At 41.6% G+C, this 144,179-nt stretch overlaps 2 protein-coding genes across 4 annotated transcripts; one reads left to right on the plus strand and one right to left on the minus strand.

The window, feature by feature from the left end:
• The first annotated feature begins 2,658 nt into the window (after positions 1–2,658).
• RAB5A (RAB5A, member RAS oncogene family) lies at positions 2,659–103,571 on the plus strand. 3 transcript variants are annotated; one of them, XM_070944486.1, is made up of 7 exons: positions 2,659–2,836; positions 26,570–26,816; positions 32,810–32,961; positions 36,323–36,445; positions 44,587–44,680; positions 56,539–56,637; positions 103,218–103,571. In XM_070944486.1, exons 2-7 carry the CDS (start codon positions 26,654–26,656, stop codon positions 103,298–103,300), a joined length of 714 nt encoding a protein of 237 aa, XP_070800587.1. In that variant the 5' UTR covers positions 2,659–2,836; positions 26,570–26,653; the 3' UTR covers positions 103,301–103,571. The 3 variants fall into 3 exon arrangements, with proteins under 3 accessions (XP_070800587.1, XP_070800589.1, XP_070800590.1); XM_070944488.1 differs by lacking the exon at positions 103,218–103,571 and adding an exon at positions 91,037–91,427; XM_070944489.1 differs by lacking the exons at positions 36,323–36,445; positions 103,218–103,571 and having other exon boundaries at positions 56,539–57,108.
• Positions 58,090–60,414, minus strand: PP2D1 (protein phosphatase 2C like domain containing 1). Its single transcript, XM_070944545.1, is given in 5 exon segments — positions 58,090–58,179; positions 58,182–58,533; positions 58,854–59,159; positions 59,161–59,234; positions 60,349–60,414. Coding segments are annotated over 5 exon segments (888 nt in total).
• Positions 103,572–144,179: the final 40,608 nt, after the last annotated feature.

Here is a 144,179-nt window from a genome sequence, read left to right on the forward strand (position 1 = left end):
TGTCAGATAGGCATGCAATTCCAATCTAGATTTTGGAAAGAACTTTTCCAGCTACTAAACATCAAGGTCAACCTCTCCTCAGCTCACCACCCTGCCACAAATGGAGAGGCTAAGAAGACTAACCAGCTCTTCCAGCAGTAGTTGAGGTGCTACTGCACCTACAGCCAAGACAACTGGCCAATGTTACTGCCACTTGCAGAATTTTGCTGCACTCATTGATTTCAATGACACCGTTTCAAGCCATGTATGGCACACACTCTAAGGTATTGCCAAACCACCATGCACTGGACTCTATTGTTCCAGGGGCAGTTTACTTTTTATAAGAGCAACTTGCAGCCCTAGATCTTTTGAAACAGCACCTTAACCAAGTGAAACAGGCTTACAAGAATGCAACAGATGCCCATCACCAGGACAGGCCAACCATAGCAGTAGGAGACAAAGTTTGGCTCTCTACTAGGTTCTTAGCCACTTCAAGACCTTCCAAGAAGCTAGAGGCTAAATTTCTGGGCCTATTCAAAGTTCTCCGGCAAATCAATCCTGTAGCCTTCTACCTCCAATTACCCCCTTCAATGAAGGTGCATCTACTATTTAACCAAGCATTACTTTCCAAAGATGCCCACCCCCCCAAGCACAATAAGATCCCAGCGACACCCTCCACCACCAGTCATAGTAAAGGGAAAACCAGAATACAAGGTGGAAGAAATGTTAGACTCTAGGAAAGAAGGCAAAGGCATCCAGTACTTGATTCATTAGAAAGGTTGCAGAGCACTCCTGGGAAAAAACATGGTATGTTTAATGTAGGTAATGCTGGTCCAGCTAGATGATCACTGAAGGGCCCTCTTTATTCATAGTATTGTAAGAAAGGAAATGTGCTTGTTTAAGAAAAGCCAATTATCCAGTTGAGACAGTACAAAGGCAGAACAAAGTTCCTTTGAAATAGAAACATTCAGAAGAGGGGCCCCTCAGTTGTCAGAGATAGAGACATTTGGTGATATACAGTTTGAAGGTTAAAAGAGATCAAGGATGACCACATGAAATATCAACAAGAGATAATTTGAATCTATGCTTCAGTGATTTACAAGAAGAATTATGACTGTTTGGCAAAGATAATGTAAAACTTAGTAATTAGGAAATGTCAATTAAATATAACAAATTTATATGACCACATAAACTGCTGTGTTAGCAGAATCCTTTGTTTGAAACTGTATAAAACTGGAGTCTCACGATCATAACTTTGCTCAGATCTTGAGGTATCAATACCTATCTGAACCTTATTGCAATAATAAACTGACTCTGTCTGCCCTGAAGGGATCTCTCTTAATTCCTTCCTTCCATAACATGTTCATGCCCCTGATTTAGTTTGTCAGTTTCACCAGTGCTTCGCTAACAAACTAAGGCCAACCAACCTACCAGCGCCCTGCCCAATTTTGCCTGAAGATCCTGTTGAGGAAGAAGTTAACCAGTCCCTCTGCATTCCTCCAGGGGGAGGAGGGAGACTCGCTTACAATGGGTCTTCCACATCTGGCCTTCAATTCCTGGGAAGGGAAGGGGAGGGAACCTCTAACTATGTTTGTGTGTTACAGCAACTACCACCTGGCTCACCAGCTCCTGCAGAGGAGTGGGAGGAGGATTCCTTTGAGACTTCCTCCCTTCCAGCCCTTGCCAAGTTCCCATGAGAATTCAGACTTTGAAGACACAGTGCTGGAAGGGGAAAGCAGCATAGAAGAACCCATGGAAGAGGAGGGAGGGCAAGATAGAGGGATGGGTGATGTAGGAGGTGACAAGGGAGGGGGTCAAATGCATCATCAGTCATGAGTCCCTGCACACCCACAAGAGATGTAAGTCCAGCCCACCTTGAATTCCTTAACTCCCACTTATTTCCTTTTGACAGTTAGTAGTTCAGATACTTGTAGAGAATTTAAGCTTGCAATAAATCGTTGTACTCATTTAAACTGCCTGAATCTCGTTTCTCAGGTGCTTGTCATGGCCCTAATTGGCCTTCTACAAAGCCATGATTGACACCAGACATGGGGATCTAGATCCAAAGTGGAGTCCATACAGTGGTTCTGTTGAGCATGTACTGTTTTTAGACCCTAGCTGTGGATTTTGTTAATTTCATTTGCATTGGTTTCATCCATATTTTATTGGTTTGATTGTTCTTTGTATGTCTAAATTGTTGTAAATTGCCCAGAGTTATTATTTGTTAAACTTGTATGCTGCCCACCTGTCAACGACTGAGTCGCTCATAACAATTAAAAAAATTACAATAAGCTCACACAGTTGAGATGGGAGGCTATATAAATCAAATCAAATAATAAATAAAAGACTAGCTCTGAAATGTCAGTGGTGAGTTATGGAATGAAGGCTACTTGTGGAAATTTTGCGCCAGCTCTGTTGGTCACATCTGACACTAACAGAAGACATAACCACAAGCAATTCTTTGCGATCCCTCCACCTCCCCAGAATTAATAGCGCGAGTCGGCTGCTTCACAAAAAACGCCCTTCGCTAAAGTCTCAACCTGTAACAACTGCCCGACTAGCACGAGACTGTGTAAAGCGGAAGTCGCATGAGGACGGGTGCGATGACATAGCAAGAGGAAGTGGCACGGCTAAAGGAAATTGCGTATTTGTTTTGGTTCGGGAGTAGAAAGAGGAGGGACAGACGGAAGTGGGAGACCGCGTTCACCCCATCGTGGGACACGGAAGAACCCCGCTTCCTTGTCCCCTGTGCCATAAATCACAATACCAGGTGTTAGGTGGCATCCTTTCTTTTCTCAAGGATTTGCTCGCGGGGAACGGAAGTGGCGAAGAGGCTCCGGCTTTCTGTCACAGACAGGTAAAGATACAGCAAAGCCACAGCTAATGGGGGAGGGGAACAAACCGGGCCGCGAACAAAAAGGGTAGGTTCCTGCACTGCATGCGCCCACTTTTTTTTTTTTTTTGAGCTGGGTCCACGATCCCGCGAATCGTGGACGTGGAAGGAGATGCGGCAAAGGCAGAACTGAGCCGTTTTCTGTTTCACCCTCAAAATGGCGTCCCCAATTCTCCCACTTCCTCTTATTCCTGGGGCAGGGCTGATGAACAAGTGGAGAAAGGCGATGTCGTGGGGCAGAAGGGATTTTTGAATACAGAGGAGGGCATCTTTTCGAAGAGGGGATGAAACACGGAAGTCGAGGAAAGTTACGGACCTCTATCTTGGAGTTCCCATAATGTAATTCAATTTCTTTGATGAGGAAGGTTAGAAGGGTTGTAGCTATGCACAATTCCCTAAAGGAAAAGACATTATTTAATGAGTTTAGGCTTCCTACATTTGCAGCAAAGATGTACTAAAGGTGGCATGAAATTATATACAGGTAGGGCAAGAATGTTGCTCGCCGACTCGACATTTGCGTTGATGTGGCTTTTTCATCTAATTGGCCTGTGGAACTGATGTGATATTCAAACGATTGGAAATCGAAGGTTTTTTTAAAAAAAAATCTGATTATTTCATTGCTAGTCTCTAATTACTAGTGCATTGCTAGTAACTTCTGTAGTAGATTAGAAGATGAATGTTTTAACTTTAGTACAGTGGACTAAAGCACTGTTATTAACATCTGCTGCTTGCAATTACTGCAAGTTCAAATCTCACCAGGCTCAAGGTTGACTCAGCCTTCCATCCTTTCAAAGGTAGGTGAAATGAGGACCCAGATTGTGGGGGCAATAAGCTGACTTTGTATAAATATACAAAAGTATGAAGGCTATTGCTTAACGCATTGTAAGCCGCCCTGAGTCTCCGGAGAAGGGCGGCATATAAATTAAAGCAAAAAAACAAAAACAAAACTTCAATATATACGCAAGAATACTGGTTTCAGATTATTTTCCTGCATTTCAGGTGATATTGTAGTTCTGTTTAAAAAAGGCAAATTGCTATTTTGATTGAAGCAATTAAAATACATTGAATTCTATATTAAATCATTTACATTCTTATTACAACTACCTAATGAGTTTTTTTAGTTGTATAAAGAAAATTTCAGGAACATAATTATAAACTGTAGTACTATTCAATACAACTTAAGTGATTTTTTTTGGGAGAAAAAGTATCTTCTGAATGCTACAAGACTTTTCCATTATTTTTGAAATAATTTGTATTTAAACCTGAAAATGTGAATATCCATATTGTGTGTGTGTGTATCAATTGTTGTCTTTGCTTGAATACATTATTTTGCTATTTCATTACTTTGTATGAATGGAATAAAGTTTATAAATCAGAGGGACCATTCTATTAAGGTAATAAATTAATATTTGGAAAATTATCTAGAACATTTATTTTGGAGTAAAATAATGTTACATGCTTATCGTTCATTTTTACGACCTAGATAATATATTCCAAACATTTTAAAACAGTAATCTTGTTCAAGACTACAATTGTATCTTAATAAAATATTAGATGTTAGAATTTCAGTTTGAAATAACTGGTTCCAACAAATAGGTGCTTTTAGGCACAGTGTGATTTATTTCTAAGTAAAAAAAGTTAAATAGTGCTCATGGGAATACTTTCCAGTGAATAACAAGTAGGAGACCCTATAACCATTCTGGACAAATGGCTATCCAGTCTCTTAAAAGCCTCCAGTGATGGAGCACCTACAACTTCTGAAGGCAAGCCATTCCACTGGTTAATTGTACTCACTGTTAGGAAACTTTTTACATCTAGGTTGCTTCTCTCCTCGATTAGTTTCCATCCATTGTTTCTTGTCCTGACCTCTGGTGCTTTGGAAAATAAGTTGACCCCTCTCTTCTTTGTGGCAGCCCCACAAATACTGGAACACTGCTATCATGTCCCCCCAGTCCTTCTTTTCTCTAGACTAGCCATACCCAATTCCTGCAACCGTTCTTCATATGTTTCTGTCTCCTGGCCCTTAATCCTCATAGTTGCTCTTCTCTGCACTTTTTCCAAAGTCTTGACATCTTCTTTGTAATCTGACTAAAACTGGATGCAGTATTCCAGGTGTGGTTTTACTAAGGTTTTATAAAGTGGTACTAATACTTCACGTGATTTTGATTCTGTGCCTCTGTTTATGCAACCAAGGATTGTATTAGCTTTTTTGGTTGCTGCCGCACACTGCTAGGTCATATTTAAGTGATTGTCCACTAGCACTCCAAGGTCCCTCTCACAGTTAGATTTTTAGCCAGGTTTTGCCTAATCTGTACTTGTACCTTTGGTTTTTCCCACCTTAGTGTAAAACTTCTTTTCTTTCTGTGAGCTTTCAGCCAGGTTTAAAGCAAGCACATGTCCCAAAATTCCTCTCAACCATGATTGTGCCTTGGTAAATAATCAAAGTCTGCCCATTTCCAAGGGTTTCTTCCTGAACCTGTCTTAGCTCTTAGTTTAGTGCATCCAAGGTTTGTGAGGCCAAATTGAGGTTAGCCAGTCTGCAAGCCAGGCTATTAATATTTTTGAAATTATGCACTATGAGCCCTGGGACTCCTTACTAATGAGACCACCACTGCAACATATCCTGCTTTACTGGGCAACTTGGCAGCATCATTTGTGAGTCACAATCAGGGCTTGGTGTTTGGAAATCTCTTTTCTGCTACCACTTCAGTGAGGGAATTGCCTGAGGGGGCATGCCCCCTCCCCCATGGAATTGGCAGAGAGGTATGACTGCTTGAGCCTTAGTGCCACAGGGCAAGAACCAGCCTAGGGGAAGCTTTATGTGGAGGTAGGTGAAGGGGATAGCCTCTGTGGTTTTGAATGGTGTGGGTGTGCAGTACTCTTAGTACAAATATTCTTGACAATCCTCCCTCCCTCCCTCCAGACAGAAGGCTAAGATGTTCAAGACTTGCTGTGCCAACCACTCCCAAATGTCATCCCTCCATGAATCCATTTAACTGATTACAATATAAATGAGACAAGAAAGAAAACCTTATAATGACCCCCCCCCCCCAGTCTTTCCAGTTGTCTTCTGGGGTTTCAAAGAGAGTCTTTAGTCTCCACTGGTCCATCTCAGGGTCCTCTCTTTTAACTCTGGTGGGTGGTGTTGGGCTTCGCTTGGTGGTAAGGCCGGTCAGTCAGGCTTGGGAAGGTCTGTTCCACTGGTTGCAGTGGTGACTTTGTAGTATGGTAGATGACCAGATCCAAACCCAATTCCCTGGTTCAAATGGATGAAAAGTCTCCTCTGGAGGCAGCGTCTGGGTTAGTGCGTTCTGTTTCCAAAGGTTGCAGAGTCATCTGTGCAGGGCTGAAAGATATGAGAACAAGACCACCTCCCCACTTTGTGGGTGACCCTCCCAGAAAAGGCATTGTTGGTCTGACATAGGAATGGAGAACACAGGATAAGAGATGGAGAGATGGAGTTGGGTGGATAGTTTATAGGCAGGGTTTGAAAAGGCATGAGTTGACACTAGACTTTAACTAGACAGAAAAAACCCACTTAAACACATACACTAAATAAAACTTTTGAACTTGAAACATTCCCTCCTGACAACTTTGGGCTGTTTTTAAAGGATACAGAGAGGAAAGGGGGGGGGGGGAAAGGAACACAGTTCTCTTCACCCTGTTTTGCTGGCCATGCAAACTAGGGTGAAGGTATTTTTCTTTTCATTGCTTTAACATTTTTCTAACAATTTAAAATTCTTGTCTCTAGGGATCAGAGACATTTAACAATTACCTAACACATAAAGACGTAGAGTAGACACATACACAAAGACAAGGGAAAGAGAAAAGAAAAGGACAACAAAAAACTCAGGTTTACTTACCCTGGTCATTGTCATTATAAATCTTAGTAAGCTTAAATCAGGAAGGGCAAAAATCTTAACAAACATATTAAGTGGTTGCATAGAAGAGAGAAAAAAAAATCAAATGTTACTATATATTTTTCTTTTAAGTACCTTTATTTAGCCAGATTGGTTTTCCAACTTTGTCCCTGAGCAAAGGACCAGTCTTTACCTAATAGGTGTGTACCCTTCTTTTTCTTCTGCGCATGCTCCAAGATGGCGGCGACCAAATGAGCTCCGTTTCGGGGATGGGAGAGTTGCCGGTCGTCAGGGTCTTCAGGAGCCTTCCTGTCCATCTTCGGCTCCAGTCCCAGTGAGGGGAGCATCCGCCCTGCCTGTTGAGGGCTTTTTCGCCCTCTGGAACGCCAGGGCAGGGCTGGACGGCACCGCGGGAGATGGGGTGATGGGCCTGGCTGCGGCAGCTGTTTCCGATGTCGGAAGGAAGTGGAGGCCAAGGCATCCGGCGGCGGGCGGCGTTTGTGCGGCGGCGGCGGCTTGGAAGTGCCCCCCCCCCGCTCCCTATAGCCCTCTGGATCCCTGGGGCGCTCTTTTCTGGCGTTTTCGGGGGCTCCGGTGTGCCTTGGGAGCTTGGGGTGCCTGGTTGCGGGCTGGCGGCGGCGGCGGAGGCAATGGCTGACATGGACAGGCCGGCCAGAGAAACAGCCAGGCAGCAGGTTGATGGGGGAGAAGCTGACAGCCTCACCCCTAGGACTACCATCTGGCTCACAGTAGATTTTTACTGTGATGGGGTGTTTTAGAACAAAGCTGTGACGGGGGGTTGTGGAGATTGGGGCTGGAGAGGCGGGAGGCTGACCATGGTTTGGTTGGTTGGTCGCCTCGGGTGGCCTCTCCTCCCCCCCCTTTTCCCCCAGGTATGGGTGGGTGTTGGCCTTAATGGCCAACCACCCCTGGATTGGGCTTTCCTGTCTCGCTACTCCTACTCTCACCTCAAGGAAGATCTTGTGCCCGTGGGTCTATTATCATCTTTATTAACATCTTTATTATTACCATCGTTATTAACATCTACACTTTGGACACTTTGGACCCCTTATTATGCTCCACTCACACCCTTGCTGGTAGGAGAGACTGTGCACCATTTGAGAGAGCTGAGGGATTTTCCACATCCCAACGGAGAGGATAGAACATTGCTCCCGTTAACTTTGTAACGGGACCGACCGTCGTGAGAGGATGGTTGGCCATTAGCCTCTGTTGGAGAAAAAGAACATTGGACCCTCTCCCTGTCGTGAGAGGACAATGGAGTCCAGCCCTATAAATGGATATTTTGTGACCTTTATGCTCAGTTATCCCTTGGACTATGACAGATTCCCGGACTGGCTTTTCTTTTCCCATCTTTGGTTCGGTTGATGCTCCAAAAAACCGACCTTCTTGCGCTGCGAGACTCCCCCCTCTCGCAGGCCTGGCCCTCCACGTTATCGAGGGCCTATCTTGATGACGGGCTTTGGGACCCCAAGAGATGGCATGCAGCAAAGAGGGGGTTGAGGGGTTTTTTAGCTAAATTTTTAAGGAAAATTTTAAGGGGACCCGGGAGGACGGGTGGGGGTTGTAAAAGTGGACCTGGGGGGTCCAGATAGCGACTGCGCGGGATGATGGGTTGATTAGCTGCAGCAGAGGGGTCGCGAAAGGAAATTTAACCGGGGGGCAGGGGGACGATAGAAAGGGCTGTGTAATTGAAATAATGAGTGGGAGGGGCAGGTATGACGGGCGCAGGGGGGTCATTTCAAGTGTCAGGGGTGCGCACGTGCTGTCTCCGAGTGATTGCGCACTCCGGCCCCCAATGCGTGACTCGTGTCCTGGGTTGTGTAGAGCCTCAGGCGCAGGGTCCGCGGCTGATGTTATGTAATGCCAGGTCGGTGGTTAATAAGGCCCCCCTCATCTGTGATCTTATTTTGGAGGGGGGTGCAGACCTGGCAGGTATTACGGAGACCTGGTTGGGCCAAGAGGGGGGGGTCCCCCTCATTGAGATGTGCCCGCCAGGTTTCCGTGCATTTCATCAGCCAAGGGCCCAGGGGAGGGGTGGGGGAGTGGCGGTGATCATTAGGGAGAGTCTTTGTCCGAGGGAGACCACTGTTCCTCAGATAGCCGGATGTGAGTCCCTTTGTGTGAAGTGGGGCCGTGAGGTGCAGATGGGTTTGCTGACTACGTACCTGGCTCCCTGCCACGTGGCAGCGACTCTGCCCGAGCTACTCGACATCATTGCCGGGGTGGCGGTCGATACCCCCAGACTTATTGTCATGGGGGATTTCAACCTCCCATCCGCAGGTGAGGCGTCAGAGGTGGCTCGGGAGTTCATGGCTTCCATGACGGCCTTGGACCTGACCCAGTTAGTTCAAGGCCCCACTCACATAGGGGGACACACTCTGGACCTGATTTTTATCTCTGGTCAGTGGTTGAATGATCTTGGTAGAGGGGACCTAGATATTAAACCCTTGTCATGGACAGATCATTCACTCCTTCAACTAGACTTTCCTACCGCCTGCCCCCGCCGCAGGGAGACGGAACCGACCAGATGGTTCCGTCCCAGGTGCCTGATGGATCCCGAAAGGTTCCTGACGGAGCTTGGGCCATTTCCTGAGACTCTAACACACGACTCGACTGAAGAGCTGGTGGCCGCCTGGGAGAGGGCGGCCGCTGGAGCTTTGGATCGCGTCGTGCCTTTGCGGCCTCTGACCCAGCGCCTATCTCAATTAGCTCCTTGGTTCTCTGAGGAGCTGAGAGAGATGAAGCGTCAGAAAAGACACCTAGAGAGCATTTGGAGGACTAGTCAATCCGATTCCGACCGGACACAGGTGAGGTCTTATATCAAGACCTACCTAGTGGCGATAAAAGCGGCAAAATCTAACCATTTTTCCGCTCTTACCGCATCTGCAGAGAATGTTTAGGGTGACCCACTCCCTTCTTCGGGGGGGAGTGCGGGAAGATCCCTTGCAGGGTCGTGCTGAGGATTTTGTGCAATTCCTGCACGATAAAGTCGCTCGGATTCGGGATGGCTTGGACTCCGATTGGATGAGTCCACGGGAGGAGACCGGGGCAGGTCTTGAGAATGTTATCTGGGAGGAGTTTGATCCTGTGACTCCCGAGGATGTGGACAGGGTTCTGGGTAAGATTAGTGCCGCCACATGTTTATTGGACCCGTGTCCCTCCTGGTTGGTACTGGCCTCCCGGGAGGTTACACGAGGCTGGCTCCACGGGATTATAGGTGCTTCTCTGAGTGAGGGTGCCTTTCCTGCCGCCTTGAAAGAGGCGGTAGTGAGGCCCCTCCTCAAGAAGCCTTCCCTGGACCCGGCTGAATTAGCCAACTATCGTCCAGTCTCCAACCTTCGTTTTGTGGCGAAGGTTGTTGAGAGCGTGGTGGCACGACAACTTCCCCGGCACCTGGATGAAGCTATCTATCTAGACCCGTACCAGTCGGGCTTCAGGCAGGGGTACAGCACAGAAACTGCATTGGTCGCGTTGGTGGATGATCTCTGGAGGGCTCGGGACAGGGGTTGCTCCTCTGTCCTAGTCCTATTAGATCTCTCAGCGGCTTTTGATACCATCGACCATGGTATCATGCTGCAGCGGTTGAGGGGGTTAGGAATAGGGGGCACCGTTTTGCGGTGGTTCTCCTCCTTCCTCTCCGACCGCTCGCAGTTCGTGTTGGCAGGGGGACAGAGGTCGACCTTGAGGCGTCTCGCATGGGGAGTGCCACAGGGGTCGGTCCTCTCGCCCCTCCTGTTCAACATTTATGTGAAGCCGCTGGGTGAGATCATCCGTGGTTTTGGGGTGAAGTGCCATCTGTACGCTGATGATACTCAGCTGTATATCTCCACCCCAGACCACCCCAACGATGCCCTTGATGTGATGTCTCGCTGCCTGGAGGCCGTGCGGGTCTGGATGGGGAGGAACAGGCTCAGACTCAACCCCTCCAAGACCAAGTGGCTGTGGCTTCCAGCGCCCCGATATAGTCAGCAGGTGCCATCGCTGACTATTGGGGGTGAATCTTTGCCCCCCACGGAGAGGGCTCGCAATCTGGGTGTCCTCCTGGATGCGCGGCTGTCTTTAGAAGAGCATATGACGGCCGTGGCCAGGGGGGCCTTTTATCAGGTTCGCCTGATTTGCCAGTTGCAGCCCTTTCTGGATCGGGACGCCCTGCGCACGGTCACTCATGCCCTTGTTACTTCCCGGTTGGACTATTGTAATGCTCTCTACATGGGGCTCCCCTTGAAGAGCACTCGGAGGCTCCAACTGGTCCAAAATGCGGCCGCGCGGGTGGTTATGGGCGCAACCCGTTGTGCCCATGTGACACCCCTCCTGCGCGAGCTGCACTGGCTCCCAGTGGTCTTCCGGGTGCGATTCAAGGTGTTGGTTACCACCTTTAAAGCGCTCCATGGCATAGGACCCGGGTACCTCCGAGACCGACTTCTGCCACCAATAGCCTCCCACCGACCAGTCCGTTCCCACAGAGAGGGTCTCCTCAGGGTGCCATCAGCCAAGTTATGTCGGCTGGCGACACCCAGGGGGAGGGCCTTCTCTGTGGGAGCCCCAGCCCTGTGGAACGAACTGCCCCCGGAAATTCGTAAGATCTCCGACCTCCGGGTGTTTCGCTGTGCATTGAAGACCCTGTTGTTCCGCCAGGCCGGACTATCAACACAATAGTTTTAAATTGGGGTATTTAAATTTTTCGGGGTTTTAAATCTGAGCCAATTTATTTAATTATTTTAAATTTTATATTGTTGTTTTGTCTGTGTTTTTAAATAGGCTGTACACCGCCCTGAGTCCTTCGGGAGAAGGGCGGTATAGAAATAAAATTATTATTATTATTATTATTATTATTTCATTCCTGCTTGGACAGGTAATCGGTTTTAACAGTCTCCCTAAAGGAGACTGTCAGTGTTACGGGTAACACATCCTCCAAAAGCAGAACATGTTCATTGGATACATCATATCGGCACAGCTAGTGAAAACCAACTCTAAAAGTTCCCATGGTTTTAGCCTAATTAAAAGAGCAAATAATCCTCGCCCCCAGATGTCACCAGTCACATTGTCCAATGAAGGTAGCTGGCAGGCTGCTTGGTCACTCCTTTCCTCCTTCAACTGCCACCTGTTGGGATGATCTTGGTTCCCACAAGAAAACTTTTTGTTTTGACTGTTAGCCAGTCTATCTACTTCCCCCCTCCCTTCCCCCTCTCAGGGTTCATGGCAACTATGAGGCAGCAAAAGATGGCTTCAGCCAGGTTCACTTCAGAGTTGACAGTCAGACCTCCCCCCTTAACTCGAGAGAAGTTCCTGGAAAATTCTGTAGGAAGTTAGCACTCACCCCTTTCCTAGAAGAATGAAATATTTTAGGAAATATTAAAAAGGCAGAATATTATATTACCCTGGTTGAGAAATGGAGAAACATGTTTTAAAGACAAAGCAGCTCCCACCTTCCTGCCCCCCCACCCTTTGTCAATGGACCATCATCTGCAACACAATAGGACCCATCTAGCAACAGAAACTAACACAATAGGACCCATCTAGCAACAGAAACTCACCACATGGCACCTGGGAAGATTACATCAGCCAGCAAGGCTAGCTAAGACCCCCACCCCCTGGGAGTCTGACAACCAATCAGGATACTCTTTCGGGGCCTCAGGAAGTTCAAAGCCAGAGAGGGCATAAAACCCAGGGACTCGCTGCATCTCGGCCCTTTTTCTGTTCAGGAACTCAAACCATGTGATCTTGTCCACCATTAAACTATCTTTCCAAGCAGTCTCCATGTTTCCAGTGTCTTTTTCCCCACTTGGAGCTGAACCCAGAGGGATATTTCTTCTAACAATTCAAAGGGAAAATAAATTAGTTTTCCATTAGCCACCCCTCCCTCCCCCTGGAGATTCTTTTGGTTTTTGAGGGTATTTATCGTGGAATTTCTTAGTCTATCTGCTTTTACATCCCAGCTTTTTACCCAGGTGGCCTTGGACAATGGGTATCCCTTCCATTGCACTAGGTATTGTAGTTTCCCCTTGTACAGTCTAGAGTCTAGAATTCTTTTTATCTCGTAATGCATCTCTCCCTGCACTACAATCGGCTTTGGGGCTACCCGGTCTACTGGCCTCAGATGAGACCCTATTACTGGCTTTAACAAGCTGTTATGGAAAACCGGATGCACTTTCCCTAGTAGGAAGGGAGTTTCAGCTCCACCGTGACAGGGTTGATAATCTTCATGATAGGGAAAGGTCCTATAAATTTTGGTCTTAGCTTTTTACACAGCAGCTTTAACCTCAAATATTTGGTGGAAAGGTGAACCTTGACCCCTATTTGGAAGGGCATTTGGGGGGACCAATGTTTATTGGCTTGCACTTTTTGGGTTTTTGTGGCTTCCTGAAGGGCTTGTTTCACATTTTCCCATGCTTTTCTCAGTGACTCCATCCACTTGGTTAAGGTCATGGAGGAGGGTGGCTCCTTGGGGAGTTCAGGCATGGGGACGAACTCTATGCTGGTGGTGATTTTAAAGGGGGTTAGCCCAGTGCTACTGTGCACTGCATTGTTGTATGCCACCTCCGCGAAAGGTAGCAACTCTGCCCAGTTAGTTTGTTGGTAATTGACCTAGCATCTTAAGTATTGCTCTACCATCACATAATTTCGTTCTGCCGCCCTATTAGTACTCGGATGAAATGCTGAGCTAAGTTCCTGGGAGGACCCAATAGACCTGATAACCTCCCTCCAGAATTTGGCTGTGAATTGGACCCCCTGCTCTGAAATGATTCTCCTAGGAACCCTGTGCAGCCTGTAAATGTGCTTTACAAATAGTTTGGCTAGCTTGTGGGCTGATGGGAGACTGGAGCAGGCTATACTCACCTTTCCAAGCAGCCATTGAACTCAAAACTCCCTTTACTACCCTTGGCTCCAAATGGCCAAGGTCTTGGGGGGGCACCCACAGACACAAGGGGTTTGCTGCCAGCAAGGTGGAGGCTTACCCGGACCAGGTCCGTTGGTCAGGTTAGCTTGGAGTCCCATCGTGTGGTGCCAAATTGTTGGAAGAAAAATCCATCTGGTTCAGTTCCAAGCTGGGAGAAAGGCACTGGAAATAAAATGGAGGCTGATTGGAAAGAAAGTTTATTGATGAGCAGAACCGTAGAGTGCAGTTCTGGGACAGCTGACAAATTAGCTTGATGAGTGCAAGGAAATTTTTATACAGTTTACAGTATTTTGTAATTTTGAGGTTTGCTTTGTATGCTTTTATTATTTGATTGGTTTTACTTGTTTCACAAAGGCTCCTGATGGGTCTTAATTATCAGCTTCCCATCCTAATCCTGTCAGGCATGTGTAATTGATTTTATCCTGTTATCTATTGCCTCTAGCCTGCCTTTCTTTTTTCTTTTTTTTGAAAAAAAGTTTTTTATTATTTTTTTAAAACATAAACATAAAACATATCTTTTCCAAAACGAAGCATTGATCCGGTCACAGATTGATACAAATCACTAACAAATCTTAATTTTCAATTAACACAACTTAATATTTTATTCAGTTATTTCCCTCAATTCTATCTATTTAACTATGCCATTATCCCCAAAAACCCGTTACTTAAATCTTAAATCCTAACCAAATATCATTCCATTTTTCTCTTTCTTTTGCTTAGATGGATACATTTTCAAAATATGAATCATTACAGTTGTTATAAGCATTCAAGAAATATTTAATTCCAACATAAACATTTTCTTTTTACTATTAAACTCTACCTTATCATCTTTGTTTCTGTTATTAAACCCAGTTTATTCATTTCATTTTTACTGTTAATCTCAACATACTCCTCCTTATTTTGGCTATCCTACCTCATTTTTCTTTGTTGTTAAACCAATCATTTTTATTTCTTGGCTGTTAAACACAGCATAACCATTTTTGTTTTTGGCTGTTGAACACAGCATAGTCATTTTTGTTTTTGGGCTGTTAAACACAGCATTACGATTTTTGTTTTTTCGGCTGTTAAACAAAGCATAATCATAGTTAGTTTAACTATTAATCCCTACATAATCCTTTCTTTGTTGTTTCCATCCATCTATACATTGCTTATTTCCAGTTAATCATATTTATCCTTATCCTTTATCATAACACTTTAACATTGAGACATGGTTCTTACTTAAAACGTATCTTTGAATATATTTATAAATCTCTTTTAACTTGCTTAATTTCTCTTGTATTTCTATAAAAACCTCCTTTTTATTATTACTATCCACCTATACATTATTTTATTTTTAATCACATTGTTTTAATCTTCTTTTTTCTTTTTCCAGTCATATATATCTTATTTCTTCATTTCCTCGCCTGCTAACGTATATTTCCTTCCATTTTCAAAGTCATCAAATTTGTCCTCCATATGTCATATTAAATCTTGTTCTTATTTTTATTTCGGATAAAATGCATCAAGTTCCCTTCTCTTGATCCTGCGCTAAATCCTTCTTTTATTCCCTCGCCAGTTGTTATTGTTGTTTCAATTATAGGAGTTCCGTTATAATTTCCTTTTCACCAAAGTCAAGCTGCCTGCAGACAAGAAGAAACACCTCCTCCACAAATCCCATGACTGGTTATCTGTAAAGTTCAAAATTTTCCATGACAAAGACGAGTTACAATGTTCCTTTTTAAACCAGAAGGTGTCCCTCTACAATCCACATTTTCCATTAGTCATGCGAGTATCCATTTTATTACAATTATGTAACAGTCCAATTTGTTTACTCTTCTTTTTTTTTGTTTTAAAAATATAAAGTCTTTTTTAAAATCCAATTCAAATTTTAAAGTATCCAGTCTTTTCACCATATCTCGATATTTAATTCCATTAGTTCTTTTCAAGAGTTAGTTGTTTATTGGGTCTTTGTCTCTTTAAAGTTGCATTTTAAACTTTCCAAAGCCCCTTTGGCTTTTTTTTGTTTTTTTTTTTGATTTTTTTTTTATTTATTTTTAAACATAAAACATAAAACAGCATCTTTTTAGAGCAAGGGTTTGATCCGGGATAAAATAAGTATAAATTCCAAATTTCATCAGTTAACATCTTAAAGGGAAAAAAAAAAGAACAAATCTAAACCCAATTTTTATCATTCAATCTAACATCTTATTCTAACATTTAATATTTTATTATGTAATCACCCTAAATCTTAAACTTCAAATCTAAACAGCTCTTTATAATATTCATTTATCATTTTAACAATCAGTATTTCATATATTTTCCTTACTTCAAAGACCCAAATCAAGTCAATGTTTCTTTTAACTCACATCTAATAATCAACATAAAGTATTTTATTCCTCTCTTAGGAACATTTCGAAATCAGTAACTGTTCTTCAAAAATATCTCCTTCACTCGTCCTAGGTTTATTTTTAGCTGGATTGCAGCTTAATTAGTTGGTTTCCAGGGATGCTTTCCTCCACTCCTAACCTTATTTGTTGGCTGGATCACAGTTTAGTTTTAACTGCTTTCCAACATTTTCTCCTTCACTCCTCCTAGGTTTATTTTTGGCTGGATAACAGCTTTTCAGCTGTTTTCCAGGGATGCTTCCCTCCACTCCTAACCTATATTTCGCTGGTTCACAGTTTAGCTTTAACTGCTCCCCAGTATTGTCTCCTCCTAAGTTTATTTTTAGCTGGTTCACAGCATAATTTGCTGTTTTCCAGGGGTGCTTTCCTCCGCTCCTAACCTTATATTTGACTAATTCACAATTTAGCTTTAATCATCTGATCCCCAAAATCATACTTCTTTGCCAATTTAAACTAATAATATGTTTTAGTATATATCTTCTCTCCTACTCTCCTGAACTATTAATTTTCTTTAAATTTCTCCCATTTCTTATTTGTTTCTTGTTTTTCTATGTAAAACAACATTTTAAACCATTTTAAAAACCCATTTACCATAGTTATAAAATCTATAAACAAGTCTTATTAATATTCAAAAATTCATTCCCATTCTCCAGCACGCTGCTTGGAGAATCCAAAAGCGAGGGTTATTCATCAGTTCAGTAGTCAGTGCTGAGTGTATATGTCTTTAAATTTTGTAGCCACGCCTCCTGTGCGTCAGAGGGTCAGTTTTTATTCACTCAGTCAGTTAATTAGACTTGTTCCTTTTTGCTCTCTCTGGTTTCTGAACTTTTGAATAAATTCATCACTTTTGGATTCTCATTTTTTTGACCTTGGATTGGACTGGACCTTGATTTCTGGACTGATTTGGATACCTTCAATTCTTGAATCTAATAAAAAAAAGAAAGAAAATTCCTTATATTCCCTACCACCAACGGCTGGGTAAGTCTACTGGCCCCTATCCTGTTTGGCCATATTAATTTCCCCTAATAAGAAGCTCTGCCCAGCCACGGTACCTTCTGTTCAAAATGAATTGCCACGCTTGTGTGTTGGGGCGGCTAATGAGTCCCTGCCCTGCTCTCAGCGGCAAACTCGAACACATTTAGAGCCCAAATTGCCGCTTTAGAGTCCCTGCCCTGCTCTCAGTGGCAAACTCTTCCAAATCCCTTGTTTTCCTGGCGCGAGGGCTGCTTTTGAGCAGCTGCACGCCTATAATGTGTGTGTGGGGGGGAAAAAGCGATTGTTGCTGAGCACGATGCCGGCGCTTTCGCTCTAACGCTTGTTTTAATGGGCGCCATAATGACGAAGCAGCTTTTCCCCTCTTCTGGCCATATTTCGCCCGGCAACAGGCTCGCGCAGGCGCGGTAAGCCTGGGGCTTCATTTTTGCCCGGGAAGGAGCTGTGCAGCCACTGATTGCTTCCGGGGCTGTTTTCTGCCCGGCAACAGCGTCGCAGCCACGCAGGGGTCTTCCTGCGTGTTCTCCATGCCCCTTACAGCTCTACTGTGGCGAGCTGGGGCCGCTAGTCATACCTGCCAGCGCAGCAGCCATGGCTGGAGGTGCCACGCTGCTTTGCTTAATGTGAGCCTGCTTCCTTAGTAGCAGCAATAACAAACTGAATGCTCTGGCGCCCTCTGCTGTTAGCAAGGCTATTACATAATACTGTCACTGGCATTTACCCTATGTTAGTATTATTGATGCAGCCCCTCTTGTCTCTTGATTGGCTGGGATATGTATTAGTTATTGGCATGGTGTTTTTTTGAGCCACTCTGGGCCAAAATAAATAAAAAAAAAGGGGGGGAGTAGCTGTAATCAAACAGCCCCCTGCAATGTGTTAAAATAAATAAATAATTAAATGAATGAATGAAATAAAATGAAACAATACAATTAAGATAAAATAATAATAGTAAGAATGAACATGAAATAATATAAGGGAAGTCCAATTAATAAGGCATGTCAAAGTTATCACTGTGACAAATGTATACTTACCCTTACTCTCCTCGTGTCTTCAGCATTGTCAACATGTCTGACTGCGAGCTTTCTTCCAATTTGGAGCACAGTTCTGGCCCCTCTGAGGCTCCAGCTTCTCCAGGCCCTGCAAGAAAAAAGTAAAAAAAGCGGCATAAGTCTGGGAATAACACCGCTCCGGCCGTTTCAATGAGGAGCTGTACTGCTTCTGCGGCTGCCGCCAAGGATGCTGACAGACGCCATAAGGCGCTCGAGCGACAATTTGATCGGGCTCAGCGACAGGCTCAGTTGATTGCTGCGCCTGCCATCATGCCACCAGCCGGCACTGTAGTGCATTCTGTTTCCCATTCAGGGATCATGCCATCGGTATACCAGGGTCTCTCTCCAGTGATCGAATCTCCTTCGATGCCTGCTGTAGTACATCCTTCTGCTGCCGCCTCGAACAATTTTGCAGTTCCGGTGGATTTGTCCCAGACTAGACCACCTACTCAGCGCCCTCCTCCAGAGGCTACCTACACCCCCACGGCCGCGGGGCTTCGTTCGGGGGGAACCTCACATGTTATGCTAGCTTGTGACATTGAGAATATCATTTCTTAGTCTATATCCAAGACCTTGGCAGCTAGCGCACACCAACCTATACTGTACAGGCCGGTCTCTATAGCTGCTTCTCCTCCTCCTCCACCACCACCACCAACTCCACCAACTCCTCCGGCTCCTCGGGGCTCTCATGCTGATGACCCGGCAGAACGCTATTCGCCGCAGTTGGAGTCTGCGCAAGCTGAGGACTCCTACCTGGAGGATGAGGAGGCCCCAAGAGACATGGAGTTTTCCGATAACGACAATCTACTCCCTGACAGGCCGGCTTTCACTGGCCTGTTTCGACCGTCTCTATTTAAGTCTCTGCTTCACAAAGCAAAGGCGTCTACTCATACGGCTACCTTGGAGGGCCTCTCCGACCCGCCAACAGCGTCTCAGCCACACGACGCTATGTTTAACATGCCTAAGACTGAACAATCATTCATTCCGTGTCCTCAACTGTTCACGGAGGTTGTACAACGATCTTGGAATCTGCCATCTTCCTTACCGGCTCCTACCGGTCTTGACCGCAAGTTATACTGTTCGGCCCCGTCTCTGCAGGATGTTTTGACCTTGCTAGTGGTGGATACTCCTGTCGTGAACCTGACTTCATCCTCCTCGCTCCTGTCTCACGACATCGCCGACGGCCTCCGGACGGAGGACCGGAAGGCGGAACTCACAGCCCGCAAGACGCACAATGCAGCGGCCTGGGCGGTTAAGGCGGCGACCTCGGCGTCGTTTTTCAACAGGGCAACCCTCATTTGGTTGCGCCAACTCCAGGAGCGCTTGCCACCGGAGGACACAAGGGTCCACCAAGACCATAATAAGATTGTAGTGGCCACCGAGTATTCTGCTGACGCTTCACTCAATGCCGCCAAGTTTGTGTCTTGTGCCCTGGCCTCTTCGGTGACATCCAGATGTCTCCTATGGCTAAGGCACTGGAAAGCGGACATGAAATCAAAGTGGAGGCTTGCGTCAGCCCCCTACAAGGGGACTCACCTCTTCAGGGAAGCGTTAGACCCGATTCTAGTAGAGGACAAGGACAAGCGTAAGGTCATGCCCTCGTCTTATCGGCGGACCGAGCGCAAGTTTTCCTCATACAGCCATTGACAGCCCTTTCGTGCTGAGCCAGGGCCCAGCGGGTCCTTCCCCACGAGACAATATTTCCAAGGTCCTGTTCGTTCCTACGACAGATCTTCCTTCTGTGATCGTGGCAGATCCAGCTGGGTGGGACTGACCTTAGAGCTTCGATCCTGCCCCCACAACAGGTTCATTCAATGCCCGTGTCGTCCAACCCAACCAAACGCCGGCTGATGGAGGAGGAAATTCAACATCTCATCGACATTTCCGCCATAGAGCCAGTTCCCACAAAACACCGTGGAACCGGTTTCTATTCGATCTTTTTCCTGGTTCCAAAACATTCCGGGGGCTGCAGAGGAATCCTCGATCTCAAAGAGCAGAACAAATACATACTATACCACCAGTTCAAAATGCAATCCCTGAAATCCATCCTGGGATGCAATCGACGGGGAGATTGGATGACCTCTGTGGACCTCAAGGAAGCCTACCTCCACATCCCAATCCGACCCTCCCAACGTTGTTTCCTCCGTTTCTCTTACAATCACCAGCATTTTCAGTACAAGGCGATGCCCTTCGGGCTCTCTTCCGCCCCCAGAACCTTTACAAAGCTCCTGTCTGCCGTTGCTGCATGTCTTCGACAGGTACCAATCAGAGTACTTTGTTATTTGGACGATGTGCTCATCTTGTCCACACAGAACAACGCCACACGGGACCTGGCCACGGTTTGCCACTGCCTTCAACAGCACGGCTTCTCCTTGAACCTGCCAAAGAGCCACTTGTACCCCACTACCAGGATCTTGCACCTAGGCTCCATCATAGATTCCAGCAAAGGTCTGGTTTTTCTGTCCCCGGATCGTTGCCACAGCATCCGGGCATTGATTCGACAGATTCTCTCGCTCCAGTCTGTCCCTCTCATACTTCTGTCTCGTCTTCTCAGGAAGATGATTTCATGCATCTCCATTGTTCCGTGGGCGCGTTTTCATGGTCGCCAGCTTCAATGGTTCATGCTCCCGTACCAATGTTCCCGCCGCAGCAACTCCACAGCTCGAGTATCGCTCCCGTCAGAGGTTCGCGGGTCTCTTCGCTGGTGGATCTCGTCGGCTCTGACGAGGGGCTGCGCCTTCTTGGAGCTGCATCGTCTCCTGATAACAACAGATGCCAGCCTGACCGGATGGGGTGCTCACATGCAGTCCCAAGTTGCTCAGGGCAGTTGGTCCCCGTCGGATCGCCAGAACGAGATCAACTGGCTCGAACTCCGGGCGGTTCGCCTCACTCTCCTCCATTTCCAACCATCAGTGGAGGGCCATCACGTGTTAGTCCGGACGGACAATGTGACGACGATGGCACATGTGAACCGCGAGGGAGGAACTCGCTCGAAACTGCTGATGGACGAGGCTTCCCGGTTGCTGTCTTGGGCGGAGTGTCACCTCCTCTCCCTACGAGCACAACACATCTCCGGGTCGATGAACTTGACCACGGACTGGTTGAGCAGAACGCAAATAGACAACACGGAATGGCCTCTCCACCCAGCTATCTTCCGCGAGTTGTCCCACCGTTTCGGGCTTCCCGTCGTAGACCTGTTCGTCGTGACAACACCCAGCTCCCTCGGTTCTTTGCTCACCACCCTTGTCCACACGCGGAGGGGATCGACGCACTCGCAGTTCCCTGGCCTCCGGGCCTGCTATATGCTTTCCCCCTGATTCCGCTTATCCCGCGTCTTGTCCGCAAGATCCTACGTGAGAAGGCGGAAATTCTACTAGTTGCTCCAAACTGGCCACGGAGGGCCTGGTACGTGGATCTGATGAATCTGTCTGTCGCACCACCATGGCGCATTCTGGACGACAGGATTTCTCTCAGCCAGGGGGTCGTGCTGAACCCAGAACCTCAATGGTTGCAGCTGACCGCCTGGCGCTTGAGCGGATCCTCCTGAGAAGGGACAACATCTCTGGAAAGACGATCTCTACTATCCAGGCGTCCCTGCGTCCCTCCACGTGTCGCATCTATAACGCCACCTGGTCTTCATTTTGCAATTGGTGCTCCAGGGCCCACGTGGACCCTACATCCGCATCTGTCCCTGAGGTGATAGATTTTCTCCAAGACGGTCTGGACAAGGGACTTGCCCTGAACACGCTCCGTCGACAAGTTGTGGCCTTGTCCACAGTTCTTTCCGCCAAAAACGACCTACCTCTCTTGCACGACGCGAAGATTCGAGGTTTTCTCCAGGGCGCTGCGAACCTGAGACCCCCGGTCGTCCACCGATACCCGACCTGGGACTTGTCTTTGGTCCTTCAAGCATTTACACAGTCTCCCTTCGAGCCGTTAGGTTCCATCAGCTTACGGCTTCTCACCTTAAAGACTGCCTTCTTGGTCGCGATTATCTTGGCTCGCCGCGTTTCCGAACTGGTCGTCTTATCCGTACGAGACCATCTCTGCACGTTCTACCCTAACCGGGTGGTTCTTCAACTGGACCTGTCGTTCCTGTCGAAGGTCAACTCCCTCTACCACCGTCAACAGGAGTTGGTTCTTCCGGACTTCTGCCCGGACCCGAGACATCCGCGAGAGGCCCAATGGCACACCTTAGATGTCCGCAGGGCCTTACGCAGGTATATTCGGAGGTCTAGCCATTTCCGTAAGTCGGAAGCGCTGTTCGTCTCCTTTCTGCCCGCGACGATGGGAAGGAAGGTCTCCTCGTCCACCATCGGGAGATGGCTGAAGGCCTGTATCTCCAAGGCGTACATGATTCTGAACAAACCGGTTCCCGGCAGGATTTTACCACATTCTACACGAAGTGCTTCCACCACGGCCGCCTGGGCGACTCAAGCCACCATCGCTGACATCTGCAAAGCAGCGACTTGGACGTCTTTGAATACGTTCATCCGCCACTACAAAGTTGATTCATTCGCCTCGGCTGACGCCTCCTTTGGCCGGCGGGTTCTGCAATCTGTGTGTTTTGCTCCGGTCACGTAGGTGCAGCCTTCTGTTCCACCCTAATTAACCTTGCTTCGGCATGTCCCTCGCTTTTGGATTCTCCAAGCAGCACGCTGGAGATTGGACGTTGCTTACCTGAACGTCCCTTCTAGGCGCGCTTCTGGAGAATCCAACCCGCCCGGTTAGGCTGCTAGGATTGGACCTCACGTCTCCTTGAACTATTTTCTTCGTGAACAAAAACTGACCCTCTGACGTACAGAAGGAGGCGTGGCCACAAAATTTAAAGACATATACACTCAGCACTGACTACTGAACTGATGAATAACCCTCGCTTTTGGATTCTCCAGCAGTGCGCCTAGAAGGGACGTTCAGGTAAGCAACATCCATTCTCTTATTTACTGTAGCAAAACAACATTTTAAATCACTTTCAAATCCATTTTCTGTAACCATTGGAATGCTTATTAATATTTTTTTTTTAAGAAATTCTTTCAAAATATCCACATTTTTTTGTAGTTTTTCTATAATGACATTTCTCACTTTAAAATAGTCATAAAGTCTATAAACAATTCTTGGTAATATTCAAAGCTTCATTCACGTTTTCTTATTTTCTATAAAGAACAATATTTTAAACCATTTTAAAGAAACAATTTTCTGTAGTCATTGAATCTATCAACAATTCTTATTAATAATCAAAAATTCATTCATAATCTTCATATTTCTTGTAGTTTTTCTATAATCACATTTTCCCCACCTTAAAAATCACTTCTCTTAATAATAGTAATGAAAGGTAAAAGTAGGAAAGAGAAAGGGAGAAGAAAAAAGGAATAAAAGTATAGCAGAAAAAATCAAAAAGAAAGATTCAAAAAGAGAAAGGGAAAAAAAAAGGAAAACAAAAAGAGAGGAATATAATAAGAGGATATTAAAAAAAGGAAAGAAAAAGTAGAAAAGAGAGAGAAAGAAGCAGGAGGAACGCTCCTCCTTACATTATTTAGACATCAATTACATAGAAAGTATTTACATCCATTTTAATCAAACTGTGGTACTTTTCTTATCTTGCTACCCAGTATATTCCGGTTTTCTTTCTCCAATCTGTCCAAACTTACTTTCTTTTTTTTCTTTTCAGTTCCAATATCAATAAAGTTATAAAGACTAAAGGATTTAGTTCTTTTGTATTCCATATATGGTATCATCATGTCGTCTTGTGGGGCTCCGCCCTTCCCTTATGTTAAAACCATTAATCAGTGATTTTAATTGTTCCAATTAATTTCTTCTTTCCAACTGTCCATAAGTAGTCCAGAGACAGTTTAAGTACATCTAAAATCAAACCTCCTTAATTTTTCCTCAAAATAATCCAATTCTGGAAGCAAGAGACAAAGTTTCTTCTTTAAACAGCAAACTTTCCACAGTTGCAATTTGCACTTTCACTTTCTCAGCCATTTTAACTTCCTCCGCTTGTTATTCTCATAGCTTTAAAAAAACATTCTGCTTGTTTCCTCTTCTCCTTCTTCCCCTTCCAAGCTAATCTATTCTCATTAAAGACCAAAAAAATATCAAATTTTAAATCCATCCAAAGGGACATTAAATTCCAAAAGCAGTCAATTGGTGCTATTGCCCTTTAATGGGTCTTCTCCTTGTTAATTGTTTAAATTCTTTGCCCAAATAGTTTTTAGCCGCTGTTAGGGCCAGGGCATTATTAATATTTAAATGTTTGAAATCTGTTCTCGCCTGGGCTAATCCTACTCACCCGGTATTCAAACATCTTGCTCCTGCGGCTTACAATGCATTAAGCAATAGCCTTCATACTTTTGTATCTTTTATACAAAGTCAGCTTATTGCCCCCACAAACCGGGTCCTCATTTTACCTACCTTAGAAAGGATGGAAGGCTGAGTCAACCTTGAGCCTGGTGAGAATTGAACTCGCAGTAATTGCAGGCAGCTGGAAGCTAAATACTACCTTTAACAGTAGCATTAGTCTGCTGCGCCACTCAGGCTATTTTCCCGTCCGCTCACCGCGGCGCCAGCCCCTTTGTTATTCAGCCGCTGTTTTATGGCTTGGGGTCTTATAGATAGTAATATTGCTCTAGGCATTGTTACAAGCCTGGGTTGGTTGTCACTCACCCGGCTTCAAAGAGCTCCATTTCAATCCACTTTCCTCCAGCACATCTCTTAGCCCGGTTGTCACAGTTTCGTGGCCATGGCTGCCGCCCCCCACCGCCGACTCATAGAGGATTCCCTCTGACCTCCGAAGAACTTGCCTGTTCCTCTTGGTCTCCCGAGGTATCCCTCCTTTTTCCCCGTCCCTGCAGGACGGTTCCAGTCCGAAGACCCATCGGCGGCGGTTCGGCAGCCAGGGTTTTCGTGGCGCTCATCAGAGCCCGCTATTTCCCCGACTGTCTCGCTGCGACGCCAAACTGGAAATCCCCTAGCCTGCCTTTCTTAATTGACCGGTATTGTTTCCACTTTTCTCAATAAATGGGGTCATGTCCTGTCCTTAATCCCATCGACCTGGAGGTGAAGATGTTTTGTGAATAGGTTTGGCCCAGAATTTCTTAATGGGCATCTGCTGTAGGCTATTAAGAAAGACTGTGGGCTGCTTTCTTCTCTAAGAACATGTTTCTCCATTTCTCCTTTGGGGAAATATAATATTCTATCTCTTTTAATATTCCCCAGAATATTTCATTCGGGGTGGTGGTGGTTCCCATAGTAGTATAGTACTTCTACGTTTCTAATGTTAATTCTTTGGAGATATTCTTGGAAATACATTCCAATGTCCAGTTACATTTTCCTGTCCCTGTTTTATACATACATTTGATTTGCTATAACTCATTGCTGGTTTATTTGCTGTTGTAGGAAGAATCATAAGACAACCCCCCTCTTTATTTCCATGCCCCCAGAGAAGGCAAAGAAAAAACATTCATAGAAACTGAAGCAATTCCTGCCTCCCAGCCAGAATGGCTTCAAGTAACCCAGGTTAGAAGACTGAGACAGGCTGAATGGACAGGAATTAAGGATTAAGTCAGAAAACAAAAAAGGCACACAGAATTTACATTTCCCAAGGCTAGCCTTATTTATTTATTTATTTTATTTATTTTATTTATTTATCGGACTTATATGCCGCCCTTTCTCCACAAGGACTCAGGGCGGCTCACAGCAATAAGGAACAACAAGTCCAAATTAAAATTCAAACAATAAAAGAATCTAAAATTCCCATTATAACCCCTTCAGTCCAGGCCAGCCTGGCGAAACAACCATGTTTTAAGGTCACGGCAGAAAGAGCGAAGGTCGGGGGCCACCCGGAGCTCCAAGGGGAGCTGATTCCAGAGGGTAGGTGCGCCTACAGAGAAGGCTCGCTCTCTAGGGGCCGTCAGCCGACATTGCTTGGCCGACGGAACCCCAAGTAGGCCCTCTCTGTGTGAGCGCACCGGGCGATGGGGAGCTGTTGCTGGCTGCAGGTGATCCGCCAGATACCCCGGGCCTAAGCCATGTAGGGCTTTATAAGTAATCACCAACACCTTGAACCTCACCCACTGGGTGGTGGTCAGCCTTGACCCTGACCACCACCCAGGAAATAGGGACAATTAGAATACAGAATCTAATCTAATCTAATCAAATAACCCCATCAGGCATCTCAATCTCAAAGGTCCAAAAGGGTATAAGAACCACTCGACTCCCCATGCCAGGCTGTCAGCTGTCCCAGAACCAATGCTGAGTCACTTAGCTTCTGATTCCTAAATAAATGGAGACCTTCTTTCCTGGAGCCTGCCTCCAAATTCATTGGCACCTATGTCTTTCTCCCGGCTTGGAACCAGACCGAATTTTACTTCCAACACTGTCAAATATATGTATACTGTTTTGAAAACCAAGGCACCGTATAAAGATAACTATAACTTTTAGTAAGACTGTGCTCAATATCTTTTCTAAAATGTGAATGCTATTTTATATTACAGGGTGCCTTGAGGTGGCGTTGAGGTTTACATCCTGGAATCTTCTTTCTAAGAATCGGAAACAAGGGACTCCTTTCTAGTTTGGATATGGCCAACCGAGGAGCAAGTAGACCCAATGGGCCCAATGCTGGGAATAAAATATGTCAGTTCAAATTAGTTCTTCTTGGTGAATCTGCAGTTGGCAAATCAAGTCTGGTGCTTCGCTTTGTAAAAGGCCAGTTTCATGAGTTCCAAGAGAGTACAATTGGAGGTGAGAAATGTTACAATTTCAAGTTTAATCGTTTATGCTTATGAATCAGTAATGCATGTCAAGGTAAATAATTATGGCTTGATTGTGTCACTATCACAGACTTATTATGTTACTTGTGTAATTTTAAAATGATTTTGAATTCTTTTTTTCATTGATTTTTTAAGTATCTGGTTTAAAAATCCAGGTGACAATTTTTAGTGAAAGTTCTTCAAATAAGATACATCTAAGTGTATATATTTTTATAACCTGCTGTATCTTACAGTTAAGTTACAAGTAATTGTCACTTACTGTAATGGTATGTGGATATGACCCTGAAAGACTGGGAGAAGAGATGCTGCCCAGGGAACAGTCAGATAAGTGGGAGCATAGCTCACAGCTGCATAATTGGCAGAGCAAGAGGCTCAGGGGGGACCCTCCCTAAGTTATCAAGCTGTAAAGGTGATGGCAGGAGAATTACACTCTCAGACTTGCCAGATTGATGTCAGCCTTACCAGGTATACCAGACAGGAAAGACAGACAGATAAGCTAATTCTACTTTATTGTAAAGCTACATTAACATAATCTTGCATTGCCTACTAAGCCTCTTGCTTCCATCCATTGTGCAGCTGTGGGCTGTACTCCCTTTTATCTGATCATTTCTTAGGCAGTATACCCGGTCTCCCAAGGTCATTCCCACATACCATTACACTTACCAACCATTTGTTCAGTGACTGATGTTACGATGACCTTTGCAGTATCCCTCGCTCACGTGGTCGCCATTACAGTCAGTGTTTTCCTGTGCCTGACCTGGGGAGGGGGTTTCCCCTGCAGAGACATGCATCATGATACCAGTGATGTTTATGAGGAAAATTAACATGTTGGCTGTTCAGAGCATTACTGTTACCACTCTGTCATAGCTGCTAGTAGAGGTCTTGGAACGGTATCTAGGTGTACTATTGATATTATCCAAGAAAAGATGTTGCCTATGGCCACAAGTTGAAGCACAATTTAAGTGCCTAAAGCATGCTAGCTGTGTTATATTAGCAGCTTGATATGTGTGATTCTAACTAGGAAATGAGTCTCTGTGTCATCTTTGCAATAACCTTAAGCAATATATTAATGTTAATTCATGATTACATGGTTGTGAGTCACTGTGTAGTCCATCATATTTATATCACATCACAGTCCCCAAATTCAGGAGACCCGTATCTTTAGCTCTGCTTAATGCTCTCCCCACAGCTGTCCTGGAAGGAAAATACAGGAAAAAACCATATAAAACTCAATAATGCTCCTGTGATATGCTTATGTCTGTATTGCTAGTTTTACAGGGACATTCACCACCAGTTGATTACCCCTCTTTTCTTTAAATGTCCAGGGAACTCTAATAATTTTTATTTGCATTATCTGTCAATCAAGATAAATTTATTTCCCCAAAATAGCAAAACTTCGCTACATTATGTGTAAGCTTTGCTCACAAATAATTGCCAATAGTTCTTGTCGTTAGGAGAAAGTTTTATGTTGGTTGGTTGTTTTATTGTATGTACTTTTATTGGTCAATGACCAAAATAAAAGTTTCTGTCTGACTGTCTAATACAGTTGTTGGTAGGAACCTAAAGTCTTCTTTGGCCATGATGGTGGATGAGTGCTTATGAAGAAAGTAGAGAAAACCCTATGTTACTTCCTTTATTGTAGTTGTAAAACAGTGATTATCAACACTGCTGATCAATAACCCTTACACAGAAATTCTTTTTTGCATAGAGCGAGAGAGCTGTTATTGATTTGCTTGGGTTTTTCCAGCATTCTCCCCTCCATCCAAAACACTTCATGGATCAGGCACATGTTTAGGTTTCGGTGTTCTATTCAGGGACAATTTGTTCATGGACTGTTTTGTACATCCTTAGTAATTGATAACATTCCAATGTTTTGACATATTTAATGAACAAATTGCTGTTTCTTTTTGAATAACAGTATTGTATGATCAAAACACTAATATTTAATACACAGATTATGATTATGTAGAGGAAGAAGTTACTTCCCAATTTTGGGTTGGTTATCAGGCACTGGGTGGCAACGTTGAACATTTAATCTTCCTTTGTGAACTGTTTTTTTAAAATTAAATCAATTTTAATAGTAAATGGGTATAGGACAACCTAAAAACAAGGAAATAGGTCCCTTGAGCCTTAAGATCTGGTCTAGCTGAGGGCCAATACACTGGCTATGTATGCAATAGTGGGATGAAAACATATAATCTGTACTCTTGGACATTTCCAAAGGCCTACCATGAAGGTTGCCCTGTGAGTTATTAGCCAGTAATCTTTGTATGTGGTAACCAATAAAATTAGGGCTACCAAATGTGAACTGTAAAGAACTGGACAACAAATACATGGCAGTAAAGAGATGTCTATATCTCTTTGCTGCCATCTTTGGTAATACAGACAAGCTAATGTAAGCTGAAAGAAATACATAATACAGTGCTTGGGTTCACACAATCTGCTACATCATCATGTCACTTGCTTCAGATTTCTTGCAATAGAAAACAGTGAACATAGACATTGTGGTTTGTAAATCATAAATCATAATTGCAGTTTATTCAATGAACTATGGGAAAATTAATAATTTATATGCTGCTTGACTCCCAGCGACTATGTTGTAGAAAACATGTCACAGAGGAAATAATGTTGCATGTAAACTAGACCACAGTGAAAATTCTCCATACATCCTGTTCTTTGTACTCCAAATTTATAAACCATTGGATCTAATTTGTAATTTTTCAGGAATTTGAAGTCTAATAGAAAAGAATATTTGCAGCTCAGGGTTGAAATGAGGGGTCCTTGGTGCTCTCTGAGCTTGGTTGTTTTCTTGCAGATGTTCCATTACCCAAGCTTCTCCTTTCTTTATATATGTCAGTGCTGGGACGCTGACACTAGATAACACTGGCACTGATGATATTGCCTCGTTTGGATAGTGAAACTGTTTCAAGAAAATAACCAAGCTCAGAGAGAACCAAGAACCCCTAATTTGAAATCTGCCTGACAGACTTTATCAGTTATAATACCACCTCAGTGTTAAAGCTTGTTCTCATGTGTTTTATACTGTTACTCCTTTCTTTGCAACGTACTGCACAGCTATAGCATTCTATTACCCCCACCTTGTTTTGGTGGAGTTGAAAGAAAAAAGTTTCTTTCAACATATAAATAATAAGAAAAAAGTCAAGGAAACAGTTGCTCCACTAAAGAGAGAAGATGGCAAAGAAGTAACAGGCAATACAGAGAAAGCAGAGCTGCTTAACTCATTCTTTGCATCAGTCTTCACACAAAAAGAAACTATAGCCCAACCTACCAAAAACATAACCATAAAAGACAGACTAGAAATAAAAATTAAAATAAGAGAATGGTAAGAGAACATCTGTCTGATCTTGACGACTATAAATCACTGGGACCTGACACATTACATCCCAGAGTTCTAAAGGAGCTGGCAGATGTTATCTCAGAACCATTGTACCATATCTTTCAAAAATCCTGGAGCACTGGGGAACTACCTGAGGATTGGAAAAGAGCTGATGTGGTTCCCATCTTCAAAAAAGGAAAAAAACCAGACCCAGGAAACTACAGACCAATCAGCCTGACATCAATACCTGGGAAGATCCTGGAAAAGATAATCAAAAGGTAGATCTGTGAACACATAGAAACAAATAAAATTATAACTAGAAGCCAGCATGGGTTTGTTAAAAACAGATCATGCCAAACCAATCATATTCCATACTTTGACAAAGTGACTAAGTAGACCAGCAAAATGCCATGGACATAGTATATTTAGATTTCAGTAAGGCATTTGACAAAGTGTAGACCACAGTCTACTTCTTGGTAAGCTAGAAAAATATGGGATAGACGTCATCAACACCAGATGGATTTGTAACTGGCTGACAAACCGTACTCAACAAGTAGTCCTTAATGTTACTACATCTACATGGAGGGGAATAAGCAATGGGGTACCACAAGGTTCCATCTTAGGCCCAGTACTGTTCAATATCTTCATAAATGACTTAGATGCGGGAATAGAAGGGGAACTCATCAAATTTGCAGATGACACTAAACTGGCAGGAACAGCCAACACCCAAGAAGACAAGATCAGGATCCAAAAGGATCTTGACAAACTTGAACAATGGGCCCTATCCAACAAAATGAAATTTAATGTGGAGAAAAGGAAGGTTTTACACTTAGGCAAAAAAAAAAACCCCAAAGGTACAAGTACAGATTAGGCAAAACCTGGCTCAAAAATAGTAACTCTGAGAGGGACCTTGGTGTTCTAGTGGACAATCACTTAAATATGAGCTAGCAGTGTGTGGCAGCAGCCAAAAAAGCTAATACAATCCTTGGTTGCATAAACAGGCATAGAATCAAAATCACGTGAAGTATTAATACTGCTTTATAAAACCTTAGTAAGACCACACCTGGAATGCTGCAACCAATTTTGGCTACCACATTACAAAAAAAATGTCAAGACTTGGGGGAAAAGTGCAGAGAAGAGCAACTAAAATGATTTAAGGGCCTGGAGACTGACATATGAAGAACGGTTACAGGAACTGGGTATGACTAGTCTAGAGAAAAGAAGGACTAGGTGTGACATGATACCAGTATTCCAGTATTTGAGAGGCTGCCACAAAGATGAGGGGTTCAACTTATTTTCCAAAGCACCAGAAGGCAAGACAAGAAACAATGGGTGGAAACTAATCAAGGAGAGAAGCAACATGGAATTAAGGAGAAACTTTCTAACAGTGAGAACAATTAACCAGTGGAATAGTTTGCCTTCAGAAGTTGTAGGTGCTTTATCACTGGAGGTCTTTAAGAAGTGACTGGACAGCCACTTATCTGAAATGGTATAGGGTCTCCTGCTTAAGCAGGGGGTTGGACTAGAAGAACTCCAAAGTCCCAGCTCTATTCTGATTGATTGATATAATTGGTTCTACTTGTTCTTTCCAGAATACAATACACCCAGATATAATTTTTATCCCCTCTGGACTGAAATCGTCTTTAAGAAAGAGATAATTCATAGTAATAACTAAATAACTAGACAAATGCAGTTGGAATTGATCATTTAAGTTTAGAAACTTGGGGCACAGCAATGTGTCTCATAGGAAGTAAGGAAATGATATAGAACAGTGATGGCTAACCTTTTTGCCGTTGTGTGCCAAAAGCAGAGGGAGTGTGAGGGGCTCGCGCGCGTGTGTGCCCACACCCATAATTCAATGTGCCCCGGGCTGTTTCCGGCCTCCGGGGGTGGTGGGGAAGGCCGTTTTCACTCTCCCCAGGCTCCTAGAAAGCCTCTGGAGCCTAGGGAGAGCAAAAAACAGGCCTCCCCCCCCCCCCGAGGCCCTCCAGAGGCTAGAAGGCCTGAAAATCAGCTGGCCGGCGAGCACATGCGCACTGCAGCTGAGCTAGGGCAATGCTTGCGTGCCCGCCGATATGGCTCCGCGTGCCATCTGTGGCACGCGTGCCATAGGTTCGTCATCACAGATATAGAACAAAGATCAATTTTCCTTCCAAATAAAAGTAAAGTCTTCTTTTAAGTCAAGCTCAGATCTGGTGATTAAATGGACAAGTTATTAAATGAATCTTCCCCAGTCTGGTAATTTTGAAATATGTAGGAATTATCTTATCATTAATCAGCTGTACCCCTTATCATTTGGATTTAGATAAATGTCATCAGCACAAGGTTAGGGAAAATAGATTAAACAAAATTCTACTTTGCTGTATGAGAAATTGTCTTTCTATATTTAAATATCTATACATTTTAACTATACATTTCAAAAGTTATGAGTTGAATTTAGATTTGACCTTACAGTATATACAGTAATATTAGTAGTCAACTCTAAAATACAGCCCTCTGTCTATAATCATTAAAATAAAGCATTGTTACTATTGTGGAATTTTTAATGGCATGTGGCAGGAAAGAATGTTGTAAGCCAATGGAACATACAGAGAATCCCAATTTCTGTTCCTTTCTCTTTTTTATAGCTGCTTTTTTAACGCAAACGGTATGTCTTGATGATACAACAGTAAAATTTGAAATTTGGGATACAGCTGGTCAAGAACGGTACCACAGTTTGGCACCAATGTATTACAGAGGAGCACAGGCAGCTATAGTTGTATATGATATTACCAATGAGGTAGGTAAAGTTAATGTGAGAGTTGGACTCTCAGTTCTCAATAGAAAATGTTGATATAGTATTCATTTTCACAATATAAATGAGTATTTTTCTTCTTTGCAGTATTTTTGCTCTACTTTTAACATTTAATGGCAGTTGTTCAATGACATAGTTTATTTATCTTCAAACAATTTAGGATGACAGAGCATTTTTCCCTCCTCTCCCTGCCACTTTCCTATGTATTAGGGGTTTTGAATATAGACTAGATTGCAGGAAATCATCATGTGCTATACATTGCCCCTAAAATTGCTGTTGTTTTTCAGGTTTTAAAGCAGTTTTCATTGTGTGTTCCCAAATTCTCTTGTCACTTTGTAAAATATTAAAAAGGTCTGTTTTATACCATAGAACATCAAATTGTCCTATTGTGCTTTTGAACAGCCCAAGCTCTTCACTGAGTGAAAACATTGCTCTCTGTTATGAGGCTATAGCACAAAAAAACACATTTTGGAATTGTTTCCTTCAAAATTAATTAAGACAATTTAATATTTTTATACAGATATTTCTGCCTCTTTTGTGGGTTCTTGCTGTGTTTCCTTGTTTATTCCTTTTTTATGTTTATAATATAAGTATTTCATATATAATATTACATAATATATAATATAAAAACAACAGAATAAGGTTGTCTGCATTGACGCTTGTTCCAAAGAAACAGCTAGCACAAGCATTAAAAGATGCCACTACTATAATATCAAATATAAGTACCAGCTCACTGCAAGAAACAAACCAACTAATGTACAGCACAGCTACAGTTATAATTGAATACCTGGGATGCAAAATCAACAAAGAAGAAAAAAAGCCAAATGGTGCAACACCAAAATGGAAGATCAGGATGGAAAATAAGATCAGCAAGCTGAGATCAGATGCAAGCAAGCCAGAACAGACGAAAGAAAAGAAGCTAAAGAACAAGAAGACCAAAGAACACCTAATCAAGAAATACCACTTAGAAACAAGGAAGATCAAGGAAACACTGGAAATAATAAAGCAGCAAATAATAGCTATAGCCAAGAAGATCAGCAGATATGAAGCTCAAATGACAAATTATAGGCAGAATCTCCAATTTCAATCCAATCAGAAACATTTCTACCAATACATCAATGGGAGAGACTGCATTGAATCACTCAGTAGCTGACAAGGAAGAAACAGTACAATTCTGGCACAGATACAGGATAACCCAAAGAAATACAACAAGGATGCAGCTTGGTTAAAGCAGGTGGACAAGAATAAAGATGATGATGAAATGAAAGGACTTGTAATAACAGAAATGGTGGAGAAAAAAAGCAAGGAAGATCAAGAATTGGTCAGCACCAGATGAAATAGAACTACATGGTTTTTGGTTGAAACATCTCACTGGTCTATACCCACTTGTTGCCAAGCAGTTTAACAACATAACTGCAAGGAGGTGAAATGGAAGAGTGGCTAACATCTGGGAAAACCTACCTGATAATGAAAGATCCAGCAAAAGGGGCAGTACCAGACAATTACAGGCCAATTACCTGCTTACCAACAACTTTCAAATTGCTAACTGGTGTGGTAGCTGATGCAGTTCCACAGCATCTAGTTGAAAACAAGCTTGTTCCACCTGAGCAGAAAGGAAACTGCCCCAAAAGCAGAGGAACAAAAGATCAACTCCTTAACTGACACAGATGTTTCTGGAAAACTGCAAGAGAAGGAAGACCAACTTGAATGTAGCATGGATTGATTACAAGAAGGCATTCAATTTCCTGCTGCATGATTGGATAATCAAGTGCTTAGACATAACAGGAGTCAGTAGAAGCATCAGAAGCTTTGTGCAAAGATCAATAGCACAATGGAAAACACGGTTGCTGGTTAATGGTCAATGGTCACCCAGACACAAACTGAGCAACGTGGTATATGCAGTGAGCCATGTGCAGATCTGTACATTGGGGAAACAAAACAACCACTTCATAAACGCATGGCACAACATAGGAAAACAAACCCATCAGGACTAGATTCAGCAGTCCATCTGCATTTAAAAGACAAAGGCCACTCTTTTGAAGACAGCAAAGTCCACATTTTGGACAGAGGGGACCGCTGGTTTGAAAGAGGGGTCAAAGAGGCTATCTATGTCAAAATTGAACAGCCCTCCCTCAACAGAGGGGGAGGGATATGACATCATATATCTCCAATCTACAACACAGTCCTTTCAACAGTTCTAAGAAGGCTCCACACTCATTTGTGCCACTCAGGTGACCTTGATGACACAGATAAACCTCCGGGTGGCCTTAACGACTTGCTAAAAGAATGCAAATGAACAGCTGTGTGCAAGGAGTATAAATCCTTCCATTCCCCACCATCCAGTCAGAACTGAAGAAGCTTCTTGGATGAGAAGCGAAAAATCTTCAAAGAAAAACAAAGTCCACTTGCCTTTTAAAAAAAAGCACCTTTGGGATAGTGGACATAGCAGTACCTGGAGACAGCAGAATAGAACAGAAAGAACTGGAGAAGATAACAAAATACAAAGGCCTGCAAATAGAAATAGAAAGGCTGTGGCAAAAGAAAGCAAAGCTAGTACCAATAGTAATAGACACCTTGGGTGCAATCCCAAAACAACTCGAGCACCACTTGATTACCATTGGCATTAACAAAATCACCATTAGTCAATTGCAACAGCTTACATCCTGCAACGATACCACTAACACCATCAAACATCAACATCTGCCTATTCCAGGTCCTTGGGAAGGACTCGCTAGTTGGCCAAAAATGCCAAATCTAGTCTGAACATCTGGCTAACGGTGTGATGAACCATAATAATATAAAATAATGTATCTGTTTTATGTTAAGACAATGAGAGAACACCTATATTGTATCTAGTTCTTTGCCTCAAGATATTAGAAGAATCTTGTAATCAATCTACATTTACAGTATGTTAGAATAAACTGTTAGGGACTGTAATCTATTTCATCACATGTGCAGAGAATAAGATAAGAGGATCTATATGCAAGATAAAATGCAGTAAAATAATAAAATTTGTCAAAGGAAAAAGAAATGTAGGAGTGGTAGACCATAATAAGCCACATAGATAGTGGCTATTTGCAAAACATTTTCCTTTGCCTGTTTCAGGCAAATGACTTGGCTATTTTATAGATTAATTTGTAATCCTAAACAAATCTCCATTGATGGTTAAGAGTTTTGTAGCAGTTTACATTTATAGGAGTTTGTGAAATTAGGAGTTTGTGCAACAAAAAGGAAAACATGATTAAGTTAAAATGTAGTTTTTGGCACTGGATATCCAGCCATATCCTTTTATTGAGATCTTGTAAAATGGAAAAAGACATGAGTTTTCTTTTTAAATACTTGACAGGAATCCTTTGCAAGAGCAAAAAACTGGGTAAAAGAACTCCAGAGGCAAGCAAGTCCCAACATTGTAATAGCTTTAGCAGGAAATAAGGCTGATCTAGCTAACAAAAGGGCTGTAGATTTTCAGGTAAGTTTTAGTTCTAATATTTTATCTGAAATTGTAGCTTTGCTAAAATAATATATAGCAGGGGTCCTCAAACTTTTTAAACAGGGGGCCAATTCACAGTCCCTCAGACTGTTGGGGGGCCGGACTATAGTTTGAAAGGCTGTTTCCAAGGGTGCTTGTCTACATATTGGTCTCGCGGCTGTTTCAGCCTTCTGGACATGGCTCCTTTAAGAGGCGAGGTTTCCAAGGAACGAGGAGGGTTACCATAGAAACAAGGAGTTGATGCTCCCGAGAGCTCGCACGGGAAGGTGAATTAGGGGGAAATGGGGGGATTCCCCCCTCCCCGTGGAGCTGCATGCAGGGGGTGTTGGTCAGTCTGGGGGCAAAAGTGAGAGGGGCGAGGAATTAAGTTGGCACTATGATCGAAGCTGGGCCCAATGTAGGGGAGACTGCGGGGTTAGTTTTGCCAGGCAAATTATTACACACACACCCGCTATCAAAGTGGATCCTGGGCGCTGCACTGCGCAGCAGTGGAGAAACAGGCAACAGAGCGACTGGCATGACGGAAGGAGGAGGAGCAGGGAGAAGAGAGGGAAAGCGTCCTCCTTCCCTTTGACCGGCTGCTCGATTGCCTGTTTCTCCATTGCAGCACAGCACCACGGACCTTGCCCCACCCGCCACCGCCCAGATGCCTTTGTTTCCCCCAAGCATTTCTTTGCCTCCCTGATTTTCAGCTCCATCGCATTTCTTGCTGTCATGTGCAGGGAAACAAAAGTTTGTGGGACTAAAAAAAGTTCAATCAATTCCAACTTTGTGAAAATCGTTTCTCTTTTTTGTGAGAAGTTGGACTTGATTGATTGAATTTTTGTTTTTTTAATCCCACAAACTTTTGTTTCCCTGCACACGACGGTGAGGAATGCGACGGAGCTGGAAATCAGGGAGGCAAAGAAATGCTTGGGGAAAGCAAGGGCACCGGCGGTGGTGGGTGGGACAAGCTTTTCTGCCCACAAAAACTTTGTCTTTGACGGCTGACGCCGAAAGGCAGAGAGAGAGCTGCTGGGAAGAAGCCAGTTGGCCCGGGAGTCGGAAATAGCCGTCCTCCCCCGCCCCACCCCTCCCCACCTGCCATCCCTAAATTGCATTGATAAAGGAGGGCAAGAAGCCCTGCCATGCCCGGCGAGGGGGGAAGAGACAGCAAGAGGAGCTGCGTCTCGTTCCACACGCCCCAATGAAAGGCAGCGGAAGCCCAGCCACTTTTCTTCCCTGCCCTCTCCGGCGCTGAAAGCTAAGTGTCATCTGCATACCCAGCCGCCCATTCATCCATCTCTCTCTGTGTTTCTGGGCTCACCCGTAGTCCATAGTCCACCACGTAGGCCGGGAAGGGCGCACCTGCGATGGGGTGGTGGGCAGTGGCGGCTGGGCATGCTTGGCAAACTGCTCAATGAACTCAGGCAGGCGGACGTAGAGCGCGTCTAGGCGGCAGACGTGGGCCAGGAGGGCAGCCTCGCTCGGTTGCAGGAACGGCAGGGAGGAGGAGGTGGAGGAAGGGCACTGGGCCGGGCCCATGGAGGGAGGGAGGGCCACCACTGCACCCACCTGCCCACAAAGAGGCCGTCTGGTTAGCTGCAGAGCGCCAGCAGCAGCTTGTGGACTATGGTGGCACTGCGCGGGAACCGGGCCTGAGCCCCTCTTTGCAAGAGCCCCAACAACGTCCCTGAGCTCCTTAGGGCAGAGCCAGCCCCAAGCGCTAGATCGACCCCCTGCGAAGCCCATTGTCTGCCAAGGAGCCCGGCTGAGGCCTCGCCCACTGCCCGCTGAGGCAGCTGGACTCCCAGTGACGGGATGGGGTCCTTCAGGCACTTAGCTTGACCACCTGTTTAGGACCTTCAGCCCCTCCCTCCGGACACCTTGTCAGAGTTGCCCTGGGGTTTTGCCTGCACTGACGTTGGTTGCTTGGAGAGGGTGGGGGGCGTTTAGAGGAACGTGGCATTGTGGCCCGCCGGCGGCCAGCAGAGCTGGACAGTGAGGAGGTTGGGGAGGAACTTGGGCCAGTCCTGGGGGCTGGGGAAAGCTTGGACGAGGGCTCTGCGTTGGAGGCAGAGAGGGAGATAGACAGCAGCGAGGCAGAGGAACAGCTGGAGCCCGTTCCCAGTGTGTGCATGCGCAGAGCTGCCAGAAGACGAGAACAATTAAGAAAGCAGGGTCGACTCGGGAGTAAGGCCACACCTTGGAGATAATTGGCCCCTCCCATAGGAAATAAAAGATGAGCAAACAGGGAGTGGGCTTTTGCAGGAAACAATTCGTTCATTCCGTGACTCTGAGAGACTCTGTTCCAAGTTTTGCCTTGTACTGTGGTTGGAAACAATTCACATGGCAGCTTGCCAAATGAGATAAGGTGTGTTGAGAAATATTCCTTTGAAAAACTGTTTGGACAAACGTTGCTGACTGTGAATGTATGTAATTCACAGTCGTGTAAATAAAAGAGGTTTTGCCAGTAATTCCTGCCTCCTGCTTGTTAAGGGAGCCTAGGTCAGAACATGTGGGCTGGATAAATTGCTTCGGCGGGCTGTATCTGGCCCGGGGGCTGTAGTTTGAGGACCCCTGATATATAGGAACGTGAAACACTATATTGTGTGCACAATTATTAGCCATGTTGTAGTTTGGAGAGGATTAAGTTTATTATTGAACAACTACAGTGCTCTCGGTCAATGCAAAATGTTAACCTCAAACCTGAATATTTAAGAAAGTAAAAGTGAGGTTTTGGCTTTCTTAGGAGAATATCTACCGTATTTTCCGGCATATAAGACGACCGGGCGTATAAGACGACCTCCGACTTTTCCTGTTAAAATATAGGGTTTGGGCTATACTCGCCGTATAAGACTACCCCTCTTCCAACGCACACTAAATAAAAATTAAAAAACATCAACTGGCTCACCCACAATGTAACAGCAGCAGTGCTAGACCCAAAATGGCCCCTGCAACAAGCAGGAACCTCACACAGCCACAAAAAGCCCCCCCCAAAAAACCAACTTTCACACTTTACACACACAAAATTCCACATACAGCTTTGTGAGATATTTTGTGTTTGTGTAGTTAGAGTGAAACACTACAGAAACACACTAAATCTCAGAAAGCTGCACAAATATTATTTTATTTTATTTTATTTTTATTTTTATATGAAAAGTAAAACTTCCTAAACTTTAAATGGCTAGGTCTAAAAAAGAACAACTAAAAAAAAACCCAATTAACTATTCTTTTTAAAGCTCCCAAAGGGGAAAAAAACTTACCCAATAGAACAGGGGTCTCCAATCTTGGCAACTTTAAGACTTGTAGACTTCAACTCCCAGAATTCCTCAGCCAGCTTTGTTTTGCTGGCTGAGGAATTCTGGGAGTTGAAGTCCACAACTCCCTGCCTGCTTGATTGCAGGCAGGGAGTGGCTTGCTGATGGAATGGATTCAGGCAAGCGAAGCAAGGCAAGCGTTGCGACTAGCAGCTAAGGTAAGCAAGCTGGAGGGGGAAAACTTTTTTCCTTTTACATGGCTCTGGCGATCCAAGCTGAGTTGCCTGATTAGCAGATCGTCAGAGCTTGGATCGCCAGAGCCATTTAAGGCTCGTCAGAGCCTTTCGGGCTGGTCTGCCTGGTTACAGGAGAACAACACCCGGCATATAAGATGACCCCCGACTTTTGAGAAGATTTTCATGTGTTAAAAAGTCGTTTTATACGCCGGAATGGTATGTGTGCATAATTATTGGGCAACTATTAGTGTGCAGAATTATTATTCAACTAAATAAAAAATGAAAATTTTTGCCCCTCTCATTTATTTGCATCTGTTAAAGTGAAAATAATAAACAACTCAAAATGTACAAATAAACATTTCTGACATTTCAAAAAAAAAAAATCAGTAACCAATATAGCCACCCTTCTTTTCAATAACAGTCATAAGCCTTCCATTCATGGAGTCTGTCACTTTTTTTAATCTGTTGATGATCAACTTTTTGTGCAGCAGCAACCATAGCCTCCCAGACACTGTTCAGAGAGGTGTACTGTTTTCCTTCACTGTAAATCTCCCATTTAAGAAGGGCCCACAAGTTCTCAATAGGGTTTAGGTCAGTTGAGGAAGGGGGCCATGCCATTATTCTGTCATCTTTAAGGCCTTCAATGCATGCGATGGAGCATTGTCCTGCATAAAAATCATGGTTTTCTTGAAAGATGCAGACTTTTTCCTGTACCACTGCTTGAACAAAGTGTCTTCTAAAACTGGCAGTAGGTTTGGGAGTTGATTTTAAGTCCATCTTCAACCCCAAAAGGTCCAACTAGCTCATCTTTCATAATACCAGCCTATACCAGTACCCCATATCCATCTTGCTGGCGTCTGAGTCGAAGTGGAGCTCTGTGCCCGTTACTGATCCAGCCACGGGCTCATTCAGCTAATTCGTCAAGAGTCACTCTCATCAGTCCATAAAACCTTTGAAAAATCTGTCTTCAGGTATTTCTTGGCCCAGTCTTGCCATTTCAATTTGTGTGTCTTGTTCAATGGTGGTTGGGTTTCAGCCTTCCTTACCTTGGGCATGTCTCTGAGCACTGAACACCTTGTACTTCTGGGCACTCCAGGTAGGTTGCAGTTCTGGAATATGACAGCACTGGAGGATAATGGGTTCCTGGTAGATTCACGTTTGATGCTTCTCAAATCTTTGGCAGTTAATGTGTGTCTTTTTTTCTCAACTCGTTTCTTGCGACTCTGTTGACTATTTGCAACAAAACGTTTTATGGTTCTGTGATAACGCCCCAATATCATAGCAATTTCAAGAGTGCTGCATCCCTCTGAAAGACTTTACAATTTTTGACTTTTCAGAGTCAGTTAAATCTCTTTTTTGGCCCATTTTGTCTGAGGAAAAGAAGCTGCCTAATAATTACGCACACCTTGATATAGGGTGTTGATCTCTTTAGGCCACACCCTCCCTCATTACACAAATACACATCACCTCATATGCTTATATCCACTAAGCATTCAGGTTTATACAGCTTGGAGGTGGAAAACATGCATAAAAATGGTGTTATGGTCAAAATGCTCACTTGCCTAATAATTGTGCACACTGTGTATAGTCAAAGTATTACTTTGGAAGGATTCTGCTAGTTAGATCTTTATTTTGTGGTTCATATTGTGAATATTTTTAAGTCATCATTCACCTTCTAAAACATCTAAATCCACTTACCAACGTAAAAATAAAATCTGGAATGACAATGACAATGGTTGGGAAGCAAATGGCTGTCCCAAAGGTGCTTTTTCAAAAGGCAACTGGACTTTCTTTTGGTTTTTTCCCCTTGAAGACATTTCACTTCTCAGTCAAGAAGCTTCTTCATTTCTGACTGAATGGTGGAGAATGGAAGGTTTTATATTCCTTGCAGTCATCTGGTTGTTAGCACTCTCTCTGACAGTTGTTGAGGCCACTTTGAGGTTTATCTGTGCCCTCAGGGTCAACTGAATAATGTAAATGGGTGTGAAACCTTAGAACTGCTCAGTCCAGTTGCCTTTTGAAAAAGCATCTTTGGGACAACCATGACCTGCATGACTGAGAATCTCAATAGACATGAAGCAAATGGTTCTAATTATTTATGCCAACAGAGTAGTACAAAAAGAACTATCAATTTTCCCTCATTATTAAGCAACATGATCATATTTGGTACAATAATTTCAATTGATTGTAGCTGCCAGATGAAATTGAAGAGTGTAACTCATGTTATACTATCACTACGTATTTCCAAAGAGAAAGCTAATAGTATATGTAGTCTTGGATGCTACCAGAAGTTCAAAAGCCTGGGTGTACACTGTTTAGTTTATGTAACATGTATTAGTTAATATGTTTGAATAAATAAAATACTACATTTGGACTGTGGAGGCCATAATTTAAATTGTCAGATAGTCTTGGAGTACATGGGATGATTTTGGTCAATCCTTAAACTACTTAACAGGTTTATTACAAGATGAAATGTGAGAATATCTACAGTCAGGTTCGTATATATGGGACAATAATAATTTTTTTGACATTTGGCCACTGTATACCACCACACTGAATTTGAAATGAAACATTCAAGTTTATATACAGGTGAAACTCGAAAAATTAGAATATCGTGCAAAAGTTCATTTATTCCAGTAATGCAACTTAAAAGGTGAAACTAATATATGAGATAGACTCATTACATGCAAAGCGAGATAGTTCAAGCCTTGATTTGTCATACTTTTGATGATTATGGCTTACAGCTCATGAAAACCCCAAATTCACAATCTCAGAAAATTAGAATATTACATGAAATCAATAAAACAAGGATTGTACATAGAACAATATCGGACCTCTGAAAAGTATAAGCATGCATATGTACTCAATACTTGGTTTGGCTCCCTTTTGCATCAATTACTGCCTCAATGCGGCGTGGCATGGATGCTATCAGCCTGTGGCACTGCTGAGGTGTTATGGAAGACCAGGATGCTTCAATAACGGCCTTCAGCTCTTCTGCATTGTTCGGTCTCATGTCTCTCATCTTTCTCTTGGCAATGCCCCATAGATTCTCTATGGGGTTCAGGTCAGGCGAGTTTGCTGGCCAATCAAGCACAGTAATCCCATGGTCATTGAACCAGGTTTTGGTACTTTTGGCAGTGTGGGCAGGTGCCAAGTCCTGCTGGAAAATGAAGTCAGCATCCCCATAAAGCTCGTCTGCGGAAGGAAGCATGAAGTGCTCCAAAATCTCCTGGTAGACAGCTGTGTTGACCCTGGACTTAATGAAGCACAGTGGACCAACACCAGCAGATGACATGGCTCCCCAAATCAACACAGACTGTGGAAACTTCACACTGGACTTCAAGCATCTTGCAGTGTGTGCCTTTCCATTCTTCCTCCAGACTCTGGGTCCTTGGTTTCCAAATGAGATGCAAAAGTTGCTCTCATCAGAAAAGAGGACTTTGGACCACTGAGCAACAGACCAGTTCTTTTTGTCTTTAGCCCAGGTAAGACGCTTCTGACGTTGTTTGTTGTTCAGGAGTGGCTTGACAAGAGGAATACGACATTTGAAGCCCATGTCCAGGATCCGTCTGTGTGTGGTGGCTCTTGATGCACTGACTCCAGCCTCTGTCCACTCCTTGTGAAAGTCCCCAACACTTTTGAATGGCCTTTTCCTGACAATCCTCTCCAGGCTGCGGTCATCCCTGCTGCTTGTGCACCTTTTTCTTCCACACTTTTCCCTTCCACATAACTTTCTATTAATGTGCTTTGATACAGCACTTTGGGAACATCCAACTTCTTTTGCAATTACCTTTTGAGGCTTTCCCTCCTTATGGAGGGTGTCAATGATGGTTTTCTGCACAACTGTCAGTTCAGCAGTCTTTCCCATGATTGTGATTCCTACTGAACCAGACTGAGAGACCATTTAAAGGCTCAGAAACCCTTTGCAGGTGTTATGGCTTAATTAGCTGATTAGAGTGGGACACTTTGAGCCTAGAATATTGAACCTTTTCACAATATTCTAATTTTCTGAGATTGTGAATTTGGGGTTTTCATGAGCTGTAAGCCATAATCATCAAAATTATGACAAATCAAGGCTTGAACTATCTCGCTTTGCATGTAATGAGTCTATCTCATATATTAGTTTCACTTTTTAAGTTGCATTACTGGAATAAATGAACTTTTGCACGATATTCTAATTTTTTGAGTTTCACCTGTAGAATCTATATAAATTCTATATAGGCAGAGCTGTAACCATATCTGTAACTTCTAACAATTTCCCTTGTTGGCAGTTGTGTCTTCTAATAAGTATAATGCCTTAATTAGAATCTATTTTTCTTTATCCTTTGATCACCTACTTTCAAATTTTAGCTTTGGAATAGTGAGCATTTATAGGTCCTGAGAAGAAATAATTCAGCAGCCCCATATTTCATTTCTACTTCACCCAGTTAAAGTAGTGCTTTCTTGGTCTATGTATTTTTGCTCATTTGTGTAGGTGTCACTGCAAACCTTTAAAAATATATTCTTTTGCTGACAGCATTGATCTGATTAAACTAGTCAGGTTAAAATTTGATCTTTAAACACAGTTCTAGCTGCAGACAATACTTACACTTTATATAACACAGAACTACTCCAAGAAAAATAAATGGGCATTTTAAATTTACAGGAAGCACAGTCTTATGCAGATGACAACAGTTTATTATTCATGGAGACATCAGCTAAAACATCAATGAATGTAAATGAAATATTCATGGCAATTGGTAAGTAAACTATTACTTAGAGCAGGAGTGTCAAACTTGATTTCATTGAGGGCCTCATCAGGGTTGTATTTGACCTTGGAGGGCTGGTGTGTGTGTGTGGCTGGGGGTGGGCGTGCCCGGGGTGGGCGTGGCCATGGTGGCTGACACAGGCTCAAGATGCATTTTTCCTCTTCTTTCTTTCCACAGTTCACTATAACCATTTTCCTATCTCTTCTACCAGATGTTACTGGCAAACATATATTACTTATACTTCATACTCCACTAAACTTTTTATTTCTAAATTTATACCCTATTGTTTAATAGTAAATAGCTTTTCCAGGCAGAAAAGCTATTTATACTATTGTATTTTTATTATTCAACTAATAATAAAAATACAATAGCATAAATAACATATTACAAGCTCTAACAGCAAGGGTGAATTTCCAGGATAGTAAATAGAAATGGCTGTCAGTTATAGATTGTTGATCGTAGATTAAATGGACCTGCAGTATGTAAAATCTGGCATCAAACTATAGTATTAACATAGGATATTGCTTGTTTTCTATCCAGATCAGGCACTTACTTGAGGCCACATAATTGTAATCCAGTCCTGCAGCACTCTGCCGGCTGAAAACAGGCTGCGCAGAGGCCCCGCACGGCCTGTTTTAGGCCAGCAGTGTGCTGCTGGAGGCCGGGGAGGTCGAAAACGGGCCACGTGGGGGCCGCATGGCCCCCCCCGCAGCCCGTTTTGGCCAGCAGAGGCACTACGGGCTGGTCCTTTGATATTTCCAGGCCACCCTGTGGGCCAGATTTAAGCACCCTGCGGCCCGCCTCTGGCCTGTGGGCCTTGCGTTTAACACCCCTGACTTAAGAGGAACAGTTTTAAAACATTTGTGTGACACATTTAAGACAGAGCAGTCATCAAAATCATCAAACTAGAGTGGAAAATAGACAGTCTGAGCTCTGATTTCTGCTTTATAGTAATAATTTGTCATTCTTAATCATAAAATATAGGGTAGTTTTATACAAATTGCAGCTATTTACAAATTGATAGTCTTTAAAAAGTATTGATAGAATGTAGAGTGTTGAAATAAAAAGATTCGCAAAGATAAAGTTCACTTTGTACATGTAACTTAATTTATCTTTAATGAAGCACTTTTGTTTATTCATGAAATTTATTTGCCGCCCATCTCGTATCCAATGACTCTGGGTGGCTTACAGCATAAAGACATTAAAACATTGAAAAACATCAAAATAAACAATCATAGAAACACAGCAGATAATATCATTAACAAATAAAATCATTAACACCAGATGGGAAAGGAGGGAGCTGGACACACAGTGGATGGGGAGGTGGGATTAAGTTTTAATTAGTCAACCACCTCCAATATTAAGCTCCCCCATTGGGTCCCCAAGCCATCTGGCAGAGCCAGGTCTTAAAGCTCTTATGGATTGTCAGGAGGGTGGGAGCCAATCTCACCTCAGGGGGTATGATGTTCTAGAGGGCAGGAGCCACGGCAGAAAAGGCTCTTCTCCGGGAGCCTGCCAGCCAAAATTCCTTGGCTGACGAGATCCGCAGTATGCCCCCTCTGCCAGTGCGGGTGGGGTGGGCCAGGCCAGTCCCATTGGGGTGAGACAATTCCTCAAGTAGCCTGGATCCATGCCATGCAGGGCTTTAAAGGTGATAACCAACACCTTGAATTGCACCGGCAACAACACTGGCAACCAGTGCAGCTTGCAAAGCAGTGGTGTAACATGGGCCACTCTAGGGGACCTAAGAACTACCCGTGCCACTGCACTCTGTGCCAGCTGTAGCTTCTGAATGCTCTTCAAGGGTAGCCCCATGTAGAGTGCATTGCAATAGTCCATACGTGAGATGACTAGGGCTTGAGTGACTGAGCGCAGGGATTCCTGATCCAGGAAAGGCCACAATGGGCACACAAAACAAAGTTGTGTAAAGGCTCTTCTAGCTGTGACTGCCACAGTCACAGTGGACAATGAACCAACATTTATTAAAAGATAAAGAATATAGACAAATGCTAGAAAGAGAATTGATACTATTTTTTACGGTAAATAAAAAAGACACATCGTTACAAAACCTGTGAGACACCACAAAAGCTTATATACGTGGATTAAAAATAGCGTATACGGCTAGAAAAAATAAGAAAATTTCAACAAGAGAAACTACAGGAAGAACTTAAAAAAGTGGAATTTGAACTACCAAAAGAGCCCCAAAATAGTAAGATAAAAGAAAAAAGAGACTTTATAAAACACAAACTTAATCTGACTGCACAAGAAGAAATGGCACAGAAAATTAAGTTGGCAAAACAAATTTTTTTTGAGCACGCGAACAAAACAGGACATTGGTTAGCACATAAACTAAAAAAAAAAAGGAAAAAGAATAATACATCAATTACAAGATGAAAGAGGGGCGATATAGTACAGAAGGGAAGAAAAAAAATAATACAAAAATTCTTTACAAAGCTATATTCTCAGGATGATATAGCAGAGGATAAAATCAAACAATATATAGAGACAGTGAATATGAATAAAATCACAGAAGAGCAAAGAGAGATGCTAAATGGGCCAATAATCACAACAGAATTAGGGGTTGCATTGAAAAAACAAAAAAATAACAAATCACCAGGCCCAGATGGAATCCCTGTCGAGTTATACAAAAATACACAAGAAACATTAGAATGGATAATATTAGAAATATTTAATGAAGCTCTTGACAAGGCCAAATTACCAATAACATAGACTTAAGCATTTATTACCCTTATTCCAAAAGAGGACACAGATCATCAACAAATCAAAAACTATAGACCCATTTCACTATTAAATACGGACTATAAAATATTTGCATCAATAATATCAGAAAGAAAAGAATCTTGAACGAACGCATCCACTCAGACCAAAACGGCTTCTTAACAGGACAACAGATAAAAAACAATATGAGGATTACAATGAACACACTAGAGTATTACGAAGCACATCCTGAAAAACAAGCTGCACTGGTTTTCCTAGATACCCAAAAAGTATTTGACAATTTAAATTGGAAATTTATTGTTACGCAACTAAAAATTATGAAATTTGGGGGGAAATTTGAAAAGATGGTAGAAAAAATCTATACTAATCAAACAGCCAAAGTAATAATGAATGATGACATTACAAAAAAAATTGACATAACAAAAGTAGTAAGACAAGGATGCCCGCTTTCTCCTCTTCCATTCATCCTAACCAGGGGTGGGTTCTAAATTTTTTTACTACTGGTTCTGTGGGCGTGGCTTATTTTGTGGGCGTGGCTTGGGTAATGTGACGGGGGCGTGACCAACTTTTTTTTTTTTTTACTTTTACTTTTAAAAGCATTTTTCCTACAACCTTAAGAGGTTGCAGAAAACAATGCTTTTAGAAGCTTCTGACAATCAGGCAAATCTGCTGGGATCGCCAGAAGCTTTTAAAGGGATTTTTTTTCCTACAACCTCCTTGGCTGAGGAGGTTGCAGGAAAACATGCTTTTAGAAGCTTCTGACAATCAGGCAAATCTGCTGGGATCGCCAGAAGCTTTTAAAGGGATTTTTTTTCCTACAACCTCCTCGGCTGAGGAGGTTGCAGGAAAACATGCTTTTAGAAGCTTCTGACGATCAGGCAAATCTGCTGGGATCGTCAGAAGCTTTTAAAGGGATTTTTTTTTCCTACAACCTCCTCTGGCTGAGGAGGTTGCAGGAAAACATGCTTTTAGAAGCTTCTGACGATCAGGCAAATCTGCTGTGATCGCCAGAGGCTTTTAAGGGGATTTTTTTTCCTACAACCTCTTCAAAAAATCCCTTTAAAAACCTCTGACGATCCAAGCTGAGTTGCCTGATCGCCAGAAGCTTCTAAGAGCATTTTTTTCTGCAACCTCTTCAAGCTTCTGCCTTTTCAAGGCAAAAAAGGGCGAGGGGGGAGACACATACGTGTGGCAGTGAGATATTCCACAGCTCAAACCTTCCCCCGCCGGAAACCTGGGAAGGTTCCCCCTCTCTAAACAAACAACTCCTGGAAATTGGAGAAACAGTGGCAGGGCAGGAAAGTCTCGCCCAGCGAGGAAACAGACTGGATTTCGGCGGAAACACAGCTCGGTTTAAGGTTAAGGCAGGGCAGAGGGGATGGCGATGGGGGGTGGGGGGGCAGCCTTTCCAACAAGCAAAGTCAATGGGGGTGGGGGAAAGCCGGATTCACTTAAGTTAACAACCATGTGAATCACACCTCCCTGCCTAGCCTAACACAACACACACATACATATCCAAGAGACCCTCTCCCCAGGCGAGAGAGACCCAATCCTGACAGAGCCAAGACAGGCAGGGAAGCCAGCAGCACAAATGTTTGGGCAACCCGTCCTTTTTTTGGGAGGGGGCGGATCTTTACAAAGAAAAGGAATGCAGATAAGGCAGGTTTAAAGACCCCTCAGCTGCAAAGCCAGGGGCATCCCCTGGAAGTCCCAGTCATTGGAGATCCTGGGCCCCCACCCCCAACAAGCCAATCCACAGGCTCGGATTCCCGCCCACCCCCCTTCTCCCCGCGAGCCACACAAAACGTGGGTCGAGCGTCAGAATCCCCAACTCGCACCTGGTTTTGCAAAAGCCCAGTTGGATAGGACCCCCCACGTCCACCTTCCCCACTCCCTCCGCTGGTTCCCTGGTGGCGTAGGTGCAGCAGCCCTGGCTGGGGAAAGGAGGCTCCGGCTGTGAGGCCACTTTGCAAAGGCGCACCTGCGTTGCGCGGCGCCTCCTGCGCTCTCACCTGTTGGATCTACCCGGACGACATCACCGCTGTCGCCGCTGCAGCCACCGGAGCCCGTCTGGCACTGGCGGGGAACTTTTTCAAACTTGGCCCGGCTCCGCGGAGGAAATGCGGCGCGCATCTCGCGCCCTCTGCTGGCTCTTCGACCCGGCCGGAGCCCGGGAAGCCCCCGTGGAAAACTCGCCGTCTTTGCCCTGCGGGTTCCGCACAACGGCCCTCGCAGGTAGACCCAGGGCCCTAGGAAGGTCATGGGGATGCTGGGCCCCGCGCAACCAGGCGAGTCGTGTTGGGCGTGGGCGCATCGCGGGGGTGGCGGCCTCTGGGGCAAGTTTCGCCTTCTGCTCTGCTCCCATGTGTCTGGGGCGGATGGCTTATCCCTCGGTCGGGCCGGCTAAGAGACAACGTTCCTCCTCCTGCCAGCCTCCCTCGAGCTCAGCTCCGAGCAGCATCCAGCCAGCCATACCTGGCTTCTCCCTGCGGCAGCCCACGTGGATCCCAGGCAGCGGAACTTCGGGGCCTTTCCTCATGGTGGCGGTGACGAGGCAGGCAGGCAGCCGGGTGCACGGGAGTGACTGGCGGCAGCACTCCTGGCTGGCAAAGGGCGGAGTCCCGGGGCTGCATGCGGTCAATGACGGTGGGTGGGGTAAACGAACGGCGACCGGGCCAGGAACTGGTTTGGGGGCGTGGCCAGCCAATCTTATTACCGGTTCTCCGAACTATTAAAATTTTTTACTACCGGTTCTTGCGAACCGGTGCGAACCGGGAGCAACCCACCACTGATCCTAACCCTAGAGACACTTCTGATAAAAATTAGAGAGGATCAAGATATAAAAGGCTTAAAAATCAAAAAAGAAGAGTACAAAGTCCAAGCATTTGCGGATGACTTAGTATTCATATTAGAAGAACCATTACAATCTGGACCTAAATTAATTCATAAAGTAGAAGAATTTGGCGAGGCAGCGGGGCTTAAATTAACAAAAATAAAACAAAAATAATAACAAAAAATCTCACAAAAAAGCAAGAGAGCGAATTGGAAGAAAGAACAAATATGCAAGTAACTAAGAAAATATCTAGGAATTTGGCCAATGGCCAAATGTTTGTCAATTAAGGAAGATAATTATGACAAACTATTACAACAAATAAAAAAAGATTTAGAAAATTGGAAAAAATTACAATTGTCACTTATTGGGAGGATTGCATCTATCAAAACGAACATATTACTGAGAGTATTATACTTATTCCAAGTTATACCAATAAAACCAGGGAAAACATTTTTTGAAGATCTAAATAAATTAACCACAAAATATATTTGGCAAGGGAGAAAACCTAGGATCAAATTAAAACTATTTTAGGACACCAAAGACAAAGAAGGCTTCACATTACCAGAGTGGGAAATATATTATCAGGCAGCAGCATTAATTTGGCTTAAAGATTGGATTGAACTAAAAAATAGGGTCTTGGCTGTAGAAGGCCACGATCTACAATTGGGATGGCATGTGTTTCTATGGGACGAAAAACAAAAATCACACAGTTCTTTCCAAAGACATATAATTAGGAGTGCCTTATTACAGACCTGGCAAAAAATAATAAAAAAAATCACTATACAAAAATTCCAAATTGGTTGTCCAAAATGGAAGCGCTGAAATATCCAAATTTAACAGACATAAAGTAATAAGATATAAGGATTTGATAAAGGAACAGGGAAATTTGAAAACCAAACAAGAATTCGAAGACCAGGGTATAGATATAGACTGGTGGACATACACACAAATTCAGTCCAAATATAGAAAGGATATAAAACTATATGAATTTCAAAATGAGGAGCAGGAATTAGATAGAATTTTACAGGGCATGGAAGAAAAACTAATTAGCAAAATATACAAATATTTATTGAGATATAAATGGAAGATGAGGTGGTCAAAGAGACGATAAGCTGGGCAAAAAATTTTGGGTACAATATAGAACTGGAGAAATGGGAAAAATTGTGGGAAACAAATGTGAAATTGACCATGTCAGCGGCATACAAGGAAAATCAGTACAGGATGTTTTATAGATGGCATCTCCTGCCGGTGAGACTCGCCAAGATGTTTCCAAATACGTCACCGATTTGCTGGAAATGTAAGAAATCTTATGGAACATATTATCATTTATGGTGGATGTGTGCATCTGCAAAAAAATATTCGACTAAAATCAAAAAGTAGCTTGAAGAGATAACTCAACACCATATAGACTGGAAACCGGAACTATTTTTATTGTTAATACTCTCCAGAAACTATACCAAAGAAATACAATATTTAATTTTACATATAACGGCAGCCAGGATAACATATACACAGAATTGGAAAAGCAACACTATACCAAAAGAGGAAGAGGTGATAAGGAAAGTCTTGGATTGTGCAGTGATGGACAAATTGGCGAAAGAGATAAAAGAAAAAGATGAAACGGAATATTATTTAATATGGAATAAATGGTATAAATGGCTAGAGGTCAGGAACAGTAAGTAAGAAGGATTACTAAATGCCACTAAACAGACAATATATGTAAAGTAATATATAGATACAATAATATGTATAACAGATAAAGAAATATATACAGTACATAAATAAGGAACAAGGGAACTACAAATATAAATATATGTAAAGATGGGGAGGGGAAAAACGTGAATTTTAAAAGAAGACCAATATGAAACTGTTGTAAAATGGAAAGTTATGTTTTGTGTGTGTTTGTTTTGTTTTTAAAGAAAAAAAAATAGTAAAAATTATTAAAGAAAAAAAATAAAGATGCTAGTCTTGGAGCTCCATGCACCCAAAGCCACTTGGTCTTGCCAGGGTTCAGCCGAAGTCTGTTGTCCCCCATCCAGGCCCTCACAGCCTCCAGACAGTGCGAGAGAGCAGCCACAGCATCACTTGGGTCACCAAGAGTGGAGATATAGAGCTGAGTATCATCAGCATACTGATGATACCTCAACCCATGGTGATGGATGATCTCACCCAGAGGCTTCGTGTAGATGTTAAAGAGGAGTGCAGAGAGTACTGACAACTGCAGCATGTCACAGAATAGTGGCCGGGGGATAGATCTCTCACTCTCTATTAACACCGATTGGGACTGGCCTTGGAGAAAGGAGCCAAACCAGCGCAAGACATTGCCGCCCAGCCCCAGCCTCTGTAACCAGCCCAAAAGGATACCATGGCTAATGGTATCGAAGGCCGCTGAGAGGTCGAGAGTGAGGATGGTTGCACTACTCGCATCCCACTCTTGCTAGAGGTCATCAACAAGTGCGACCAATGCTGTTTCTGTCCCATAACTGGGCCTGAATCCTGACTGAAAGGGGTCCAGATAATCCATTTCATCCAGGACCCTCTGAAGCTGCCAGACCACCACCTTTTCCACAATCTTCCCTAAAAAGGGAAGATTGGAAACTGCACAGAAGTTGTCCAGGTAGGTGGGATCAACTGATAGATATTTGAGGAGGGGGCAAACCAGGGCCTCCTTAAAAGGCCCTATAAACATCCCCTCCTGAAGTGATGTATTACTCATTGCTTGAACCCACCTGCTAGTCACTGTCCTGGAGGCTTTCACCATCCAGGAGGCAAAAGGATCTAACTGGCAGGTGGTGGCACTGACAGCATCGAGGACCCTGTTCACTTCATCAGGACCAACAGAGTCAAACTGTTTCTAGATGGAAACAGACCTCTCCCCGGGCATCTCACATGGATCTGCTTTATGCATGGGTTCAAACTGAGAATGAATATGAGTGACTTTGTCCGTCAGATGTTGAATAAATTCCTCCGCATGGCCCTGAAGATGATCGCACGAGCCCTCCCATCCCAGGAAGGATTGTGTGACCCGGAACAGGGCCGCTGGGCAACACTCTACAGACACAATAAGAGTGGAGAATAATGCTGTTTCGCCGCTCTTACCACCATGAGATAGGCCTTGATAGCGGCTCTTAAGTTGTGTCTGGTTGGCGTCATCCTTTGTTTTCTTCCAGCAATGCTCTCAGCATCTGTTAAACCTTTTCAAAACCCGCAACTCCTCCAGGAACCATTTCTAGGTAAAAAATACAGTATTTTCTCATGATGCTATATGAGTGATAGTTTATGGCCCCATAAATCATGATAAGTCGAGGAAAATTTAGATTTATTAGATAGAGCACATGATTAATAAATGTATTAAAAACGTTAGATCTGAAGGCTGCTATACATGTGGAATGGAATTCAAGCTTAGCTGTATGTAGAATGAGGCCTAAAGTAAAGCCTTAATTTGGCGTAACTTATTCATTAGTCATACTTGAACTGGCTCGAGACTAAGCCCAAATCCAAAGTTATATTTAATTCTAATATCTGTGAATACATGTTAGCTCAGTTTTTACTGAATGTGACAAAATCAACTCATTTTGATAATGTTTACTGTATTTTGTTCAGTTGATTGAAGGCTCTGTTGGAAAGCATTCCAGCGAAGTGTTTACTTTAAAACTTGCCCTCAGTAGTCTTCAGTACTGAGCTGTCTTTTATGTTTTGCTGTCTATACTTCAAAAACAGCGCAATCCTATATTATTAAGAGTTAGAAAATTAGAACTAAAAGTAACCCTGAAAGTTAAGAATTTATGAAGCAATGAAATTAATTTGAATGGGATTTAAACCAAGCATGATTTATTATTTTGTTACCACGAAACTGTTAATTTATTTTCCAATTTTGCAGTATTTATGTTTTCAGGGATCTCAGCAGTTTATACAGAAAGATTGACTCATTGAACACATTGTGCTAAGCCATGATTTCTTTTCAACATAGTTTTTTAAGCAAGTCACAGTGAACCATAATAGGCAAGCCATTTTGAAGTAGCTCCATAATCTTTCAGGAACACTGCCACCTTGATGTTGTCTGAATGATATTTGGATTCCAGATCTTCTCAGATCTCTTTCAATGTTTTAAGCACTGTTCTATACCTATTATAAGTAAAGTTTATTCTTGTAAGCACAGACTACAAGGATTTTAAAGAAAATTTTGAAGAAGAAATTCATGGACTCTGACTGGGTAGATGCAGGTGCGGTGATGGAGGCAGGTCTTGAGAGTGTTATCTGGGAGGAGTTTGACCTGGTGACCCCCGAAGACATGGACAGGATTCTGGGTAGACTTAGCGCGACCACATGTTTATTGGACCCGTGTCCCTCCTGGTTGGTGCTTGCTTCCCGGGAGGTTACACGAGGCTGGCTCCAGAGGATTATCAACGCTTCTTTGAGTGAGGGTTACTTTCCCGCCGCCTTGAAAGAGGCGGTGGTGAGGCCCCTCCTCAAGAAGCCCTCCCTGGACCTGGCTGTTTTAGCAAATTATCGTCCAGTCTCCAACCTCCGCTTCGTGGCGAAGGTTGTTGAGAGTGTGGTTGCGCGACAGTTCCCCCAGTACCTGGATGAAGCGATTTATCTTGACCTGTTCCAGTCGGGCTTCAGACCCAGGTACAGCACGGAAACGGCATTGGTCGCATTGGTTGATGATCTCTGGAGGGCTCGGTACAGGGGTTGTTCCTCTTTCCTGGTCCTATTAGACCTCTCAGCGGCTTTTGATACCATCGACCATGCTGCGCTGGTTGGAGGGGTTAGGGGTGGGGGGCACCGTGTTGTGGTGGTTCTCCTTCCTCTCTGACCAGTCGCAGTTTGTGTTGACGGGGGGTCAGAGGTCGACCTCGAGGCGCCTTATATGTGGGGTGCCACGGGTCGGTCCTCTCACCCCTTTTGTTCAACATTTATGTGAAGCCGCTGGGTGAGATCATCGTGGTTTTGGGGTGCAGTACCATCAGTATGCTGATGACACTCAGCTGTACATCTCCACCCCGGACCATCCCAATGATGCCCTTGACGTGATGTCCCGGTGTCTGGAGGCCGTGCGGATCTGGATGGGGAGAAACAGGCTCAAGCTCAAGCCATCCAAGACCGAGTGGCTGTGGTTTCCGACATCCCGATATAGTCAGTTGGTGCCATCTCTGACTATTGGGGGTGAGTCGTTGGCCCCCGCGGAGAGGGCTCACAACTTGGGTGTCCTCCTGGATGCACGGCTGTCCTTAGAAGAACATGTGACGGCCGTGGCCAGGGGGGCTTTCTATCAGGTTTGCCTGATTCGCCAGTTGCGTCCCTTTCTGGATCGGGACTCCTTGCGCACGGTCACTCATGCCCTCGTCACTTCCCGCCTGGACTAATAATGCTCTCTACATGGGGCTCCCCTTGAAGAGCACCCAGAGGCTCCAACTGGTCCAGAATGCGGCCGCGCGGGTGATTATGGGAGTGTCATGGCGAGCTGCACTAGCTTCCGGTGGTCTTTTGGGTGCGATTCAAGGTGTTGGTTACCACCTTTAGAGCGCTCCATGGCTTAGGACCTGGATATCTACGAGACTGCCTTCTGCCGCCAAGAGCCTCCCACTGGCCAGTATGCTCCCACAGAGAGGGGCTCCTCAGGGTGCCGTCGGTCAAACAGTGTCGACTGTCGGCCCCCAGCGGGAGATCTTTCTCTGTGGGAGCACCTGCCCTCTGGAACGAGCTCCCCCCGGAGATACGGACAATCCCGGACTTACGAACTTTTCGCCGGGCCCTAAAGACTTTCTTATTTCACCAAGCTGGGCTGGCCTAATTTTTAAATTTTTTAAATTGTTTAATTTTAATCTGAATTTTAATGGGGTATTTAAACTGTTGGGCCAAATTATTTCATTTATTTTAAATTGCTTTTAAATTTTGTATTTTGTGTTTTTACCTTTGGCTGTTCACCGCCCTGAGTCCTTCGGGAGAAGGGCAGTATATAAATTTAAAAATAAATAAAATAAATAAATAAAATAAATGTGTGCTTCCTATAAAAATAAATATGGTGTGAAATATATAGCATAGTTATTGGAGCTAGCTGCTGGTAGAGCCAAGTTAAAACAAGGTATACTCCATAAGCACTATGTGAGGACCAGGTGAACCTCATCAATTATGTGGAAGGTTAGCCAGAAAAAAATGCAATTATGTACTGTATATTCAACTATGCTGACTATGGTATACAGTTCTGTTAGCTATGAATATACACAGGAAATGCTTTTTTAAAAAAATGCTATTTTTACTATTTTTTTTATAGCTAAAAAGTTGCCGAAGAATGAACCACAGAATGTAGGAGCTAACTCTAGTAGAGGAAGAGGAGGAGTAGATCTTACTGAACCAACACAACCAACTAAGAGTCAGTGTTGTAGCAACTAAACTTTCAGCTGCTTTAAACTGTCTTGAATATAATTCCGCTTCCTCTAACTAGTTAATAACAATGGAATAATTTGGACTGTTTAACCTGGCCCAATACAGCTTCTAAAAACAAGGAGACTTATGAAATAGTTGTTTCTAATACAGAATGATTTTGTCCTAATTTTTAATAACATGAATGTATCACTGGCTGTTACGTTTCAACAACGGGATGAGATGGAGTGGAGAAGGAAGCTGGATAAACCTGCTTCAGTTGAGAGGTTTATAACTGGATCACATGTTATTAGGAATAAAGACTTAACTACTCCATGAATCTGCCACTAACCAGTTAGTTCCTCAAGTGTTGGATATTGGTTACTGTTAAAGTGTAATGAATAGAATTTGGCTTCTCCATTTGTGGTATGGCAAAAAAGAGAGAGGACTAATTTACCTTCTGAATTTCCTGTAAGCTTATTCTCAGTATTTATGCAAAATGTGTGGGTAATTACCATTTAAATATACATTCCACAGTTTCATGATTTAAGTGAAATATGTACAACATTAACAATTTTATTGATCCCATGCTTGCAGAACAATTAGTTTTTAGTTGTTACACTATATATAAATTTGTCAAAACAGTTTAAAATTAAAGTCAAGCTTCAAAGATTTTTTCCTGCTTTTAAAATGTCACAACCAAATGAATTGAACTTCTGATGCAGCAAAACATCTTTCCTTTCCTCTTGCGACATGTTACAAAAACTAGGTAGCTGATTTTGATTTTAATCAGTGTTGACCATTAACACAATTACCTTTTCCCTAAGGATAAAATTGGTCAGGGCACTAACGATTACGTACATTCAACTTGATTTTAAATTGGGATGTTAATGTACTGTAAATAGGGTACTGCACTGTAGTCTACATCTGTTTAATACTCTACTGTTTAAGAGGTGCTTAAAAGTATACAATGTGTACAGTTACTTCAAAGAGCTAACATTTCATTTTCCTCAGATTGCAAGGGGGATTAAGTTCTTCCTTCATGGATAGTATAGTAATAAATGATGCTACTGTACCTGTAACATAAGTACTACTATCTGTCTGTAATGAATTCTGCAACACTGTTTTCCCAAGTCCATTTTATTTTGACCTGTCCAGTATATTGCACTAATTCTTTATTTTCATTATATGAAAACTACAAAGTATCAGAAAAGATCATTTAATCTATTTAAATGTTGAACTGATAGCAAAAACTTACATGTGCAGATGTAAATTTTCAGTAATTTGGGCTTAGCAAGGAAAATGTCAATTCATCAATGTTTAGTTTTATATTGAGGTGCTCAGGTTTGAATAAAGTGGTATAAAAAGGAAATGATAGTAATCATTCTTTTTAAACAAGTGTTTATTTTTGTGTATTATGTCAGAGTTTCTTACTCAGTTTTTCCCCATAAGCACATCCGTGCTAAATAAAATTGGGTATGTTATCACATCCATTTAAGAGAGCTAGCAGAACAGAAACTTTTCTAGAACTTGCTTTAAGAGCAGCTTTTACTACGGTAGGTGTTTAGTAATATACTTTGCTGCAAGATTATAAAATATCCTAGAATCTGTTTCTGAATCTTCAGATATCTGTAAAAAAAATCATGACTAGATGCCAAGTTCCTCTGCATTTTTGTTATTTTCTTTTTGAACTACTTTGGTGCCTACTGGAGTGTTTTCTTTTGAAGATGTAGCAACACTAAATGATGTTTCTAAAGAATTTCCTGATAGTTACCCTTCTGTAGAAATAGTACAACAACATGACTGGATTGCTACTTTCTCTTCTTTTCCATTGTTAATTGGGAACCTCAACTGAAAACTTGATTCAGTTTCCTCTTCATTACCTAAATCTGATTAAGGAAACAATCATTTATTTATTTATTTATTTATTTATTCGATTTATATGCCGCCCTTTTCCGGAGACTCAGGGCGGCTTACAATGCGTTAAGCAATAGCCTTCATACTTTTGTATATACCTGCTTAGTAGGGCTTTTGCGCCCCCCCCCCCAGCGGTGTTCTTTTTTATACAAAGTCAGCTTATTGCCCCCACAAACCGGGTCCTCATTTTACCTACCTTGACAGGATGGAAGGCTGAGTCAACCTTGAGCCTGGTGAGATTTGAACTTGCAGTAATTGCAGGCAGCTGGTGTTACTTAACAGTGCTTTAGTCTGCTGTGCCACCAAGGCTCATGATTCATATACCATGAATAGAATTGATCTTCCAAAGATAACTTTGAAGCTTTGTGTATACAATTTTTTATCAATTGGGAATGTTGATATTTTGCTAAATAAGCAGAAAACAAAGTTAATCATACAAACTTACTTTTATCCAAAACTTCCCAAAGTCCATTAGGTGCTATAATAAGAAATTGACATGAGTTATCAACAGAGAAGAGATTGTAAGTGGTAGGGGAATAACTGTTTACTTCATCTTTGAATATTATTAGTCCTTCAAGCTCATTACTGCTGATAGATCCACCATTCTGAAGAACCCATGTCCTTTCTACAATAAGTGAAGTGTTCTTTTGTAAGCCAATAGTTATTTCCATTTTTGCATAAAACTATGAACTAAATTTAAAACATTCCTTGTATAATGTTGAGGATGATTTATCAAACAGATTTTGGTTTCAAGTATTGTTTGTACTGTACCAGTTATCTCTCTAATAACGCAAATACTGCTTTTTCAACATAGCAGTATAGATGTGTAACAATCTGAATACAGTACTGTAGTGCTAAACTTCAGTGTGTATTTGGGTACATGTCCTATATTATAACCCCTCATGGTTCCAAGTCAAATGCTGATTTTTAAAACCATTTAAAGTGTTTTCACTTTGGCTTCCGGTGAAAAGATGGCCAACTGACTACACGTTCAGGGAGGGATCCCTGAAGGGTTTTTTCCTGGGCTGTAGCTTTTTCAACTACCAACAGAAGGAACTGACATTCCTTTACTTCAGGGGTCCTCAAACTTTTTAAACGGGGCCCATTCACGGTACCTCAGACTGTTGGGGGGGACACTATAGTTTGAAAGGCTGTTTCCAAGGGTGCTTGTCTGCATGTTGGTCTCGCGGCTGTTCCAACCTTCTGGACACGGCTCCTTTAAGAGGCGAGGTTTCCAAGGAACGAGGAGGGGGCGGTTACCCTAGAGACAAGGAGTTGATGCTCCCAAGAGCTCGCATGGGAAGGTGAAGAATTGGGGGGAAGTGGAGGGATTCCCCCCTCCCCGTGGAGCTGCTTGCAGGGGGTGTTGGTCAGTCTGTGGGCAAAAGTGAGAGGGGCAAGGAATTAAGTTGGCAGCACGATCGAAGCTGGGCCCAGTGTAGGGGAGACTGCGGGGTTATTCTCCATAACAGTTGGAAACAGCAGTCAGGAATGGGTTAACTCCGTCTTTCTTTAGCTGGACTGAGTCTGCAATTTGCTAAAACCACGCCCCTTCCTGTTGCCTCCCAGCTTTTTGACTCAGTCTAGTCTGGACAGGACATGTTTTTTTGAGCTAATCCTTCCTGATTATCTTTTTCCAATCGTTTGGTGACTAGAGATAATTCCTTTACATTCCAGCATGTAAGGCTTTTGCCTGCGATCGCTGAGGGCTGCGGAGGCAGCAGGGGACTGCCGGCTGGCAGATCCATCTGAGCAGCACTCACAAGCTTAGCTCCGAACCGCTGACCCAGGGGTTTGTATTTACCACCCATTTCAGCGTCAGTTGAGCTACGGAGACTGCTGCGGAGGCGTGGGTGGCGTGCATGCGCATAGCTCCGCAGTGCAAGTATTTTACAGCGCAATGAACAATCCCGCGCTAATTACAGGTTCTCTGGGGAGCACCCTGTTATTAAGACCAGCTGCCTGCAATTACTGCAGGTTCGAATCTCGCCAGGCTCAAGGTTGACTCAGCCTTCCATCCTTTCTAAGGTAGGTAAATTGAGGACCCAGTTGTGGGGGCAATAAGCTGACTTTGTATAAATATACAAAAGGATGAAGGCTATTGCTTAGCGCATTGTAAGCCGCCCTGAGTCTCCGGAGAAGGGCGGCATATAAATCAAATTAAAAAAAACAAAAACAAAAACTAAAGAGACAGCGGAGGAGGCAATCTGCCCCCGCATTTCCTCCTAAGTTCCCACGGTACAGGGCAGTGCTCATGAGCTGGGCTCCAAAACACTGGCCCTAGGGACACGCAGCCGGGGATTTCGGCTTTGGTTGGAGGCGAACAGCAGGGCGGTGAGTACAAAATGAGCGGAGACCCTGCCCTTCGCCTGGGAGGCTTCGTTTGCAGCAAGGGCTACTACGCCCGGCCTGCCTCTCTAAATTTCAAGATGGCGGCTGTCAGATAAGGGCGCAACACCCGCATGGCGGGAAGCCTGATGCGCATGCGCTCAGCAGGGGAGAGAGAGGAAAGGCCTTCGGAGGGGATGCCTTCTAAGCGAAAGGTCCACCATTCCTCCAGTAAACCTCACAAGAAGCTGCCTAGGGCTGAAGAGAGAAGGCACAAGGCCATGGAGAGAGCTATTAATAAAGCTCAGCAAGCGGCAGAGAAAAAAGCCAAACAGCTCCGAGGTTTGGAGCTGGGGGTCCTCAAATCCTGCATCCTCAATCCTTCCACAGCAGGATGATCCCCTTGAAGGGCCATCAACAGCAACTTGGTCTCCAGATGGAGCCATGGAGCTGCCCATTGATCCCCCTGGCAACAGGGATTTGCTGTTTGGCATGGCACCACAACCAGAGATTATCTGTGAACAACCTGTAGGACAGGGAAGCTCCTCTGCTGAGGCGACCTTTACTCCCATGGCCGCAGGATTGTGACCAGAGGAAAATGTTGAGGCCCAGATCCCGGCCTCTATGGGAACCTTGATATCTGCAGCCATAAGGCAAGGCATTGCAGCGGGTCTCCAACAAAGAGCAGTGTTGATGGTCCCTTGACTTTCCCAGGGTCCAGGATTATGAGCAAGATCTGATTTATTCCCAGCCACTCTCCAGTCAGGATTCCCTCTCGGGTGAAGAGATGCAACGAGAATATGACCTGTCTGAGGATGAAGGCCTTTTGCCTGACCAGCCGGCCTTTCTTGGGTTATTTTGGCCTCAGATGTTTAAATCTTTGCTCCATAAGACCAAGACTTCTACCGGGCTGGGCTTCGTCCAAGATTCTCGAAGGGTGAGGTCAGAACCCATTGATCCCACAGACCCTTTATTTGCTGAGTCCACCATTGAATCGGAGGAGATTCCAGCTCCCAAAATGTTTCTAGACGTAGTACAGAGGCAGTGGGCCTCCCCTGGGTCGGGGCCCTCTCCCAGTGGTTTGGATAAATGCCTCTACAATATAGGCAAGGAGCTCACTAGGGCTCTTCAGGTCCCTTCTATTGATGCTCCAGTGGTGTCCTTGGCCTCGCACTCGGTCTTAACAGGCCCACCTGAGGAAGTCCTCCATCCAGAGGACAAGAGAGTGGAACAGTCGCTGGTTAAGGGTCATCTGGCGGCTTCCTGGGCCGCTAAAGCCTCGTCAGCAGCTTCATTCTTTAACAGGGAGTCCTTGCTCTGGTTAAGACAACTGCAGCTGTCAGCCTCCGCCTTTACTGCTTTGGCTGCCATAAGAAACGGGTGGGAGAGAATTAGAGAGCGTGGGGGGGGGGGAGGAAGCGTGCTGGAGGATTTTTGAAGAAACTAAACCTAATCTCTGAAGTGGCTATCGGGTCAACTGTCATCGTGTTCCTGATTGATGACGATGCCAGGCGTGCTTCCACCTGACCTCTGGGAGACCTTTGGATTGGGTGATTGATGATGGACAGTGGGAGGGGATGCTTTCTATATGCAACTTTCGCGCCTATTGCTTTAGTTTCAGCTTTTCCTTGGTAGCGTTCACTTCATTTTCTAGTAAAAGTACATTACTCTATAAATAATGGAGTTTGGCTCATTCTTTCCTGGACTTTGAAGGAAGCACACCTGACAGCAGCAAAGGTTACCGGCAGAGGACACTAGGTCGCAGAAAGATCTTAATAAGATCTTAGCTGCTATGGAATTTTCAGTTGACGCTACGCTAAATGCCTCCAGATTTGCAGTGAAATCCATTGGCTCTGCTGTTACCGCTAGACATCTCCTTTGGCTTCGACAGTGGGAAGCTGATGCCAGGAACAAATGGAAACTGGCATCCGCCCCGTATAACAGGGTGCATTTGTTTGGCGAATCCCTGGATCCTCTCTTGGTAGAGTCCAGGGACAAATGCAAAGTGCTGTCTAGCTTGACTCGTAGAAGTGAGTCCCGCCTGGGACCATATTTTTGTCCACAGCCCTTTTGAGGGCCGGACAGCGGTTTTGGAGGGCCGCGGTCGCAGAGCCCGTATTCCTCCAGAAAAAGCTATCAACAGGACAGGCAGGGCGGACAGGAACATAGGTATTCCTCCAGACGGTCCTTTTGGGGCGGGAGGAGCCATCCCTTCAGACACTATAAATGACTGCCTGTCCGACCCTTCCATCGGAGGCCGTCTGGCGTTATTTGCTAGTGGGAGGTTACCACCACAAATCTCTGGGTCAGGAATACCATCAGGTCGGGCCTATCCCTGGAGTTTATGTCCAGTCCCCCGAGGATGTTTGTCAGATGCCCCATGTCCAGGGACCCGACAAGACGGCTTGTCATGGAAGCGGCCATAAGACATCTCTTGGAGATACAGGCCATACAGCCAGTTCCTCGGGAACAACGCGAACAGGGGTTTTACTCCCGACTGTTCGTCATACAGAAACCCTCGGGAGGATTGCGGGCCATCCTCCATCTCAATTCCCTGAACCGATTATTTATCGACGGTTCAAAATGCAGTCGCTCCAGATTATCTTGGAGAGCGTCAGGGAAGGGGACTTCCTCACATCAGTGGACCTGACAGAGGCATACCTTCATGTTCCCATCCACCTGGCCCAGACAGTTCCTCCGCTTCCATTATGCGGGGAACCATTTCTAGTATCAGTCATTGCCTTTCGGACTGTCGTCCGCCCCCAGAGTTTTCACAAAACTGATGGCTGCCCTGGCGGGCCATCTTTGGACCCTGCCAATAAGGATTCAATTCTACTTGGACAACATCCTTATTCAGTCCAATTCAGAAACTCTGGTGCGGTGAGACCTAAACACTACTATCCAAGTTCTACAGGACCACGGTTTTTCAATCAACCAGGCCAAAAGCCATCTGATCCCTTCCACCCATCTGGTCCATCTGGGGGCAATTATAGATACAGTGGAATCAAAGGTGTATCTATCCCAAGAGCAACAAGCCAGCCTGAGGGAGTTGGCTCGACGGGTCAGGGTGGAGCGTTCCGTTCCTCTCCTCCTGCTTTCCCAACTCTTGGGAAAGATAGTGTTGGCTATTGCCATCACACCTTGGCTCGTCTCCACAGCAGGGATCTGCAGTGGTTTCTCCTTCCATTTCAACGGTCAGTCGTCAGTACATCCCCAGTCAGGGTTCGGGTGCCCTCGGAAGTGCTCAGATCACTCGACTGGTGGGACTCCAAGGCTATCACCAAGGGCTGCAGGTTCAGGGAACCTCGTCGACTGATTCAAACTACTGACGCCAGCCTTCTGGGCTGGGGAACTCAGCTCAGACCTCACATGGTCCAGGGACAGTGGTCTCAGACAGATCTGAGACACAACATAAATTGGTTGGAGCTCCGGGCCATACATCTAGCCCTAAGGAAGCTCAAAGACATTGTGGTAGACAAGGACATTCTGATTTTGACAATGTGACCGCCAAGGCACATGTAAATCGCCTAGGAGAGACCCAGTCCAGACCGCTTATGAGAGAGGCCAAACAACTGGGTCTTTGGGCAGAGGCCCATCTACACTCCATTCAAGCACCTCATATCTCAGGGGCGGCGAATGTGCAGGTGGACTGGCTCAGCCGAGCATCAGTCGACCACGTGGAGTGGCGCCTGCACCTGCCCCTTTTTCAGGAATTGTCGGACTGGTTCGGTCTTCCGACGGTCAACCTATTTACCTCACAGGACAACCATCAAGTACTGAGATTCTTCACCAGATTCCTGACACCGAAGGCAGAGGCAGTGGATGCCCTTTGCAGTCTGTGGCTGTCCAGTCTGCTCTATGCCTTCCCTCCTCTTCCATTGATTCCCAAGGTCATCCGGAAACTTCTGGAGGAGGAGTCGAAGCTTATACTTCTAGCACCGCATTGGCCCAGACGGCCCTGGTTTGCAGATCTGGTGGCACTATCAGTGGCTCGACCTTGGAGGATCCCTCGGCACAAGGTGTCCCTCAGCCAGGGGGCGCTGGTCCACCCAGACCCTCAGTGGTTCCAGTTGATTGCCTGGCGCTTGAGCAGCGCCTGCTGAGTGGGAACAATTTTTCCTCTAAGGTCATCAAAACGATCCAAGCTTCACAGAGAGACTCCACTAACCATATTTATGATGCCACCTGGCAGGCTTTTTGCTGCTGGTGCACAAGAAAAGGTCTGGTCTCTACTGAGACTTCCATTGCTAACATTTTGGACTTTCTACAGGACGGGTTGGATAGGGGCTTGGTCCCCAACACCCTGCGACGACAGGTGGCTGCCCTGTCTTCTGTTTTGACATGTGGGTCTAAGGACTCCTTATCTCAACACCCTGTGCTTAGAAAATTCCTCAGGGGTGCCATGAACCTTAGGCCCCTGGTAGTGCATCGATTCCCCACATGGAACTCGACTAAGGTCTTAAATTCCCTCAACTAGGACCCCCTTTGAGCTGCTGAGGGAGGCCAGTCTTCACCTGTTATCTTATAAGGTGGCATTCCTGGTGGCCATAACTTCAGCCAGGCGTATATCAGAAATGGCGGCCCTTTCCATCAGGCAGGACCTCTGTGTTTTCCATTCTGACAGAGTGATTTTACGCCTGGATCCCACCTTCATTCCAAAGATTAATACATGGTTCCATAGGGCTCAGGAACTGGTGCTTCCCAACTTTTGTCCTGAACCAGTTCACCGTTTAGAACATAGGTGGCATACTTTAGATGTGTGGAGGGCTCTCCGCCTCTATGTGAGGAGAACCACTCCCATAAGGAAAACAGAATCTCTTTTCATTTCTTTCCAACCTGCCATGTTGGGGTGCAAGGTTTCATCTTCCACCTTGGGGAGATAGATTAGAGCGTGCATTGCTATGGTTTATGAGTTACATGCGTTACCGGTCCCTAGACACATCACGTCCCATTCTACTCGGACCGCGGCCACCTCGGCCGCTTGGGCTACGCAGGCATCTCTAGAGGAGGTCTGCCGGGCTGCGACTTGGGCATCCCCATCCCCATTTATCCTCCACTATAAGCTCAATTCTTTTTTTTTTTATTGCAAAAGTTTTACAATTACATTTTCACCCCATTTTTTCCCCCCAACCCACCCCATACTCCCCACCCTAACCCCCCCAAACCCCCCCTAACCCTCCCCCCCTGACTTCCACAGAGTATAATCCCATCAAAATCCCCTTTTTATAAAACTTGAACCCCTCAAACCCCCTTATAATTTTTCATCTTCACAAAATTCATACATTTCTATTTTTATATAATACTTTCTGTTAGGTTCAGCTTGTAGCTTACTCCTAACTTGTTGGTCAGGCAATATATCTGTTTCTTTAAGAAACAACTGAGCCACGTAATCAGGGTTTGCTGAACCCTGTAATTAGGCTACAGTGCATAAATAAGCAGCGCAGAGAAGCGTTCTTTGTTCCTGATTGATTGATCCTGTTCCTGTTGCTTCCTGCGTCTTTCTGCTGATTGATGTTAGACTGAATTGTTATATGGTACTGTATACCGAGAGTTACTAAAGTCTGTTTGCTTTGGTAAGGGAAGATACTTACTGGACTGATATTACTGTTTATGACCTTGGACTGTTTTACCTACACCGAGACTGCTTATTATCTTGTATATAAAGTATTTTTCTCACACGAGCTGCACGTTTTATCTCCTTCCCTGTGTGTTTCTGCTCTGCTCGTTGCACAAGCAACAAATACTTTTTACACACACCCTAACACTTTCAATGAAAAGCTATTTGATACTTCCTAATTTGATATTTGTTCTGCACATAATCTATCCATTTTTTCCATTCCCATTCATAAGTCTCTTGTGAGCGATCTTTTAAATATGCTGAAATCTTCGCCATCTCCGCAAAACTGGCCATCTTCAAAGTACATTCTTCAATAGTGGGCAAAGCTTCATTTTTCCAATATTTATCTATCAACAATCTCGCTGCTGTTATCATGTACAATATCAACTTAGTTTCATCCAATGTAAAACCCTTTACTATACCCAATAAAAACAATTGTGGAGAAAATTGAATTTTTTTGTGGAATACAAATATAATGTCACTCGGGGGGGTTTTATATAAAGAGGTTCTTTTTACAGATGCGGGCAGATGGCAACTGAAGACATTAGAGACACTGTTGGAAGAAGGGATTAATCTAACTTGGTTACAGTATAATCAACTTCAGTTGAGATGGAAAGAGGACCAAAAAACTGGTATAATGGTACATGAGGAAGAATTGGTTAGACATATAAAAGAGAAAGGTCCAATGCATATTAAAAGGCTATATAATGTTTTGTTAGAAAGGGATTCAGAAACTGAATTGGTTAAAGATTGCATGATTAAATGGGCACAGAATTTTGCAGAACCAGTGATGTTGGAAACATGGGAGAAAATATGGGTTCAGAATGTTAAATTTACACAATCGCAGAATTTGAGGGAAAATTTTTATAAAATGTTTTACAGATGGCATTTAGATCCCAAGAAATTATCCTGTATGTATCCTAATGTTCAGCCAAAATGTTGGAGATGTGATTGTTTAGATGCTACATATTACCATATTTGGTGGAATTGTAAGAAAGTTAAGGCTTTTTGGATAAAAATATGGTGGGTTATGCAGAATGTTTTGAAGAAAAAAATTCAATTTTCTCCACTATAAGCTCAATTCTTATGCTTCAGCGGAGGCGGCTTTTGGCAGGCGGGTTCTTCAAAGAGTCATCACGGAGCAGGGAGAGCAGGACCGGATGACACCCTCCCAATAGGACAGCCAGCTTGGGTATGTCCCATTCCTGACTGCTGTTTCCAACTGTTATGGAGAAGGGGCGTTGGTCTTACCTGAGACGCTCCTTCTCGGGACGTTGGAAACAGCAGTCATCCCCACCCGGTTTGGTGTCCAATCCTGGGGGGGGACAGAGAGGGCTGTTGTGTTTTATTCACAGATTTACACGTCAGTCTGCATCAATGCCTTCGTCAAAAGCTGGGAGGCAACAGGAAGGGGCGTGGTTTTAGCAAATTGCAGACTCCGTCCAGCTAAAAACAGACGGAGTTAACCCATTCCTGACTGCTGTTTCCAACATCCCGAGGAGGAGCGTCTCAGGTAGGACCAACGCCCCGTTTGGCCAGGCAAATTATTAACCCCACCCCCACCCCCACTATCAAAGTGGATCCTGGGCGCTGCACTGCAATGGAGAAATGGGCAACGGAGCAGCCTGAACGAGGCAAAGAGGAGCAGGGAGAAGAGAGGGAATGCATCCAGGAGTCGGAAATAGACTTCCCCACCCCACCCCTCCCCACCTGCCACCCTCAAATTGCATCAATAAAGGGGGGCAGGAAGCCCTGCCATGCCCGGTGAGGGGGGTGTCAGCCCTGGAGCCTGTTCTGACCCAGCCTTAGCAGAAGCAAGAAACAGACTCCTTGTCACGAAAAACCCCTCTTTATTTACCTCTTGTGAATTACCGTATTTTTCAGACTATAAGACTCACGTTTTTGTCTCCCAAAAGGGGGTGAAAATGTCTGTGCGTCTTATAGACTGAATATAGCCGAAGCCCCGCCCACCCGCCAGCTGTTTTTTGCCTCAACACACCCCATTTTCGGGCCTTTTTTCGGCCTTTTTCAGGGCTTTTTTTTTGGCCCATTTTTCGGGGCTTTTTTGGCCCGTTTTTGAGGCTTTTTTGGCCCATTTTCAAGGCTTTTTCGGCCCATGTTTGAAGCTTTTTTCGGCCTGTTTTTGAGGCTTTTTTGGCCAATTTTTTCAGAAAAAACGGCCTGAAAAAAGCCTCAAAAACACAGAGCCTTTAGATAATTAACAGTGGTTTATATACAGCTATATATTTACAGACATATACGTAGTTAAATACCTTATCATACAGCTACTGACACAAGGAGAGCAATGAGATACACGACGAGAGAGAACATGAGGAGAAGGGAGATGCCCTCTACTGGCTTCCCTTATATAGACAGCTTCTTACCTAGCTTCTTAAAGTGGCAGTAACTCTGCTGCCTCATTCCCATTGCATCAGCTTTCAGTTGCCTCCGCTTACAACCTTACATCAGCTTATAGCTATTAAATCTACATAACCTGACACTCCTCCCATTTAAAGCTGTACAGCTGATAATCCGAACTCTATCATTTCTTGTATTTTTCTACCGATAACAGGTTTATTTAACATATCCGCTAAATTACAGTCACTGGAACAATGCTGTAATTTGATCAGTTTCTCCTTTACAGCTTCTCTAATGTTACAATATTTCTACATGTTTACTTCTACTCAGTATTTCTCCATGTTTACAATGTCTACATGTTTACTTCTACTCAGTATTTCTCCATGTTTACAATGTCTACTTGTTTACTTCTATTCCTAATGCGATCTCCTGTTGCCATTGTTATACATGCAGCATTGTCTTCATTTACATTTACATCGTTCAGTAACATTTTTCAATAACACCATTTCATGGTAACTTTGAGGTTCATATCTAGCACTGTATGCTCTGACTTCACTTGCAGTAAACCGTTCAGGAGGTACACCTTTGTTACTCCTCTCTGATCTCCTAGGAATTACATGTTCCTGTATTACCGTTTCAGGCCTCTCCTCTTCTATATCTATGGCATCTGTATGTTTGCTTTTTATCATAACTCTATCCTCCTCTAAATCTTTATCTGACTCGGTCTCAGCTTCCGATAGCTTTGAACTCTGTATTGGCATGAACACCTCATGATTGCCGTGTATCTTGTTCCAGTTCTGCTCTGCAAAACTAGCAGACTTTGAGATTACAACTCGTTTAGTACCATCTGTAAATCTGTACCCATTCATTCCTGCCTCATACCAAACAAATAGAAGCTTTCTGGCCTTTGTCTGACCTTTTCTCCTAGTAGCTTTCGGAATATGCACCCAGGCATAACTACCGAATGTTCTTACATGACTTAAAGACGGTTTCCTACCATGCATCAGGAAATACGGTGTTTCCTGTATTGCCTCGCTCCATAACCTATTAACGATATAATTCGCTGTTAATATGGTTTCTCCCCAGAATGTCTTGCTCATGCCTGCATCAGCAAGCACAGCATCTTTCATTGTCTGTACCACACAATTTTGTCTCTCAACCACACCTTCAGAAGGTGAATATGGGTTTGTTTTTCTATGCCTTATGCCTAGACTGCTTAACCACCTTTGAAACTTCTCAGACATAAACTCTGTCCCCCTGTCTGCTTGAATCTGACATACATCTATGCTGTCGTTCTACAAGTGTTACCCATTTCCTGAACTGTTGCAATACCTCAGTCTTATTTTTCAGTAAATAACAATATCCATATCTACTGTAATCGTCAACTATGACTAATGCATATCTCGCACCTCCTAAAGAGGGTGTCATAGGACCAATTAGATCAGCATGAACTAATTGTAATACCCTGTTCGTAGTTCTAGCACTTTTCTTACTTACAGGATACATTTTAGCTTTTGATCCTTTACATACAGAACAATCCAAATATGCATTACATTTCTTTCTTTCTTTTTCCTTTTATTTTATTGATAAGACAGTGCCATGTCAGGATAACAATGCAAATAAAGTATAACCAGAGAGAGATCAATGATAAATAACATACATGCTAATAACTATAACTGTACTATTTTAACAGTAATTGCAACAATACAACAAAAAATAAATAAAAGAAAACTTCAACTTAATTTCTACTTACATTAGCTTATTTACAAATTTCTCCATATTATATCCATAGTTTTATACATCTTTGTTGTACTGACATTCATAAACTGCCCTCTCATTTCTGCCTCTTGTCTCTATCCATTCATAAAATTTATTCCATGTCCTGTAATATTTCGAGTCTTCTTTATCTTTAATTTTTAAAGTTAATCTGTCCATTTCTGCACAATCCCAAATTTTCCAAATTATGCCATCATCTGGTGGAGTGTTCACATTTTTCCAATATTTAGGATATGTAATTCTAGCTGCCGTCAATATATGTAACACTAAGTAGATGGTTGCTTTGTCATAACTTTCCGACAATATACCTAAGAGACACGTTTCTGGTTTGAACTCAATATGTTGCTCAGTTATCATTTCTAGCCATTTATGAATTTTCTCCCAGTAACTCCTTGCTTTCTTACATGTCCACCACATGTGGTAATATGATCCTGGAGTCTGGTTGCTTTTCCAACAATTGGCGGAGGAGTTCTTATACATTTTGGCCAATCTTGCTGGCGGCAAGTGCCACCTGTAAAACATTTTGTAAAGGTTTTCTTTATATGCCGCGGCCATCATCAGTTTGTAGTTTCTCTCCCAAATTTTTAACCATTTTTCTAATTCTATGTTGTATCCAAAATTCCTTGCCTAGGCAATCATTGTTTCTTTAACTATCTTTTCCTCCATTTTATAGTTCAATAAATAGTTATATATATTTTTAAATCAATTTTTCATCCATCCCCATTAATATTTTGTTCAATGCTGTTTGTTCTTTTTTTTACACCCCATAATTTAACATCTTTTTCGTGCCTTGCTTGGATCTGCAAATACGGCCACTGAGATAAGTCCAACCCCTGTTTCTGCAATTGTTGTCTGGATTTAAGATCCCCCCTTTCATCTAAAATGTCCTTGTAACATACAATTTTCCCCCAATTTATAAGATTTGGATATATTATTGCCTCCATTGGAGAGAGCCAGACTGGTACTTCCCTATAGTGTTGTATTTTAATTTTTTCCCAAATGTTAAGTAACACGTTCCTCACATAATGCCTCTGGAAATATTTGTGCACCATATTTCTGCCATACCAGAGAAAGGCATGCCAGCCTAATTGTAAGTCGTGTCCTTCTAGTGATAATAGTCTTCTGTTATTCAAGTTTACCCAATCTTTTAGCCGGGTGAGAGCTGCAGCCTGGTAATATAATTCCCAGTCTGGGAACCCAAAACCACCATTATTCCTAGAATCCTGTAATGCTTTCAATTTTATTCTTGATTTTTTTCCCTTGCCAAATATATTGCAGAGTCATTTTATTTAGTTCATCAAAAAATTTCTTTTCTAATTTCACTGGTATGGTTTGAAATAGAAAGAGTAGTTTTGGTAGTACATTCATTTTCACCACTGCAATTCTCCCTATCATCGATAACTGTACATTCTTCCACCTTTCCAAATCTATTTTAATTTGTTGTATCAGCTTTGTATAGTTGTCCTCTTTGATTGTCCCACACCTAGCTGTTAAGAAAATACCAAGGTATTTAACCCTTTTTTTCTATCTGTAGGTCAATTTTCTCTGTCAATTCCTTTTTCTGTTTGTTGGTGAGATTTTTAACTTAATATCTTGGTTTTGTCTTTATTTATTTTCATCCCTACCACCTCTCCATATTCCTCAATTTTCTTTATCAATTTAGGGCCAGTTTCTATGGGTTCTTCTAATATAAACACTAAGTCATCAGTGAAAGCTTGGAGTTTGTACTTTTCATTTCTAATTACCATTCCTTTTATCTCTGTATCTTGTCTTATGTTCCTCGTCAATACCTCTAATGTTAAAATGAATAATAATGGGAAGAGGGGACAACCTTGCCTTGTTCCTTTTTGTATACTAAAGCTTTCTGTTACATCACCATTAACCAATACTTTTGCGTTCTGTTGAGTGTAAATTGCGTTAATCGTATTCCTAATTTTTCCACCAGATTCCATAAAATTTAATTGTTGCAACATAAATTGCCAATTTATATTGTCAAATGCTTTCTGAGGGTGTGTTCGAACTTCTCCAACATTGCGCAAATGCCAATCTTGCCACTGTTGTCATATGTAAAATAATATATGTTGTCGTTTTTTCATATTTCTTTTTCATTATTCCTAGAATAAACAATTATGGTGTATATTCTATCTGGAAGCCTGTTACTTCCTGTATCCAACTATGTATTTTCATCCAAAAATTGTCAGCGTTCCAATTTATGATCTCCTCCAGCGCTGACATGAATGAGAGAGGGAGAAGCTTTGCTTTAATGATGAGATGAACTTTTACCTAGTTTCCTGCTCTTTAGTAGATAGTGTTACCTGGGTGACAGAGGGAGGGGGGAATTCCTGTGAATAGAAAGTGCTTGGGACGGAGAGATGGATCCGCACAATGGCCAATGAGACATTGGGGTTGAAGAACGGAAAGGGAGGGGTGTGGAAGGAGGTGCCAGTTTTGGCTGCACAAAGAGTTCAGGGATGTCGTTCTTTCTATTCTTAAATAAAGAAAAGATTCATCAGAGACCTTGCGTTTGAGAATGAAGTTTATTTAAGATAGCAGCGAAACCTGACAAAAATTTTGTTTCGGAGCATAACCACCATGTATGACCCAGTAAGGATAGGTTTAATGCCCCTCATCTTTCCAAATCAATTTTAATTTGTTGCATAAGCTTTACGTAGTTGTCTTCTTTGATTGAAGAACCTCTCGCTATCAGCCAAATTCTTAAGTATTTAACTTTTCTCACATTCTGTAATCCTAATTTCCCCTCTAATTCTCTTTCCTGTTGTATTGTTAAATTTTTGACTATCATTTTTGTTTTTGTCTTATTAATTTTAAGGCCCGCTACTTCCCCATATTTTTCTATTTCCCGTAATAATATTGGTCCTGTTTCCTTTGGGTCTTCCCAAAAAAATACCAAATCATCTGCAAATGCCATTAATTTATATTCTTCCGTTCTAATTTTCGTTCCCTTAATCTTTGGGTTTGCTCTAATTTTCATCAATAGCGATTCTAAATCAAAATAAAAAGCAGAGATGACAGTGGGCATCCCTGGCGGACTCCTTTCTTTATTTCAAATGTTTTTGTAATTTCTCTGTTTATTATTATGTTTGCTTTTTGAGATGAATAAATTGCTTCAATCATTTGTTCAAATTTGTCACCGAATTTCATTTCTCTAATTTGACTAATCATATATTTCCAATTTAAATGATCAAATGCTTTTTAATTTAATTTAATTTAATTTAATTTAATTTAATTTAATTTAATTTAATTTAATTTAATTTAATTTAATTTAATTATTAAATTTATATGCTGACCCTCTCCGAAGACTCAGGGCGCATCCAGAAAAACAAGGGCAATTTGTTTCTCTGGATGCGCCTCGTAATACTCTATGTTCAATACTATTCTTGTGTTATCTCTAACTTGTCTAGAAGGGAGAATCCTGATTAATCTTTTGTATGTATTCCTTCTCTTGTAGTATCTGTGGGTTTAATGTCCATCTTCTTATTTTCTTTTTTTGACCTTTCCATATTATTTTCAGGGGGTTATGATCTGCCCAAATGTTTGGGAGAATCTCTACATTTTCTACTTCTTTACTTAGTTCTTTATTTGCCCATATCATATCTATTCTTGAGAAGGATTTATGCAGGTTGGAATAAAAAGTTAATTTTTTCTCTTTGGAGTTTAGTGTTCGCCATATATCATTCAGGTTTAATTCTTCCGCCATATCGAAAAAAGTTTTTGGTAATACATTCCTTTCCCTCCCCCCCTTTTTCTTCTCACTAATATAATCCTTTTTTCTATCTATTATCCCATTGTAGTCCCCCACAATACATATATATTGCAGGGTCGTGCCGAGGATTTTGTCCAGTATCTGCACGATAAAATCACTCAGATTCGGGAAGGCTTGGTCTCTGACTGGGTAGGTACAGACGGGATGATGGGTGTCCGTCTTGAGACTGCCATTTGGGAAGAGTTCGACCCTGTTGCTCCCGAGGACATGGACAGGATACTGGGGCAGCTGAACGCGACCACATGTTTATTGGACCCGTGTCCCTCCTGGTTGGTGCTGGCCTCCCGGGAGGTTACGCGAGGCTGGCTCCAGGGTATTATCAACGCTTCTTTGAGCGAGGGTGTCTTGCCATCCGCCTTGAAAGAGGCGGTGGTGAGGCCCCTCCTCAAGAAGCCTGCTCTGGATCCGGCTGTTTTGGCTAACTATCGTCCGGTCTCCAACCTTCCCTTCTTGGCGAAGGTTGTTGAGAGTGTGGTGGTGCAACAGCTTCCTGGGTACCTGGATGAAGCTGTCTTATCTGGATCCGCTCCAGTCCAGCTTCAGGCCTGGGCACAGCACGGAAACGGCATTGGTCATGTTGGTGGATGATCTCTGGAGGGCTCGGGATAGGGGTTGTTCCCCTGTCCTGGTCCTGTTAGATCTCTCAGCGGCTTTTGATACCATCGACCATGGTATCCTGCTGCGCCGGTTGGAGGGGTTGGGAGTGGGGGGCACTGTTTTGCGGTGGTTCTCCTCCTATCTCTCTGACCGGTCGCAGTCGGTGTTGGCAGGGGGGCAGAGGTCGACCCCGAGGCTGTGGGGTGCCTCAGGGGTCGGTCCTCTCGCCCCTTCTGTTCAACATTTATGTGAAGCCGCTGGGTGAGATCATCCGTGGCTTTGGGGTGGAGTTCCATCAGTACGCTGATGATACGCAGCTGTACATCTCCACCCCAGGCCATCCCAACGATGCCCTTGAAGTGATGTCCCAGTGCCTGGAGGCCGTGCGGATCTGGATGGGGAGTAACAGGCTCCGACTCAACCGTTCCAAGACCGAGTGGCTGTGGCTTCCGGCGCCCCGATATAGCCAGCTGGTGCCATCGCTGGCTATTAGGGGCGAGTTATTGGCCCCCTCGGATAGGGCTCGCAACTTGGGCGTCCTCCTGGATACACGGCTGTCTTTAGAAGAGCATATGACGGCCGTGGCCAGGGGGGCTTTTTATCAGGTCTGCCTGATTCGCCAGTTGCGTCCCTTTCTGGATCGGGATTCCTTACGCACAGTCACTCAGGCACTCGTCACTTCCCGCCTGGACTACTGCAATGCTCTCTACATGGGGCTCCCCTTGAGGAGTACCCGGAGGCTCCAACTGGTGCAGAATGCGGCCGCGCAGGGGATTATGGGAGCGAGGGGTCGCTCCCATGTGACACCTCTCCTGCGTGAGCTGCATTGGCTTCCAGTGGTCTTCCGGGTGCGCTTCAAGGTGTTGGTTACCACCGTTAAAGCACTCCATGGCATAGGACCTGGGTATTTGCGGGACCGCCTTCTGCCGCCGATTGCCTCCCACCGACCAGTACGCTCCCACAGAGAGGGACTCCTCAGGGTGCCGTCGGCCAGGCAATATCGGCTGGCGACCCCCAGGGGGAGGGCCTTCTCTGTGGCAGCTCCCGCCCTCTGGAACGATTTGTCCCCGGAGATAAGAAGGATATCGGATCTCCGGGTCTTTCACCGTGCCCTGAAAACTCTTCTTTTCCAGCAAGCAGGGCTGGCGTGACCCCCAGGGGGAGAGCCTTCTCAGTGGGGGCTCCTGCCCTGTGGAACGAGCTGCCCCCGGAGGTACGGAGGATCCCGGACTTGCGCACCTTCCACCGTGCCCTGAAGACTTTGTTATTCCAGCAAGCCGGGCTAGCCTAATTTTAACGGTTTTAAATTTTAAATTGGATTTTAATGGGATGTTTTTAATTGTGGGCCAAAGAATTTAACCTGGTTTTAAATTGTTTTTAACTTTTATATTTATGTATTTGATCTTGGCTGTTCACCGCCCTGAGTCCTTCGGGAGAAGGGCGGTATATAAATATAATAAATAAATAAATAAATATTCAGAAAATATCCTATTGCCAAAATGTTAATCACAGATTATAATGTAACAATATGACAATCCATTTTCTATTTCACTCAGCATATGTCCTCTGCTTTAACTTTTAAAAAAAAATTCTTTTAGTTTAGTTTCCCAATGCCTTATTGTATCTGGATTTCTCAATTTTTACAGTTCTTTTTTCCCTTTCTTCTCGCCGCTCTCTCTCCTTCTTCTCACTGTCTCTTTCAAGCATTTTTAACTTTGTAACTATTTAAATCCAGATTGTTTCCGCCACTCTGCTTTCACTTTTCGTTATAAATCCCAGTTTTCCTCCACCAGACACCGTTCTCAACTTGTTTATTCACAGCTCCGTCTAATCTTTTGGTCTTCTCCAAGCTTCTTTCCTTGTCTCTCGTGCTTTCTCTAATCACCCGATCTCCATCAGCCTTAATCATCTTTCGCCACCCCCTTTCTTTTTTCTTATCAAATTTTGACGTATGAGGTCTCTTTTTCTCTTCTCTTACTCTTCCTCCATTATCTTACACTCGTTCGCTCTCCCTCTCCCCCTTACAGTCAGCTTTCGATCTTCCTTTATGTTTCTCCCGATCCTCTATCGGCATTTACTTTCACTTAGTCACGGCTCGTCTCTTTAATTCTCCGCTACTTTCCTGCCGGAGCTCTCTGTAATTTGCCAAATACCTTGTTTTATTCACTTTGATGGTTCCAATTGTTATGCATATGGAAGTCTCTCACCAGTGGAAATGAGCACAGTCTGCTGATTAAATTTTGTCTTCCAATTCTGTCGTGCGCTGTCACGGCCTTGGGTCTGCCATGTCAAGATGAGATGACAGGACACATTCGCGCCGGGATAAAGAGGGTTTCCCTCGTTCCAGGGGGTGGTTGCACACCACCTCACTGACCCTTGGGCTTCCCCTCTGCTTCGTGTAGCTCTCCAAGCCTTCAACACGCCTTCGAAGGGTCCCCTAACACGAAAGAAACAGAGTCAAAAAGCAGCTCTTGCTCTTTTCCCTCTGCGCCGCCCTGACAACATCACTGGAAGTCCTAAACCCCAATTCTCTTTCCATCATCTGAATGAATTCCTTCTCTTTTATTATCGATTGGTTTAAAGTCCACCTTGTTCTCTTCCTTTGACCCTTCCAACTAATTTTTATTGGGTTGTGGTCTGCCCATAAATTTGGTTCAATTTCAGTCTCTTGTACATTTCCACATAATTCCAAATTCATGCAAATCATATCTATTCTAGACCATAATTTATGCATATTGGAGTAGAATGTATATTGTTTTTTCCCCGGATTCATTTCTCTCCATGTGTCTAGAATAGATAATTCTTCTATCATTTTAATCAACGTTTCTGGTAAAGTCCTTCTATTTTTTTAATTAATTTTACTACTTCTGTAGTCCATTTCATTATTGACAATTGTGTTAAAATCTCCCAAGATACAAATATTTTCATATTTTATTTCTAGAATCTTTTTATGAAGTTGCTTATAAAACTTCTCTTGTCCAGTATTTGGTGCATAAATAACAACTATAAGGGTTCACTTTTGATACAGAGTCACCTCCAACATCAAAATTCTCCCTTCTTCATCATTAAAAATTTGTTTGGCATTTATTGTTTCTTTCACATAAAGTACCACCCCTCTTTTTTTTTTTTTTTTTTTGCTGTGGTAATGAATAGAATAATTTTCCCAATTTAGAATATTCCAATAATTTATATTGTTGTCTCTTAATGTGCACTTCTTGAAGTGCTATTATATCTAATTTTAGTTTCATTAATTTAGAGAATGTCTTCTTCCTTTTTATTGGTGAATTTAGCCCATTAATATTGACTGATTAACACCTTTATTTCTTCTTGCGTTCAATTATTTTTATCTAGGCTTTATAGTCCTAGTTGCTCTTACTTCTCTAGGTTCTTTCGCTATTGCTCCTTCTCGTTCTAAACATTCTTTTTTCTCCTTTTCATCCCGTGGGTTTTTTTTTGATATCTTCTTCCTGTTATTAGTGCTTCTTGGCTTTTATATACTCGCTCTCTTGTTTCTTGTTCCTCATCTACAGCTAAGTAATTCTCATAAAAATCCATTGCCTTATCCAGTGAGTCCAATTGGTACTTTTTTTCTTGCCAGGTGACCAAAATCCCTTCGGGAATCAGCCACCTGAAGTTTACATTGTGTCTAACCAAGACTGAAGTGAGGAAGTGATACTGTTTTCTTAGATCCCTTACTCTCCTGGGGATTTGTTTCAGAACCACCAACTGTTTACCTTTATATACTAGTGGTTCCTCTCTCACTTTATGCAGTATCTCATCCCTTAATGATTTTTTTACTAGTCTTATATGTACCTCCCTAGGAAGATTGTGTCTCTTCAAATAATTTGTATAAATCCTATATGTTTCATCCAATTCCATATCCATCTCTCTTTTGTCTGTGCCTGATGCCATTGCTAACAATTCTTTCATTAATTCTGGTAAATCTTTTCCCTTTTCCTCTTCTATGTTTTGAAACCTTAAATAATGGTCAGCTTTTTCTGTCTCTAACATTATTAATTCTTTATTAGCCTGTGTCAGTTGCTGATTTAAATCATCTACCTTCTTTTTCATATGTTCTGTTTTCTCCATTTTTTGAATCTTTTGTTCACTTTCTAGTATCTTTTGTTGAAAGGTCTCTAGTTTTTCATCCATATTCTGTATTTTTTCTTTCAACTCTCCCGTATCGTTTCTCACTTCTCCTATATCTTTCCTTATCTCATTATGGCTTTGGGTCATAGATTCTTATAATGCCTGTAATAACGTTAATACCTCCTTTTGTGATGAGTCGGCTTTCTCTGGCTGTAAGGTGCTTTCAACTGACCTCTGATTAGAAGGGCTGGAAGATATTGATGCCGGTGTCGAGGATGCCTTTTTACCTATTTTTGTTATGTTTAAAGTCGACATTTTGGCAATTATTTTTTTTAGCCAGTAATTATTAACACCTCCCCTAGACTTCCCTATACTCGTAGGCCACCCCAGAATTGACCACTTAGAATATTCTAGTACGGTGAATATCTCCCCACATTAATACCCAACAGTAATAAAAACAGTAGTAGTACCATATATCCAAATATCAAAGTACGACAGCAGTATATTAGACCCCCCCCCTTTTTTTTTGGTCTGAGTTCAGTCAATCATTCATTTCCCAGAGTTTAGTCAGTTTTGAGGATTAAACTCAAATCAGAATCAGTTGATTATAATAACTCAAAAACACCCACTATATCTCCAATATAGTCTTTTCCTTCTGTTCCGTGAGCATATACTCTTATATTTATAATTTCATTAGTTTTTATAATCCATAAGGCTCGCTATCTTCCCAGTTGACCACAAAATAAAAATTCTTCTTTTCTCTTCTGTTCCAGTTTATTCAAGCTATTTATAATCCACCCGGTTTCAGTAGCTTCTATTTCTGTTGCAGCTCCAATCTTATTTTCCCTCAAAATTTTCCTACATGGAATACAATCCTCTAATTGTTCCTTGTTGTTAAGTAATTTGCAGAGCAACCCTTGAGTAGCAAGGGTGTGCACATGAAAGCGATTGAGAGTAGTTGCGAATAAACACAGCCAACACAGAGATACACTGAGTTGTGTTTACTTTCAGGAAATAGTAATAAGGCACAGTCCAATAAACAGTCCATGTCATACACAGATAAAGCAGTAGCTAGTAAAACAATAGTCCAGGGATAATCCAATAACAAAGTCTTCTTACCAGTCGTTGTAGTCATACACAATAACAGTTCTTACAGTTGCAAACAGTAGCAAACACAGCAAAGAGCAGTAACGAGCATCAAAGAGAATCAAAGAGAAACAAACCATGTTTCTAGCTCCCTCTTAAGGACATTGGCTACAGAGCTAACCAATCAGAACACAGTATGATGCAATACAGCAGTCTTAAAGCTATATTGAGGTTTATATATTGCCAACCCAACAAGTTAGGTAATCATCATTTCCTAACACTTGTCATCAGATACTTTATTTTCTAAAGTTGTATAGCTCCCCCCCCCAATCTATTTCCCTTCTGGTATATTCCACCTTTGGTCACTAGATGTCAGTCTTACTCCTTTTTTCTATCTACTCTCAAGATGGCATTCAGAGAATATTGGAGGAAATACCTTCACCTTCTGTAGTTAAAGGAAGTTTTAGTGACGACAGAAGATCCACTGGTGAGGAATATTTTCTGCCTTTAAAAATATAGTTAATCCAGTCTTTCTCTCAGGTTAGTGTTATTTAGCTCTTGTTTTACTTTCACTTCACTGGCAATTTGAACTGCTCCAAAACTTTCCCTTGCCGCTTCCGGAGGGAGCTAAGATGGTAATTTCCTCTCTTTTTCCAGAGCCTCCCTCCTCAAGCAAAGATAATTTAGCACGTTTCGTTTACCTCTGGGTAGAGATTGTATCGTCCTTACCCCAAACTAGTGCACTGTCACTTTTCCGCTAATTCACCACCTGTTTTTTCCGATTGCTGGAGCTTCGGTTTGGCCATGACTGGCTGTCTTTTTCCCTGCCTGTCCAGAAACTATCCCTGGATCCAGCTAAAGGGACCGCCATCCCCTTGCGATCAATGGGTGCCTTTCCAGCTTAGTCACATTTAGTGAACATTTGGCTCCAATGAGCCTCCAGGGCGGCAGAAAACAGCTGATTACCATAGATTTCTTCAGATCCCCATGGATTTCAGCTGTCACTCACTCCGGTTACAACCAGAAGTCTCTACATTTCTTTAATTTCAGCCCCTCAGCTATGTCCAGCATTTTCCTCAACATGTTAAAAGTTGCATGCCCTAATCTTCTATGTAACAGGTGTATACAGTTGTCATGTGTAGAAACATTTTTAAGTACACGTGCACAATTATGTTCTTACATTCCCAGAACATACAGACCATCCTTTTTAACACCTTGTGCACATACCTGTCCATTCTTCTTAATAGTATACAGTCCCCCAGCAAATATTACTTCATACCCCTGCCTGTCTAACATGGATATACTTAATAAATTATGCTCTAAAGCAGGTACATATAACACGTTGTACAACGTAGCATCTATTTCTGGTACATACACATTACCTTCCCCTTTTACAGCAGCTTTCTTTCCATCAGCCAGACTAACCCATGTTTTCCTTGCTGGTTTCAAATCGGAAAACACATGTGGATCATTAACAATATGTTAGCTTGCCCCACTGTCCAACAACCACATATTCCTGTTGTGTTCAGTCGTTGACGCTGCCAGGGAAAACGACGCTGGAGAACCGCTCCACATTTGCTGATTAATTCTGCTCCCTTGTCTTGCTGCCCCTCTGTTCCTCCATTCAGGACAGCGTCTCTGGAGATGTTCAGTAGAACCACACGTGTAGCATCTCTTCGCAAAGTTAACTCTTTCAGCTGCTCTGCCGGCATCCTGGACTGTTGCAGATGCTGGTTTGTGCTGAACGCTCTCTCCTCCCTTTCCTGGTCTCCTCTCCAGACGTTTCTGCTCCTCCAACAACCAACCAGTCAAGTACGCCATCGTTAAGTCCTGTTCTTGCATGGACTCAAGGCTGTTCAGAAGAATGTCCCATGAACTATCCAAGGAACTAAGCACTACATACACTTTGTGTACCTCCGTTTGTTTGTTTATTTATTTATTTATTTATTTATTTAAATTTTTATACCGCCCTTCTCCCAAAGGACTCAGGGCAGTGTACAGCCATATTAAAACAAACATATACCCATAAAATTTAAAAACAATTTAAAATATATTAAAATGTGGCCCTATATTAAAAACTACAAACACCCCGTTAAAATTCATTTTCTAAGGCAGCTCGGCCTGTTGAAACAAAAGGGTCTTAAGGACACGGCGAAAGGTACGTAGGTCAGGGATCATGCGAATCTCCGGGGGCAGTTCATTCCAGAGGGCAAGTTCCCCCACAGAGAAGGCTCTACCCCTGGGTGTCGCCAGTCGACATTGTTTGGCTGACGGCACCCTGAGGAGTCCCTCTCTGTGGGAGCGTATTGGCCGGTGGGAGGCTATTGGTGGCAGAAGGCGATCTCGTACATACCCAGGTCCTAAGCTATGGAGCGCTTTAAAGGTGGTAACCAACACCTTGAATCGCACCCGGAAGACCACCAGGAGCCAGTGCAGCTCGCGCAGGAGAGGTGTTACATGGGTGCGCCGTGTCGCCCCCATAATCACCCGCACGGCCGCATTCTGGACCAGTTGGAGCCTCCGAGTGCTCTTCAAGGGGAGCCCCATGTAGAGAGCATTACAGTAGTCCAGATGGGGCATGACGAGGGCATGAGTGACCGTGAGCAAGGCGTCCCGGTCCAGAAAGGGACGCAACTGGTGAATCAGACAAACCTGATAAAAAGCTCCCCTGGCCACAGCCGTCATATGATCTTCTAAAGACAGCCGTGCATCCAGGAGAACACCCAAGTTGCGAGCCCTCTCTGAGGGGGCCAAGATCTCGCCCCCAATAGTCAGCGATGGAGCCAGCTGGCTATACCGGGACGCCGGAAACCACAGCCACTCGGTCTTGGAAGGGTTGAGTCTGAGCTTGTTTCTCCCCATCCAGATCTGCACGGCCTCCAGGCACCGGGACATCACGTCAAGGGCATCATTGGGGTGGTCCGGGGTGGAGATGTACAGCTGAGTATCATCAGCGTACTGATGGAACTGCACCCCAAAACCACGGATGATCTCACCCAGCGGCATCACATAAATGTTGAACAGAAGAGGCGAGAGGACCGACCCTTGCGGCACCCCACAAACAAGGTGCCTCGAGGTCGACCTCTGTCCCCCTGCCAACACAAACTGCGTACGGTCAGAGAGGAAGGAGGAGAACCACCTCAACATGGTGTCCCCCACTCCCAACCCCTCCAATCGTTGCTGCATGATACCATGGTCGATGGTATCAAAAGCCGCTGAGAGGTCTAATAGGACCAGGACAGAGGAACAGCCCCTGTCCCGAGCCCTCCGGAAATCATCAACCAATGCAACCAATGCCGTTCCCGTGCTGTACCCCGGCCTGAACCCCGAGTGGTATGGATCTAGATAGACAGCTTCATCCAGGTACTGGGGAAGTTGTCGTGCCACCACACTCTCAACAACCTTCACCACGAAGCGAAGGTTGGAGACTGGAGGATAGTTCGCTAATACAGCCGGGTCCAGGGAAGGCTTCTTGAGGAGGGGCCTCACCACTGCCTCTTTCAGGGGGGGGAGGGAAGAAACCCTCACTCAAGGAAGTATTAATAATCCCCTGGAGCCAGCCTCATGTGACCGCCCGGGAGGCCAGCACCAACCAGGAGGGACACGGGTCCAATAAACATGTGGCAGCGCTAAGCCTACCCAGAATCCTGTCCATGTCTTCGGGGGTCACCAGGTCAAACTCCTCCCAGATAACACTCTCAAGACCCACCTCCGTCACCCCATCTGAATCTACCCAATCGGAGTCCAGGCCTTCCCGAATCTGAGTGACTTTGTCATGCAGGAATTGCACAAAATCCTCAACCCTACCCTGCAAGGGGTCTTCCCTTGCTCCCAAATGAAGAAGGTTGCGGGTCACCCTAAACAGGGCTGCTGGGTGGTTCTCTGTAGATGCTATAAGAGCGGAAAAATAATTAGATTTTGCCGCTCTTATTGCCACTAGGTAGATCTTAATATGAGACCTCACCAGTGTTCAGTCAGATTCGGAGTGGCTGGCCCTCCAGTCGCTCTCCAGGCGTCTTTTCCGGCGCTTCATCTCCCTCAGCTCCTCGGAAAACCAGGGAGCCAATTGAGATCGACACTGGGTCAGAGGCTGCAAAGGCACGATGCGGTCCAAAGCTCCAGCGGCCGCCCTATCCCAGGTGGCCACCAGTTCTTCAGTCGAGTCGTGAGCCAGAGCCTCAGAGAATGGCCCAAGCTCCGTCAGGAACCTATCTGGATCCATCAGGCGCCTGGGACGGAACCACCTAGTCGGTTCTGTCTCCCTGCGGCGGAGGGTAGCGGCTCGAAGGTCTAGTCGAAGGAGTGAATGATCTGACCATGACAAGGGCTTGATGGCTATATCCCCTATTTCTAGATCATTCAACCACTGACCAGAGACAAAAATCAGATCCAGAGTGTGTCCCCCCGTGTGCGTGGGGCCTTGAATTAACTGAGTCAGGTCCATGGCCGTCACGGAGGCCATGAACTCCCGAGCCGCCTCTGACGTTTCACCGACGGATGGTAGGTTGAAATCCCCCATGACCATAAGTCTGGGGGTATCCACCGCCACCCCGGCTACTACGTTGAGCAACTCGGGCAGGGCCTCTGCTACATGGCAGGGAGCCAGGTACACAATCAGCAAGCCCATCTGCACCCCACGACCCCACTTCACAAGGAGGGACTCACATCCGGCTATCTGAGGAACAGTGGCCTCCCTTGGACAAAGACTTGCCTTAATAATTGCTGCCACCACCACCACCACCCCGCCCCTACCCTGAGCCCTCGGCTGATGGAATGCGCAGAAGCCTGGCGAGCACATTTCAACAAGGGGAACCCCTCCTCCCGGCCCAACCAGGTCTCCGTAATACCCGCCAGGTCAGCACCCCCCTCTTGAACAAGATCATAAATGAGGGGGGCCTTATTTATCATGGACCTGGCATTGCACAGTATCAGTCGGAGGCCCAGGCCCTGAGGGTCTGTGCAACCCGGGGAACGAGAAATGCATTGGGGGCCAGAGTGCGCAATCACTTGCAAACAGCGAGTGCGCACTCCCGAAACCTGATATGGCCCCCTGCTTTCGCCATATCTGCCCCTCCCACCCACAGTACTAATCAAACAGCCCTCACCCTCATCCCCCTGCACCCCATCCAAACTCCCAACCCCGTCCCTCCCGCCACGACCGTCAGACCGGCTGTGCATCCCTGTGGCTATATAGGTCCCCCCAGATCTCTCCACATAACCAACTACCCCCCTCCCGGAACCCCTTAAAATTTTCTCTAAAAACTTTCCCAAGAAACCCCTTAACCCCCTTCTCGCAACATGCCACTCCCCTTTCTTCCAACTCGAGGAATGACCGTCTCATGTTCTGCAAATGTGTGGACACACACACTCCTGGCTTCAGCTGTGCCTTACACAGCCTCCTAGTCAGCAACATTTTACTGCCCGCAGTCTCTCTCACATACACGCTGCGCAACGCCTCCCAGCTCTCTTTCTCAGACTGGAGACCCCTCACGTGTATACGCTGACTATCTTCCAGGGCAAGGATTCTGCTGGCTAATGTCTTTTCGTTTTTCCTCTGATCCCCATCATCCAGGACTGCTGGTAGATCAGTAACAATCGTCCACAACTCCTCCCTCCACAGGTACATCTCCATCTTCACATTCCAGGAGAGGTAATTAGTCTCATTCAGCCGAGACACCGGGAAACCTCCTCCCATTACACCGACGGAGGCCATGCTGCCTGCTAACCACGATTTAAACCACTTGCTCTGGTGCAAGCTCACACACGGAGTCTCTTTCTATACTCACTAGTTACTGTGGCCTTCACTGTGGACTGGGCCCATAACCTGTCAGAGTTTAGGCTGCGTGACTAGTATTATGAGATAAATCCAAGAGCAAAACACAACACACAGCACACAGAGCCTTTAGATAATTAACAGTGGTTTATAACAGCTATATATTTACAGACTTATACATGGTTAAATACCTTATCATACAGCTACTGACACGAGAGCAATGAGATACATGAGAGAGAACATGAGAAGGCAGATGCCCTCTAATGGCTTCCCTTATATAGACAGCTTCTTACCCAGCTTCTTAAAGTGGCAGTAACCCTGCTGCCTCATTCCCAATGCATCAGCTTTCAGTTGCCTCCGCTTACAAGCTTACATCAGTTTACAGATACATACCCTGATGTGCATCTGGAACAGGCCTCATCTGTTCCTCCTCACTCATATCAGCCTCCAAAGGCAGCTGCCTCTCCGGTGGCTGGGAAATGTTGGACGGCCCTGGCTCTATCTCTGTGTCCGACACAGAACATCCATCAGAGCCTTCCCCAGACTCCAGAACTGGCCCAAGTTCCTCCCCAACCTCCTCATCGTCCGAGTCTGCTGCCAGCAGAGCTGGTGGGCCACAACACCCCCCTTGGTCCTCCCATGGTCCTTTGTCTACCAATAAGTTGCACCTAGGTTGTTTTGAGAACAATCTGTTTACCTCAGACATTCTCAGAGTTGGCGACCTTGGGGTGGAACTGTCTCAGGTTTCCAGATGGCACACTTGCATTCCAGATTTTTCCTCCTAAGCCGCCCTCACATTCCAATGCCTTCCGTCCTCCCTCTATTGTTGTCTGGTTGCCAGCAGGCTGCGTAGTGAGTCAACGATGACAGTATTTATGTTTGCAGTCATTTATAGTGAGATACTGGTACATCTTTCCCGGAACTTAAGGCTTTACCTGCAGACTAAATGAAATCCGGATGTTTCCAGAAGTTATACAATTTCTCTAAAAAGCAAACAGAACCACAACTCATAAATTAAATCAAACTGCATAGCATGTTAACAAAAAGTAAAAGCAAAGTCCAAAAACAATACACAGATACGAGAGTTAAAAGATCAATCCAGGGATATTTCAAGTACAAAGTCTTCTTACCAGTTGTAGTCATACACAATAAAACAGTTCTTCTTGAGTTTCAAAACAGGAACAAGTTCAATATAAAACATTCAATAAATAGTAGAAAGTAACATGTAGCTATGATCAAACAGCGATCATGCAGAGAGATCAGGTAGAGAGTTACAGCAAATAAGCAGGTAAAATGGTGTAGTATCCACCCAAGCCATGATCCTGACTTCCCTTAAGTACATTGGCTACAGAGCTTAGCCAATCAGGATGCAGGATGATGCAATACAGTCTTAAAGCAATATAATACCTTTCTGACTGCAAACATGCATTGTTGGTTTATATATTGCCTGACCAATTAGTTAGACAAATAACCATTTCCTAACATTCTCCCCTTTTGGACAGGACAATATATAATGGCTTACATTCTTAAACCATAACATTCACAACATGTTCTATGTTTAATTGCACCCTGAGCTTTAGTAAAATTATCAGCGATATTATTTTCAGTCATACAATATTCTAATTGTATCATTTTACTCTGTACACATTGTCTTACATTCAAGTACCTAATATCGGTATGCTTAGATCTTGTTTTTACAGCCAAATTCATGGCCATCTTAATTGCAGCTTGATTATCCTCAAATACTACAAATGGATCGTTTACATTTAAGCCTATATCAAGTAACAGTTGTTTATAATAAACTAGTTCTGTGCACATTAAAGACAAACAGGAAAATTCTGCTTCCACTATTGATAAACTTATGTGCTTTTGCCTGATCGATTTCCATCCTATTAATGAATTCCCTAACATTATTGCAATACCTCATGTGGATTTACGTGTGGTTAAATCTGAAGCAAAACTAGCATCAGCATATGCAGTTAATACAAGATCGTTGTTAGGTTCTAAATATAACGCATATTGCATTGTTTGTTTTAAATATCTTAGTATTCTCTTTGCAGCTTGCCAATGCCTCTCAGTTGGTTCTGCGTTATACCTAGCAAGTTGATTGACGCTATAGGATATATCCGGCCTAGACCAATTACTAATATACGATAGACTACCAATCAAGGATTGATAAATTTCCTTGCTGAATACAGGACTTTGAATATTGTCATGTTTAAAATCCTGGCTCATTGGTGTCTTCGCAGGCTTACATAATTCCATATTATAACGTTTTAACAGTTGGCTAATCTTATTAGCTTGTGACAGTTTGTTTCACAATATCAAGACCTAAATAGTGCTTGATTTGACCTAAATTTCTAATTCTAAACTTATTCTGTAACATAGAAATAAGTTCTGTTGCCTCCTGTTCTCTTTTTATTACAATAGCAATATCATCAGTAAACAAGAGTAAAAAAGAAATTAAACCATCTTTTTCCCGTTTAAATAAACATTTATCAGCTACACCTTCAATAAAAACCATATTGTTCAATTCTTTAACTATACATCTATTCCACTCAAACCCTGATTGCTTTAAACCATAGAGCTGTGATGGCAAACCTATGGCACGCGTGCCACAGGTGGCACACGTAGCCATATCAGTGGGCACCCTAGCTCAGCTCCGGCACGCATGCCAGCTGATTTTCGGGCCTTCTGGGCCCACCAGAAGTAGGGAAACAGGCTGTTTCCTGCCTCCAAAGGGCCTGGGGTGGGTGGGGGAGGCCCGTTTTTCTTTCTCACCTGGATCCAGATCCGCTCTATGCATCTGGGGAGGGTGAAAACAGCCTTCCCCACCCTCTTGGAGGCCCTCTGGAGGCCCAAAATGGCCCCCATAGAATTATGGGTGTGGGCACACATGCATGCGAACCTCCCCCACCCCCCCCTTCCTGGCACACGATGGCAAAAAGGTTAGCCATCACTGCCATAGAGGCTTTTCTTTAGTTTCCAGCAATCAGTTCGCTCATCAGTTCTTACACCTAGTGGTCTTTTCATATAGATATTGTGCTGTAAAGGGGCATGTAAATATGCTGTCTCAACATCTATATGAGTAATTTGATAGTCATTCTTTGCTGCCCACACTAACATTGTTCTCAATGTGGTAGCTCTCAAACTGGGAGCAAAAACCTCATCGTAGTCGTTTTCAGACTGAGTGAATCCTTGAGCGACTAATCGTGCTTTATGGGTTACAGTTCCATCAACTCCAGTTTTTAATTTATAAACCCATTTACAACCAATTAAACGTTCACCTGGTGGTAAATTAACATTTTCATATACATTCAACTCAGTTAACGATTTAAGTTCTTTAGCCATAGCTTCCTTCCAAGCTACTTGATCCTTTACAGGATACAATTTGATATCATTGTAGTTAGAAGGTTCTATATTTTCCTGACAAACCACACTAGCTTGATACCTGTCGGGTGGATGTTTAACCCGAGTAGATCTTCTAGGTAATACAGGACTCGTAACCGGTGTTTCAACTAATTCCTCCCCTAAAACCTCTTCTTCCTTTACAGTAGGTTCTACATCAGCTATTTCTTCTTCAGGGGTATTATTGAACATTTGAGTATCAATAATAATACTATCCTCATTTTTGTAACCAGCTTGCTCAAGCTTATCCCAACCAATATGCTCCAGGAACTTAGCACTAGCACTACAATAAATGCTAGAGGTACCTGGTGCCCAAAATCTAAATGATCTGTGGTTAGATTCATACCCAACAAAAAACGTTTTCCTTGCTCTTTGTTGTCCCTTTCGCCTTAATTGCGATGATATATGAATCCAAGCAGGAGCACCAAACGTATGCAGATAGCTTATGGCAACTGGTAAGAAGACTTTATATTGGAAAATATCCCTGGACTGATCTTTATCTCACTTTATATGTGTATGACTTGGAATGTTTTTGGACTATGATTTTGCTTTTTCCTTACAAGTAAAATATTATCAAAACCCAGTTTGTTTGTATATTAACTGTTATTATCCACAATCATTCTCAGTCGCTTTCGTGTGTAAACTCAAAGGGTGCTCTGCTCAATAACCCACAACATTGGTCATTAGCCAAGAATATCCTTAACAGGTAGAACAAGGGAGAGGGGGTTCAGATGAAGACCAAGGCCCACCCCCTCCTCATCCTTGGGCACGCAGGGAAGAACACAGAAGAGAGCAACGTGGGTTGCGTGGCTTACGAGGAAGGAAAGGGCCCCGATTCCCTTCACAAGGCACACCTGGGGATGGAGTTTAAAAGAGAGGCAGTTGGGAGGGGCATTTGTCAGGAACAAACGCTGAATTCATCTAGTGTTAAGAGTTGTGGCCTGCATTCCTGGCATTACTCCTGACTGAATTAGTGCCGTGCTTCTGTGTGCTTACCTTGTCTTGTTGGAATTATTGCCATGATACTTCGCTTCTCGGACTCATTATCTTGCCCTGCTGGAGTGATTGATTGCAGTCATTCTGCTTACAGCATTTGGACTGGAGTATCTGCAGCCAGAAGCTGCTGCAGGTTTGTGGGAGAGCTTTTCTCCAGGCCAGAGAGTAAACAGGACATTGGGGGCAAAGTTGGTGCCAATAAAGGGACTTATACCAGTTCTCTGGCTGTGTTGTCTTCATGCCACGCCCTGGGTCATCACAGTAGGCTTGAATGGTCCTGCGGGGTCCTGAGCCGACCTATCCTGACATTCCCACCCTGCCGTGATCCGGCTCCAGCGGCAGCAATGCAGCCGGCCAGTCCTCCACCACTGCAGTCAGCTCAGTCAAGCCTGGGCCTGCAGCGAAGCCCGCCGCAGCGCCGTTGGGTAGCAAGCCCTCCCGGCCATGTGCCCAACCCTTTAGGATGGCAGGGGCCCCCACCAGGATGGCAGGGGCCCCCACCAGGATGGCAGGGGCCCCCACCATGGGCATACTACCCTGGAGCCAGCTGGGTCCCTGGCAATTGACTTCTAGCTTGGGCGCCACCGCAACCCCCTCCTCCTCCTCGCCCAGCCACACCTCCTCCTATGAAAGCTACCTTCGATGGGGACACAGAAAAACTGGCTTTCTTTCTAAATCAGGTGCGGGCTCATGGATGACCATATGGCAGACTACCCATGTGACCAAGCGATGGTCCGTGCAGTGACCGTGAACCTGGAGGGGGAGGCAGCGGAATGGGTGACCCAGCTCCATGTTGAGGGTGCGCCAGATCTGGGGAACATTGATGCCTTCCTTCAAGAGTTGAGAAACAGGTTCGAGGATGACTCCCAGGCCCTGCAAGCTGAGGCCAAGATCTGTGAACTAAAGCAGAGGGTCCAACCCACCAAAGAATACATCCTGAGAATTCTGGAGAGTGGCTGGGAGGCTGTGGCAGTGGCCGGAGAGGCTACTGGACTACTTCTTCAAAGAATGCCTGTACCATAAGCTGCTGAATGTGTGTGTTTACCAAGGGGTCCCGGACCAGATCTACAAGTGGTATCAGATGGCGGTGGCGATGGATTTCGAGCTCAAACGATGCAAGAGACACAGAGCCATGGAGCAAAAGCAAAAGCCCGAACTGGAGAAACAACAGCTGGGGAGATGATCAGCCCCCAGTCAAGTTGCAGACCCCACCAGCGGAGCTTCGGGACCGCCCATTAAATGCTTTCGCTCAGGCCAGCAAGGCCATTGGGCTGCCAAGTGCCTCAGCCCCACTCCCCAACCCAGGGGGAAGCCACCGGAGCCTGCCAAAGTGAAGAAGTCTGAACGAAAGCTGAGAGAGAGGGGAAAGTTCACCCGTCAGGCTGTCAAGGTCTCTCCTCACATAAGTGACGGGAAAAGAACTCCGGCTAGGGACATCCAGCAGCCGGTGCCCTATGACAGCGACAACGAGAGTGAGGATGACCTGATGGTAAGTGAAACCACCCGCCCCTTTGCCATCCCAGTGAAAATCGTAGCACCAAAATCCGGGGCCCAGGGGAACATAGAAGCCATAATAGACTCTGGGTGCACTCGCTGCCTAATCAGCTTGCAAACTGTCCTGAAGCTAGGAATCCAGGTGAAAACCCTGACCCGACCCATAAGGTTCGAACAGGTCGACGGATTGTTTTTTTTTTTTAATTGAAAAGTTTTATAAGAAATACAAACAATTTTCTCCCCCCCCCACCCTTTCCCCCTCCCCACTTAATAGAAAATATACATTTTCTTATACATAATAAATCCTACATATACATGTTTCCCTTAAAGAAAGCATCAAAATAAGACATTTTAATTACATTCGGAGTTGCTCTTCTCTTTCTTCCCTCATTCCACAACAAACCTTCTTCTTCTCCTCCTTTCCTTCCCTTCCCTCCCTCCTCTTCTCTCCTACTTTCTCCTGCCTCCTCTCCTACCTCATCCTACTTCCCTTTCCTTTCCCCCACTTCTCTCTTCTTTTCCCCCTTCTCACCTTCACTCCTACTCCCATCCCCCTCCCTTCCTCCTCTCCTTTCTTCCATTCCTCTCCCTCCCTCTCCTCTTCCTACCCTCTCCTCCTCTCTCCTTTCTAACTTCTTTGCTGTGAAATATTCTCCTCCTTTAGTATCTGAGCAACTCCTGTATTCTAATCGTAGATACTTTCTTCTGTTAAAACATTTCTCTATTCACCACTTTTTTCCCACCCTCCCCACCCCACCCCCCCAACTTCCCAGAGCAAAAACAGGGTATAGCATCTAGCAAACATATGCTAAAATAAACTTAACTAATTATAAAGTTCAAAACTCCCACACGTTCTTTAACTCCCCTTGCTTCAATTCACCAACCTCCCTTTTATAAATTCTCAAAACCAATTAAGTTAAATTCATTCTTCCTAATTATAAAAAAAACTTTTTCTTGATGTATAATCCAATACTTTAGCAGTATTACAAACAGTAAAAATCATGAATAAGTTCCATTTCCATACCCTCGAACATCATTCTTTTTGAACATTACTCCCTAATGAAATTCTGAATTTAACATTAATCCTCTTTCCTTCAAAAAAATTGGGCATCTTGAAATCTTACACATTTTATCTCATATATCTTTTAAAATAATATAATCTTATGTTAAACATTCTAAAAATCTCTTAATACCATTAAAACACTTATTTACCAAATATAAATTTCAAAATCTACAGGAGGATATCTTTCAAATTTTCTTTTTTTTTAAATTTTTTTTTTTTAAACAAACTTTATTCATATTTAAAAAAAAGACATTTAAAACAATTATAAGAAAAACTGAACAAGTTTTTCTTAATCAAACACACAAATTACAAGTACATATACTATACATATATAGTGCTCAATTTCCTCTATCAACTACTTTCTAATGTTATATATACATATATATATATACACACAGTGACTATATTTCCTTCTATATCTCTCTGACAGTGCAGTTGTTTATTTACATTGATTTCTCCTAACTTTCATCTCTAAGCATTCCCTCTCTCTGACTTATCCACTGGTACCAGCTATTCCATATTTTAAAATAATTTGAATCTTCCTTATCCTGTAATTTTAGGGTTAATTTATCCATCTCTGCGCATACATAGATTTTCTGTATTACTTCCTGATCAGTTGGCAAACGGTCAATTTTCCAGAGTTGTGCCAATGCTAATCTTGCCGCTGTTATAATATGGAGTATTAGGTATTTTATGTCCTTCCTAATATTTTTATTGATCATGCCGAGTAAAAAGACTTCAGGTGTTAATTCAATTTCGTGATTTGTTATTTCTATTATCCATGTTTTTATTTTGTTCCAATATTTTTTGATTTTTGGGCAAAGCCACCAAGCATGGTAAAAAGTTCCCTGTGCTTTTTTACATTTCCAGCAAACCGGGTTCACATTTGGATACATTTTTGCTAACCTTGCGGGTGGCAGATACCATCGGTACCACATTTTATAATGATTTTCTTTGTATGGTACCGATTTTGTCATTCTATAATTATCTTCCCAAGCTCTTTCCCAATCTTCTAATTGTATATTATGCCCTATGTTCCTCGCCCAGGCTACCATCTGCCCTTTGACCAACTCTTCTGCCAGATCGAATTCGAGTAAATATTTGTAAATTTTTGAGATTAGCTTCCCTTCTTTTGATTCTAATAGTTTGTCTAATTGATTTTGTTTTAAATCTATTCCTTCTTTCTCTTGGTCTTTTCTGTATCTTACTTTTATTTGCGAGTAGGGCCACCAGTCTATTTCCATTCCTTGTTCTTTAAGCTCTTCCCTAGTTTTCAAATTCCCCTGAACATCTACTATTTCCCTATATTTTAGAATCTTTTGTTTTGATAATATGTTGGGGTGAGTTATTGCTTCTATAGACGATAGCCAGCCAGGAATTTTCATGTAGTGTTTTTGTTTAATTTGTAGCCATGTGTTAATTAAGGATCTCCTGATTGTATGGTTGTTAAAATGTTTATATATTTTATTTCCTGAACTCCATATAAAGGCGTGCCATCCTTTCATTAAATCATGCCCTTCTAAATTTAGCAATCTTTGATTATCTAAGGTTATCCAATCTTTAATCCATAATAAACTGGCAGCCTTGTAATATTTATCCCATGCCGGGAGTCCAAATCCACCTCTACTTTTATCATCTTGTAGTATATTCAATTTTATTCTTGATTTCTTCCCTTCCCACACAAATTTTTAAGTTATTTTATCCAAATTATCAAAGAATTTCTTATCTAATTTTATTGGAATTGTTTGGAATAGATAAAGGAGTCTTGGCAGTATGTTTGATTTTATTGCTGCTATTTTCCCCAATAAAGACAGTTTTAGTTTCCCCCATTTTTCTAAATCTTCCTTTATTTTCTGGACTAAAGTATCATAATTGTCTTCTTTTATTGTTGTCGTTTTGGCCGTCAAATTTATCCCTAAGTATTTAATTTTTTTTACTGTCTGCAGACCGGATTCTTTTACTAATTTCTCTACTTGTTTTATTGTCATGTTTTTTGTTATCATTTTTGTCTTTTCTTTATTAATTTTTAAACCTGCTACCTTTCCAAATTTTTCAATCTCTTTTATTAATTTTGGGGTTGTTTCTAATGGGTTTTCTACGAAAAAAACAAGGTCGTCTGCAAATGCTTGGACCTTATAATCCTCTCTCTTGATCTTTAATCCTTGAATTTCTTTATTTGCTCTAATTCTGATTAATAAATTTTCCAATGTTAAAATGAATAGTAAAGGGGAAAGTGGACATCCCTGCCTTACTCCTTTATCTATTCCAAAGAATTTTGTTGGGTCACCATTCACCAAAACACATGCTTTCTGATTCTGATATATCGATGTTATCATTTTAGTAAATTTTTCTCCAAAATTCATACTTTTAATTTGTTGCTTCATAAATTGCCAGTTAACTTGGTCAAAGGCTTTTTGTGCATCCAGAAAGATCAGTGCTACCTGTCTCTCTGGATGCACCTCATAATATTCTAGAACATCCAATACTATTCTTAAATTGTTTTTTATCTGCCTTGTAGGCAGAAAACCATTTTGATCCTGGTGTATTTTATTTTGTAATATTATTTTCATCCTATTGGCAATTATACTCATGAAAGCTTTATAATCAGTGTTCAACAAAGAAATCGGCCTATAATTTTTTATTAGTGTGGTATCTGTCCCCTCTTTAGATATTAAGGAAATGTATGCTTCTTTCCATGTGTTGGGTAGCTTTGCCTCCATTAGGGCCTCATTGTATATTTCTAACAGTATTCCATTTAATGAGTCTCCAAATGTCTTATAGAATTCTATTGGTAAACCGTCTGTCCCCGGGGTTTTATTATTTTTTTGCCTCTTCAGTGCCTCTTTTAGCTCCCCCATCGTAATCTCCTTATCTAATAATTCTCTTTCTTCCTCTGTTAGTATTTGCAATCCCTCCCCTTTTAAATAGTATTCAATTTCCTCCTCTGTTACTATATCCTTTTCATACAGTTTTTGATAATATTGGACTATTATGTCCTTTTTTTCCTCTAGGGCCCATTGAATCCTTCCCTCATCATCTCGTAATTTCTGAATTGTTCTTTTTTCTCTTTCCTTCCTCAGCCTATACGCCAGCCATCTCCCTGGTTTGTTTGCGTTTTCAAAGTAATTTTGTCTTGTATATTTCAATGCTGTTACATATTTCCCCTGCTCTAATATGTTTAGATTATGTTTTGCTGTTAACCAATTTAACCTTATTTTTTCATCCCCTGGGTTTCTTTGCAATTTACATTCCCAATTTTGAATTTCTTCTAATAATTTGTTATATTCTTTCTCTCTCTCTTTTCTCCGTTTTACATTATATGATATCGTGAGGCCTCTTATATATGCTTTGGTTGTATCCCATAGGTTTTGTAGGGAAGTGTGTTGCTTTGTGTTATCCTTATAAAACCATTCTAACTCCTTTTCTATATAATTCTTATATTCTTTTTCTTGCAGAACCTGTGTGTTCATAGTCCATCTATTCTTCTTTCTCTGCTGACCTCTCCACTTCATCATTATCGGGTTGTGGTCAGCCCAATTATTTGGTAAAATCTCTACTTCTTCTATCTCCATTATTAACATCTTAGTTACCCAAATCATATCCAACCTTGACCATGATTTATGCGGATTCGAATAATATGTATAATTTCTTGCTTCGGGATTAAGATATCTCCAGCTATCTACCATATCTAACTCTTCCACCATATCCATAAAGGTTTTAGGTAATACATTTTTTTTATTTTTGTTTTGTTGACCACATTCATAATCTTTTCTTACATCTAATATAGCATTAAAATCCCCAATCAGACAGACATTCTCCATTTTTTGTTCTATAATTTTCTCATGCACTTTTTTGTAGAATTCTAATTGTTGACTATTTGGGGCGTATATTACTACCAATAATATCTTTTTGAGCTCAAGATTTAGTTCTACCATGACTATCCTACCTTCTGTATCTACATACCTCATATTACTGTCTATTCCTTCTTTGATATATACCACCACTCCTCTTTTTTTTTCTTCTGCCAATGAAACGTATTCTTTACCTAATTTTTTATATTGTATATATTTGATATCCTGTTTTCTTATATGTACCTCCTGGAGGCACACAATGTCTGATTTTTGTTTCAAAATTTTTTTGTAAATTTGGTGTCGTTTGGATGGTGAATTGAGTCCATTAACATTTACAGATAGTATTTTTAAAGTCCGTTCCATTTTTTTTTTTTTATTAACTTTCCTGTTGTTTCTTCTTTATTTCTTCCTGTTCCTTTTTTTTGCCTCTTGTCTGTACTCCTTCCTCTTCCTGGGTCTCTCCTTCATCTGCTTTCCCTCCTTGTTGTGGTGTTCTTTCCCGATCTCTCTTCTGTTTTCCTTTGATATATCGTCCTTCCTCTTCTTTATTACCATTTGTTACTTCAGCCCCCATCATTTGGTCATATAATTCTTTTGCTTTGCTGTGCGAATCCACCTTGATTTTCTTTCCCTGCCACGATACTAACATTCCTTCCGGGGTTATCCATTTGAATGGTATATATCTTCTGTTTAGTAACGTGGCCAGGAACCAATAATCTCTTCGCAAATCTCGTATTCTTTTAGGTACTTGCTTTAGGGTGATTATTTCTTTATTTCTATAATACATCGGTTCGTCCTTTGTTATCTTATATACAATATCCCTCACCTTCCTTCTTACAAATCTTATGTGTACCTCCCGCGGGAGTTTGTTTTGTCGGGCGTAGTTAGTGTGGACTCGGTAGACTTCATCTAGTTCATTAATTATCTCGTCTTTTTCTCTCTGGAGTGCCTCTGCTATCATCTCAGCCATTACCATCGTCAAATCTTCCTCCCGGTCTTCCGCTACGTTCTGGAAACGCAAATAGAATGCTGCCTTCTCCATTTCTAATTGGGCCACAGTGTTCTCAAGTTCCTTATTTAATCCTGTCATTTTTGTATCTAATGCTTCTAATTTTTCTTCCGTCAATTCAGTTTTTTGTTCTATTTCTTTTATCCTTTGGTCATTTTTTTGGATGATTTCTTGTATTAAGTCCATTTTTCCATCAATCTTTTGAATGTCATTCTTAACTTCTCTCTTTACCTCGTCCATGTCTTTTCTAGATTGTTCATGGTTTCTTGTCATACACTCTTGCATTTTGACCATAGTTTCCTGAATTGTTATAAGCGTGGCCTGCATTGTTGGCATATTAGGTGTACTGGGTTGCTTGTCTGATGCAAACATTCCCTCCAAGGTTTTCTGTGTCACTGGGGAGGCCCCTGTTCCTGTTAAAAATGGTGTTGGCTTCTTAGCTGTTTTCAACGTGGTTGTGGTGGTGCTAGTCATTTCTTTCAAAATCTTGTATTGTTCTCCCAGTATTTTATCAACTTTCTCCCAAATCACCATCCAAATTCTATAATTTCTATAATTCTTTTCTTTTCTTTTCTCTTTTTCCCCCCTCCTTGTAAAAGATCAATCCACTAACCCTTCTTTAAATGAATAAAGTCTTTTAAATAATTAATTCTCTCTATATGAAATTATATATAAATCAATTGAGAATGTGATGAGAATATAAATCTAAATCTAAATATAAATATGAATATAAATATAGCTACAAATATAAATATATATATAAATAAATATCTTATCTAGTTAAAAACTATACAATTGATCAATTCTTAGTATCTTAATATCTAATAATTAATTATTCAATAAAATCCACAAACAGAAAATATTCTAATAATATCTACTGGTTAATATATAATAATTAATTAATTAATAGTAATATGATATTCTAATAATAGTACTTCTAAATCTCTATGTATTGTAAATATTTTCTAAATTGATTAAATACACTCTATATTTCTTAATTAATTAATTCCAATAAATAGCATTAATAATAATTCATCTATACTTAAGTAAAGAAAATGATGATAAGCTAGAGCAGTGCTTTTCAATGTTTTTGTTGGGCTCGATATGTTTTCAATAAAGAAAAAAGAAAAAAACCAGTTCTTTTACAACTCTTGAAGTCTTTTCCAGTTACAGTATGGCGGCCTCTATTCTGCACAGTCACTGTATATAATCCTTACTTTGCCAAGACTTTCTCACTCCTTCCGCTCAGGCAGCTAAAGACGGGGGTAAAAGAGAGTCCATTCTTCTTTTAATCTCCTCTATTTAAGTTATTTCTCCTCACCTTCGTTTTGTCTATTGTAAAGTTTTTTAGACTTTCTTCACTGCTCCGTATTTTGTCCCTTCCTTTTTGCTCGCCTTTTCAGTTGCCGCCCGGTTACACTTTGAGATCTTCCTTCTTCACGCTGTCCCTCCGGAAAGAAAAGAAGCTTTTTCCTCTGTTTTGCGCTGAAATTAGTAATCCAAATTAGTTCCGTTTCTGTTCAACCTCCACAATTTTGCACTGTGCTCCCTCCTTTGCTCCCGATGATCTCAATCGGCTCGTTCGGGTCTCTGGGCCGACTGTGCTCACCGCGCCAGCCGACTTCTTCCCGAACCTGGATTGAGGGCTCTTTACGGTACGGCGGGAGATCGCACCTCTCCTCGCCTCCCCCAAAGCTTCCCCTCTTTATTCCCGGTCTCTTCGGGACCGGTCTCCGCCAAAAGCAGGCGCCAAAGCTCGGAAAATCGGCAACAGAGAGAGCTCTTCTCTTCTGTGCCGCCACGACTCTACGTCACCGCCGGAAGTCTCAAATTTTCAATTAACCATTTTAATACCTCTAACTTTTTAGAAAACAGCCCTTTTACTATCCAAAACTAATTATCATTTTGTAATAGAATTCTGAATTTAACATTAATCCTCTTTGCTTCAAAAAGTTGGGCATCTTGAAAGCTTACACAATTTATTTCATATATCTTTTAAAATAATATAATCTTATGTTAAACATTTTAAAAATCTCTTAATACCATTAAAACACATATTTGCCAAATGCAAATTTCAAAATCTACAGGAAGATATCTTTCTTAATCTTCTGTTCTTCTCTTCTTTCTATATTTTTTCCAATCCTTTTTTTTTATAAATTCTTTCAACAGTCCCCCCAATTTTATTTTTGAAAATTTTAAAATGTTGATTTGAGGTTGATGTTTCTGAAATACTCGCTCTCTTCTTGAGGTCATGTTTTCTAATTTGAAATCCTCATTTCGACTCTTCTTGCTTGTATAATCATTCAGTCCATTCCTTTGTCCATATAACCAAAATTTAATGCCATAAAGATTGTCAGCTTACAATAAAGAGTCTATTTGTTGCTTTTCTATCAATTGAATGGAAACGTCCGCCAAAACCTTAGTTTCAACTGTGCCAGCCTGCCTTTCAATCCTGACAGCCTCTCGATCTTCCAAAAACAAACTCCTCTGAGTAATTTCCTGCTGCCCCTCCAACAACTGCTTATGTTTTCCCAAGCTGTTTTTTGAAAAAGCTCTTTCAATTGTATCCAAAAGAGCAGAGTTAAAAGAGTCTAGAAGTTCTTGAAAAACCTGAACAGTCACAGCTTGAGAATTTGCTGATCCCTCCAACAACTGCTTATGATTTTCCAAGCTGTTTTTTGAAAAAGCCCTTTCAATTGTATCCAAAAGAACAGAATTAAAAGAGTCTAGAAGTTCTTGAAAAACCTGAACAGTCACAGCTTGAGAATTTGCTGATTCACCAGCCCTGATGTCAGCCATATTTCAGCCACTTTGTATTCATCCAGCTATCAGGACGACAATTCCAACTATTTTCCACACAGTATAAAGGCAAAATTTTAATTAAAGTCAGTACCAAGTTCTTTTCCTCGGTACCAAATTCTTTTCCTGGCCACTTCCACTTTAAAACTTTCTCTTAAGGTGTAATCCGGTAGCTGTATCACTGTTGCAAACGTTAACAAGCGTTAACAAGCACTTTCCCTAGTAGCTTCCTCCTCCCGCTCTCAGGCGCCATTTTCTGCATTTTAAAACGGAGTTAAAGTGTTACTTGCAATTTTTTCCTTTTTTTTCTCCTGATTTGCTCTGTCTGCAATCAAAGTAAAGATGTTAAAAGTCCCCCCATTTATTTTCAGCAGATTTTGGTCGCGGCTTCTAGCTCCGCTTTAGCGGAGTCATCCCTGGTCCGGAGCAGCTTGACAGGCTTCAATAGGGAGCCCACACCCTTCGCGCCCCAGGATTTCTCCTGGCACACTTGGGGGGCTCTACCTCTGCCTGCCGGCTCTTCTCTCTCCCCTTTGCCCAGGAAGAGGGTTCCAAGCCTCCAGACAGCTGTTTTTCGGCTGTTCTGGGGCTTTTACGGAACTGGGGATCGGGCGCTCGTAAAAGAGCGTCTGCGAGGCTCGCGGAGCCAGCCGGAAGTCTCACAGGTCGACGGATTGTTGATAGGGGGAGCCCCTGCCATGCTCCTAACCGAACCAGTAGGGCTAGAGATGGGCAGGCACTGGGAAAATATCCGCTTTGTGGTGCCAAAAATGACTGCAGCGGTGATCCTAGGACTGTCCTGGCTAGACAAGTGGGCCCCCACCATCTGGTGGGAAGGGGGGGAGAGAAAGTTAAGGCTAGGAATAGGCCGTCTCCCCCCTCCTAGCACTCCTGAAAGAGGAGCTGTCCAGCGTCTGAAGGACACTAAGCGAAGCGATAAATCGAAAGCCACATCTGATCAGCCCCCAGGAACCCCCCTAATTCCCAAGGAGTACCGAGACCTTGCAGAGGTTTTCAGCGAGGCAGAGTGTGACACGCTGCCCCCTCACTGGCCCACCAGTTGCGCCATAGAGATTGTGCCTGGGACAAAACTACCAAAACCAAGGCTGTACTCCATGACCCCGAGGGAAATGAAGGAGTTAAGGGAGTACATTGATAAGAACCTGACCAGAGGCTTCATACATCATGTGAAATCTAGGTTCTGTTCATAGAGAAAAAAAGACAGGTCAATGAGGCTATGTGTTGACTTTAGAGAACTTAATAGAGTCTTCATGGAAAATATGTACCCACTCCCCCTGATGAAAGACCAAGCTACCCACCGATCCATGGTACAAGGATAACAAGTGGCTACTGACCCCCAGAGATGGACTAGCCTGGAAGGGCTCTAAACTGTATGTCCCCAACAGCCTGCGTCTCCAAGTACTGCAAAGAAGCCACGATGCCAAGCAGGCAGGACATTTCAGCTTCCTGAAAACCCTGCACTTGGCAAGGAGTCAATTTTGGTGGCCGAAGATGAAAAAGGACATTGAGGACTATGTCAAAAGCTGTGCAACATGTGCCACAATGAAAAAATGACCAGGGAACCCCCCTGGACTGCTCCAACAAGTAGCTGACCTGTCCCAGCCGTGGGAAGAAATAGCCATGGATTTTATAGTAGAGCTTTCAGAGAGTGGGGGAAATACTGTCATTTGGACGGTGATTGACCTCTTCTCCAAGCAAGCCCACTTTGTAGCCTGTTCCAGTCTCCTGTCAGCCCACAAGCTAGCCAAACTATTTGTGAAGCAAATGTACAGGCTACACGGGGTTCCTAGGAGAATCATTTCCAACCCAAGGGGTCCAATTTACAGCCAAATTCTGGAGGCAGTTTGTAAGGTCCATTGGGTCCTCTCAGGGGCTTAGCTCTGCATTCCATCCGAGGTGGCATACAACAATGCAGTGCACAGCAGCACCGGGCTAACCCCTTTCCAAATCACCAGTGGTATGGTGTTTGTCCCTGTGCCCGAACTTCCTAGAGAGCCACCCTCCTCGATGACCTTAAATGAGTGGATGGAGTCAATGAGGAAAGCGTGGGAGAACGTAAAACAAGCCCTTCAGGAAGCTGCAAAAACCCATAAAACACAAGCCGATAAACATCAGTCCCCTCAACCACCCTTTCGAATAGGGAGCAAGGTTTACCTCTCCACCAAGTATTTAAGGTTAAAACTACCCTGCAAAAAGCTAGGACCATTCATAGGACCCTTCTCCATCGTGAAGATTATTAACCCTGTCACGGTGGAGCTGAAGCTTCCCCGCCTGCTAGGGAAAGTGCATCTGGTCTTCCACAGCAACTTGTTAAAGCCAGCAATAGAGTCTCAGCTGAGGCCAGTGGACCGGGCAGCCCCAAAGCCAATCGTAGTGCAGGGAGAAACGCATTACAAGATAAAAAGGATCCTAGATTCTAGACTGTACAAGGGGAAACTACAGTACCTAGTGCAATGGAAGGGATACCCATTGTCCAAAGCCACTTGGGTAAAAAGCTGGGATGTAAAAACAGATAGACTGACTAAACAATTCCATGATAAATGCCCTCAAAGCCAAAAGCCCCTCCGGGGGGAGGGAGAGGTGTTTGAATGAAAACTAATTTCTCTCCATTTGAATTTTTCCAGGAACTTCTCTCAAGTTAAGGGGGGAGGTACGACTGTCAACTCTGAAGCGAACCTGTCTGAAGCCATCTTGTGCAGCCTCATAGTTGCCATGAAGCCTAAGTGGGGGAAGTGAAGGGGGAAGTAGATAGCCCAGCTAGGAGTCAAAACAAAAAGTTTTCCTGTGGGAACCAAGGTCATTGTAACAATTGAAGTTGAAGTTGATGGCAGTTGAAGGAGGAGGCAAGACTGCCATCCATCCTAATTGGACAATGTGACCTGGGAGGGGGGATTTTACTATTTTAATTAGGTGAAAACAGCGGGAAATGTTAGAGTTGGTTTTCACCAGCTGTGCCGATATGATGTATCCAATAAACATGTTCTTTGAGGAATCTACCTGCCTCTGAGTTCTGCTTTCAATGGGTGTGTTACATGGAACGCTGACAGCGTTCAAATAAAACATGGTAGGCAATACGGGTGGGAAATGCCATTCTAAGTCCCCAGGGGAGGGGGGGTGGGAGAGAAGAAGACCTGATATTTAAGTGAGTCATTTGGTGGAGGCAAAGCAAGCCGGCTTTCAATTTTTCCTCATTCATCGCTGCTCAGCACCAAGTGAGATCACTGGAAATCCCTGTTCACCCGAAGCCCGTTTGACCATCCCCTGCCATTCCACCTCACTCAACCGTGTCTCATTCCCCGGTCTCTCCCTGCACTTGTTTGTAAGGATGGTGGAATTGTCTCCGCACCCCTCCCCCTCCCACCACCAGTGCTTGGAAAATGCTTGCTTCCGTGTCTTTACTTGGAGAGGGGTTTTTTTCTGGAACGCTGACAGCCTGCCTGTCTGCCTTTGCTTTTTGGTGTGGTACATGTCCATGTTGCCTTATGGAAAGAGCATGGTTTATTAACGGTGCAAAAGAACCCCATTAAATATGATCCTGAGATATTGCATTTATTGGATGCTGCTTTGCTTCCTAGCAAAGTAGCTATTATGAATGTAAGGGTCCACGGTAAGGATGTCTCATGGCTGCCATTCTGCTGCTTGGTTCACATTGCATCTTGCCAGCCTAACATTTGCAATGGGGAGAGTGGAGAGGTTGGAATGTGGGTTGTTGGGGTGTGTGTGTTGGGATTGAAGCACAGCCAGCTCTGACTATGAGGAGCACCAATCAAGCACAAGGTCAGCAAAAGGAATGCGGAGATGGGAAAGGAGCAAACACAGTCCGTTTCCAAAACAACCTGAGAACTTTCAATTGGACATTGACTGATACACTAATGCTCAAAGTTTAGGGAACAAACAGTGAACTTGAAGTATTAGTACAGTGGTTCTCAACCTTCCTAATGCCGCGACCCTTTAATACAGTTCCTCATGTTGTGGTGACCCCCAACCAGGGGTGGGTTCTAATTTTTTTTACTACCGGTTCTGTGGGCGTGGCTTTGTGGGCGTGGCTTGGGGGTCATGTGACTGGGTGGGCGTGGCTAGCTGGTCATGTGACCGGGTGGCCATGGCTATGTGTATAGGGACTACTCAGAGGGCTGAAAAAAGTCATTTCTGACAGGTCCTCGCACTTTTGACTGGTCCTCACACTTATGACCATCCTCACATTTATACCCATTGTGGCATTCTTAACAACCGTGTCAATCATTTCACCACTACTTCACCACGGTGACAAGATAGGGTGCAAAACGTGAAATGTGAGGACAGTCGTAAGTTCGAGGACTGGTCAAAAGTGCGAGGACCAGTCAAAAATAACTTTTTCAGCCCTCTGAGTAGTCCATATGCACAAAAGGACTACCCAGAGGGCTGAAAAAAGTGATTTCTGACAGGTCCTCGCACTTTTGACCGGTCTTCGCACTTATGACTGGTCATCATTTATGCCCATTGTAGCATTCTTAACAACCATATCACTCATTTCACAACTGCTTCTCTTCACCATGGTGACAAGATAGGGCAAAAACGTAAAATGTGAGGACAGTCGTAAGTTCGAGGACTGGTCAAAAGTGCAAGGACCAGTCAGAAATAACTTTTTCAGCCCTCTGAGTAGTCCATATGCATAAAAGGATACAGCAATAGAGAGGGATGAAGGAAGGGAAGGGAAATTAGAGTAGGAGTGAGGGTAAGAGAGGGAGGAAGAGAGGTGGAGAAGGAGAAAGGAAGAGGAAGTAGGGAGGAGAAGAAGAGGGGGAGGAAGAGAAAGTAAGAAGGAAAGAAAAGAGAGAGGTGGTAGGTTTGAGGAGAAAGATTGCTGTACAATAAAAAAGATGAAAGGGAAGAAAGCCAACCCCAAACAAATATAAAGATATTAAGATAAAGAATCAATTGTTAAACTTTAAAGAATAAAAGAGAACAAATATGAATAAATAACAATAATTAGAAACACACATACAAACATACAATGTATTTTCTTTGAACAGAGTATTTGGCCGGTTCACAAATTTAAACAGTGTTTAGTCATTTCAATTAAATTTACAATTTCTATATTTCCTTTTTGCCATATTTATTCCTCATCTATTTTTGTAAAAAAACATCCTCATCTCTAATCCTAATCAAATTCAATTTTCCCTTCTATTCTATATTATACTCCTTCCCATTGTCATCTATTTTTATATCCATCCTCACATTGGTTAATTATGTAATATTACAGTGGTTTAATATAAATTCAACATTTTAATATAAATCAATTAGTTATATAACTACCTTTTTTGTATATTAATATGAACATGAATATTCCAATTATTTCCATGCAATCCAATTTCTTACAAATCAATTAATTATATTTACCAATAATAATAAACCAAATAATTTCTCCCATATATTCCTCCAAACCACAACTTAACCATTTCTGCTTTCAACACAATATACAATTAATAGTATCTCAATTATTACAATTCCCTAGTCAAATAGAGCTTTTTTTCTTTTGTGTTTTAAAATCTTGAACTTTCCTCTTTTTCCCTAAATTTCCCATTGTTTGCACCTACCTTTTTTGGTGAGGAAAAAGAAAAGAAATCTGCCTGCCTAATTTTCCAACGTTGCAGCAACAGCAAAGCCAACAGCCTGTTTTACTTTCAGTTTCGTTTTTCAGCATAGCTAGGGGGAAAAAAATCTGCTCCAGCAAGCAGCAGAGCCCTGAGCAAAACAGCTGAGAGCAAATCAGCTGAGAGCCTATGCTGAAGCTCCGCAGGCCAATAAAATTACAAAAAAACACCGATAAAAACTTTACAATTGGAGAGAACTGAAGAGGAGGCTAAAGGACAGATAGGATAAAAAAAGGGGAATCGACAGAATGATGCAAGAATGAAGATTACACAGACAATTAAAAAAATACAAGAGACTTCACTGTGGAATGTAAAAACCTCAAGAAACAAATTCAATTGTGAGAGATGAAATAAATATTCAACTGAAAGTAATCAAGATAAAATTGTGGAATATATAAATTAATAAGTCTATAAAGTTTTGTATGGTTAAGTAATTATTGATATATACTTGAATGTTGATATTTGAAAATTAATTCTGGGTAATCTAGATTAGCTATAAGCAATAAAAGAGAGGAAATATAAATTTGTATGTATATAGATATATATCTATTTAAAATAAGTTTACACTCACAGTAAAATATATATATTTATATAGTAATATATAATTAGATGTACATCTATATTACTATATTAAGTATTTTTGTATATATATAAGTAAAGCTATACATAGTCTTAAGTAACTATATAGAATACAGAAAATAAGGATTTAAGAAATATACACTGCTCAAAAAAATAAAGGGAACACAAGCAGAAGACATCCGAGATCTGAATGAATGAAATAGCCTTATTAAATACTTTGTTCGTTACATACAGTAGTTTTGTGTTCCCTTTAGTTGTTTGAGCAGTGTATAAACTACTGTATGTAACGAACAAAGTATTTAATAAGGCTATTTCATTCATTCAGATCTCGGATGTTTTCTGCTTGTGTTCCCTTTATTTTTTTGAGCAGTATAGTAAAATATATACTCTTTTAGACTTACAGATCTATAGCTATACTTGCAGTGATATTTATATCTATATTTAGGAAATTAATACTAACATTTTATGGATTAATCTTAAAAACTATATAGTGGTAGAAATTTGAAGAAGAAAAAAAAGGAGGGAAAAGGGGGGGAGAAAAGAAAAGAAACATCTTTATAGCTAATATGTTTAAAATTTCCAGAACTAACATATGATATTTTGGAAAAATTTACTTCAGATAGGAAAAATGACAAGCACAAGCACAACAACAATAACCAAAATAAGTAAGAAAACGGCCCCAAACCCCGCATCTACTAGATGCTCTAGATAAGGCTCAAGAATTTTTTGAACATCATTTTGCATTAGAAGAAGAACAAGAGAATAGAGATGAAGTCGAGAACAAGAGCCATGAAGAATACCAAACAGAGGAGAATGACAAGGAACAAGAAGAAAAGAGGAAACAGGAAAAGGAACAAATAGAGAGAGGAGCAAGAGGAAAAATACAAAGAGAAACAAGAAATACAAGAAGATTAAGAACAATGAATAAATAATAATATGGGGGAAGAAATAAAAATGATCTCAATAAATATAAATGGTCTAAATTCACCAGTTAAGAGAACTCAGACATTCACGAAACTACAAAAATTAGATATGGACATTATAAATTTACAGGAAGTACACATCAAGAAACAGCACAGAAAACTACTAGAATACCCAAGAATAGGCGAACTTTACACATCATTAACACACACACACACACACACACACACACACACACACACAAAAGAGGAATCGCAGTATACATTAAAAAACAACTAAAATCAAAACAAATATACACAGATGAGGAGGGAAGAGTTTTAATGATCGAAATAGAAACAGAACAAAAAACAATATTATTGATCTCAATATACGCACCAAATGATAATCAAAAAGAATTTTATAGAAAGATACACAACAAAATAAGAGAATTAGAATATGAAAACATATGCTTAATTGGAGACTTGAACGCGATTATGGATGTTAAAAAAGATTATCAAAGCAATGAGAAAAATAAGTCAAAGAAAAAGACTTTACTGGATACATTTCACGAAATGACACATGAACTATGCTTAAAAGATACATGGAGGGAAATAAACAAGGAAAAGAAACAATATACATTCTATTCAAATCCACATCAATTGTGGTCTAGGATAGATATAGTATGGATGACGCCAGAACTCAGAAAGGAAACAGAAGAAGTGGAAATAATGACAAACATATGGGCGGATCATAATCCATTAAGGGTGATATGGAAAGGCCAGAAGAAGAGAAAGAGATGGATGCTGAACAAAGAAATATTAAAAGAATAAGAATATATACAAATGATTGAAAAAGAAATGAATATATTTTTTAGGATAAATACAAAAGAGGAAACATCTCTCCAAAATTTATGGGACACTGCAAAAGCATATATAAGAGGGCTTACAATTGCATATACAGTGAAAACAAACAAACAAACAAACAAAAACAAGATAATTTGCAAGAAGAACTCAAAAAATTGGAGCTAGATTTACAGAAGGAACCCCAAAATAAAAAAAATAAAGAAGAGATTTAATAAGACATAAGATAAACTTGGCCTCACAAGCTGATATGGCATGGAAAATTAAACTAGCAAAGCAAAACCACTTTGAACATGCAAACAAAACGGGAAGATGGCTAGCATACAGATTGAAAAAAGAAAAAGAGAAAAAAATAATACATCAGTTGCAAGATGAGAAAGGAGAGATACATTATAGAAGAGAAGAAAAAAAATAGCAAAAACTTTTTTCCAAAATTTATACTCCCAAGAGAATATACCCAAAGAAGATATTAAACAATACTTAGACAAGATGAATATAGCCAAATTAGAGGAGACACAAAAGGAGATATTAAATGGGATAATTAGCATGACGGAATTAGTGGAGGCGAGAAAAAAATAGAAAAATAACAAAACACCAGGCCCAGATGGACTTCCAGCAGAATTATATAAGACATTTCAAGAATCACTAGATGAAATTCTGTTAGAAATTTTTAATGAAGCACTTATGAAGGCCAGAATACCTAACTCTTGGACAGAAGCCATTATTACTCTTATCCCAAAAGAAGATACAGATCAACAACAAATTAAAAACTATAGACCCATCTCACTATTAAATGCAGATTATAAACTATTCACACTGATAATTTCGGAAAGATTAAAAAAAGTAATAAATGAATATATTCATCCTGACCAGAATGGCTTTTTGCCAAAAAGGCAGATAAAAAACAACATGAGAACCATAATAGATGTATTAGAATATTATGAGGCAAACCCAGACAAACAAGTGGCATTAATATTTTTGGACACCCAAAAAGCCTTTGATAACTTAAATTGGAGATTTATTATTTTGCAATTAGAACATTTATTTATTTATTTATTTATAATGCAATTTATATGCTGCCCTATCTCCAAGGACTCAGGGCGGCTCACAACGGTAAAGATGCACAGTTCCTCATTAAAAGACAATATAAAATTAAAATTCCAATTTAAAACAATTTAAAATTCATTAAGAAACCCCCCCATCAGTCCAGGCTGCGGAACAACCAGGTCTTCAAATCGCAGCGGAACAAGCGAAGGTCAGGGGCCATCCGGAGCTCCAAAGGAAGTTGGTTCCAGAGGGTGGGTGCGCCCACAGAGAAAGCTCTCCCCCTGGGGGTCGCCAGCCGACACTGTCTGGCCGACAGCACCCTGAGATGGCCCTGTCTGTGGGAACACACCGGGCGATTGGGAATTGTTGCTGGCTGCAGGGGGTCCGACAAATATCCCGGGCCTAGGCCATGAAGGGCTTTGTAGGTAATAACCAGCACCTTGAATCTCACCCGAAGGGCAACCGGTAACCAATGCAAGTCGCGCAGGAGGGGTGTAACATGGAAGTGTCGGGACGCTCCCATCACAACCCGCGTTCTGCACCAGCTGAAGCCTTCGAGTGGTCTTCAAGGGCAGCCCTAGGTAGAGAGAGAACATGAAATTCAGAGAAAAATTTGTAAACATGGTAGAAAAAATATACTCAACTCAAATGACAAAAATAATAATAAATGGAGACACTACCAAAAAATTCAAAATAGCAAAAGGAGTGAGTCAAGGATGTCCCCTATCCCCCTTATTATTTATATTAACATTAGAAATATTGTTAATTAAAATTAGAAGTGAAAATGAAATAAAAGGATTGAATTTTTTTTTTTTAAAAGAGTATAAAGTCCAAGCTTTTGCTGATGATCTGGTTTTCATTTTAGAACAACCAATACAGACAGGACCCAAATTAATAACACATATAGAAGAATATGGAAAAGTAACGGGACTTAAAATTAATAAACTCAAAACAAAGGCATTAATGAAAAACCTCACCAAGAATCAGGAGAAAGAATTAGAAGATAAAATGGGCATCCAAACAACTAAAAAAATAAAATACTTAGGAATATGGTTAACAAATACAGGTGAAACTCGAAAAATTAGAATATTGTGCAAAAGTTCATTTATTTCAGTAATGCAACTTAAAAGGTGAAACTAATATATGAGATAGACTCATTACATGCAAAGCGAGATAGTTCAAGCCTTGATTTGTCATAATTTTGATGATTATGGCTTACAGCTCATGAAAACCCCAAATTCACAATCTCAGAAAATTAGAATATTACATGAAATCAATAAAACAAGGATTGTACATAGAACAATATCGGACCTCTGAAAAGTATAAGCATGCATATGTACTCAGTACTTGGTTTGGGCCCTTTTGCATCAATTACTGCCTCAATGCGGCGTGGCATGGATGCTATCAGCCTGTGGCACTGCTGAGGTGTTATGGAAGACCAGGATGCTTCAATAGCGGCCTTCAGCTCTTCTGCGTTGTTCGGTCTCATGTCTCTCATCTTTCTCTTGGCAATGCCCCATAGATTCTCTATGGGGTTCAGGTTAGGCGAGTTTGCTGACCAATCAAGCACAGTAATCCCATGGTCATTGAACCAGGTTTTGGTACTTTTGGCAGTGTGGGCAGGTGCCAAGTCCTGCTGGAAAATGAAGTCAGCATCCCCATAAAGCCCGACTGCGGAAGGAAGCATGAAGTTCTCCAAAATCTCCTGGTAGACGGCTGCGTTGACCCTGGACTTAATGAAGCACTGTGGACCAACACCAGCAGGTGACATGGCTCCCCAAATCAACACAGACTGTGGAAACTTCACACTGGACTTCAAGCATCTTGCAGTGTGTGCCTCTCCATTCTTCCTCCAGACTCTGGGTCCTTGGTTTCCAAATGAGATGCAAAAGTTGCTCTCATCAGAAAAGAGGGCTTTGGACCACTGAGCAACAGACCAGTTTTTTTTTCTTTAGCCCAGGTAAGACGCTTCTGACGTTTGTTGTTCAGGAGCAGCTTGACAAGAGGAATACGACATTTGAAGCCCATTTCCAGGATCCGTCTGTGCGTGGTGGCTCTTGATGCACTGACTCCAGCCTTAGTCCACTCCTTGTGAAAGTCCCCAACACTTTTGAATGGCCTTTTCCTGACAATCCTCTCCAGGCTGCGGTCATCCCTGCTGCTTGTGCACCTTTTTCTTCCACGCTTTTCCCTTCCACATAACTTTCTATTAATGTGCTTTGATACAGCACTTTGAGAACATCCAACTTCTTTTGCAATGACCTTTTGAGGCTTTCCCTCCTTATGGAGGGTGTCAATGATGGTTTTCTGCACAACTGTCAGGTCAGCAGTCTTTCCCATGATTGTGATTCCTACTGAACCAGACTGAGAGACCATTTAAAGGCTCAGGAACCCTTTGCAGGTGTTATGGCTTAATTAGCTGATTACAGTGGGACACTTTGAGCCTAGAATATGGAACCTTTTCACAATATTCTAATTTTCTGAGATTGTGAATTTGGGGTTTTCATGAGCTGTAAGCCATAATCATCAAAAGTATGACAAATCAAGGCTTGAACTATCTCGCTTTGCATGTAATGAGTCTATCTCATATATTAGTTTCACCTTTTAAGTTGCATTACTGAAATAAATGAACTTTTGCACGATATTCTAATTTTTCGAGTTTCACCTGTAAATGTTCGTCAATTAAAGAAGATAACTATAATAAATTAATATTACAGATAAAGAAAGATTTGGAAATGTGGAGAAAATTACAACTATCCCTCTTAGGAAAAATAGCATCGATCAAAATGAATATATTACCACGAATATTATACTTGTTTCAAGTAGTACCTATAAAATTAGGAAAAAAATTCTTTAAAGATCTAAATAAATTAATAGCAAACTATATTTGGCAGGGGAAAAAATCAAGAATTAAAATACAATCATTACAAGATAATAGGGAAAGAGGAGGTTTTGGACTTCCAGATTGGGACACTTACTACAAAGCAACAACACTTATTTGGATCAAAGACTGGATGGAATTATGGAATAAAAGAATCCTAACATTAGAGGGGCACGATTTACAGAGAGAGTGGCATGCTTTTTTATGGGAAGGAAAAAATAGACAACACAGTTACTTTCAGAGACACTTAATTCGGGATGCATTATTACAAACATGGCAAGAGATAAAAAAGAATAATTACGATAAAATTCCAGAATGGTTATCCACAATGGAGGCACTAATTTATCCGAATGTACTGGACATTGACAAAATTAAAAGATACAAGAATTTATTAAATAGTCAAGGTGAATTGAAAACAAGGCAAGAATTAAAAGATAAGGGTACAGACATTAATTGGTGGCCTTACATGCAAATACAATCTAGATATAAGACAGATTCAATACAATATGGATTCCAAAGAGAAATACACGAATTAGATAAAATTCTTCAAGGCACAGAAGATAAATTGATTTAAAAAATTATAATTATTTATTAAGATATAAAATGGAAGAGGAGGTAGTTAAAGAAAATATGATAATTTGGGCAAAAAAATTCAAATATAACATTGAATTGGATAAATGGGAGAAATTATGGAATAAATATTATAAACTGACAATGTCTGTATCCTATAAATAAAATATGTACAAAATGTTCTATACGTGGCATTTGCCACCAGCAAGACTCGCTAAGATGTTTCCCAATACCCCATCAACATCCTGGAAATGCAAACAACAAAGGGGAACGTACTACCACATGTGGTGGACGTGCCCCAAGGCAAAACAATATTGGAGTAAAATTAGATTACAATTAGAAGAGATAACCAAACAACATATAGAGATGAAGCCAGAAATATTTTTATTAGGAATACTCCCAGGGTTTTATGAAAAAAAAAATACAATATTTAATTATTCATATTACTACAGCAGCAAGAATAATATATGCACAGAATTGGAAAAATAATAACATACTAACCAAAGATAATTTGATTAGAAAAGTTCTGGAATGTGCAGAAAGGGACAAACTTACACAGGAGATACAAGAAAAAGAGGAAACAGAATATTATATACTGTGGGAGAAATGGTATGATTGGTTAGAGGAAAAAGATAAAAAGCAAGGAAAGATCAAATAAGGAAGATATAGGAGTAGAAATGTAACAACAAACGAGGAAACAGAAAAGATGCAGATTGTAGAAATGAAATTGTGTACACTGTTATTTATATGTATATATGTAAATAAATCAATATTAGAATTATATGTACAGTATAAAGGATACATTGAAATAAGTGAGAAAAAATGGATAAGTAAGACATGTTTTGTCACTGCGTTATTTTATTTGCCAGCTGAGCTCATTATTTCTGGACTATCTGACTTTCCGTACCTTGCCAAAAATTGGTATCAAAAGTTACTACGCATGCCTGCATTCCTTCACTTGCTTCACACACTCCTTCCTTTGTTCTCTTTCCAGAAAGGTCCGGCTGAGAAACAGCCGGCAAAAGCTATTTCAAAAATGTAGCAATTACTTTTCTTAGTTAGTGAGGTGTTTTATTTTCTTTATAACAAATAAATGAGTTTTATTAGAGAACTTTTCTTCGTGTTACTTTTCTGAATATTGCAACAAGGAGGAGCCACGATCCATCCTCTAATTAACCAGGGTGATTTGTCCCAGAGCCAAACATGGGATTAATCGATGCCCTGACATCTGGTAGCTCGGACGGTTGATTTATGGCTTTTTTCCTTGTTTTGTTATTTCTGATAAGAGCGCATAGGCAATTAGTTTTTAGCTACTGAGGTACGCTAATTATCTTTGCTAAGATGCCAAAACAGAAGAAAAACAAATACAAAATGTATTTTGCTGAGAAGGTGGCAGACAGGAGATTTTCAGATTTCCAGCCCCTTACTTCAGCCACACGCCTGGAACAAGAAGCCCTGGGAACAGAAATGGAGGGAGATAAGACAGAAGCTGTTTTTGAAGATGATGATTTACGACTGAGGTCAGTAACTCCCCCTTCTAATTATGCCAGCTCTCAAACTGTCTTCCCAGAACCTTCTGAATTTGTAACGCTTGATGCAAGGCCAAAGCAAACTGCCGAGCAAAATTACTCCCACACAGAGAGAGAAACAATTCATTATTCTCCTCGAAGCTCTAAGCTCACCCTGGATGAGCTGGCTATGAAAGCCTATCGTGACCGTATAAAACTCTATGAACAGGAGCTATCCCAGGCAAAAATGGCTATATCTATGCTTGAGCAAGATAAGGGAGATAACTTAAGATTTTCAAAAAGCGCCATATTGCCTTCTTCTCCAGAGCCAAAGACACTCCCCCTGGTGGATTTTGTGTCAGGCCAATTAAGGCAAAGAGCACTGCATACGTCACATGAAAGTCTCCCTGATCAAGTTACATATAAACCTGCCACGCAATCATTCCTTGTAACTGCAAAGCTGCCCGAAGCTAAAGGTGCAGCACCATCTGCTGGCGAAAGCAATTTACTACAGGAAGCTGAAATGCCACAAGTGTTTCCACAGGCCCAAACTCAAACACCCCCTGGTGGTGTTGGTGTCTTTTTAGATGGAACACAGGCACGCTTTATGCAGCAAAGGCAAATGATTGCATCTCCAGCAGGTCATGCCAATATTGCAGATTAAGCACAAATGGCAACTGGAATACAGCAGATTCCAGTGCATCAGCCACAGCAGCTACAAATGCCTGCATATGTGCCCCAGCCACAAGTGCAAATAGGGCCACCTCCTGGCCCACCTCCAATGGCACAACCAAGACCATTTTTAGGTCCACAACAGGCACAGCAAATACCACAGGCATTTCTGCCAGCACAGCCAGCGTACCAAGTGCAGGCTCCTTACCAGGCATTCTCTGTCTCTCCACTAACTGGTGAGTCAAAACTAAAAATGTCAGGACACAATTACAAAGCCTGGGTCAGTGAGATTACACTATTGCTTCTTAGAGAAGGCACTCATTTTATGGTTTTTAATCCTCCTGCTCAACCTTGGACTTATGCAATAAGAGATTTAGAGATAAGGGCTCGCACAACATTATTGATGTCCATGGATACTGAACTGCAGGTCACTTTTCCACCAAATACAACAGCCCGACAAATTTGGGCTGAATTGGAAAATTGCTACAGGCCTGTCTCAATTGAATCTTCATGTTTACTCATGTCTGAACTCCACGGTTCGAGATTGAAACCCGGTGAACAAATTGGAGGACATTTGACCAAACTGAAAGGTCTGAGAACAGAATTGAGAGAAAGAGGCCATAACATTGAAGATATTCAAATGATCAGCATCATTATTAACTCTTTGAATTATGAATGGAAAGATGCTGTTACAAAAATTAACCCAGTCCCAATTGCTCAACGCACAATGTCTGTAGACTTTTAATTGAAGAAGAGGCATTCATGTTGGCCATGCCACATTTGAGAGGACCACCCGCATCAAAAGCTCCAGCTAGGCACCCCTTCCGAGGAAGGACCTATGCTCCAAGGATGCCAAGATGCTACACCTGCAATCGTGTGGGACATGCCACCCGGGATTGTCCCCAACGAGTTCCAGCTCCCGTCACGTACCAGCCCAGAGGAACAGACTCCAGAGGCAGAGGCAGAGGCGGAAGACAAGGTCGTCGTGGTCCCCGGCGTGATCCACAAACTCCACTCGCCACATTGGCTTTAACCAATGATCCACAACCTCAACCAGAGTACGACAGACGACTCCTGTGGACTTTGGACAGTGGTGCAGCATTGCATGTTACCTACAGAAAGGAACTTTTCACAGAAATGCACGAGCCAGAACCAGAACTACGTGAACTTTATTCTTTTTCAAATCATCCTTGTCAGGTCAAAGGAAAAGGAACTGTTTATGTTGAAGAGCTCGATGCATTCATTCCTGATGTTTATTATATACCAACAGCAACCAGTAACTTGCTTAGTCAGAGTCACTTGTCTAGAGCATTAAAATTTCAGGTTCACCACCTTGAAAATGCAAGTTACATAGTTAAAGATGGAGATATTGTTGCTGGAACCATATTAATTGGTGGTGTTTATTACTTAAAGCCAAAGCCTAAACCACAAACACAGGCAAGTATGCAAACTCCAAAAAGGGAGAGCACAGGCCCAGAGAGAGATGCTCCAGTGAGAGATCCTGTTGCTATTCCAAAGGGTCCTAAAGCCAACAAAAAGAGAGTTGGTAAACAGGTTGCTCAGAGCAAGCCTGAGGTTCCGCATAAAACTGTTAATGTTGAGAATTCACTAACTGGTAAACCTTTGCATTCCAGGTGTATCCATAAATGGCATAGAAGATTGGGGCATGCCAGTTTCCGTGTTCTTAGGAAGATGCCGGAGTTCGCAAAAGGTTTGGATCTAAAGGGGTGTAAGGTGTTTTTGGATTGTGCTGTATGCAAAAAGGCCAAATCCAAAGCAGCAGCCATTCCCAAACGCGCTACACGCCTGTCAACACGCATTTTTGATTTGGTTCACATTGACATAGTTGGTCCTTTCCCGCCATCATTTGGTGGTAGAAAATATTTTCTAACAATTGTTGATAATTACTCTAGATATGGATATGTATATCCTATGAAAGAAAAATCAGAGACTTTTCAGATCTTTAAAGACTTTGCAGCCCTTGTTTCTACCCAACACCAAGTTCGCATCGCCAGAATCCAGAGTGATCGTGGTGCCGAATTCATGTCTCAGCGTTTCCAGGACTGGATGCGTAAGAATAGAATTATTCATCAGACTTCACCCCCTGACATACCGGCTCACAATGGAGAGGTACTGCAAACCATGATGCGTTGTCTCCTAGAAGACGCCAACCTTGATATGATATACTGGGGTGAAGCTATCAAGTATGCAAATTACATTGTCAACCGTACTTGGAGCAGTGTAACAAATCAGACTCCTTTCTTCATGTTGTATGGCTACAAGCCCGATCTTAAAAACATCCATATTTTTGGTTCATATGCTATGGTGAACATTCCCTTAGCTCAAAGAAGAAAAGGAAGTCCAGCAGCAAAGAGACTGAGATTTATTGGTATTGATGATAACTCAAAATGGAGCAAATTTATTGACTCTAAACATGCAATTGTGATTTCCCAATCTGCTAATTTTGAAGAAGATATTGACTGGTCCAGGATTCATTCCAATGATCCTGGAGTTTATTTTCCCAGAGATAATACTGCTGATGCCACGCAGATTGATGATCAAGATTCCACTGATTCTTCTCAACCCGATGTTCCGTCTTCGCAAGCCGCGGATGCTGACACTAGCGACGAAAGTGAGGACAAGGACGAAGCAGAAGAAGACTGGACAGTTGTCCCGAGACGTTCTAAGAGGGCCACAAAAGGAATCCCTCCACAACGATATTCTTGGCAACTGACAAAAGCACCCTTGCCTTTGATTTGCAATGTTACACTTCCACCTGATAATTTCACACAAATCAAGCAGCTCCCTGATTCAGAGCAAGACAAATGGTATGAAGCAATGCAGGTTGAAATGGACAGTTTAAAGAAACTTAAAGTATTTACACCTGCAAAACCTCCAGCAAACAAAAAGGTCATTGGCACTAGATGGGTCTACAGAATCAAAAAGAAACCAAATGGTGAGTCACTGTACAAGGCCAGACTTGTAGCTCAGGGTTTCGCTCAACGTTATCCTGAGGACTACACAAATACTTACTCACCGACAGTCAGAACTGAGAGTGTAAAAATTGCTTTAGCAACTGCAACTATCCTTGGTTTAGAAGTTTTCCAGTTTGATGTTGACACGGCTTATCTGCATGAAGACCTAGATGAAGAGATCTACGTGAGAAGTCCTCCAGGATTCCGACAGCAAGAAGGGGATACCTGGTTCCTAAACAAAAGTCTTTATGGTCTGAAACAATCTGGTTTAATGTGGTATTTATGTCTTACTGACAAACTAAATTCAATGGGCTTTATTAAGTCCGAAACTGATGAGTGCGTGTTCACAAAAAGATCTAACAATGCATATGAGATAGTTCTTGTTTATGTTGATGATATTGTTTATATTGGTCCAAATAAGCAAATGAGTGAAATTTTTGCCAAAGCTTTGCAGAGATACTTCACATTGAAATCATTAGGTCACATTAGCACTTATTTAGATTGAAAAAACACAGAAGGGGTTTAGTCTTTCACAAGAAGATAAAATTGAACAAATTTTGCATCATTGCAACGTGAAGGATGCTAACACAACAAAGACACCCATGCAAACAGATTTTCACAACTTGACACAAGAAGCAAGTCCTGAGTTCGAGGATCAAACACTTTATCGTTCAGTCATTGTGTCACTGTTATACATTAGTAGTTGGACCAGACCCGACATTGCACTTAGTGTTAATCTCTTATCTCAACACGTAGGTAAGGCAAAACAGTTTCATTGGACATGTATTAAGAAATTATTGATATACCTAAAATACACTAAACACATGAAGTTATTGTTAGAACCAACACATACTGATTATGCAGAATTATGTTGTTATGCAGATTCTGATTGGGCAAGTGATAAGAAATCACGTAAAAGTACTTCAGGTTATATGATGTTCTTAAATGGATGTCCTGTTTATTGGCAAGTACGTAAACAGAATTTTGTTTCTTGTTCATCTACTGAAGCTGAATATGCTTGTGTTTCAGATGCATGTAATTCTCTAACTTGGTTTAATGCTTTAGTCACAGATATCTGGACGCACCCGATCCGACCGATCACCGTGATGGAAGACAATGAATCGGTGGTTTATATTTCTGAATCTCATTTCACAGGTTCTAGGTCCAGACACATTGACATTCGTTATCAAAATATAAAACATTTAGTGAAAAAAGGTTTTGTTAAAATGCAATATGTATCTACACATGATTAAATTGCTGATATGCTCAACAAACCACTCCTAGCAGCTCAACACGAGTATCTGCCTAAGAAGATGTGCCTTATTTGATGATGTACCTGATGTTCGCTCAACTGGCAAAGAAGGGGAATGTCACTGCGTTATTTTATTTGCCAGCTGAGCTCATTATTTCTGGACTATCTGACTTTCCGTACCTTGCCAAGAATTGGTATCAAAAGTTACTACGCATGCCTGCATTCCTTCACTTGCTTCACACACTCCTTCCTTTGTTCTCTTTCCAGAAAGGTCCGGCTGAGAAACAGCCGGCAAAAGCTATTTCAAAAATGTAGCAATTACTTTTCTTAGTTAGTGAGGTGTTTTATTTTCTTTATAACAAATAAATGAGTTTTATTAGAGAACTTTTCTTCACGTTTCTTTTCTGAATATTGCAACAAGGAGGAGCCACGATCCATACTCTAATTAACCAGGGTGATTAGTCCCAGAGCCAAACATGGGATTAATCGATGCCCTGACATGTTTTACCGATGCAAAATTGTTGGAAAGAAAAAATTGTTAAAGATTGTTTTTTTAAAAAATGTTCAATAAAGATAATAATAAAAAAAGTATTAGTACATGAAAGCAAACGTGATATAGTTGCCATTACTGAAACATGGTGGGATGAAACTCATAACTGGGTTGTACTGATGGAAGGATACAAACTATTCAAAAGAAACAAACCTAACAAAAGAAGAGATAGAGTTCCATTATAATGTAAAAGATCACTACATCTCTACAGCAATGGACAAAACCAAGGATGAAAACCTCTGGAAATCCATATGGGTTAATATAAAAGGAAAAAAGAATGATGTTGCTATAGGCATATACTACAGGCCACCCAATCAAACAGAAGAAATAGATGAACTCTTTGCTAATCAATTAAAAAATGTATGTAGGAAACACACGACAGTAGCAATGGGAGACTTTAACTACCCTGATATCAAATGGGAGACAAACTGCAGCAAGTGGGAGATCGAACAGATTCCTAACCAACCTAGCTGAAAACTTTCTCATCCAAAAGGTAGAGGAGGGAACTGGAGGAAAACCTATACTGGACCTAATTCTTACTAATAGAGAAGAAGTGATAGAGGGAGTTGAAGTCGCCAGAACCTTGGGTGAGAGTGACCAGGTCATATTGGAATTAAATATAATGCAAACACAAGGAATAGAATATAATCCAACCAGTGTCTTAAACTTTAAAAGAGCTGATTTTAACAAACTCAGAGAGTGCCTAAAAAAAATTCCATGGATGAAAATCCTAAAGGGGAAAGAAACAAAAGAAGCGTGTGAAACGCTGAAAAATGTGATCATAAAATCTCAGTCCAGCACAATACCACTGAAAAAGAAAAACAAGAAGTTCAAGAAGTTCAAGAAGAAACCAGCATGGCTGCACAAAGATCTCTCTGACAGACTGGAAGACAAAAAGGACAAGTACAAAAAATGGGAAGAGGGACACATAACTAAGGCTGATTATCAGCAGATAGCCAGAACATGCAAAGATGAAGTCAGGAAAGCAAAGGCTTAGAATTGCAACAAAAGTCAAAGATAATTTTTAAAAAGTTACTTTCAACATATTAATAACAAGAAAAAAGTCAAGGAAACAGTAGATCAGGGGTGGGCAACTATGGCCCTTTTATGACTTGTGGACTTCAACTCCCAGAATTCCTGAGCCAGCCATGTTAGCTCAGGAATTCTGGGAATTGAAGTCCACAAGTCATAAAAGGGCCATAGTTGCCCACCTCTGCAGTAGATCCATTAAAGAGAGAAGATGGCAAGGAAGTAACACACAGTAAGGAGAAAACAGAGCTGCTTAACTCACTTTTTGCATCAGTCTTCACGCAAAAAGAAATTATAGCCCAACGTACCAAAAAAACTACTGTAAAAGACAAACTAGAATTAAAAATTAAAATAAGCAAGAAAATGGTAAGAGAACACCTATCTGACCTTGATGAATATAAATCACTGGGACCCGACAAATTACATCCCAGAGTTCTGAAGTAGCTGGCAGATGTTATCTCAGAACCATTGTACCATATCTTTCAAAAATCCTGGAGCACCGGGGAAGTACAAAGGGTTGGAAAAGGGCTGATGTGGTTCCCATCTTCAAGACAGAAAGAAAAAACAGACCCATGAAACTACAGACCAATCAGCCTGACATCAATACCTGGGAAGATCCTGGAAAAGATAATCAAGAAACAGATCTGCGAACAACTAGAAGCAAATAAAGTTATAACTAGTAGCCAGCATGGGTTTGTTAAAAACAGATCATGCCAAACCAATCTTATTTCATTCTTTGATAAAGTGACTATGTCAGAGTGTTTACAGCGTGACTACTATTTTGAGACAACCCAGGAGCAAAATACAGGACACAGAGGTTTGTCTTACGAACAGTGGTTTGTATACAAGAGTTAGGGTTAGGGTTAGAGTTATATACATACATACACGTGGTAGGCACATACCAGGCAAGCAATCAATCTTCAACTCTACACGGAGAACTACAATGCAGATAGAACACAACAAGGAGAGAGAGAGAGACCCTCTCATGGCCTCCCTTATATAGACATCATCTTAAAGCGGCAATAACCCTGCTGACTCATCCTAGTTCACAGCCTTACAGCGGCTGGTCAGCTTTAAATCTTCATTACCCTGACAGACTAAATTAGACCATCAAAATGCTGTGGACATGGTATACTTAGATTTCAGTAAGGCATTTGACAGAGTAGAACACAACCTACTTCTTGGCAAACTAGAAAAATGTGGAATAGACAACATTATCACAAGATGGATTTGTAGCTGGCTGACAAACCGTACTCAACGAGTAGTACTACATCCACATAGAGAGAAGTAGAGAGAAGTAAGCAGTGGGGTACCACAAGGCTCCATCTTAGGCCCTGTACTCTTCCATATCTTCATCAATGACTTAGATGAGGGAATAGAAGGGGAACTCATTAAATTTGCAGATGACACTAAACTGGCAGGAACAGCCAACACCCAAGAAGACAAGATCAGGATCCAAAAGGATCTTGACAAACTTGAACAATGGGCCCTATCCAACAAAATGAAATTTAATGTGGAGAAAAGGAAGGTTTTACACTTAGGCAAAAAAACCCCCAAAGGTACAAGTACAGATTAGGTGAAACCTGGCTCAAAAACAGTAATTGTGAGAGGGACCTTGGAGTCCTAGTGGATGATCACTTGAATATGACCCAGCAGTGTGCAGCAGCAGCCAAAAAAGCTAATACAATCCTTGGTTGTATAAACAGACATAAAATCAAGATCACTTGGACTTCCGGTTGGCACCGCAGGCTTCGTGGACGGTCTTCTTAGACCACCAGCCCTGTGTCTTCGTAAAAGCCGCTTTGACAGCGTAAATTGGCTGTCTGGCGGCTGAAAAACCTCCCCTTCGGGAAAAGGAGAGGAGAGCCGGTGGGCGAGAGTAGAGCTCCCCGAAAGTCTTCTGGAATATTTCCAGAGGCTTGGAGGGTGAGAGCTCCCCAGTCAGCCTGCCAAGAAGCTCCGAAGCCGGGACGACTCTGTGAAAGCAGAGCGAGAAGCCGCGATCCGATCCTGCTGTCAAAAGTGAGTTTGACTGATTACATGCGCAGGCAGAGCGGAAACAGGAGAACAAGCCTTAAAAGTACAGAGCTTAACTCCGGAGTTACTTTGTTTCAAACTGAATTTCATTGAGCTGGAGGCTGAAGATGGCGTCTTTGTTATGGTTTTGAAAGTGAAAGCCAGAAACGAAAGTGCTTATTGAGAACTTTGCACTGGGAGAGTGGATTAGCTGCTTATTAACTGCTGGGAAGTGAGAGCTTGTGGAGAAAAAAAACTATCTTGCCTGATAAATTAGAGACTATAAATTACAAACATTTTAAAGTTGTTTAAGGGACTTTGTGGCTTTGGAAAAAAAAAGAGAAAAAAAGATCTTTTTAAAAGGGGAAAAAATGGCTTCTAAACAAGTGAAACCAGGAGTTGTTAAAGGAGGGGGAGGTTCTCCAGTTGTGTCAGTGGTGACACAGAAAGCACAACTTCCGGCTGATTCACAGAGTCAGGAGGCTGCTCTTAATGATTTTAAAGAATTTATGAAAGAAGCCATGAATAATCAAGCAACAGCAATGAAAGAAGCTATGAATAATCAAGCCACAGCAATGAATAATTTAACAGTACTTGTGGAAGGGAAATTAAAGAAAGTTGAGGAGGATATAAGATCAATTAAAGAAGTGGTTGCAGAAAAACACGATGAAATAAGAGATGATATTGTTTATGCTGTATCAGGATTGTCAAAACTTGTTATCCAGCTTGATGGGAAAGTGGAAGAAATTAATGAAGCCAATTTAAATTTGGAAAGCAAAATGGGAGATGTAATGACCAAAACAGAGAAAGTGGATGATGAACTGGTAATGTTACAATACAGATCCATGGAATTTGCTTTGAGATTGAGAGGCCTGAAAGAAAACAGCAAAGAAAATTTAAAAGATATTTGTGCTGATGCTATTGCAGAGATAATTGAAGAAAGACCAGAAGATGTGGCAAGCCAAATTGATAAAATTTACAGGGTTAACTCCTGGTTGGCAAGACAAAGACAGCTGCCAAGAGATGTGATTTATTTTACAACCAGAAGGATCAGAAACGATATTTTACAAGCTTCCTACAAGAATAAAGTTCAGGTGGCTGGGCAAGAGGTGGTGGTTTTGAAAGAGATTCCTCCAAAGATGCTGAGAAGTAGAAAAGACTTTGGCTTTTTGGTAAATGAGCTGAGAAATCAACAAGTGGCATACAGATGGGATGTTCCAACTGGTCTAATAGTGACTTATAATGGAGAAAGATACTGGTTAAACAGTCTGGAAGGCAAAAGATTTTTATGTAAATGTCTTAAAGGCTGGATACCCACCCTCACCGGGGGGGGGGGAGAAAATGGAGGTGATACAACAAGAAAAAGATGAAAAGCAGATACAGACTTATGCGGAGGTTGCAGCTGGAGGAATTATCATGGAAGAAGATTTGGATCTTGGGGGTTTACCCCCAACTTTGGAACCACCTAAGAAGGGACAGCCAAAAGCACAACGACTGACCCGATCAACTTATAAACTTCAAGAACAACAATCAAAAAGGCAACAATCTCAAGATTTATCTCAAGAAGTTCAAAAAACAGAAGCAGGGGGGGGCCTAGGCCGAAGAGTAAGGTGAAGGAGGAGCTTCAGCTGATGCTCATACGGCTTCGAAAAGCTAAAGATGGCAACTAAATTCCTATCTTGGAATGTCAATGGCCTAAATTCACCACAAAAAAGAAAGAAAGTATTTCACTACTTGAAACAATTTAACAATGATGTTATTTGTCTGCAAGAAACACATATTAGATTATTAGACCAAAAATATCTGATAAATTCAAGATTAGGTACACATTTTGTGGCATCAGCGCCAGAGAAGAAAAATGGGCTAGTCATATATGTAAGGAAAAGATTATCAGCTAATTTAATTGAGGCAGATGATCAAGGAAGATATATTGCAATTGAATTATTAACACAGACTAAAAAAATGCTTTTAATTGGAATATATGCCCCTAATCAGGAACAAGACAAGTTTTATAAAAATTTTTACATACTAAAATAATACAATGGGATTATAAATCTTTTATATTAATGGGTGACTGGAATGGAGTAATAGACACACAGAAAGATAAAAAAAAGTTTATCAAAGATTTCAACACGTGCAAAATTACCTAAATCTTTTTTTGATATGATGGAAGATATAGAACTGAGAGATATTTGGAGAGAACGTAACGTGGAGGAAAGAGACTTTACTTTTTTTTCTGATAGACATCAATCCTTCTCCAGGATTGATTTTATACTAACCACAAATGATTTTATTTCCAGGGTGAAGAAGACGAAGATATGTCCAAGAACTTTAACTGATCACAGTCTGGTTTGGGTGGAATTTGAACAGGAGAGGGGAGAAAGGAGGTCTTGGAGGTTAAATGAAAATTTATTTAGATATGAAGAAAATATGAAAGAGCTTAAAAAACAAATGAAAGAATTTTTTGTTATTAATATGAATAAGGGTACTTCTATGGAAATGGTCTGGGATGCTAGTAAGGCTTATATGAGGGGTATGTTAATACATATGAATAATAAATATAGACTAAAACAACAAAAGTAGCGGAAAGAGATAGAGGAAGAAATAAAAAAGAAAGAACAATTACTTATATTTAATCCAGGAGACAAGAAAGTAAAAGAAACAATAAATATACTACGAGGGCAATTTAATATGTTAATGGCTGATCAGGTGGCAACTAGCTTACAATATGCTAAACATAATACATTTTGTAATGCCAATAAACCAGGTAGGTGGTTGGCCTACATGTTGAGGAAAAAATCGCGAGTCATTGGTAAGATAGAATTTAGAGGTAAGCAAGTTTACCAACAGAATATGATCAAAAAGGCTTTTTTAGAATTTTATACAAAGTTATATGCTAGTGACTCAATACAAGGTATAGATATAGATAGATATTTAAAGGAAGGGAATATTCCTGAATTAACGTTGGAACAGAGGGAAGGATTGAATCAACCAATAACTTCTGAGGAGATTATTGATGCAATTAAGCAATTAAAAATAGGGAAAGCTCCAGGAACAGATGGATTAACAGCTGTTTATTATAAGAATTTACAGCTTGAAATGGTAGAACCACTTAGAGTTTTATTTTGTAAAATTCAATTAGGGGGAGGAGTTCCACCCTCTTGGAGAACAGCTTTTGTTTCACTGATCCCGAAGGAAGATCAAAATTGTACTAAACCTGAAAATTTTAGGCCAATTTCACTTTTGAACACGGATTATAGAATTTTTGCTAAGATATTAGCGAATAGACTAATGCCAGTTATGCAACAAACAATTCATAATGATCAATCAGGCTTTATAAAAGGGAGGCAAATGAAATATAATGTTAAACAAATTGTAAACTTATTGGAATATTTGAAAAAAAACAACCAGGTCCCTGCAGTGTTCATATTTTTGGATGCAGAGAAAGCATTTGATCGATTGAATTGGCAATTTCTGTTTAAGATAATAGAAAAAATGCATTTTGGGGAGTATTTTATACACTCAATTAGAGCAATATATCAGGAACAAACAGCACAAATAATAGTTAATGGAGGTTTAACAGATGTGTTTAAAATTGAGAAAGGTACTAGGCAGGGTTGTCCTTTGTCGCCATTGTTGTTTATTTTAACTTTAGAAGTTTTGTTGAATAAGTTACGTGACTCTGATAAAATAAAAGGAATTGTAATTAGACAGCAGGATTATAGATTAAGAGTGTTTGCAGATGACCTGGTTGTTACTTTATCTCAACCTATAGAAGGGGCTCCCTATATGTTGGACATAATAGCTCAATATGGTAAAGTATCTGGATTTAAAGTAAATCTACATAAGACAAAGATGATAACTAAAAATATGTCCATAACTCAAAGAGAAGATTTAGGGAGAATAACGGGGTTTGAAATAGTTAAAAAGGTTAAGTATCTAGGAGTATATATTGCAGCCTCAAACACGAAACTGTTTAAAAATAATTATGAAGCTCTTTGGCAAAAAGTACAGAAAGAAATGGAAAATTGGAAAAAGCTACAACTATCATTACTGGGAAGGATAGCAGCAATAAAAATGAAGGTACTACCTAGGTTTTTATTTTTGTTTCAAATGATACCAGTGCTTAAGAAAGATGGAAATCTGATGGAATGGCAGAAAGGGGTTAATACTTTCATCTGGGGTGGGAAGAAACCAAGAGTGAAACTGAAAATTATACAGGATATACGTGAGAGAGGAGGTCTTAAAATGCCTAACTTAAGATTGTATTATGAAGCAGCTGCTTTATCACAAATTAGTGATTGGTTTAACTTAACTGAAGAAAGAATGTTAAACATAGAAGGTTATGATTTGTTATATGGATGGCATGCTTATCTGTTATATGAAAAAAAAGTGGATAAAGTGTTTTAAGGGTCATATACTTAGAAATGCGTTGTTGACTTCCGGTTTGCTGGCCTCCGGCGAAGACGGTCTCTTCTTAAGGACCGCCAGCCCCGCCGTCTGTAGAGCCGCTTCGATATCGAGAAGCGGCTTGAAAACTCCGAAATCCGCAGGATTGCAGGAGGAGAGTAGGCAAGGCACAGGTTGAGCCCCTGTGAGCCCCCAGAGAATCGCTGCTGGGGAGGAAACAGGCGCGGCTCCCTTTCAACTTGCCAGACTCCGGACGGCGTGGGACGATTCTGCTTTCTGCAGAACAAGCCGGCTGCAGCAAATGTCTAAATTGAAAGAAACCAACCTTAACAAGCAGCGGAAATATCAACTTGAACCCTCAAACTTGGAAATCGCAAGTATTAATGCTTTGGTGACTTTTTAACTTAAGAGAAAGTACGAATGAGTGAAAGTGATTTGAAAAAAAAAATGGCGCCCAGCAGCAGAGTTAACGAGCTAGCGAGAGTAGATTTGTGAAGCTATTTTGATCGGCTACAAAGTTGCTCTGCCTGTAATAAAGAGGAACAGGAGAAGAGGAAAAAAAAAACTCTCTCTTTAAAATCTGAGTCTGTTTCAGTCTAGCTTCTATTTGATTAAACCTGGGGGACTTTTTCAGAAGTCTTTGTGGAGGTGGAAAAGGAAAAAGGATTTCCCTTTTCAGAAAATCTAACTTACGTGGCAGGATGGCTTCAAAGAAGCAGGAAGGAAAGGCAGCGGGGGGGGGGATCCCCCACACACAAACATGAAGTGCAGCTTCCGCCCGCCCAACAGACTCAGAAAAAAGATTTTGATTTTGAAAATTTAAAAGAATTTATTTCTCAGGCTTTGGATGATAAATTTCAAAAATCTCAACAGGAAATAGATGATAAACTTCAAAAATCTCAACAGGAAATTATGCAGGAAATTAATGAAATCAAAGATATGGTGAAACAGGATTATGGCAAGGTGACTAAAAAAATATCTGATGTGGCATCTGGCCTCGCAGAATTTATTATTAAAGTGGACTCCAAAGTGGAAGAATTCAAATCAGAAGTCAATGTTAAGATTAAGGACAATGATTATAAAATTTCTGATGTTGATGATAAAATGCAGAGAGTTGAAAATGAAATTATAATGATGCAATTCAGGGCCATGGAATGGTGTGGTTATTTATGTAAACAAAAGATTGACAGCTAAAATTATAGAAGCAGATGAAGATGGTAGGTTTATAGCAACTGAATTGCTTACAGTAAATGGCCAAATTCTTTTGATTGGAATTTATGCTCCCAACCAACAACAGGATCACTTCTATAAAATGCTACACACTAAAATACTGCAATGGGACTATAGATCTATTTTAATTATGGGAGATTGGAATGGAGTAATCGATTCTAAATTAGATAAAAAGAGTTTGGCGAAATCTAGGATCAGACTACCACAGACTTTTTTTTGATATGAAAGAAGATTTGGAATTAAAAGATATTTGGAGAATACATAACCCAAAAGAATTGGACTATACTTTTTTTTCCGATAGACATAGATCCTTCTCTAGGATTGATTTTATTTTGTTGTCAGATGATCTACTTGTAAAGACAAAAAGAACAAAGATTTTTCCAAGAACTTTGACCGACCATAGCCCAGTATGGATAGAAATTGAGATGGGTAAAATTGAGAGACGATCATGGAGATTAAATGAAAACTTGTTCAGATATGAAAAAAATATAACAGAATTTAAGAAACAGCTGAAAGATTTTTTTGAAATGAACTTGAATAAGGGTACCCCAGTTGAAATTGTGTGGGATGCGAGCAAAGCTTATATGAGAGGGGTACTCATTTATATGAATTCTAAACATAGACTGAATCGACAAAAGAAAAGATCTGAATTGGAAGCAGAAATAAAGAATAAAGAACAGCTACTTATTAAAAATCCAACAGATGAAAGAATACGTGGTGCTATAAAACTTTTGAAAGATCAATTTCAAATGCTTATGGCGGAACAAGTTGCAACAAACCTACAATATGCGAGGCACAATACATTTTGTAATGCCAATAAACCGGGCAGATGATTGGCCTATACATTAAAGAAGAAGCAGAGTATACGGACTATTGATAGTATTGATATTGGAGGGAAAGAAATCTTTCAACAAAAATTAATTAAAGAAGCTTTTGTAGACTATTATACTAAACTATAGGCTAAAGATGATATGCAGAATGGACTTATAGAAAAATACTTAGATAATAAAAGAGTCACAAAAATTACTAATCAACAAAAGGAAAGAATGAATTATCCTATAACAGAGGAGGAGGTAATAGTAGCAATTAAACAATTAAAAACAGCTAAAGCTCCTGGAACGGATGGTTTGACTGCAGTGTATTATAAAACTTTGCAAGCAGAAATGGTGGAACAACTTAGAGATTTATTTTGCAATATTCAACAAGGGGGTAAAATACCCCCATCATGGACAACATAATATGACCAAGATCAATATAGACCAATATCTCTTCTGAATACTGATTATAAAATTTATGCAAAAGTACTAGCCAACAGGTTGATGCCAGTAATCCAAGAGGTGATTCATGATGATCAAGCGGGATTTATCGAGGGCAGATACATGAAGGATAATGTAAGGCAAGTAATAGACTTATTGGAATATCTTGAAAGGAATAAACAGGTACCTGCGGTGCTGGTCTTTTTGGATGCGGAAAAGGCCTTTGATAGAGTGGACTGGAATTTTCTATTAAAGACTTTAAAAAAGATGGACTTTGGGGACCAATTTATACAGGCGGTCTCAGCAATTTACCAAGAGCAAAAGGCACAGATTATTATTAATGGAAGCTTGACAACAGAGTTTAAAATTGAAAAAGGAACAAGACAGGGATGTCCGTTATCCCCATTGCTATTTATTTTAACACTAGAAGTCTTGTTAAATACAATTCGGGACTCTAATATCTTGAAAGGTATAATGATAAGGCAAGAGGATTACAGAATAAAGGCATTTGCAGATGATCTGGTTGTTACCCTAACACAGCCAATGGAATCAATAATCCAGATGAAAGACATTATACAAGACTATGGTAAAGTTTCAGGTTTTAGATTGAACCAGAAAAAAACTAAGATGATAGTTAAAAATATGACACAAGATCGTAAACACGAGCTTGAAAGGAGGGCAGGTTTTGAGATTGTACCAAAGGTAAAATATCTAGGAGTTCAGGTTGCAGAATCAAATATGAAACTGTTTCAAAATAATTATGAGGTGTTGTGGCGAGATGTGCAGAAAGATATGGAGACTTGGAAAAAACTGCAGCTGTCTTTACTCGGAAGAATAGCAGCAGTTAAGATGAACATTTTGCCAAGATTTCTTTTTTTGTTTCAAATGATTCCGGTGCTTAAAAGTGATAAACAATTGAAAGAGTGGCAAAGTGGAGTGAATAAGTTTGTCTGGAACGAGAAAAAACCGAGAGTGAAATTGAAAATTATGCAAGATGTTCCAGAAAGGGGAGGTCTTAAACTTCCAAACCTACAATTATATTATGAAGCAGCAGCTTTGACTCAAGCAAGCGACTGGTTTGGAAGGAAAAAGACTGGAATATTGAATATAGAAAGTTTTGATCTTGAATTTGGATGGCATGCCTACTTATTTTATGAGAACAAAGTGGATAAAGTATTTAAAAACCATATACTTAGAGACTCTTTGATGAGGGTTTGGAAGTAGCACTGACTCAAATGGGATTACAAAATACCGCTATGGCTGGATCTTGGTCATATTATGTGGAATACAAATATAATGTCACTCGGGGGGGTTTTATATAAAGAGGTTCTTTTTACAGATGCGGGCAGATGGCAGTTGAAGACATTAGAGACACTGTTGGACGAAGGGATTAACTTAACTTGGTTACAATACAATCAACTTCAACTGAGATGGAAAGAGGACCAAAAAACTGGTATTATGTTGCATGAGGAAGAATTGGTTAGACATATAAAAGAGAAAGGTCCAATGCATATTAAAAGGCTTTATAATGTTTTGTTAGAAAGGGATTCAGAAACTGAATTGGTTAAAGACTGTATGATTAAGTGGGCACAAAATTTTGAAGAACCAGTGATGTTGGAAACATGGGAAAAAAATTGGGTTCAGAATGTTAAATTCACACAGTCGCAGAATTTGAGGGAAAATTTCTATAAAATGTTTTATAGATGGCATTTAGACCCCAAAAAATTGTCGTGTATGTACCCTAATGTTCAGCCAAAATGTTGGAGATGTGATTGTTTAGATGCTACATATTATCATGTTTGGTGGACTTGCAAGAAAGTTAAGGCTTTTTGGATAAAAATTTGGTGGGTTATGCAGAATGTTTTGAAGAAAAAAATTCAATTTTCTCCACAACTGTTTTTATTGGGTATAGTTAAGGGTTTTACATTGGGTGAAACAAAGTTGATATTGTACATGATAACAGCAGCGAGATTATTGATAGGTAAATACTGGAAAAATGAAGCTTTGCCCACTATCGAGGAATGGACTTTGAAGATGGCCAGTTTTGCAGAGATGGCGAAGATTTCAGCATATTTAAAAGACTGTTCACAAGAGACTTATGAATGGGAATGGAAAAAGTGGATAGATTATGTTCAGAACAAATATCAAACCAGGAAGTATCAAATAGCTTTTATTTGAAAATGTTATATTAAGATAGAAATATTTTAAAGTAATGAAGATGAAAAACTATAAGGGGGAGGGAGGGGTTCAAGTTTTATACAAAGGGGGGTTTTTCTCTTGATCTGAGTATATTGTGTGGAAGTCCAGGGGGAGGGGAGGGTTAGGGAGGGTTAGGGAGGATGAGGTTGGGATGTTTGGGGTGGGTTGAGGCGGGGGGGGAAAAAGGGGTGAAAATGTAATTGTAAAAAGAAATGCGTTGTTGAGGGTTTGGAAAAAGTACCAATATAAGCTAAATTATAAGATACCCATATGGGCAAATCCCAGACATGCAATAGAAAATATAAGTATAGAGCAAAAAATAGAGGTGATTACTTATAAAGTTCTTCTTCTTTTGGAAAGGGGCAAGTTGCAACTGAAATATTTAGATGAATTAAAAGAAGAAGGGATAATTTATACTTGGTTTCAGTATGGTCAGCTTCAAGCTAGATGGAGGGAAGATCAAAAAATTGGTGTTATGCAAAATGAGGAAAATCTGGTGAAACAGATTAGAGATCAAAGTCAGATGCATATTAAAAGGTTGTATAATGCATTATTGGAAATAGATTCAGAAACGGAATTGGTTAAGGATTGTATGATAAAATGGGCACAAAACTTTCAGGAACCAGTGATGATGGAAACGTGGGAAAAGATTTGGGTCAGAAATGTTAAATTTACGCAAGCACAAAATTTGAGAATTTTTATAAAATGTTTTATAGATGGCACTTAGACCCTAAAAAATTATTATGTATGTACTCGAATTTGCAAGCTAAATGTTGGAGATGTGAATGTAATGATGCAAGCTATTATCATATATGGTGGACCTGTAAGAAAATCAAGGCATTTTGGATAAAAATTTGGTGGGTGATGCAGAATATTCTGAAAAGAAGGTTGAAATTTACTCCTCAATTGTTCCTATTGGGTATAATGATGGATTGTACAGTATCAGAGACTAAATTGATTTTGAACTTAATATCAGCAGCTAGGCTGTTGGTAGCGCAATATTGGAAGAAGGACTCTTTGCCTACTATTGAAGAGTGGATACTGAAAGTAACGAATTTAGCAGAAATGGCGAAAATCTCAGCGTACTTGAAGGACTATACACAAGAAAGATACATATCAGAATGGAGAAGATGGATTGATTATATTCAAAATAAGTATCAGACAAGAAAATATCAAATAGCTTATGAATGAATGTTAAGTATTAGAAGTATTGTTATCTATAGTGGAGTTAAGGTTTCAGGGGGGAGTTAGTAGTCTGAGGATAAGTAGGTTAATCTAGTTTATGATTGTTAAATGAAATACCTTGTATTTTGCTCTGGGAAGTCTGGGGGGGAGGGTGGGATGAGGGGAGGGAAAGGGTGGGGGGAACATGGGGGGGAAGAAAATTCTTTTTTTTCTGTAAAACTTTTCAATAAAAAAAAATCAAGATCACTTGAAGTATTAATACCGCTTTATAAAAGCCTAGTAAAACCACACCTGGAATACTGCAACCGATTTTGGTCACCGTACTACAAAAAAGATGTTGAGACTTTGGGAAAAGTTCAGAGAAGAGCAGCTAAGGTGATCAAAGGCCTGGAGACTAAAACATATGAAGAACAGTTCCAGGGTTTGGGTTTGGCTGGTCTAAAGAAAAGAAGAATTAGGGGCAACATGATAGCAGTATTCCAGTATTTGAGGGGCTGTCACAAAGTAGAGGGGGTCAAATTATTCTACAAATCACCAGAGGGCAGGACAAGAAACAATGGTTGGAGACTAACCAAAGAGAGAAGCAACCTGAAATTAAGGAGAAACTTCCTAACAGTGAGGACAATTAACCAGTGGAACAGCTTGCCTTCAGAAATTGTGGGCACTCCATCACTGGAGGTTTTTAAGAGGAGACTAGACAGTCATTTTTCTGAAATAGTATATATTCTCCTGCTTGAGCAGGGGCTGGACTAGAAGACCTCCAAGATCCTGTCCTGTCCTGTCCTGTCCTATTCTATTCTATTCTATTCTATTCTATTCTATTCTATTCTATTCTATTCTATTCTATTCTAAACATTCATTCTGAGTTCTCCCCATCCTCCAGTGATGGAGAGGGAATGCTGACCCGGAGACCACCGGCCGCCCTACCCAGAGAGCGATAGTGAGGGAGAACACAACCAAATGGTAAGGGGCACTATCATCACTGTAACCACCAGGGTCGAAATAATAGCTTCCTTGGGACACAAGCGTTCCTTACAGCCCTACTAGACTCTGGGTGCACCCGATGCCTGATCAGCCCTGGCATGGTAGGAAAATTGGGGATGAGGTTTAGAGACTGAAGACCTCCATAGCTTTTTCCCAGTTGGATGGGTCTGTAGCAGGTAGAGTGCCAAACACGTTCCTGACTGAGCGGATGGAGCTGAAGGTAGGGACCCACATAGAAGACATCCAATTCATTGTAGCCCCAGGAATGACTGAAAACATGGTCTTGAGTCTCACTTGGCTGAAAAAATTGAGCCCCTCTATAAACTCGGAGCGTAACTGGTTAAAAGTGTGAAAGAAACTCTCTGGCCCAAAGGCAATATTAAAAGTAGTGAAAAGCCACCAAGAGACTGTAATTAGGAAAGCGAAAGTGGAAAGCACAAGGACCACCCAGGTGGGGGAGGGACCAGAGCAGTCAAACCCCAGGGAATACAGGGACATAGCTGGCATGTTCATTGAAAAAGACTTGGACGTGCTTCTGCCCCACCGCCCCATGGACTGTACAATCAAAGCATCCCAGGAGGTAAGCTACCGAAGCCCAAACTGTACTTGATGACACCTCGGGAGCTAGAAGAGCTTTTGTGGACAAAAATATGGCCAGGGGCTTCATCCAACCAGCCAAGTTGCAAATGGCCGCCCCTGTGTTATGCCGGGAGAAAAAAGATGTCTCACTTAGATTATGTATAGATTACAGGGGACTCAATGCAATTTGTGTGGAGTACTGTGTTTCCATGAAAATAGGACCTACCACGAAAATAAGCCCTAGCCCAATTTTCACACCTGTGCCGAACATAAGGCTTACCCCTAAAGTAAGCCCTACTTAAGAGCCTGTGCAGCCGCCCGCCCACCCATTGCGTCTGGTTGCTGCCGACATGAGGTGGGTGGGGGGTTAGGGTTGATGTACTTAGATGACATTTTGATCTACACTGAAACTATGGAGGAACACACAAAAGTTAGTGTGAGCAGTGCTCGAAAAACTCAGAAAGGCCAAGCTATAGGCCAAACTGTCCATGTGCGAGTTCCACAAAACTAAACTGGATTATTTGGGGGGGGGGGAGGATCTTGACGTCGCGACGGAACGGTCGGAGGATTCTGGTGCTCCAAGATCGCCGCCGAAAGCCCCGCTGCTGGATGGTCCATTTTGGACCTCACAGTCTTGTTTTGACTGTGATAGTGGAGAGCACATCCTGATGATCCCAGGGACACCGCAAAGTCCCTGGTTAATCCAGGAGAAGCCCTTTTTCTCGTAGCGGGGTGGCAGCCATCATGGCTGCTGAAGTTGGGACAGCTCCGGAAGAGAAATAGAAGGACAGTGAGCTGATGCGGTGAGAGAGCTTTAATTTAAAGCAATATAAAGAACACCCTGATGTAAACGACATGAGAATTGGAGGTTAAAAGAAATTAAGCGGCGAATCTAATTGGGAGTTGTTGTTTTTTTACCCAAAACATTTAATTTGATGGATCTTAAAGTTTTGTTTTACTATTGACCGGGACTGGACTGAAAGAGATGGATAGGCTAAGAGTCTAATATTGGCAAACCTTTGTGCCTTTTCTTTTTAAAATAATTTTTCTTTCGAGATTGAAGTTTTTTCTTTTCTCTTTTTGAAGATTGTTTAAATTTTATATTTACTATTTTACTGACAAAGAAGCTTTGAACTATAAATTGCAGGAAAGACAGGAGAGAGTGTAATACTGCCATCTGCTGGAAAAGAAACTTTGTTACTTGTTTTTATACAAGTAGCAAGTTGAGAATAACATTGTTATTATAACTCAAGGACTCTGAATCTCCTGGTTGATAAGATTGTTGTGAGAACATCTGAGGAAGTTGGAACTATCTGCATTGTTTACCCAGATGTTCTTTGTGGATTTACTAGAAGTAGGAGTCCAGAAACATTGCAGAAGAAATTGGAACTTCTTTTGACTTTTATTATCTTTTCCTGTTTTGGTTAAGTTAAATCTCTCTGTATGCTTTCCTTGCATAAATGTGTCTAATGGATTTTCCTTTTTCGTTATTTTTACAAACTGAATTGGATTAAGGCACTCAAGAGCCTGAAGATTGGTCTTTGATTTTTGATTTTTGATTTTTTATCATTTCCCTCTTGTGGATTAGGGTTTTGAAGAACCTGAAGAATTGATTTATTTTTTTCTTTTTCTTCCTTTTTCTTCTTCTTCTTCTTCTTCTTTTTTTTTTTTTTTGTTACTCTTTTGGTTTGGCTTTGGTCTTTGCTGACTATTGGACAGAATGAGTAGAAAAGTAGCAACAGCGGGATCTTCTTCTACCACGCCTTCTTCGTCACCATCTGGAGGACAGCGATCAATCCAGACGATGCTTCAGCAGGAGAGAGAGAAAGAAAAGGAAAAAGAGAAAGATATGTCGATACAGACGATTCTCCAAACAGTACAAAGGATGGAACAACAACTACTTAAGACAGATGAAAAAGTGGCAAGCACTCAACAAATGATGCTAAAATATGAAGAGAGACTGCAAAAGCTTGAGAAAAAAGATGAGCAAAAAGAGGAAAAAATCAAAGATATTGATAATAGATTGGGAGAAGTTGAACGACATAGGAGTGGACTAATTGGATGGGAGATGGACAAATCAGAATTTTATCTTAGATTTCAAAATGTGGAAGAAGAAAAGGGAGAGAACCTGGCAGAAATTATGATAGAAATACTGGCTGAAGCGTTAGAAATTACTAAGGAGAAGATGATGGATGGTGTGGATGAGATATATCGAGTGTATACTAGATATGCAATGCGTAACAAGTTACCATGAGAAGTACATATAAGATTTACTAAGAAGTCGATTAAAGCACAAATACTTCAGATTGTCAGAGAAAAAACTTTGAAATATAAGGAGAAAGAAGTTGTGGTTTTGAAACAAATACCAAAAAAAGTGAGAGAGATGAGAAGAGAATACCACTTTCTGACCAAAATATTACTTCAAAAAGGTGTAAATTACAGATGGTTGGTACCAGAAGGGTTAGTCTTAATGTGGCAACTTCAAATATATAGATTGGATACAATTGACAAAGTGAAGGCATTCTATGAAGAATTTCTCAAAGAGAAGGGGATGGAAATGGAAATGGAGACTCAAACAACAGTTGTACCAGTAGAATTTTGAGAAGAGGAGTTGGCAGTGATTGAAGCAGCTGAAGGTGCAGTAGGAGGGATTGTGGAATATAAGGAACAACGTGAAATAAGATCAACTAAAGCAACAAAACCTACATATAAAGTATAAATATGGAAGAAAGAAAATTAATTTCAATAAATATAAATGGACTTAACTCAGCTCTCAAAAGAAGAAAAGTTTTTCACAAATTAGAGAAACTAAAGTTTCACATAATCTGTCTACAAGAAGTACATATTAAAAAGCAATATGAACAATTACTGATACAACCAAAATTAGGGAAAACATTTTTATCATTGCCACAATGTAAAAAAAGAGGAGTGGTTTTATATATTAGAAATACAATACAAGCTGAGCAAATATATGCAGATGTAGAAGGTAGAATTCTGATGGTGGAGATAAAAGATAATAATATGAAAATTCTATTAGTAGCAATATATGCTCCAAACAACAACCAAAGTGACTTTTATAGAAAACTACATATGAAAATAATTGAACTGGAATATGATAACATATGTATGATGGGTGATTTCAATGGAATAGTGGATGAAAACTTTGACTATAAAACACACAAAATAGTAAGACATAGTAGAGAGATATTACCGAAATCTTTCTTCAAGATGACAGAGGAAATAAATTTAAAAGATGCTTGGAGAGATAGAAATGGGGAAAATAGACAATACACTTTTTATTCTGACAGACATTCATCTTGGTCTAGGTTAGATATGATATGGACAACAATGGAATTAACTTTGAATATAGAACAAATAGAAATAGAAACAAACATATGGGCAGACCACAATCCTGTGACAGTCACTTGGAAAGGACGGAAAAGAAAATCTAGATGGACTTTAAACAATATAATATTAAAAGAGAAAGACTTTGTACAGAAAATGGAGAGAGAGCTGGCTTTCTTCTTTAAGGAGAATAAGAAAAGACACATCGACACAAAATGTTTGGGACACGATGAAGGCCTATGCTAGAGGCTTAATAATGGACTATACAAGGAAGAGAAACTTGAAGAAAAGACAAACACACAAAATTTTGGCAGATGACTATAAGAGATTTGAAAAGGAACTCCAGAAATGTCCACATAAAAAAGATGTAAAAGTGAAAATGGATACAATAAAGCATAAAATGGACTTACTGGAGAAAGAAGAATTAGCTCAAAAAATTAGAAGTACTAAACAAAACACAACTGGCGAAATCGGAGGAAATCCAGAGGAAACCCAGGAGGAAAAAGTGATCCCAGAGAAAATTTGGACTTTGGATATTTCGTTACAGAGGAGAGACGGAATTTAAGGAGAGAAAGGGATAAATCTGACAGACTTTGCCCTTTGTGGAGGCAGCAACGAGGCAATCAACAAGCAGCCAATACCGGAAGAGAGAGCGGCAGAAAAACTCTGTTTAAAGTGGAAGCTAGTGATTTCTGGAGCTAAACCAAACCAACCTAAGTGAAATATTTTCCTTTGGACTTTTGGAGATTTGGAGATTTGGACGAAATTTGGACGAAATTTGGACAGCATTTAGATATCTGGACTTGGATTTTTTTTGAAAGGTGGACGTTTTTGAACTTTGGTGGACACTTAATTTAAAAGTACTGGGACACTAGACTTTGGAAGCAAATAGTAGAGACAATAAACAAGAAAGATATAAATTTGGAAAAAAAAGAAGAGAGTGATCTAGAAGAAGAAGAATTAACTGTAAAGTATAATTAATTGTATTTAAGTCTGATAACAAATTAATGATTAAAAACCATAAAAAGTATTAATATTAAATGTACTGTTCTTGAAATCTCATATATAACCTCATATACCTCATATACAACTGTTAACTTAGTTTTATATTTACTTTAAATATATATTTATACTTACCTTAGTTTTATATTTCATCTTGATATTTAATTATCATATTGTTTTGTATTGTATTGTATGTTTAGTTTTGAAGAATTATATTAGATAGACTAAGTGAATTAAGGATTGTAATTAAGGGTAATTGATACCTATAAATAGTAATTAATAATAAATTTAAATAAGATAGCAAGTAATTAATTATAAGGACAACTAACTGATGAATTGCTGAAGTATTAGACTTTTCCCTCACTCACTCCCCCCATATTTCATCCCCATTTTTAGAGAATAATATAGGCTAAATAGCCATTAAGAATTGAAGAACTTTGTAAAATATTGAAAAGTGAAAGATAGAACTTATAGATAAACTTATATATAGACAGTGATTGTGTGATAAGGAAACTTATCCTAGTTGTTTATTTCCTTGGGATTACTGAAAGCTATAAATTGAATATAAATATCAAAAGAGATATAACAGCCCAAATAGTAATCAGTATATGAAACTCTGGGAGAAGATAACACAAGAAATACTAATGGCAACTACAGGCTCAGCAACAATTACTAAGTCAAGCAAGAAAATACCACCAAACCAGATGATACTCACGGCCTCTCCAGCACAACAAAAATCAGTTGAAACTACGGAAAAGGATAAGGCAACCCCCACTCTTAGTATGCAAAACATCCACTCCGTATTAACGATGATCCAGGAAGGAATGAATAGAATGCAAGAGACCATGGTCCACAACCATGAAGAGACAAGGAAAAACCATGAGGAACTTAGGACGGATGTGGGAGAGATAAAGGATAATATTAGGAACATGGATGAGAAGATAGGAAAGATAAAACAACATAGAGGAAAACGAACAGAGGATCCATAAGGTGGAGGAGAGAATAGAACATACGGATAAGAGAATGGAGAGGATGGAATACAACCAAGCAGCCACAAATAAAGAACTAGAGGACTTGTTATCATACCTCGAGATGGAGAAGGCATCCTTCTATTTAAGGTTTCAGAATGTAGAAGAGCAAAAGGAGGAGGACTTAGGAGAAATCATGACTGAGATACTCTCAGAAGTGACCCAGAGGGACAAGGAAGAGATACGAAGTGGAATAGATGAAATCTATAGAGTTCACACGAACTACGCCCGGAGAAATAGGTTACCAAAAGAAATACACATTAGATTCACAAAAAAATCTATAAAAGAAGAGATCTATAGGAAGATGAGAGAGGACACAACTATGTATAGGGGAAAAGAAATTTTAACCCTCAAACAGATACCAAAAAGGACAAGGTTCCAAAGAAGGAATTACAACTTTTTAACGGCATAGTTGAATAAATTTAAAATAAAATTCCGCTGGCTAATACCGGAGGGTCTACTAATCTCCTGGGAAGACAAAAAATATAGAATTGACAATTTAGAAAAAGCACAGGATTTTTTTGATCAACACTTTGTACTGGAGGAGGAGCAGGAGAGCAGAGAAGAAGAGGAACTTAAGAGGCAAGAGGAACAGCGGACAGAGAAAGAAGAAAGAGACCAAGAAGAGGGGAGAAGATTGGAAAGAGAAAGAATGGAGAGAGAGGGAGCGAGGGAAAAGACGCAAAGAATTACTAGAAACACAAAAAGACTGAAAACAACGAATAGATAAATAAATAGAGATGGAAAGGGAGCTAAAAATTATTTCAATCAATATAAACGGACTTAATTCACCAGCCAAAAGAAAACAGACATTTACAAAACTTCAATAGCTAGAAATGGATATCATAACACTCCAAGAAGTACATATCAAAAAACAGCACCAAAAATTATTGGACAATCAAAGATTAGGAAGACTATATTCATCTCTAGGAGACCAAAAAAAAGAGAGGAGTCGTAATATATGTAAAGAAACACTTAAAAACAAAACAAATATATGCAGACACAGAAGGACATATTTTAATAATAGAAATACAAACAGAATCCAAAACAATATTATTAATATCTATATATGCACCCAACGGAAACCAGAACGACTTTTTCAAAAAGCTACATAATATAATCAAAGACCTGGAATACGAAACTATCTGCATGGTAGGAGATTTCAATGCAATCATGGACATAGAAAAAGATTACCGGAGTAACAAGCAAAGTAAAACCAGAAAGAAAATTCTACCGGAACCCTTCAAAGATATGATCAACGAACTACACCTACACGATGTATGGAGAGAGGCAAATACACAAACAAAACAGTATACATATTACTCGAACCCACACCAGTCATGGTCCAGGATCGACATGGCCTGGATGACTTCGGACCTCAGAGAGGAAATAAAAGACATCGAAATAACAGCGAACACTTGGGCAGACCATAACCCTATTAAAATAGTATGGAAAGGATATCGAAAGCAAAGGAGGTGGATGATGGACATGGGAATAATAAAAGATAAGGAATACATACAGATGATTGAGAAAGAAGTTAAAATGTTCCTCCAAATAAATACTAAAGAACAGACATCGCTTCAAAACCTATGGGACACAATTAAAGCATACATAAGAGGTCTTACAATTGCGTATATGGCAAAAAAAATAAAGAGAAACAACAGTCAAGGAATAAGCTGCTAGAAGAACTTAGAATATATGAACTAGAATTGCAGAAGGAACCCCATAATAAAACAATAAAAGAAAAATTAAACCTTACTAAACATAAAATCAACCTGATTACCCAGACAGAAATTGCACAGAAAATCAAGCTAGCAAAACAGAAACATTTTGAGCATGCAAACAAAACGGGGCGCTGGTTAGCGTATAAACTGAAAAAAGAAAAAGAAAGGAGAACAATATTTCAACTACAGAATGAAACAGGACAAATATATCATACCAATCTAGATAAAAAATGTAGTCAAAGATTTCTTTCAAAGTCTCTACAAGAAAGAAGAGATCCAGGATGAAGACATTAAGGAATACTTATGTAAAACAAACATTACAAAATTAGAGGAGTCCCACAGAGAAGTATTAAATAGACCAATTACGATGTCCGAGCTGGTGGAAGCAAGGAAAAAGCAGAAAAATAACAAGGTTCCAGGCCCGGACGGAATACCAACGGAGTTTTACAAAAACTGTCAACATGCAATGGATGAACTGTTACTCCAAGTCCTCAATGATGCACTATTAGAAGCAGAAATCCCCAAATCCTGGACCGAAACCATTATTACATTCATCCCCAAAGAAGATTCGGACCCCACACAAGTTAAAAATTATAGGCCGATCTCATTGCTCAATGTAGACTACAAACTCTTCATGCTGGTTATAACGCAAAGACTGAAAATAATTATTCACAAATATATACATACAGATCAAAATGGCTTTGTCCCAAGAAGACAGATCAAAAATAACATAAGAACAATTATCAACGTCCTAGAATATTATGAGAAAAGAGTTGACAAACAAGTAGCCTTAATCTTCTTAGATGCACAAAAGGCATTTGATAATTTAAATTGGAATTTCCTCATATTACAACTAGAGGCCATGGATTTCGGTGACAAATTTTTACATATGATTAGAAAAGTATACTCCTTCCAAACGGCCAAAATTATGATTAATGGAGACATGACTGATAATCTGGATATACAAAAAGGTGTGAGACAGGGCTGCCCTTTATCCCCACTATTGTTCATAATCTCATTGGAAATATTATTAAATGAAGTTAGGAAGGATGCAGAAATAAAAGGTCTGAGAACACGAAAAGTAGAGTACAAACTGCAAGCCTTCGCTGACGACGTGGTATTTATAATGGAGCAACCGGAAATAACAGGAACCAAACTTTTAGTGAAGATAGAGGAATATGGAAGAGTCACGGGGCTTAAAATTAACAAACAAAAAACTAAAGCATTAACAAAGAATTTGACAAAGGTACAGGAGACAAAACTAGAAGACAAACTAGGAATACAAATTGTAAAGAAAATAAAGTATATAGGAATCTGGTTTACTGCTAAAGCAATAACAATTAGAGAAGACAATTATAACAAATTAATGAAACAAATTAGAAAAGATCTGGAAACGTGGAACAAATTACAACTGTCATTTTTAGGGAAAATCGCATCCATAAAAATGAACATACTGCCTAGATTACTCTACCTTTTTCAAGTAACTCCAATTTGGCCAGGAAAGAACTTTTTTAAGGACCTTAATAAAATGATAACAAAATTTATTTGGAATGGGAAAAGGGCCAGAATCAAAATAAAGTGTATGCAAGACACCCGGGAAAAAGGAGGTTTAGGCCTACCAGACTGGGAGTTATATTACAAAGCAGCATCGCTAAATTGGATAAGGGATTGGATAGACCTCAAGAATAAAAGAATGCTACTACTAGAGGGCTTTGAATTACAACGCGGATGGCACGCCTTTTTGTGGGAGGGAAAGGACAAGCACCATGGATATTTCCAGCAACATATCATCAGAGAATCACTGTACAAAACATGGCAAGAGATTAGAAAGCACTATACCAAAATTCCACGATGGTTATCGACAATGGAAGCACTAATATATCCCAACGCCATGGATATAGAGAAAATGAGGAGTTATAAAGAATTATTGAACAGTGAAGGAGACCTACAAACAAGACAAGAACTACAAAATCAGGGTATAGACATTGGTGGCCATACATGCAAATAGAATCAAGATATAAAACAGATCGGGCACAATTCGGATTCCAAAATGAACCAAATGAACTGGATAAAATATTACAAAGTACAGATGAGAAAATGATTACCAAAATTTATAAGTATCTAATAAAATACAAGCTAGAAGGGGAGGTGGTCAAAGAGAATATGATAACA

This window comes from Pituophis catenifer, unplaced genomic scaffold, assembly GCF_029215685.1.
Source record: "Pituophis catenifer annectens isolate HBS135680 unplaced genomic scaffold, rPitCat1.0.hap2 SCAF_5, whole genome shotgun sequence".
Lineage (NCBI taxonomy): Eukaryota > Metazoa > Chordata > Lepidosauria > Squamata > Colubridae > Pituophis > Pituophis catenifer.

What these genes read in the sequence shown, in the direction of transcription:
- RAB5A (XM_070944486.1), top strand. Translation starts at nt 26,654, where the DNA reads ATGGCCAACCGAGGAGCAAGTAGACCCAATGGGCCCAATGCTGGGAAT. An exon ending in TATATGATATTACCAATGAG is followed by an intron (nt 32,962 to 36,322) that starts GTAGGTAAAGTT and finishes AATACTTGACAG; the next exon opens with GAATCCTTTGCAAGAGCAAA. An exon ending in ACCAACACAACCAACTAAGA is followed by an intron (nt 56,638 to 103,217) that starts GTCAGTGTTGTA and finishes GAATTTTTCCAG; the next exon opens with GAACTTCTCTCAAGTTAAGG.